Here is a 144,179-nt window from a genome sequence, read left to right as displayed (position 1 = left end):
AAGGTAAATGAATGATATATGATTTCCACTTGTAAACATAATTAAGGATTCATGGTTGTAAACATGAGAAAATCGCTATTTTGCCATTTGACACATGTTCTTTTAACATCACATTATGTATGTAGAATTGATGCTCAAGTTTTATGGGGCATTTAAACATGTGTTACACTTTGATGGCAATTTATGATTCATGGTTGGATAATCTATTTTCAAAGAGCTACTTTGTTGCATGTTCCTTTAACATCACATTATATACTTTTAACATTGTGTGTTGCATTGATGCTTAAGTTTTATGGGGCATTGAAACATGCATTACACTTGATTGCAATTTATGATTCATGGTTTTGTAAGCACTATTTTTATCATTTTCCGAGAATAAATATATAATAAGTTTGCTTAGGAAAAGTCAATGTCATTTAAGCTTGTCATTAATTGCAATTTTGATCTAGTATTTGCACACTTGAACTCATGCTTTACAATGAGAGTAAGCAGTGTCCAATTGTCTGTCCTCATCAATTTAAGAGAGCATACTCTCCTTAACAACCAAGTTCCAATAAAAGTGAAATGCTATTTATGAAAGGAGGCAAAAGAAATTTTTTCAAAATCCTATTTATGAAAAGAGGTGAAGGGAAAAAATTCTCATGGCGTTTAGAAAAATTAGTTTTAGTGAGACAAAAAAAACTCATCAAATGTGGAAGTTTTGTCTTAAATTGAATAAAAAAAACTCTAGGGATAGGGATTGTAGGTGGGATTAATAAAGAATGTTGACCAAGTTAACCCATTGATAAAGAGAACTAAGTAGAAAAAGATCAATGAGAGTTAATTAGCTAAATGGATGACACAAAAAATGGAGGAAATTTAAGATAGCTAATTTAAAGGTGACCTACTCACTTGTCTCTTTGTTTAACTCAATTAAATGTGTTTTTTAAAAGATTAACAAACAATTAAAAGATCAACGACATAGACTTAAAGCTAGATGATACATGTGTTTTTCATGCTTCTTGATTGCTACAAAGTCATATGGTACTTAATTTTGGTTGGAAAAATTATACATATTGTCTTTTAACTTGACTCATTTCTTTAAGTTTAAGAACCAATCAACATATTTTTTATGCTTCTTGATTTCATGTTAATTGATTGCTACAAAGTCATGTACTTAATTTTGGTTGGAAAAATTATACATATTGTTTTTTTACTCGCTCATTTCCTTAAATTTAAGAACCAATCAACACATTTTTTCATGCATTCATTCTCATCTTTATTGTTGTCACCAACTAGGTTTAAGTTTAAGAACATTTTTTTCATGCATTCATTCTCATCTTTATTGTTGTCACCAACTAGGTTTAAGTTTAAGAACCAATCAACACATTTTTCCATGCATTCATTCTCATCTTTATTGTTGTCACCAACTAGGTTAGTTTCTTACCAAACAGTGGCAGTGACCAATTTTAAAAAGATTTTCCTTTATCAATATGAAATTTTTAAGAATAAATCCACCAAAAATTGAGAAAAAAGAAAATGCTAAATATGTTAGCAATTCATAGGGTTGGTGGAATATTATTGAAATTTATTTTCTAATACACTCTACACAGATATAGACATATATGAAATTTAAAACACCTTCAATTTACATTAAATTTATTTATAATTTATAATGATAATGCACTTTAAGATAGGTTGTTCTTAATAATAAATATCCCATAAGCTTTGTAACCAGCTATATTGCACAGATATCTTGTGCTAATCTTGCCTATACTTTGGTCTCCGTTCTCAATAATTGCATTACAAGTAATAAAAATTTGAATTCCATGAAAGTTTGTTTATATAAAAAGATTATAGGAATAACGTTTGGGCGTATATCTCACGTGGTCGGGACAGATGGCTTTCCGCCTCCCCACCCGTGTTCGAACCCTCATCGCATGATTGGACTGCCCGACAGCGATTGTGAAAATTGCGCTTCTATATATATATGGAAATATTGTGAAAAATTGTGAAAATTGGGCTAATATATAGCTTCTAATTGAGGGACTCACCCCCCTCTCTTTAAAAAAAGATTATAACAATGAGTAATTTATTGGAGTGATTGTTACTATAACTATATAGTTACAGAATATATTCAACACTATGCCAGTTATATATACATAACTATTGATCAAGGCCAAAACATTACTTACCAAAATTTAACTCAAATGCTAGAATTTAACCTAGGACAAGCCCACCCACCCGGGAGAGAAAGCAACTATTCTCCTCTCGCGCGACAAGGTTCTCTTTAGAGGACTCTCCAATGAATGGACGGAAACCGCTGCTTTGCCAGCGCTCGAGGTACAACACCAGTGGGAGAAGCATCCAGAAATCGGTAAAGCTAGGATGAAGCTCATGCAGCCGTAAAACACATTCAAATACATCGCTCCAAGAAGCCCGAAGAAGATATAGAATGGCCTAGAGATCCAGGTAAAATGGAGATAGCGTGAGAAGCTAACAAGGAATTTTCCATATATCCCACATTGATAGCCACGACCATCTTACGTAGTCTTCGCCACTTGGCATGCATCAGTTGCCTGGGAGATGGCCTATAATATTCGCCACTTGGCATGCATCGGTTGCCTGAGAGATGGCCCGTCATGATTTAGCACTTGGCAGCGATCGGTTGCCTGAGAGATTGCCTATCCATATTCACCAATTTCCATGCATCCGTTTCCTCGATTTGCCACTTGGTAGCCATCAGTCCCTAAGATCAGCTCATGAGAAGGTGCCACTTGGCAGTCATATATTGTGTGAGATAAGATCTGGCAGATCTGAACCGTCTGATCTCCGAAAATCAGGACCATCTGATCTCAGACGATCTAAGCCGTCAGATCTGGGACAATTTGGACCGTCAGAGCAGAAACGATCTGGGCCGTCAGATTTGGGACGATCTGGGCCATCGAATCTGGGTCGATCTGGGACGTCGGATCTCAAACAATCTGGACCCATGCAGCAGTCGCTGCCGAACGATGAGGCAAAGTAGATGGAGAAGATGGGTGGAGTATTAGGGATGAATGAGACCGACTGTCAACCAAAAATTGGCCAAATTGAGGAGGTTACATTGTAATGGAAGACATAAGGTATTATACTCATTCTAATATATTTATTTAAAAAGATCTAATATGATACATAAATTCTGATATATTTATTTAAAAAATAAATTAAACAGAAATATAAATAATAAATAACTAACTTCATTCAAAAAAACTTCATTAAAAAAGCTAATGGCCATTTCCAATCCAATCAAAATATATATATATATATATATATATATAAAGTTATATTTAATATTTTAAAATCTAATCTAATTAATATATAAAAAATAAAACTAAATAAATTTAAAAATAAAAATAAAATAAAAAATTCCATCACTCCAACCTATATATATATAATTAAATTTTCTTATAGTATAATAATAATATACCTGATATAACAAATAATAATATATTTATTAAAATATCAGAAATGCATTTTTTTTTGTTAGTAATGAAAAAGATTAAAGAATCTTTTTCAATATTATCAAATAGAAATATATTATTATTATTTGAAAAATAATTAAATAAATATAGTTTTCTAATTAATATGGGCAATTTCGACCTAAGGATCTTTAAATATTTAGGTACAATGAAGATGTTTTAATTAGTGAGTAATAAAATTTTAAGGCACAATGAAGAATATTTAGGTACAATGAAGATGTTTTGATTAGCGTGTAATAAAATTTTAATACATATAATTAAAAATAAGTAAAAGAAAGGTTAATATTATTTTATTAGAGATGAAAAAAATAATAACTATATAATATTTTTTCATAAATTAAATTCTAATTGTATAATTTTATTAAAAATAAAAAGATTATTTTTTTTAATGATTTTTTCTTAAGTAAAAAGGGAATTTATTCCTTATATAAATTATAATTATATATATATATATATATATATAGCTCAATTGTTGGTCACCATAATATGAAGTGTTTTGTAAACACCGAGGTTCACGGTTTGAATCTCCATGGCTTAAGACTATGAAGAACAAAAAGAACACATATATAAACAACCTACAAAATACAATTTTAGTTTAAATTTGATATTAAATTTATACTTTTAACTAAATTTTTATATTATATTCAATTCTATTTGAAATGTTTATATATAACAAGTAGAAAAAAGTATCATATATAAGATGAGAAGGATATCAAGCTAACCCTCATGTTTGTGAATGGAGAGAATTCTATTCACTAGTACTTTGTTCTTTAAGAAGTCAAAGAGAACTTGGAATTTCATCCCTCTCTAAGTCCATTGGAATAAAACTATGCATGAGGCTGAACTCCTATAGCAATATACTCCAACTTCAAGCTTGATGCTCCACCAAATCCAAGTGCATTGCATCCTTTTGAAAGAAAATGTTGTGAATGTATTCCTCAACCAACGACTTTTTAGAAGCGTACTAAAGCTCTCATGTATGCTTATGAGCAATCATGTTTATAACCATGCGTGAATTTGATAGTCCTTTGAATGACTTCCTCCCACATAATGTTCAACCCTTATCTCGAAAAAGATGTCCTTTGAATGGCTTCTTCCAATGACACTATTGGAATATGGCAACTAATAAATTTGTCAAGTTCTTACAAAATCATGGCTAAGGTGATGGATGTCACCAAAAAGATTGTGTGTAAGGAGTAGACATGAGTTGTTTACAGGTGGTTTATATGGGACATAGTGCTTTGTGTTTAGAAGGCCATCAGGTAGGCTAGAGATTCTGGAAAGTATGATCTTTGCCTTAAAATGATAAAATTGAATTGGCCTTCTAACATGCTTTTCAATTATCCTTAAATTGCTTCGTATAGAAAGATAAAAATTTCCCCATTAATGCATAATATAAAAATGGCATATAGCAATGATAATTATACCTTGTTAAAAACATGTTATTGTGAATGGAAAGTGAGGAATCAAGTTTAAATAAGGAAAAAGGAGAAGCAAATAGGTGTTGGATGGGTGCCTGAAACTCTTCTAAAGAACTTGGGTTCCCTGAAAGGGGAAACATTACAGTGTTAGCTAAAAGTAGTTTCATCATCCATAATAAGTAAAGAGTTTGTATAAACAAAGTATGATGACCTCGTGTATTTCCTTGATCAGGGGTAATATCACCAAAATCTACCATAATTTCCTATTCACTAGGATCCAACTGGTTACCAATCTTGACTTCCCACTCGCTAATGGCTTGGCGAGCTCGAGGGTGGGTGTTGTTCCTATAAGAGTTAGTTGCAGTAGAAACAAAGCGATGAGTATTCCTATGGCCTTGACCCCTAGTAGATCTCCTCTGCCCACGACCCTGACCTCAACCCCTCCCACCACCGATGTTAGAATTTCCACTACCTTGCGACATAGGTTGCATCATTCCTTCAACAAACCCCTATTGGAGAGACGCTTGAGGGTTTCCAATGAAACAAACCACCAGTCGTTAATCCTCACAATAGGAGCATCGTGATTGTTCTCTAGAGGGCATCCATGAGAAAGGAGCCCATGGGACAAGTAGAATTGAATACCTCCAGGGTTCGTAAAGACAGTGACGAAGAAACAAGACTGTGCCATGAAAGCCTAGAACTTGGTGCTGTCCTTACCACCCACGACTACCCTGGAGATTCTCCCTTGCCCCAAGTTACCTGCAGATGGTGCCTTGTTTTGGTTTCTTAGTGATTTTCCACCTGCAAAAGTTATGGTGGTCACCTTCTCTTTAAACTCCAAATGCCTCCTTCCTTGGTTATAATCCTGCTCTGACGTCTCGCGCATGGGAAAACTTGTGTGGGGGTAGCCATGCCACCCCCCTCTCTTTGCTATCATTAACTTCATTACGATGGCTTAGAACCCACCACGTCCCTTAACCCGTCTCTCACCTCGATTGGGGAATAAAAATATTTCAGTAAAAAAGCATAAAATATGATATTAAAAATAATAATTTATTTATTAAAACATATTTAATTGCTGTGAAAATGTTTAGCAAACATTTACTTTAAAATTAGAGGTATTTTTGAAGTTTATGTATTCTAATTTTAAGACATAGAAGGAAGTGTTTAAAAATTGTGTTCTCATCCACAATGATCCCAAGAATTTCAATTGGTAAATCCAAAGTTTTAGAATGATGGTGTTAAAGCCACAAACAAAATTATATGGATAGAAAGGATGGTTGGTAGTTGAATGTACATAGTTATTTTTTTTTTATGTTTTTTGTTTTTTTTTTTGTTTTGTTTTTTGTTTTGTTTTGTTTGTTTGTTTGTTTTGTTTTGTTTTGTTTTTTTGTTTGTTTTGTTTTGTTTTGTTTTGTTTGTTTGTTTGTTTGTTTGTTTTTTTGTTTGTTTGTTTGTTTGTTTTTTTTGTTTTGTTTGTTTTGTTTGTTTTGTTTTGTTTTGTTTTTTGTTTTGATTTGTTTTGTTTTGGTTTGTTTGTTTTTTTTTTTTTTTCGTCGGTGTAACTATCAAAGTATCAAGCACAGTAACTTTAGCTTTTAGTTCTTTAAAGCACGTTTAATGGGAGTATAAGGGGTTAGCTCAATTAGTTGTTAACAATATTGCTAGGCATTTGGTTAGTTATATGCTAATAGGTGATTGATTTGAGTCTCTTAGTTAAAGAACATTAATCTATGCCAATAGATTATCAACCCATGGTATTCAAATTCCTTCATACAATGGGTATTTACCTTACATAAGTTGTGATGTACAACTATCACAAGTTGTTGTAATTCTATAGTAGGGGATTGTGGTAACAATCATGGCCTAAATTTCAAAAGAGCTCACAAATCCCCTTTTCTAACCTCCTTATAAATGGGTTAGCATCAACAATGGTATACCTTCGAACCATTATGAAATCATTTTGTATATGATCTCTAGTTTCTTAGATTGTAGACCACATTGCCTCTTTGATTAGTTTGCTTCCCCTTTTCCAATTATTGGATATATTCTCACAAAACAATAAATTAGTATTAAAATTAGGTCACTCTAGGTGTTAAACTTGCGATAAATATATCTACCAATCCATTGATTGATTTAAGTTACATAACAAGCTCCAATGCTTGTTGTTACCACTCAAACTAGTAGGGGTCCTAGAAGGGGATCCTATAGAGAAACTACTAGGTTAAAGGGAAACATTGGAGTGATAGCCCATTTTCACCACATCTAAGGCTCCTTGCTCTTTACAAAATTCCATCGATGGGAGTAGCCTCGATATGAAAGGAATGACAAGGATAAATAGATCAATGAGTGGATGAAGGGTGATTCCTAGGGCCTATTCACAAGAGAGACTCAATTATATGGCTTGCCTTCTTGAGAAGCAAGGTGATGGGCTCTCTAGGAAGGACTAAGAATATACTTGAGTCTAGGTTTAGGGGAAAATATTTGAAAATGGGTTTCCTAGACTTAAGGATCTCGATGAAGAAATGGCTTCTAGGTAGTCCTTGTGGAATTTGAGTTGAAGATTTGTGGGACCACATAAAATCCAAGTGGACCCAAACTAGGTCAATGGTATGGAGTTGATCAATCAAGGAGGGGCTTGAACTAATTAGGGAAGAGAATAGGATCAAAGGATTGATTTTCTTTGATATTTTGAATGTAATGATCCCAATGAGGACACTAACCCAAATCAGGCTAGGGAAAGAATTGGTCTTGTGGCAAGGGATTGCTATATCTCAGGATTACACCATCAGATTTTATTCAAACTTGAAGGACCTCTAGAGAAAACCTTATCACAATAGTGGACCAAAAATCAAGGGGTTTGAATGGCTACAATAGAATTCGTTGAATGCCCTAGGTGACCCCTTAGGGTTAACCTTATAGTTTGGAAAAAGCAAAGAAATAGAGGTATATTTGAGCACCAAAAGGATACAAGGATTAGTGCCTTATTACTAGGGCCTAATGAAGTCAAGATACACATATATTGAGAATTTTCGTGATCTAAGGAGACCTAATTGATCTTTTATAGCCTCTCTAAGGGAAATATATAGGTTAATAAGGATTTATACTTCAAATTTACGAAGGAGATAAAGTTTTCAAGGTATTCAACCTATGAGGTGCCTCTAGGAACATTAACTCAATCCCTCAAAGCTCAATGCATGCATTTAATCACTTGTTCAAGGTCCCAGAATAATTTCACATCACATAACCCATATAAGAACAATGATAACAAGATACATGCATTTGACAAGTAATATAATAAGAATAACATCAAAATTTTGACTTACATGAGAGAGAGACAATATCCATTAATTAATTTCACACTATGAAGAACCTCCAAAGATGATAACAAAATCCAAACATCATAGTGCATCAAGAAAGCTCCAAAAGTTATCCCAACAAAAAATGCAAAAATCTCTCAAGAGGTACCACTCCAATCCAAGTGATGACGAGAGGTTAGAATGAGCCTCTCTCTTATTTATACAACTCTAAAGGGGATTCAATTTGCCTAATTGGTCTAATTTATCCCCAAATAATAAAATAATACATAATAATGACATTACTTGGTGAAAATCCCCCCAAGATAGCTCAATAATACAAATAATAGCCTCGTAAGAGGGAAAAACAATGAATATGATGAGTCATTAGGCCATTGAGGAGGCAAATGGAGTCCAAATGTGCCAAGTTGAGTGAAAAGGCTAAAAAAATAGTGGATAAGAGGTTGGCCCCTTGATATCAAAGCAAGTCATATGTGGTGCTTCCAAGTGGGTGTGGTCGCACAATGACATCCTCATGGTCTCCAAGTGGATTGATAATTCCTTTAAACCAATAGTAAAGGCTAGGATAATGACATACACCATCCCCTTGTCTCCTATAGTGAGGCACATCACCATCTGGACCCTGGAATGTTTGCCAAGTGTATGGTGCAAATGTGGAGTTGGTTGGGCATGGTGAACCAAGTGCATCATCCTCATCCAAAAGGTGGAACATGAGCAATCAATGAATGGTGTTGGGGATCCATGACATACTCTCTGCTATGATGGAGGCCCATGACTCTCAGCACTCACCCTACAAGTGCCAATGTGGCCCTTTGGAGGGATTGGACCTTGTACAGGGATACGAAACCCCATAATTGAAATTCACTTGCAATCTTGCATAAGATCCCATGCATCCCCTTGCTCTCCAATAACATAAATCATTAGAGTAATCAAGTAAAAGAGATTACAAATAATGGAATCAAGTGGGAAATTCATGGTGGCATACCCTTCCACAGCGGGCTTTGGCATGTACAAGTGTCTCCAAGATCAATAAGGGGATTAACCAAAGACCCTATTAGGTGGTTTCAACCTTTAAAGGGGGTGACTTGTCCATGGTACATCCATCAACGGGTAGGTGGCATGTGATATAATGATGGAATGTAATGGGGGTGAAGGGGAAGCTCCGAGCCACATGCCATGGTACAAGGGTAGTTATGATGAGGGAAGCCCATACTTGGTTATATGAGTGTAGGAGGGAGAAATTTGTGGTACATGAGTTACCCTGGCCTTTATTTTTCCACCCTTTTTCATATGCCTTTTTCCTTTGATTGGTTTTTCTTAATAACTACTCGGGGCTCCAGGGGATGGGAGCATGATGTGTGTAATATAATAGTAGATACCCCATTTTAAGGTGGGGTAACTCATTTCCCACCACAGGTTGGGGCAATCATGGGTTCCTTGATATGGAGGGGGCTCATCTAAGATCCATAGGAACCAAGGCGATGGCCATGAACGAGGGGTAGAGCTCATGTTTGGATTTTGTCTGCGTGCTAAATTTGTATGTCCAAACCATCTTTTGAATTTTGTGGTACATTTCTTATCGTAAGTGGCCAAATTATGCTTTTTCCTTTCTTTTTATTTACATCAACCTCCAAGCATCATTCAAAGCCCGACCCAAAGTGTGGAAAAGGGGAGGGGGAGGCTAACCTTATGTGGACCGAGTGGACACATGTGGACCCAAATGGGAAAGGTGATGAATGGGGTTAAAATGAGAAGAGGGAAGTGATGTATATGGCATCGGGAAGTGGGACCGCACAACCAAATCAATAATTCCCATTTAGTTCCATCCCTAAAGCTAATGGCTGGCCAATAAAGGAGATCCCACGGAACTAGGATATAAGACTAACTACCAAAATCGGGCAGAGAAGACAAGAGTAGAAAACTAGTCCACCCTTTCTGCCAAATCCCCCCACCAATGGATGCCCAATAGTGTCCATGATAAGTAAACGACTAAACCAATGAAACGTCATACCTGTTGTAGCATCCATTGTCATTTGAATTTCATTTTTAATATTATCACACAAAAAATAAATCAAAAGAGAATTTGAAAGTGTGAAGCAGTGATTTGATTTATACTATCGACAACATTCAAATGCAATATAAGGTGGGCCCGATCCATATGCTAAAACTCAAGCGATATTATGAAATATAAATAAACTATGGTTTAAGAGGTGGGCAAAGCGCTCTACCTGGGAACAACGAGCACGAGTTATAACTTAGGCTCAACCCTCGCAATTGACCATGATGTCGATATGGTTGACTAAGATCTACGGCCTGTGATCGCTACGGGGGTTCAAGTTTGATGAACCTCCCATACACTCCCTACCCCTGTAGTGGGCCACCCACACCGTTTCACTCCACCTCATCTCCTCCACATCATCTGCCACTCTCATTTATTACCGTCCACCTCACCCACCATACCCTGTCACCTCATTTTCCACTCCATTAATACGTTACATTAATTACAAGTTTCTTTCCATTTTGTTTACCATATATATAAAAGAAAAGTAAAAACTCCGTTACATTAGTCTTTTTCTTTTAATACTAAGCAACCTCGCTTCCAGTTCAACATTTTGAGTCCGCAGCTGTCACTAGCAACTGTCATCTACAAACATCATGGCCAAACAAGTAAGTTCTTCCTTAGTCATCCATACCCCATTAATGGATGTTGAACGTGATATTTTTGATACCCTCTGCACAATTAAGCACCTTTTACTATATCAAGTAGTCATTCTGAATCATAAAAAGTTCCCTATATTCATGGAAATAGTTAGGTCAGGTGTTTTAGCAGCTTTTGTTCCAAGGACTCATTTTTTCCCTGAATTCATTCAATGTTTAGCCTCAACAATGTACCCTAAGAAGTGTTTTGTAATGAATCAGTTAGCGGAGAGTGTTTTCCAAGTAACCTCTCAATTAATTCACTAAGATTTGAATTACCATGTATCTGGAACTTACACCACCTTTACTGAAGAGTATTTGGTTTCATATTATGATAACCTATCCCCTCAGGAGTTTTCTCATGTTACCTCTTTCCTGGCTCCTAAATCTGGTCAATTCTCTCTAGATGGGAATCTGTTATCTTTAGACATTTTTGCAGTTGATATAAGACCTGTCTTGCAAGTAATTTCTAAGATTTTGGGAAAAGAAGACTCCAAGTAGGTTGATAAAGTTTTGTTGGGATTTTTCTCTTTAATGATGAAGCCAAAGGAAATACTAGATATTTCGACATTCTGGGTGGATACTATCAATACCTAATTCATGACTTTGCCCCTTACTGGGTCCTTTAAGTTTCCTTCAGTTATTACTTATTTATTTATGTACCAGAATGCTGAACATTTTACAGGTTTGGGACTAAATGTTGTTGACATAAATAAAAAGAAGCAGTCAGTGGTATTCTGGACAGACCTGATAAGGGGTGATCTAGGAGATGGTGGTTTATTTGAGTTCACTTTTTTATTCCTTCCAGTGGCTTATAAGATCTTGAATGGAACCTTGCCCCCAAAATTTCTTCCTAAAGCTCAAGAATTCCTTCAATTGAGTAAAGATGTGAGGTGTGGACACTGGTTCATATTTGAGGAGCATGCAGAGAAACCAGGTGGACCCATCTCATATTTCAGTAGGATGATCTCTGCATGCTCTTCAAACCACACAGGTTACCAAAATTTGTGCCAATGAGGCTTTTTGCACTTGAATTTATCAAACAGAGCTTGAATGTAGATCAAGTTCATTTTGTTCCTATGAAGAAAGGCTATTTCTTTAAATTGCCCAAAGCAGTAGGACCCTTCATTATGAACACCAGGCAAGCTGCCCAAGAGGTCGAGAGATTATTGAATGATATGTGTCTTTTACAAGTGGTTGAGTGGGCTTATGACCCTCATCAAATTATTTCAAAAATAAGGCTAGAGAATGGATATTCAGCCTTTGTGCATGAAAGTAGACCAGAAACAGAGAAATTGGCAAATGGAGGTTTGCAAAACACTCAGGGGACATAGATTGAAACCCCTAGCATTACGGAAGAAGGAGTCAAGAGGGCTAGAGAAGAAGTTATTGATTTGGATAAGGAAGAATCTAAAGCATAAAAAAGGACTAAGATTCTAGATGCAATGTCTTTAGCACAACCTAATTTAGTAATTCAGTTAGGAGAAATAGAGGGTACCCTAGCTTCCCCATCTTCTAGAGAACTTGTTCATGATCAGATTCCTTTAATTCAAAGTATGTTTGCTCAAATATATGAGAGAAACCAAAAAGTGAAGTTAAATATGGAGGCTCAAGCTAAGTCTCAAGTTGCTCCTGAACAAACTAGATTGTTATATGCTATGGATTTAGAGAAAAGTAAACTTAAAATTGCTTTCTCTCATCCTACTAAAATATTAGTTGGGTCCACCAGTAATTTCAAGACTGTAAATTTGACTGTTGACACTCACAAGCTTCCAATGCTTGACAAGATCAATTTGCACATGCAAACTGGGCAATTGATCGTAAATGATTTACATAAAACAAATGCAACAACTGTTAAGGCAGAAAAAATGCTAAATAAGGTAATTCAACAATTGAAGTTGGAGAAAGCCAACTCCAGAGCTTTGAATGCTCAGGTGGATGAACTAAAGAAAATTATCATAAAAATAGGTGTCAATCCTGATGATCAACCTACGATTCAGAAATTGTTGCAATCTACTAAGTTAGAGATTGGGGTTTTGAAGAAGAAATTGAATCTACCTACAGGTGAGCATCCCATTGCTGCAAGGATAGTTGAAGTTGAAAATGAAAAGGAAAAGCTCCTATAGGATGTATTACAGAAAACCAAAGAAGTTTCTTTACTTAAAGAATCTTTGGATAAGCTGCAACAACAGGTAGATACTCATGTCTATACAATAGTAATTCCAACCAACACAGATGATCCAGCAGCACAGGTATTACAGTTGGGAACAAAGCTTAAAATGGCTGAGCATGATGTAAAGAAAGCACAAAGAGAATTGGAAACAACCTGTAAGCTATTGAATTTGAGTGAAGAAGAAGCAAGAATGGAGAAAGAAAATGCAAAAAAGTACAAGGAATATCTTCTAAGGGCTAAAGATGAAATTAAAAGGCTAAAGGAAAAGATGAAGGGCAATATGTCCTTAATTCAAGCCAGGGAAATCCTATGGGATGAAATCATTGAGATTATCAAGGGCATCTGGGAATTCCTTGTTATTATCTCTAAGGAGAAAACAATAGTCTGAGACATGGAAGGTGTGGTCATGAAAAATAAGCAAAAAGATTTAGATAGATCAAAGTTTGCAAAGAGAATGATATATTTCATTAATTTTAAATCTACTTCAGAATTGAAGGAGCATGACATGCCAGATAGAACATTATGTGCAATAGATTTCAACAAGATGACTATCAAAAACATCTACACAAATATTATTGAGAAGAAGATAAATGAGATGAAGGAAGCAGTTTCCAAGTTTAACATTCTATTTGATAAAAGAGTTAGAGCTGGACTTCCTTCTTGCTAGGATTTACAAGGAAACTTGCTACCATGGAAGACATATGAGACTTTGCTAGTTGAGGCAAAGAGAAAATTTGATAACACTCATGAAAAGACATCAGTATTAAAGGGAGTCACTATTGTGAACTACCTTAACAAAGGTTTTAAGCTTCTATGGATGGTAAAGACTCTGTTTAGAGATAAGCCTACTTATAGTAGGATTACATCATGCAAAATAACACTTGACAAATTGGAAGAAGCACTAAAGTTAAATGTACCATTATGGAGAAAATGCAAAGAATGGATGATAGAGTAGACCAAAGATACACCAGCAGGACCACCTACTCAAGCTGTTGTAGCTCTGATACCAAAGATATATGATAATAGAAATAACCCAAGAATAACAAGATAGAAATACATAGAAATGCTTCTTTATTATCAAGACCCTTAAGGTAGGGCAACACCATACATTCACTCCTTAAGGAAGGAGAACACTCCACAAGCCATATGCCTGTTCATACAATAATTCTTCTCTTCATATTCTCCATGTGGAGTCTCTAGCATCTATATAGGTCTCATACATACAATACCATGCATTATTACCATGGTTTCCTCATACCATCAACTAATACCATGGGCCCATTACATTATTATTAACTACTTGTGGTCCCTTACATGACATGGGTTAACCACCTTATTTATTACTATGGCCCATACCATTATTACATTATTACCTTGGGTACCTCCCTTGGTACCCCATATTACCCCCCCTAGGTATATAACATTCCACCCCCCTAAGCATGTTTCGTCCCCGAAACATGGGAAGAACATAAATAATAAGATCTACTCAAAAGAGTAGTCCACTGATACCATGCACGTGCATCTAGCCATCCAAGAGAAAGGTGAACCATCGATCTCGCTGGTGCCTCGCTCGCTTGAGATGGAAGTTGACCGTGGCAGCTCTTCTATGTTGATGTGTAGTAGGTGGATCGTCTCTCCTTTCTATCCATCATGTGACTACTTGGTTTCCATGATGGTTGTCTTGCGGGGTGATGTGGGTGATGATATGTTGAAGTTTTAACCCACGATGGCTTTTTCTTGACTTCACCCTGCTGTGGTGCCTGTTGTGGTGTCTTCTTTTTCAATATGACTTCAACCACTGAGCCCTCCTCTGATTTATCATCACCTGTAACCTTTTCGTCTGCAACCTCTGTTTGTGTTTGATTGTCGATCATCAAAGGCTCATCATTTAATATGTCAGTCCCTTGAACATCTTCTGCTTCAGCCTCCCTGTGCTCTACCTGTTTATGGATGGAAATATCCTGTAATGTAATTTTCTTCTTTTTATACCATAGCTTCAGGAATTTCTTCTGCATATTAATATTGATAGTACCCACGGATTCCATCCAAGGGTATCCCAAAACAACATCCATGTTATCCATATCTGAAGCATAAAAATCACTATGAAACACATACTTATCCATAGAAAGCTTCAAATCCTTATAGATTTGAACATCCTTATCATCAACCTCTGTATGTTCAATTTGTTTTGCTGGGACTTGCAATTTCTTTGCCAAGTTGACATTTATAAGATTTTGTTTGCAACTCGGATTGATAGACACAATGATTTTCTCCTTCTGAATCAATCCATGAACCTGCAATACAGAGATACCAGCCAAAAATAACCCTTTTGGTTCCTTGGTTTCCTTCTTTCCTGTAAAAATAAAAGCTTTGCTAGGCTGTGTGTCTGTCTGTGTGTGCTTATCCACAAGATTTGATTTACGGTCAAAGCGCTCTATAAGAGCTTTTTTGAAGGCATCCCAATTCTGAAAAGGTCCATTGCAACGCTGATGCCATTCCGCCCATTGCCATCGTTCATTGTCCAGGTACATGGTCCCCACCCCAAGCTTAGTCCAATCATCTAGGATATGATTCAATCTGAAATACTGCTCCATTTGTGCTAGCCATGTTGACGTGTGAGAACCGTCAAATTTATACAAGTCCCTCGAACTCCGATCTAGGCCCGCCATCACAAAAATATTGGTGAAAAATTGAAATGGTCACAGATCCGTCAATATTGCTCAGAATCTCTATTATAACCTGTTTTTAGAAATGGAACAACCACTCTGCATCTGCCCATGTGGTAGAAATCTTGATCCAGGCACTTGAAATTTCAGATCTGCGCTGCTACTCTCCCGCCGTCACCCAAAATTTCTGCAAAAAGAGCTGATTTTAATTCAGCGATATCTCCCTCATCCGGACTCCGATTCGACTGATTTTTTTTTTGAAATCATGTGTTTTTTCACAAAGATTCCAGATCTACAATTAGATCTTGCAGATCTGGCACCAAGACTTCTATATCTGCGCCACAAACTCGCTGTCCTAAAAATTGTCTGCAACCCCACTGATTTTTAAATCAGCGATATCTCCTTCATCCGGACTCTGATTCAACTGATTTTTTTTTTGAATTTGGGTATTTTTTCACAAGGAATACAGATCTTTAATTAGATTCTACATATCTGGCACCAAAACATACAGATCTGATCTGCAAATTCGCCACCCAAAAAATCCCTGCAAAAATGAAAAAAAAATTCTCCACGGTTTGCCCAAGAAAGTGCTCTGATACCAATTGTTGTAGACCTGATCCAAAAATATATGATAATAGAAATAACCCAAGAATAACAAGATAGAAATACATAGAAATGCTTCTTTATTATCAAGACGCTTAAGGTAGGGCAACACCATACATTCACTCCTTAAGGAAGGAGAACACTCCACAAGCCATATGCCTGTTCATACAATAATTCTTCTCTTCATATTCTCCATGTGGAGTCTCTAGCCTCTATATAGGCCTCATACATAAAATACCATGGGTCATTACCATGGTTCCCTCATACCATCAACTAATACCATGGGCCCATTACATTATTATTAACTACTTGTGGTCCCTTACATGACATGGGTTAACCACCTTATTTATTACTATGGCCCATCCCATTATTACATTATTACCTTGGGTACCTCCCTTGGTACCCCATATTATCCCCCCTAGGTATATAACACAAGCCACAGATTTAAACAACGAACAACAATCACCAATCATACTTTACTTTTTGTTACTTCATGTTATCTTATTTCTTGAGAAAAATGAGGTGTCTTTTACCCCCTAATGTAATATTTTGTAATGACTTTTACTTTAGATAGTTAAAATGTAGTTAAGGAGTTTGACAGTTTTGTTAGTTACCAATTGTCTCACGATGTATAAAAAGAGGGAAAATTATAGAAGAAGGGTCCGAATTTTTGAAGAACCTAAAGACTATGCTATTGTGTACTTGATAGATTGATAATTAATGAAGAATCAAGAGTTTTTCATACAGTGTTGGGTATGATTTTGTAATTTCTCTGTTATGTGTCATTATGTTTCTTCCTTTCTTTAAATATGGTAATGAAGCTGTAGGTCTTTGTTTACTTATGTGAATAAAGTTAAAATTCCTTAAAAGAGCGCTCCCATATTTAAAGCTCTTCCTTCTATATTTCTTCTAAGTTACAGATAATAGTTCCTATCAAACGCAACATATCATCTTTAATTTCCCAACATATTCTTCACACATCATTTACATCCAGCATCACATGGCATTTTGAGTTTTTCATATCGGCTAAATATTAAGTGTTAAAAACCAAGTCCTTCAGGTCCTTCATATGAGGATACATTATACAAATAAGTGACATGCATAATAAAATTTAATGCCTTATGCACAATTTCTCCACAACCAAGAAATTGGTTTCTTAAGGGACAACATTAATTGGCACCGTTACCGGGGACCAGAAGCAAGAATGTTTTTCCCTGGGTTTTTAATATTTTCCTCTGGTTGTTTAGTGAGGAGGAAATATTTGGCTGTACTTAACAAAAAATAACAACTCTGGCTTCGAAAGGGCCTCATACGAGGTCAGATACCTCATAGCAGAAAGCTCAAGCCCTTTCGGACCTTGAGAGATTAGTTTCCAAGAGGGTTGGAAAGCCAAAAACTCCATTTACACTAAGTCCTACACTTTTTGCACATGGCAATAGTTCAACACATCTTTCATCCAAACATTCACCTTTTATTGATCAAGAATTACCTTTTACATCCTCTTTATTTCAAGAACCCAACTTTCAAGAACAATCTTTAGAGTCTGTTTCTTTTTCAGTATTCAAAAATATATTTGCTATAGTTGTTCAACTTGAACCTATATCTACATTGCCCCCTTTTCATACTCCATTTACCCCTCATACAGGTTCTACATCTGCTGGTACTCAAAGTTTAGTAAGTTCAGGTGTAAACATGGCAGCACCTGCATTTTTGTTGAATATGTATGCACCTATTCAATTGCCTCAACAATTGAATCCAATGCCTCAAGAATACCTAAAAATTCTTCCTCGTTTCTCAGGGGAATATGAACAAACAACAGAGAAGCATATAGCAGTGTTTTGTAATTTTGCAGAAAATCTCAATGTTGAACAACTGGATGTTGTTTTAAGACTTTTCGTGCAATCCTTAGATGGTGAAGCAAGCAAGTGGTTTAAAGGGCTTGCTAATAACTCTATTCCTACATGGGAAGAGATGGAGCGCCAGTTAACCCAGAGACGGGGAGAGAAATGAGATCATGGGTATTCACTTACAGATTTCAATTCTATTAAAAAGAAATCTGATGAAAGTGTTTTTGAGTTCATCAGAAGGTTTAATAAACTTTACAACAATCTTCTAATGGAGATCAAGCCCCCTCCTACTGGTGCAAAAATAACTTTTGCAGGGGCATTTGAATTAGATTTTGGGTTTACATTAAGGGAGAGAAGGTACACAACCATTGACTCGATTCAAATTGATGCTTTAGAAATAGAAGCAAATATAGTGGCTGCAAGCAAAGCACTAGAGGAACAACCTACCTGTTAGCCCTGAGGTGTAGCACTGCTAGTTTGAAGATTAGAGGAAGAAGATGGTTTTCTTTGCTGTTCTGGGAAGGGCCCCACAAGGGCCATCACTCCACTCTCCCCACTCTTACACTTACATTCTATCCCACTCATATCTTAACCTGACCCTCACTCCATAACAAAACCCTCTTCCGCCTTATCCCTAAATAAATTAACCCAAAACCCCAAAAACCTTATCTTTCCGCCCATCCGCTCCCTCTGCACATTTCTCAAGGACATCCTGTACCTCCATGTCCCTCCACCGTCGGTGTTCCCCTGTCGAACTGACAGGCCACGTTTTACCCGATCGACGAGACATGCTCGATCGATCTCTGTCGTTAGATCACTCCCGCTAGATCTAACATATGTCGCTCTTATCACGTGAGCAACTAGCGAGAGGGGTACCTGCCCAATAAAGGTGGTTTCTCTCTCTCCTCCTCTGCTACGTGGCGTGAAATGAGTGGCATCGAGTGACTCTACCCTTTACCACTTACCGCCTGATAAAAACTGTAACCACCCAAACCAAACCACCCCCCTGGGTGCTATCGTTCGAACACCTCCTCCACCCGATAGCCGTCCGATCTGTCCATCGAGATCCAATGACTCAGACTTTTCTGCTCCCACCAAAGACTGCAAACCTCATGCAATCAATCCCCTTCGTCCATTTCTTCCGATCCAATGGCCCTCACTCATGATCGCTCTTGCTTGTCCTTTGCCACCCTGCCATTACTCTGTTCGTCCAATTCAATTCATACAACAACTATCTGCTTGTCCTTAGCCATCCTGCCATTACTTTGTTCTTCCTAATTAGCACTTACAGCCGCCCATGCACCTCATACTCTACTTCCTACCAATTACCCGAGGAGGAAGGTGGTTGACTCTGTCAGTATAGTGAGAGTTAGGCCGCTGAATTGAATTAACAGGGAGTATGGCCGAACGAGGAAGGAAACAACACGATACAAGCAAACATAATTAAACAGTCATGGAGCCTCACTGGCACAATCAAGTCATCCACTTAACAGGGCAACACTGTACAAGAATTAATTACCATTTTCGTGATGGAAGGAGAACTATGTCCTCATATGAAATTAGGCAGTTAAAGCCAAAGGGGGTAGGTTAGGACAGTTGGAAACCTCTGAAAGCCAGAGAGCATTGTAAAGGGCATATAAAGGCTGGAAACTAAATGTAAGAAGGGTCCAACTTCCAGAGACTATAGAGACTTTGCTACTCAAGCTTCTCATCTTCATTCATCAGTAATACAAGCTTCTTTTGTTGTTATATGTTCAATATCCCAATTTCTCTTCTGTTCTAAGCTTGCACTTGAATAGGCCGTTCAGGTTTCTTTTGTGTCTAATGCCAGATAATTGTCATATTATCTCTACATTGATGTATTATATTTGCAAGTTTTATTTACTTTTTGTAGCTGGCCATCATATGTTTATGTATGCATCTGCTGGTATGGTTCGTATTCTCCATTCATTCACCTAATCTACAAACTATTGAGCATTGGTGGTCTAAAGCCTTGTAGGCTAAGGGTGTTCATGCATGTCTTAACTAATAACATAGTCAAAACGGTTATCTGGCTTGATCCAAACCATCGTCTATTCCAATAGTTCTGAGAACAATATCGAAGATTATATGTTACCAGACATCTCCGAGCCACAACCATAGGAGAGTTTCCTGGAGTGATAACATAATTGGCAGCGTTGCTGGGGAGAGGAAACTGAAGCTTAGATTCCCCGGGAAATGACATACATCCAGCTTTGATGATAGACAAAGCCTAGGCACATTTTTGGTTGTAACCATCTATCTGGAAACTCTATTGGAGGCCGAATCTCTTGGCGACTCCACATCATAGTTCTGGCTCAGTTTGTGAGGCATACTCGGAGAAATCCTCAGAAGTCACCAGCTGACCCAGTACTTGACCCTAAAAAGATCATCAAATAAAGGAAAGAATCACAAAAAGGAGCATCAGGATCAGGTAAACCTAAACAATCTTCTATATCTCTGCAAGAAAGGCTTGTAATATAACAAATACATGTTGAGAGTATAGCTTCTAATACTAGCAGTGAAGAAAAAAATTTAGGGATTCATAAAGCTCCTTATTCCTTAGATCCTCCTTTTGCTTTAAGCCCAAAGGAAACCTCACCTCCTATCCATCATATCCCTTTATTATTATCAGTCACTCCTCTGCCCTCTGTCATTTAGATTTCCAGTACCCTTCTAGCCACCACAGCTATGGCAGGCCCACAAGCACCCACCAAAATGGAGAGAATTATAGCTGCTAGGTATGGACCTCTAATACTGCCCGTTCCTTTGAATTCTATGCCTACTTGAGAATATCATAAATACATTCTTAAGTTTACTGGGACAGAGGGGGTTACCACTGGAGAACATCTTGAGTCATTCTTGTCATGCGGAAAGAGTCAATTTTGCGGACAAAACCGACCTCCCTAGAAGCTAAGGCTTTCTAGTGACAAACAAGACAATTAAGCACTATCTTTCCCTAAACATGCATTTAAAATACAAGCAACTAGGTGTTTAAAGCATACCTTTGGTCCAACGCTGTTTGTAGCAGTCCAGCCTCTCCGATCCAGATGAGCTCCTCCTTCTCTTCGAAACCTGCATTCACTAACAATCAAACGATTACATAGCACCTGAATAACTCATAAAATAAAACATATTCATCATAAAGACCAAGGAGTATATGAAACAAATTATATATAACAACTTGTTGAGAAAAATGAACTTAATTGTATTAAGTGGAAACAAAAGAAACCATTACAACCAGTGCCTTGGTGTTGTGCAGGTCCCTCCCAGGGTCCAGCAAGAGTTCTCCTTTACTTTGATCAGCTCACCCACTTCCAAATGAAGCTAAGAAAGGATGGGAATCTCTCCTCTCAAGCTCTATAAGGGAGTCCTAATTTTAGTAGCATCTACCCTTAGGAATGTTCAGCTTTCAACCTCCCCTCCCTCTGGCCCAATGCCTGTATTTATAATGCTTTGGAGGAAGTTAATCAGGTCCACCATCAATGGGATAAGCCCCTCTTTCAATGGGATAGCTCCCCTCTTGATGGGATAAGTTCCTCTTTCTTTGGGATACATGAACCATCTGGAGGCGCTCAATACACGTCAAACCAACTTCTAGAATGCTCTAGAATCGACCACAAGTAACTTTTTTGAAGTAAAACTCGCGCCTTTTGACCTTTACAGGAGTACGCACCCACCCCTTTACAGACAGAGCATACAAGTACGCAGGTATTGTGAACTTGGGGTGCGTACACGCAGGTAAGGTTAAGAGAAACTGCGTAACCAGAGTTATTTGACTTTTTAAGGACTTTCTCTCTTTCTTGGAGTTTGACATGAGGAGGAGAGGTATAAGACTTGCCAAGGAGGACAGTATGACAGTTGATGGAGCCATACCGACTGTAAATAGTCATGGTGACAAATTTTAGTGTAACAGATTGCCCCCTAAAGTGCGAAGCCTGTAGTAGATTAGGGTTTCATATCATCTAGGAAGGGTGAAGTACTTTGTCATTTCAAGGATTATCTTGTGGAGAGCCCAGTCGGAACCTGCAAATATTCAACACAAAATACATATATAAGATCATATCATCGCTGAGGTAGGCATTCTTATACCCAGATTGAAAACTTTAACTAACAAACTAACTACTGCTCTGATATAGGAATGATTTCGCAGTACATCATAATCGTAGACTCATGTAGACACAGTATGGACGCAGCCATCTGTTTATAATTAGTCTACTGTATAATGAATACAAAACTCCTCGCAGCCTGGATGGTGGAAACTAGATCCAGGGTCTTCATTTACGTTTCCCGAAATAGTACGATTCTATCCATGCGAATAAATGAGTTGATGTCGAACATGGTAGAAACCACTTGATTACCAGTCGATGATGTAAACTGTTAACAAGTGTGAGAGAGACCACCAGTGATGTCAATGGTTCTCAAAGTACCCAGTACAATCCATGAGATGCGAATGAATGCGTTGATGTCGAACATGTCACGGAATCCTTCGATCGAAAGTCAATGATGTAAACTGTCGTCAAAGGCGAGAAACCTGCCATTGATGCATGTAGATTTCAAGGTACTGACGATTTCTAGGTCATCTTTCTAGATAATGTGCTGATGTCGATATAAAGCGACCTGTTGCAGGCAAGCCCGCAACACGAAATCATAGATCAAGTTGAAGAAATGTAGCTGTAAGGACTGACTCAGGGATGGTCAAAATGGATGACAGGTATTTTGCAGATGAATGGTTTATTTGCAGTGACCTCTTGAACACATAATGACACGACAGATGGCTTGGTGACAATTGACCCAAAGTTAATACCCGGAACCGGCTGAAAATTTTCAATGTGGTTTGATCAACTGTTAGGCAAAGGATTTCCCAACCCAGGTGAATGAAAAAGTGTCGTGTTCAAGAGTGGTGATAAGGTTTTTTTGAGACAAAGGATAATAAATAGGCTCATTTTTCTCTCTTTTCCCCCACCATTTCTGGCAAGTACCTCTTTATTTTTTACAAGCTTGAGGAGGATAACATATGCTTGATTATAAGCTCATCCTTCGGATGAGTCCAACTTAGTTTAGATTCGAACCCTAAGAAGGAGTGGTCCGTTCCTGTTTGTAATCGAACAGGTCCTTTACTGTGAAATTTTAACGAGTCCAGTATAGGAGAAACTCGGCATTTTTCAATTTTAGAGAGTCTGAAAAACTTAAGAAGACTCCAGGGTTGAACTTTTTCGTAAATTTGTGTCTCCCAAGCCCGAAAAAGTATAAAATAATACTTGAGAGAACCGCTTGATCTTTTACGACCAAGGAGTACTTTCATAATTAGTGTCTTTGACCTGAAAAGTAAAAAGCGATCAAGGACACGTCGTTTTATTTCCAGTATCGAATTTGAAATGACAAAAATCCGGCAATCTTTTCCTGTTTTTACGATCAGAAAAGGGCTATAAGAGGACCGTCTTTTAATTCTGTTTTAACGAGTGTAAAAGAAACGCTCGGCAATCTTTTCATGTTTTAGGAGTCAGAAAAGGGCTTAAAGATGACTTTGATGTTTTTGTTTGTGAAAAATGACAATTTTCCCTGAAAATCCTTTTATCCTGCACAAAAACCAACACATTACTCATACCTGTTTAAAGATAGATAAAAATACTTTGAAAAATACCTTTTCATGGTGAAAAATAAGCAAATTTACCATTTATTTACCCAAAAAACCTATAAAAAGGGCTTTTACCAATTCATTTTTACCATTTTACTGTTGAGGAGAGAAAAAGGGCTTTTGGCACGAAACTTCCCGTGGACATTGCGGAGAATCCGACCGTCGAAATCGAACGCCGTCTCATCAGGTATTCTACAACATCCTCCTCTTCATTTTCATCCGTTTAGAATTTGTTTTTAGGCCCTAGTTTCATTTTTTGGAGGCTTTGGGGTTTCAAGGTCCGCCTTTCGGGGTACGCAGGTGCTCCACTGGTGACCCGCGTACCCTGACATTTTCTCAGTTGGGAAAATGGCGGGCGTACGCACCTTGCCTTAAAGGAACCCGTGTACCCACGCTCTGTTCCTAAAGGCGGGGTGTGTACTCCGCGCAAAGGATTTACGAACCCCAAATTCTCCAAATTGGACCAATAAATTTTGATTTTATGGATTCTAATGGATGTTTTCTGGTGTGTAGATTGCCCAACATGCTTGATTGGCGCGAGAGAGAGCACGAAGATGTTGATTTGGCTGCCATTAATCATCAACCGTCCATTGATGCTTTGAAGGCATGCAGCCTTTACAAATACTGGGCCATACCTGGCATGAGGGCCCAGGTGCGCTTTCTAGAGTGGCTGGTAGAGAGATGGAACGTTTAGGACCAGTTCTTTTACATTGGAGGGCACGAGCTCAAAATAGAGCCCTCAGATATCTACTTCCTCACAGGTTTGCCCAAGAGAGGCGAACACTTGACTTTGTTTGGGACTAGGCCGGGTGGCCAGTCCATCGCTAGTCTCCGATAAGAGTGGTGTAACACTCAGTCTCAGGAGAAGGGGATAGAGATCAAAACTATATCCCGACCTGAACTTATGGTGATTGCTTTTACAGTTACCAGACTTTGCGGGGCTGCCACTTTACACATTGCCACTGGATCCTAGATGCGGATGGCGATTGATTGCTATCGGGGCACCATTTTCAACTGGTGTGATGCTGTGTTGGCCAATTTAAAGGGCCAACTGACTAGGACTAAAAACGGATAGTTAAAGACTTTTGGTTATGGGCCTTTAGTTGTGAGTTTTTCCCTAGAGAGGGTTCTGATGCTGATCCCACAGCAGCTCACTGTTGAGGTTGGGCCTCCCCGAGAGCCTAAATTGATGCGATGGGTTGCGGTTATGGCCCGTCATCCTGACGAGGGCACAGAGGTTGTCCGATTTACTCCGGAGTATTTTCACTGGTTGGAGGACCAGATCTTTTCTATACAGGATTTTCCTTATGCCGGAGTTGATTTTCGTGGAGATTCGGACATGGTTCTTCCACCGGGAGAACAATGGGATGACACAGGTACTTCATTTTTCGCAAGTTTTTAAATTATCTACTTTTCTTTTTTTTTATATCGTCTCAAAACTGATAGTAATAATTTTCAAAATGCAGATGTAGGTCCACGTCATCCAGCCAATCTCCGGGCTTTCGAGAGGAGACTACCAGTTGCAGTGGCACCGGCCCCATGGGACGAGGCCACAGAGACCCTAGCTGAGTTGGAACAAGACTTAGAGCGTCTTACAGCAGACATACCAGAGACTACTATAGATGATATTCCTATCAGACTTCAGTGCTATGTAGTCCAAGTCCCAGGACCTTTTAGGAGGTTCTTGTGTAGGGTGGTTCGTGTAGTGGTGTCGTATAGAGAGCATCACCAGTGATTGGATGGTCGTTTTTGTAGACACATGTGACATTTTGGTTTTTTGTACTTATCATTTTTGCCGATCATAAGGTGTTTTTCAACCTATGATCGAAGACGATGTATTTTTTTTGACACACTCCTATCTATATATATCATTATTACTGGCTCATCCTGTTAAACATGTGTGATGAAATGTTTTTAAATTTACATGTATGATTATTGCAAATGTCTGTCTAACATTCGAGAAGCAATTGCATCTGCTAATGTATTTAAAGACCTTGGAATATGCTGATATTCAATGTAATCAAATTCACATTCCAAGAGACACACTCTCAAAAATAACCTTAATAACACTGGATTTATAATGGCATACACTCTATTAAGCTGTAATACAATGAGTTCAGAATCTAACCTCACTATCAAACTCTGAATCCCAAATGAAACAGATTTAGACAATAACTCAATCACTGCACTGTATTCTGCAATGTTGTTTGTTGTTTGACCGAGGCTTACTCCATGCATAGAAACTAACTCGTCAGAGGGTGAATAGATAACCCAAGCTGCAGAAGAGATATTCCGTGTACTATGACAAGCACCATCAACAAATCCAATGTATGTTTGGAGAGGCATCGACATCTGCAAACATCAGGCGTAAAACCAAGATAAGCAGAATAACGACGAAAAACACACTTTCTAAGCTAAGAACACTGTCTAAACTAACAAACACACCAGCTAGAAAGAAAAACCTAACCTAACTAAAATCTCCATACCCATCATTTAAGCATAGTACCTCTTTAGGTAAAGTCCATTTCTGGGTTTACCCAAAGAGTCCCCGTCAAAGTCTACCAGCTCATAGGCCCCTTTTGCTAGCTTTCGCTTGACAATGTAGGGCCCATGCCACATAGGAACGAATTTTCCAACACCTAATTTATCGTTAGCTTGATCATATAATAGCACTAGGTCTCCTTCCGAAAAATTTCGAGGGGTCACATTTCGATCATACTGAGCTTTCATACGTTTTGCATGAGTCTCGATTGCCAATGCAGCATCACGTCGAGTCTCATCTAATTGAGCTAAGTATAATAAACGCTTCTCTTCTTCGGAAGTAGTTGGAAGTAATTCGACGGCCATTTGAAGTGACGGGATTTCGCATTCAATGGGCAGCACAGCTTCCAAACCATAAACTAGTTGGAAAGGAGTGAACCCTGTTGATGTTTTCACTGAGGTTCGGTACGCCCAAAACACGGAAAATAACATGTTGTGCCAATTCGACCTATGAATACTAATGATTCGTCGGATCATGATAACTAAAACTTTGTTGATGGACTCAACCAGACCATTCGCTTGTGGATAATAAGGAGTTGAGCTATCGTGACGCAAACCAAGCTGGCCTGTAAGTTCTGTCATCATAACGTTTCGAAAATGGCGCCCATGGTCAGTGATTATCGCTTGTGGGACACCAAACCTAGCAATAATGTGATTGAATACTAAAATTGCAGCTGTCTTGCCTTCTGCCTCGAATGTAGGCATCGCCTCGGCCCACTTAGTAAAATAATCTACCGCAAGGATGATATACGCATGCCCCCCGGCCGAGTGAGGGTTACATGTAACAAAATCGATACCCCATTTGGCAAAAGGACCAACGACAATTATAGGGTGGAGAGGAGCAGGTGGAGCGCGCATCTTACGATCAAACACTTGACAGTTGTGGCATTTCCGAACCACAGTAATACAGTCTTTAAACAAAGACGGCCAGAAGTAGCCAGCACGCAATATCTTTTGCGCTGTGGCATACCCAGACATATGACCGCCACACGCTCCAGAGTGACAATCATTTAGAACCCTTTCAGCTTCCTCGTGAGTTAAACAACGTCAAAAAACCAAGTCCGCCCCACGGCGATAAAGAGTATCTCCAATAATTTTGTACTGTTGTGACTAGAATCGAATTTTTTGACGTTCCAACTTTGAAACTTCGGGCCAAAAGGATTGGGTTTGGAGATAGATGATGATATCCCCATACCACGGATCTAAAGTGCTGATGAGAAACAAAGATTCGTCCACAATGGGTTCCTCTGCCACAGTTTCTGTGTCAGCACGCGGGAAGTCACACATTAACTCTGCAAAAACTAACGATTTCTTAGACTTAGATTTCTCAAACTCCAAGTCAAACTCCTGCAGGATAACGATCCATTTAGAGTACTTGCCCCCTAGCAATTGTTTAGTCAAAATGTAGATCATAGGGTTGCAATCTGAAATGACTGTAGTTTTACGGAGTAGAATGTAGTGACGAAAACGTTGGACAACTTGAACGGCTGCCAAGGCCAATTTCTCCACATGTGAATATTTGAGCTCAGTTGGATTTAACGTCTGACTAAGGTAATAGATCACATGTTTTGTTCCAAATTCATCTTCCTGTACTAAGACCATGCCGATGGTGGAATGGGCGGTGGCGAGGTACAAAAAGTAATCCTGGTTGTAATTGGGAGGATGCAGCAACGGTGCATGGGTCAACGTGTGCTTGAGTGCATCAAAAGATTTCTGAGCTATCTCATCCCAAGAGAATTGAGCATTCTGTTTCAACAACCGGGTAAAACCCTTTGTAATCTCGGCGTAGTTAGGAATGAATCATCGTAAAAAGTTTGCTTTCCCCTGCAAACTTTGGAGTTGGCGAAGACTCGAAGGAGGAGGCAATTTGATGATAGCTTCTACCTTCGAGGGATTGACGCGAATGCCGGCTTTCGAAACCACAAATCCCAGCAATCGTCCCACTTCTATGCAGAAGACACATTTGTGTGGGTTCAACCGAATACGATAATGCCTACACCGCATGAATATTGCTCGTAAATGGACAAGGTGATCAGCTTGACGTAATGAATGAGCGGGCAAATCATCGAGATACGGTTGCACAATGTGTTTGATGTCATGAAACACATAAGACATCGCCCTTTGAAAAGTGGCTCCGGCATTCTTAAGCCCAAAAGGTAATTTGCAATAAGCAAATGTCCCCCATGGACAAATGAAAGCCGTTTTTTGGTTGATCGGCAGGTAGAATATTGATTTGGTTGTAACCGGAAAAACTATCCATAAAGGAAAATATTTCACTGCCGGCACAATCATCAATTATGTGATCGATATAGGGTGTTGGGTAGTTGTCCTTGGGACAAGCTCGATTGATATCCCTATAATCGATGCATATTCTTATTGTTCCCTGTTTTTTGTTAACCGGAACAATATTCGATACCCAATCCGTTAACGGGATCGGATAAATGAAACCTGCTTTCAACAGCTTCTCAACTTCTGCTTTAATTGCAGCCGCTTTTCGTGGGTGAATCTGACGCAGACATTTCCGGACGGGTTTAGCGTCCAGGTAAGTCTTGATCTCATGGACAACAATCGCGGGATCAATTCCTGGCATTTCCTCATAGGACCAGGCAAACACGTCGCCGAATTCTTGAAATAGGGCCTTGTATGTTTGAATTTTGTCATCTGAACACGAGGCACCTATATGAATGTGCTCAACAATTCCGGGCTTGACTGAAATGTCAATGGGAATAGTGCGAGAAATGTTTCCCAAATTCAGCTCTGAATCAGGATGTTTCGTTGGATTCTGAGCTTCTTTGACATATTCAGCTGTAAAGATTGATGAGAAATCATTTTCGAAACGATCATCCTCAGGTAAAAACGAAGATCTGTGATGGAGATCTTCCCATGGTAAATCGTCTACGCACAGGACTTCACGAAGTTGCTCGTCAGATGACACAACTTTGGGAAACGCTATTAACTCCGAGGTTGACGCGAAAAGTGATTCCTCACGGACCACATTCATTTGGTCGATTTTGGTTGAACTCGGGTCGATAAAAGACTGCACGACTTCATAGGCAATTTCATATGGACTCAAAGGCATAGCATCATCAAATGAGCCTATCTCAGATTCAGAAGGAACGATCCAAGGATCATCATAAACAATGGTATCTGATGTAATCATATGAATGGATGCAAACGAAGACAAGGCGTTGAGTGGAGGAAAAGGAAAAGTTCCCAGTAAACCGGCATCTTGAACTAATCCTACTCCAACATCCTTATAAGGGATAGTCGTTTTATCGATATGATGGATACTCTCTGAAGAGGCTGGGTCAGATGAAAAGTAAGCCAGCTGGTCTATGGTTACGATCTTGCCATTATGTGGAAACTTGATTACTCAGAAGACCGATGAAACGACCGCTGTCATAGCGTAAGACCAACTTTGACCCAAGAGAAGGTTGTAGTCTAGAGGGGCATCAACCACCTCCACATCCAGACTAATGGTTTTTCCTTCAACCCCTATAGGAAAATCCTATAGAATGCCAAATGGATGAAACCCACGGCCATCAAAGGCCTTAAGAATTGTCGGGGATTGATTTAGTGAAGGAGAACCAAGTGATCTCCAACACTGGATCGACATAATACACGTGGAAGCTCCCTCATCAATCACAGTCCGATGAATAGGCCTGTTTTTTACTATCACTGGGATCTGGAAAGCCATTTGATGAGGTAAACGCGGTGTACTATTTTCTAGATCAAAGATTATTAGGTTCGGGTCCTGAACATCAACAGCTCCTATAGCCGACAAAAGTAATTTGCGTTGTGCTGGACATGATTGCAGCACTTCCAAAGCCGACATTGCTGAGGGTGAAACAGCTAAATCCTCAACAATGTTGTAATTCTGGGCCGCTCTCGCATGTGGATTGAAAGCAGACCTTCGAAGTACAACGTTGGCGGGCGGTTTGATTACTAAGTCCGGGTTAGGTTTCTCGATCTGTAGTGGAACGGAACCGGGAGCTGAGGTTGATGGATTAGAATGAGAAGATTCTACTTCTTTTCCATCAACAGGACTTTTACTACCATAATCTTGTGATCGAGTCACAATCTTTACATGAGACATCATCAATATGGGTTCTTCACTGGCACTCGAGGAAGAACCTATCATCTTACTCTCCTGCTTTGGAAATGGATCTTTCAAAACAGCAGGAGTTGGGGAACCCTTGACGATTTTCACAACCTCGGCCCGATGAGAGCAATCTCTTGTAAAATGATCCTCTTCACAAATAAGCCAAGGATATCGAGGTTTGCGCTTTTCGTCATTGGTTTCCAACTTTTCAGTTTTCTCCTTTGGAGTTTTATCTGCTTTATTCTTCTTCTTGCCTTTCTTTTTCCCACTGGATTTTGATTTAGCCGTAGATGACTCTACAGCGTGAATATCAGCAGAAACTTCAGCAGAAGAGTCTCCTGTCGGGGAGTCCGGTAAGGTTATAATAGGCGAAGAATTCTTTGAGGATTTCTTTTTGCTTTTAGTATTCACCGTACCAATCATGCCATCAGCAGCATGAGACCCCGAAGGAGCAGCAGCGATTTGATTTGACTTAGGAAGATCTGGGATCCTTTCGTGTAACGTACCTGACTGAGTGTAAACTAAGTCAAGGTACTGCGCTTGAGCAATCACTTGCTCCTCAGTAACTACTCTGGCCTTAGCTACGTCTTCAGTAATCTTCGGTAACAATGATTTAACAAACCATTCAGCTAAGATTTGGTCCGGGATAAAAACTTTCACTAACCGCCTTCGACGTCTCCATTCATGAATATGATCGGAAATATAAGTGGACGTCAATTGTTTTAATGAAGTTAGTAACTCCATGCCATTATCATATCTAACCGGCAACTGAAAATGAGTTAAGAAAGAGGTAGCTAACTGGCTAAAATTATAAAAAGAGGCCCGTGGTAACTCAATGTACCACTTGGCCGCGAGACCAATGAGAGTACGTTGGAAAAGACGTAAGCGGATCGAATCATCCGAGATGGAATTAGAGGCACACCAGAGGTGGTAAGTCATCACATGATTCGACGGGTCCTCTCCAGACTTACCTTCGAACTTGGGTATGTCACTGGGCAACTTATTTGGCATTGGCGGCCAAAACGGAAGATAATTTATTGGATCGTTTGTTAGGCACGACAAATCTGGTAAATCCAAAGTTGTGATAAACGGTAATTGCCGATTAGGATCCCTAAAACTCTGGGTCACGAGACCAGTCCCAGGAGGAGGATATCCAGGATAACTAGGAATAGGAATCGCGTTCGGGATATTGTATCCTCCCAGAAAACCAGGATTAACCGGACCGTATTGGGGTTGTTGTGGTTGTTGATAAGTGTACCCAGGATACGATTGATACTGGTAAACTGGCTGCTGGATAGTAGGCCCGTATTGGTACTGTCCCTGGTACGGTTGATAAGTGAATTGTGGTTGACTGGTGACAACCGTACTTAAACCAGGTTGTCCTACAGGCATCTGAACCGTAGTTTGAATCGTGGATCCAGACAATGGTAAAGATGTCTGAGGAGTAGTTACAGAGACAGTAGAAACCGGAGCTGTCGATACTCCAGAAGCAAGTGGGGTAGATTGAACAAATGTTGCGGTAGTTGCAGCAGTCGTTTGAGATGGAGTACTAGGTGCAATAGGCCCAGACTGAGAAACTACCGAAGGTACAGAAGTTTGAACATTAGACTGGACTGGTTGCTGGGATAAACCAGAAACTAAGGGTTGTCCAGCTTGAGATGACAACTGTACACTTGGCTGCAATACCTGTTGAACTTGCGATGGATCCCACACTATGTTCATTCCGGGGTATTGACCCATAACAGGTTGAGGATATTGAGATCCATAACCGGATTGAGGGTAGGATTGATAATTGAAAGATACATTTCCTGTACCTTGAACATAAGGTTGACCTTGGGGTGGTTGATAACCTTGACTCGAGTACTGACCTTGGGGTAGATACCCTTGAGGTAAGTACTGATACTGGGGTTGACCTTGAGGTATAAATTGATACTGAGGTTGACCTTGGGGTACATATTGAGGCTGGGGTTGACCTTGAGGAATGTACTGCACCACGGGTACATACTGTCCTTGAGGTTGCCCCCAAGACGCAATTTGGGTACCTTGAGGTTGCCCCCCAGGCGGTAACTGGCCACCTTGAGGTTGAGAACTGGGAATTGAACCTGACATCATGTAAATGTCTCCTACACCCGACGGTTTATTACCATTGTTTCCAGTTAATAACCCATGTTCAATGGGTTGAGGAGATGCTCCCACAAAAGTACCAGAAAGTGACTGATACCCAGAGGGAACAGAAGGACCGCCGTACAAGAAAGATTTAGGAGATTGAGTAAACATGGACGACTGACCAGACATATTTACAGGAGTATAAATACCTCCAGGTGGATAAGGGGCACGAGGTGGAGAAAAACTTAACCCTGAGTTGTCCAAATAATTAGTTAACGAAAGATACCAAGTAGTACTTCTAGGTGGACTGTAAAAAATGGATTCACGCTCCCTTAGATCAATAGTAGGTTGATCTTCAGGGATAGGGACGCCTATTTCTTCTTCTGGAGCAAGTTCTTCAATAGCTATCAAACCAGAAGGAAGATTTTCGGTGATGACTCTTTCTACCCTAGGTGAATCAGGAGCACTAGAAGTTGGAGTAACAGGTTTAGATATTTCAGGTTCTTCACCTATATCACTAGTAGATGAAAAACTACCAGCAAGCTCGGAAACTGCAACAGCTTCGGGATTATAACCTGTTTCTAGACTTTGGTAATCAGGATGAACTACCAACGAAGACTCTCCTTCTTCAGGTGAACCTACTTTACTGCCACTAGGAGTTACAAGGACTTTCAAACCTTCGTAATGACCCGGGACGTCTTCAGGAGGTTGGCCCCAAAGTCTACGGGACTTCCTCAACAAATCGGCCACGGTTACAATCTCAGGAGACTGGCCCCGAAGTCTACGGGACTGTCTCGGTAATTCAGCCACAGTTAAAAACTTTTAACTACTGCACACACAAACAAAGTAAAATCTCAAAGCAAACCACCTAAAGTCTCTAAAGAACCAAACAAATTCGAATCACACGCCTAAGAATCTAGGGCGTCAAACCATACACAAACAGTAGCCTTCCGGACCGAAAACACTAGTTGGTGATGAAGTCCAACATCGCCGAATTCAGTATAGAAGTGGCGGGTGGAACAGTTAACCCGACAACCTACTTAATGAATAGACCGGCACAAGTTCCTCCACTTTAACCGTCTCGAGTGAAGTGAACCCCCCGGAAAATCCAAGTGAGTCTAGCTGACGTCTGCTCCAGGTACAGTGGGATCTTCCCTCCACCGTCACCTTGGGTAGAACCCTAAAGATAATGGTCACTAAGGTCACCAACAGCAACAAATATACCTGACGGAACAGTCTACGATCCGATAGCACGCAAGGGCAGAGTATCAAGCTCAATCCCCTTACCGACTCCTTGACAATAATCCAAGGTTTACCAACAAGTGACCCCAGGCTCCTCGACAATAATCCGAGGTTTACCGTTTGTAGTACGTGCGTATCTGGCGTCATTCCCAATGAAGGAGGATTGATCCCCTCACTGGTTCGGACACGATCTCGTGCTTCTCCTTTAAGAGGAGCTTTCCCAGAGCATAAATGTAACTATTGGATTTATCCTACCATAAGATGAGCTACTTGTTTGGTTTTGCTGTCTTGGAGAGTTAATTACTCTCCTACTCCAAGACACTAGCCTGATCTATATTGGTGTTTCAGAGCCCTAGTAAATAAAAAGTTACTAAGTTAATTTTACTTTAAGCGTTAATTTTATGGCTTTTCTTTAGGACAAAAGGTAGTGGAGATGAAACTGATGGTGTGTAGACTCAACTCAAATCCACTAAAAAGATGCACCTAGGATGATTTATACTATCTTTCCTTTTCAATGAATTCCCTAGCTAAGAGAGTTGGAGAATGCAAAACTGATATAAAGACAACTTTCTTGGCAATGAAAATCAAAGAAACAATCTCTTTATCTTTTCCAAAGCATACAACACATGACCACTAATTATTTCACGAAAATTCCTTTCTCTTTTCAAAGACTTCAAACGCTACTAAAACAAACTTTTTCCAAAGAGATTTTTGTATTTTTTTTTTTCTATATTAACAAAGCATGTAAAACTACTTAACAAAAATCAATTAAAAAATCTATGACAATCAAATCAATTTTACCTAAAAGAAAATCTAAGAGAAATTCACCTAAAAGCAAATCTAATGAGGCAAAAGCCTACAAAATATAATTCCAGGATGTTTTACTCAGTTACAATTCAACCAAGGACTAGTTCATGCAGAATCATAAACCAGTCAAAAACAAAAATCAAAATCTTTTGTTCTTTTTCTTAAGAATGAAATTCACAGCTTAACCAACAAGCTTTCTCGAAATTCCGCAAAGAGACAACACAAAGGTAGGTTTCTCACAAAGGTAGATTTTATGAAAGGTCTGACTCCTAAGAAGACTGAAAAGACCAGGGATATCCAAGGTTTTACAACTTCTAAAGCCAAAGTCACTACAGGACCAATGCAAAAATCAAAACCTAGGGCTAGAACTTCTATGAATTTCACTAAAACCCTTGATACTAATGAAACAAGCTTAGATGAAGACTTATGACAGGTAACTAGTGGATCTAGGCAGCAAAAACAAATTATAAACAAAATCTAAGAGGCAAAAAGGAAAAAATTTGAAATTTTCTCAACTTTTGACAGGGTACGCAGGCAGCCTGTTTGCATAGGTGCGTGTACGCTCTGTGTACAAAGCTGCAGTGCGTACAAGTACGCACTGTGCTTAACGCAGATGGTGCGTACTACTAGCAAAACCAAGAAAAATAAAATCTAACTTAACCCTAAGCTATTCCACCCAAATTCATAGTCAATCAGTCAAAAACCAGAAAGAAATCGACTTTTCTCAAATCAAAGTATCAATCAAAAGAGAAATCAATCAAATCCATGGATTCCCCAGTGGAGTCGCCATTTTGTCATGCGGAAAGAGTCAATTTTGCGGACAAAACCAACCTCCCTAGAAGCTAAGGCTTTCTAGTGACAAACAAGACAATTAAGCACTATCTTTCCCTAAACATGCATTTAAAATACAAGCAACCAGGTGTTTAAAGCATACCTTTGGTCCAACACTGTTTGTAGCAATCCAGCCTCTCCGATCCAGATGAGATCCTCTTTCTCTTCGAAACCTGCATTCACTAACAAGCAAACGATTACATAGCACCTGAATAACTCATAAAATAAAACATATTCATCATAAAGACCAAGGAGTATATGAAACAAATTATATATAACAACTTGTTGAGAAAAATGAACTTAATTGTATTAAGTGGAAACAAAAGAAACCATTACAACCAGTGCCTTGGTGTTGTGCAGGTCCCTCCCAGGGTCCAGCAAGAGTTCTCCTTTACTTTGATCAGCTCACCCACTTCCAAATGAAGCTAAGAAAGGATGGGAATCTCTCCTCTCAAGCTCTATAAGGGAGTCCTAATTTCAGCAGCATCTACCCTTAGGAATGTTCAGCTTTCAACCTCCCCTCCCTCTGGCCCAATGCCTGTATTTATAATGCTTTGGAGGAAGTTAATCAGGTCCACCATCAATGGGATAAGCCCCTCTTTCAATGGGATAGCTACCCTCTTGATGGGATAAGTTCCTCTTTCTTTGGGATACATGAACCATCTGGAGGTGCTCAATACACGTCAAACCAACTTCTAGAATGCTCTAGAATCGACCACAAGTAACTTTTTTGAAGTAAAACTCGCGCCTTTTGACCTTTACAGGAGTACGCACCCACCCCTTTACAGACAGAGCGTACAAGTACACAGGTATTGTGAACTTGGGGTGCGTACATGCAGGTAAGGTTAAGAGAAACTGCGTAACCAGAGTTATTTGACTTTTTAAGGACTTTCTCTCTTTCTTGGAGTTTGACATGAGGAGCAGAGGTATAAGACTTGCCAAGGAGGACAGTATGACAGTTGATGGAGCCATACCGACTGTAAATAGTCATGGTGACAAATTTTAGTGTAACAATTCTATAACTATGTTGATAATCTAGATATTAGTGAAGATGATGTATGGATGAGAGTATTCGTCCAAAGCCTAGATGGAGAGGCTAGGAAATGGTTCAGAGAATTGACCCCGAGGTCTATAACAGATATTGAAGCATTAGACGATGTATTCCTGAAGCATTGAGGGTATAAGAAAAATCTTCTCTACTACCATACTGAGTTTGGGAACCTAAAAAGGGAAAATGGTGAGTCACTATCCGACTTCAATAAAAGGTTTAACTGCATGTACAACAAGATACCAGCTGAAGTGAAACCCACCCCTACCTCTGCTAAACTCACCTATGCCAATGCTTTTGATTCTAACTTCTATCTACTATTGAGAGAGAGGAGATGTGCCACTTTGGCTGAGATGCAGGATGCAGCCTTGGAGGTAGAATCCAACATCCTGGCTGTAGAGAAACTCAAGGGACATGTTGACCGAAGGAGATAGAGGGGTGAATATTCATCATCTTCAGATCCCAAGGTAGATAAGATGACCAAGATAATAGAATCATTAGCCTTTGAAATCTCTAAGCTAAAGATGGAACAACACTCTGGGAAAGGAAGAGCTCCTAATGCCTTTGATTTTAGAAGTCTGAACCCATACAAAAGAGCTAATGAGTAGTTGCAGGTTCCTCAAAGAAATAAAGATGCAAATGAAGACCAAAGGATGAAGACCCCCTTGCAGAATGTAGTCATGGATGAAGATCAGTATGATGAAGATGATGAGATCCATTTTCTGGAAGAGAAGGGCAATGCCTCTTTTCTGATGCTAGCTGCATATGAAGAGTCATAATCTGAGGACCAAAACAGCCAAGAGTGGGATGGTGGGGCTTTTCTACAAACTGATGACCAACACAGATACAATCTAAGATCCAAGGTGAATATCACCCAGAAAACCCCTGTTCAGAGGGCTACCGTCCCTACAATGCAGCAAACTAACAAGCAAAAATGACCAGCAGCAGATCCCATCATTCTTAAAGCTCCAACTCCAAAGATAAGAGGCCCTGACAAGCCCCCTTCTCCCTTCAGTTTTGAATCAGAAATCCAGAAACTGAAAATATCTATACCTCTGATTGAACTTGTGAAGAATGAATCCTTTAAGAGACCCATCTTTGAGGCCCTAGAGCTTGAAGACACATGAGCATCTAATGACTATGTGAATTTGCAAGATGACAAGCCAGCCATTGTCCTCAGCCCAATGATTGATCATCCTGATGATAATTCCCCTTAATTCTATGTCTCCTTAATCATTCATGACAAAATCCTTCACAATTGTCTATTTGACACAGGTGCTAGCCATAATCTAATGCCCAAGGCTGTCATGGATGAGTTGGACCTTGACATCACTAGGCCGTATCATGACTTGTTTTCTTTTGATTCTAGAAAGGTGAAATGTTTGGGGTTAATCAAAGACCTAGCCATCATCTTGTCTCAATTGCCCATGAAGAGCATGATGATGGATATTATGGTAGTAGATGTCCCCCCAAGTTTGGCATGTTACTTTCCAGAGGATGGATTAAGAGGTTAGGTGGGAAATTGCAGAATGACCTGTCCTATGCCACTGTCCCGGTCTTCGGAGGTGAAAGCAAGAGATTGTACAAAGAGGCTCAGTTAGCTTATATCATTAGCGCGATGAAAGGAATCCCGCTAATCATCCTATATATGTTGTTGATATTGATTTTGGGGCTTGTATTCTTCAAGTAGAAGAATCATAGTTGGCCTCCATGCAACTTAGAAAGCCGATTTTCCATATCAAAGAGGAGGAGGGCCCACAAATCTGGGATATGTTCTTTAATGGGGCTTGCTCTAAGGAAGCTGCAGGGGCAGGTGTAGTTCTTGTATCTCCCACACAAGAATGCATACATTTATCTTTCAAGCTAACTTTTCAGGTCACCAATAATATCGCAGAATACAAAGCCTTGATGTTAGGCTTAAACGTTGCTAAAGAAATGGGCATCCAAGATCTGAAAGTGTTTGGAGATGCAGACCTTATTATTCAACAGGTGAACAAGACATTCCAAGCAAAGCACCCCAGGCTGAAGGCATACAAAGATGAGGTATGGAAACTCAAGGATTCTTTCAATAGCTTTAGTATTTCGTACATCCCCAGAGCTAAAAATCAACTTGCTGATTCCCTTGCTATGTCTGCTAGCACTTTTATCCCTCCTTTGCCTCCTAATTTGACTTACGAAGTCCAAGTGAAATATAGACTGTCTTTGCCTAACAATGTCAAGTATTGGAAAGTTTTTGAAGATGATGATGAAGTCAACAGGTTTCTACAAGTCATTGATGAATTCTCTGAAATGCAAATTGACCAAGACTAAAGCCATTGAGGAATGTAACCAGTCCAAGCTGAGAGACAAAATTGTCTAGGATAGCATTGTGCAGCTACCTAGTAATCATATACCCAAAGGGTTGGTGCCCTTAGAGAGGTTGTTTGACCATAACGATGTACCTTATAAACCTACCTAAAAAGAAAGTGAGTCTGCAGTTTAGGAATATAATATAGAGAGTCCAACCCACTCAAAGTATATCAATTTGTCCCCTCACTTGTCCTCTACCCAAATCTTTGAGTATTACACCCTGATGAAATAGTTTGTTGATGTCTTTTCTTGGGAATACAACGACATTAATACCTATGACACCAACATTATTCAACATAAGATTCCATTGGAGAAGAATACCATCCCCTTCAAGCAGAATTTGAGGCCAATCAATCCTCTCTTGTTACCGTTGATTGAAAAGGAGATTAAGAAGTTGCTAAATGCCAAAATCATAGTTCCCCTAAGGTACTCGAAGTGGATTGCTAACCTTGTGATAGCGAGGAAGAAGAATGGAGAAATCAGGCTTTGTGTTGATTTCAGGAATCTGAACAAGTGCTCTAAAAAAGATAACTACCTCCTGCCCAAGATGGAACACTTGCTGCAAAAGGTCTCAAGGGCTAGGTCATGTCTTTCTTGGATGGATTTTCAGGCTACAATTAGATCGCCGTAGACCCAGAAGACCAAGAAAAGATTGCATTCACTACTCCTTGGGGCACTTTCATGTACTCTAAAATGCCTTTTGCACTGATGAATGCTAGGGCTACTTTTCAGAGGGCCATGGACATAGCTTTTGTGGGAGAGAAGGAAAAGTCTGTCCTTATCTATCTTGATGACATAACAGTTTTCTCCAATAGCCACAAGGATCATTTATAGCATTTGAGGAAGGTGTTCCTAAAGTGTAGAAGATTTGGAATTTTGGTAAATCCAAGGAAGTCATAGTTTGCTCTTGAAGAAGGAAAACTTTTAGGGCATATTGTTTCTGCTGCAAGTGTCAAAATTGATCCAGAAAGAGTTCAAGCAATACAAACATTGTCCATCCCAAGGTCAAAAAGGGACATCCAATCCTTTCTGGGTAGAATTAACTTTGTGAGGAGATTTATTCTAAACTTTGCAAAGCTAGTGAATCACATCACTTCCATGTTAAAAAGGGGGTCAGAGATAAAATGGACAGAGGTTGCAAGAAGATCTTTCGAAACCATCAAAAGAGATATTATGGAAGCTCCCACTTTAATTAGCCCAGACTACACCAAGGAGTTTTAGATCTTCTCTTTTGCCTCTTCTGATACACTTGCAGTAGTCTTGTTGCAGAAAAATGGTGAAGATGTAGAGCACCCAGTGGCCTTCTTCAGCAAAACATTGAGGGATGTTGAATTAAGGTATGACCTTATTGAAAAACAGGCATATGCTCTTATAAAGTCCTTAAAGGCATTTCGAATTTACATTCTCCACTCCAAGGTGGTTGCCTATGTGCCTTCAGCTTCAGTAAAGGATGTCCTAACCCAACCAGATGTTGATGGAAGGAGAGCCAAATGGATTGCAAAACTCATAGAATTCGATATAGAGGTGAAGCCCACCAAGCTTGTCAAAGGCCAAGGCTTGGCTAAGCTTATGGCCGAGGAAAATTGCAGTTTGCTGGACATAAATTGCATGAGCTTAAATTCAGATGGAGAACAAACAGAGGAAGCAACAGGAAAGCACGAACAGAACCAGTCTTTGGCTAAGAATTTGGCCACTTGTGAGTGGTATTCCAGTATAGTTCATTTCTTATTGAAGCTAGAAGTCCCTCCAGGGCTTAGCTCAGGTCAGGCCAGGACCATTAAGCTCAGATCAGCTAAGTTTTGTATTAATAAGAACCTGCTTTATTGGAGGGACCCATCTGGAATCCTCTTGAGATGTCTAGACAAAGAGAAATATGAGGAAGTTATGCACCAATTTCATTCTAGCATCTATGGAGGGCATCATTATTGGAAAACCATAGTGCACAAGATCCTGAGGGCTGGGTATTATTGGCCTACTCTATTCTCTGATGTGTTTTCATTTGTGAAATCTTGTGACACATGCCAAAGGTTTACAGGAAGAAAACATTTTAAATCTATGCCCTTGAAGCCCATACACACCAATGGTCCCTTCCAGCAGTGGGGTTTAGATTTCATAGGGGAGATTAATCCACATTCCAGTGGCCAGCACAGGTGGATTTTAGTAGCCACTGACTATTTTACCAAATGGATTGAAGCTATACCCACTAAGAAGGCTGATCACCAGGTTGTCATGAAATTCCTAACCGAGAATATTTTCACTAGAATTGGATGCCCAACTAAGCTAGTCACCGATAATGCAATAGCTTTCAGAGCTAAGGAATTGGTGGACTTGTGTGAATAAATGGGCATTCAATTGGTACACTCTACCTCATACTATCCTCAAGGCAATGTCTTGGCAGAATCATCAAATAAGAGACTGGTAAGAATAATAAAAAAACTGCTGGAAGACAACAAAAGGAGTTGTGATTCCAAGCTGAAGTTTTCACTGTGGGCTGACAGAGTTACCACCAGGAAATCCATAGGGAACTCTCCATTCAAGCTAGTGTATGGTACTGAAGTTGTTTTTCCTATCCAATTGACCCTCCCTATAGCCAAGTTCTTGCAAGAGGAGCTGGATGAAGGAGATGACATGGCAAGGAGGATGAGTAACTTGGTTGAAGTCCAACAGATCAGGGAACAACTAATTGAGAAGTCATCAATGCATCAAAAGAAGATCAAGGAAGTATTTGATAAAAAGGAAAAGATGGACAATTTTCAGGTTGGTGACTAGGTCCTCAAGTGGGACGTGTTCAAGGAAAAGAAGCGTAATCACGGCAAATTCGACACCTTGTGGATAGTGTTATCACAAAATCTAACCTTGATAGGCTACTGATTAAGTAGACTTCGAGTAACTCTTTCAAACCAATCTTTTGGTTGAGGCTTAGCCTCCTCAACTTGAGAGGGTTGTCTCACTAGGTTTAGGGTTTTTGATTAATGATTAGATGGCTAACTCTAGGAAAAAAATGAACAAAAGTATAACTGGTTGACTGGTTGAAAATATGATTAGAAAATATCTATTGGGCTATGGAGTCAAAACGGTCTTCAACAAAACATGGAAGTCAAGGCACTTAGAGTTTAGGTTTATGAATAAAACAATAACATAGTGAATCAACACAGTTTACAAGCATGTGAAGGAAGTTAGAGAATTTTCCAATGAATTCTAAGTATCACAAGCCTATACCACTGCAAATAAGTAATTGAACAAAGCCATAAGAACATCAAACACATAAACTCTTTGTGAATCTTGAGTAGTCAAATTGATCTCTGTATTAAGTATGAAAACCACAGTTTCTTACAATAACACAATCTTTCCTCTACTAATGAACTTTCCAACCCCTCAAGGAATTCGATTCTCAAGCTTTATATAGAGTTTTACAACCTTGGATACTGTGATCCATCTTTAGAGGAATTTGAATTCCTAACTTAGACACCTATCTAATCATAAAACAAACTACTTAATTACAACTTGACAGCTAGCTCTCTTTTAAGAGTCCTAATACAAATAGGAGTGAAACTCCTAAGACATGATTTTAACAACCTTATTTATGACTTCAATACATTCTTTAATCTGTTGTCCACCCATGTCTTCAAGCTGGATGATGTCCTCAGTGCTGTTACAAAACCTGCTGAGTCATGACCTAACTGTCCTGATTACTAGGAGACAGAGTTCGTCTTTTAAAGGCCCTTAATCCTTAATGCCCATCTTCAAATAGTTTTACTGGTGTACATGTGGCATGCATTAATAATACATAAAAACTTCATTTGTCCACCTGTGCAAGAAAGGGAATCTCGAATAATTGAACAAGAGAATAAAACATGACTGTGCTACATAAATAGCTTGTTTTTGTAGCACAACTTTTATATTACTTATGGAATACTTCTTTGAACCATTCTACATCATTGCCATCTAAAAATTCATCAATGATCCTCATATGTCTACCAACAATCATCAAACTTGGAATTTATCAGACCTTACCTTCGAAATACATCCATAAGGTGCTAAATGGTCACCTTTAGCAGTTTCGTATTGCGCTATGAAACTACTATGTATACTCTTTTTCAACACGCCCTTCAAAAATCTGTAGTTTGGGAATCTATTCAAAATTTCATAAAGACTGATATGATCACCAAGAATCAAAACAAATTACCCTTATGAGATGTTCTTCTTCACAGATGTCCTTCTCTTTTATGCCAAAACTGTCCCATAAATTTATCATTTTCTGCACTGTTTTATTTGAAAAATAGCTGTTGAGACAGAGCCTATATATTTTGATCCCTGATAGTTGTTACAAAAATGGAGGAGGTTTTTGTAGATAATAATGTTTATAAAAAAACTTCTCTCATTTTTTTGAAAACCAGCTTCAGTTGTCTGGAATCTGCATTATACAATCATGTATAAAACAGGAAAATTTAGAATTTTGCAAATAGGTCTCAAAGGAAACTTCAAATCTCCAAATTGGTAGCACCTGGAAGAAATTTGAAAGAGGTTTTTGTTCCTTGTTATGTTCTTAGAAAAAACCTCCTTCATATTTTTGAAACTCATCTTCATTTGCCTGAAAATTCCTTTTGAAACCAACAACTCAAAACAGTCCAAGGAACACACAAATCCCCTTGCAGCTCCTGGTAGAAATACATGTAACCTGTCTGGATGAAAGCTTGTGTGAAGCTGAGGTCATCCATGATAGCCTTATTTTTATCCTTTCATCTTCATGGCAATTTCCCTTTATAACCCAAACTGCCCTCTTAAAAATATGATAGCTGTAAAGAACTTTTTGGACAGCAAGCTGTTTGTCAAAAAGTTAACTTTTCAAAGGTGATAGCTGACTGATACATGCAAAGGTTGAAAAGTAAATGACAGAGAGGAGCTTGGGTAGATTTTTTAAGGCATGATATTCAAATGTGGAGAGAAAGGTAACAAAATGAGGGAGTGGAAAGAAACAACCACTTCATCAACCAATAAAAATAACTCTGTTTTTCCTGAAAAAGAAGGCTACACTCTTGAGCTCCTATCTCTTGATCCTTGATAGCTGTTACAAAAAAGGAGGAGGTTTTTATAGATAATAATGTTTATAAGGAAAACATCTTTCAGTTTTCAAAAATGAGTTTACAATTGCTCAGGAACCCCCTTGGAAGTTGACTACTAAAAACATAAAAACGGGGTTTTTGCCTCATAGTGCGCTATGAAACTGCGGATTCTTGTGGATGCTCTTTTTTCAAGATAGCTCTCAAATGTTTAAATATATGGGTTCTAAATAGTATGTGAGACTTATAGGACATGGAACAAAGCTGATTTAACTTTAATTGGATATGAAAATGAGACTCTTAACCTATCACCTACCCATTTTCAAGACTAAAATGACCTTTAGACCTCCTTGAAATCATGACCAAAAGCAGAATTGACACAATGATTTTTTTTTTTAAATTTTTGGGTGATAAAAGTGGCTCCACTAGGGATAGTGTGCCCCATTGGTACACTAAGAACCAATAGCTCTAGTGTTGCTATCCATCCTTTAGAATGAAACTTTGAAATTCTACCCAATCTGCTCCTCAAGATTTAATGATTTCTGCAAGAGGAACTCAAACTGCACCTAAAAAATTCTCAGTCAACATACCCTGAGCTTATTTGCACATTCCTACCTACCCTATCAGCTGCAACCTCCATTTGTATCTCGAGGAACATGAAACTTCCAATGAAGCCAGTCATTGATCTGTTCCGACACTTGAATCTCTTGATTGTGCTTGAAGCAAAAATAAACATGATACTAAAATAACTGAGGTAGCATGAGATGTAACTGACCTTCAAGATGAAAATATAATTGGAAATCTGAACAGTAAATATTTTCCATGTAATCAGCTATAGGGTCAAAAAATACATGATTAGTTTGATGATCATCATAAAATTCTATATCTTCAGACAACTGATTCTCAGCCACACAAGATTCCTTTGATATGCTATCCAACTACTTTTCTGAATGATTCCCATAAACAATGTAATTTTCCTCATTATTATGATCATTCATTGATGTAAGCTGTTGCAAAGTATGACATAAAAAATCAACCTTTTCCTCCACTTGAGGGTTATAAAAGCTATCTTCCAATATTTCTTCTTGGTGTTTGCAATGATTTTCATACTCTTTATGATCAAAAGACTGGCAAGTTTGCTACATCTTTACATTAATCTTAGAGGATGTAACATGGTTTTCATGAGTAAACCCCTGCTGATTTTCATGTTGCATTTCATGGGATGTTATCCTTTCTTCTTGGTGTTGAAATGTGTTGTTACGAAGAGCCTCTAAAATTTCTTCATCCATGAATTCATCATCATCATAAAAATCCTCCAAATATTGAATAAAACTCATAGAATGTTTACAACAATCTTTTACCAGCAATAAGGAGGGATGACACTCTTTATACATCTCATAAAATACATCATGGAAATTAGCAAGCGAATATATTGAACCATTTTCCAAACCTTTATACCAAAACCATGCTTTTCCCTCTAAAGTAGTCATAAACATCTTCATGAGACAATCTTTAGGGCACTGAACCTTAAGACTGCGTACATGCACATGGAACCTAACCAAATGAAGAGCATCATTGTCTTTCTTTTCATCTTTGAATATTGGAAGATCATCTAACTATTCGACCTTTGGCATAGGATTTAGAAAACCAAGGATATGAGACAATTCATAGGGGCATACCTGGCATTCATTCTTGCAATGGCACTCATCTTGAAACTTCATCAAGCTACTAACCTTCTAGCAGTGGAGTCACCTTCCAATTTTTTATTTGATGTGTGGAGTCTTCAAGGTAGATGCAGCCTCAAACAGCTTCCCGAGCTCCTGCTACCTTTAGAAGTTCAGCTTCTTGATTTTGGGAATGAGTAATCTTCAGACTCCCGGCAGACGCACCAAAATGTTATCACAAAATCTAACCCTGATATGTTGCTGATCAAGTAGACTTTGAGTAACTCTTTCAAACCTATCTTTTGGTTGAGGGTTAGCCTCCTCAACCTGAGAGGGCTCTCTCACTAAGTTTAGGGTTTTTTATTAATGATTAGATGGCTAACTCTAGGAACAAAATGAACAAAAGTATAACTGGTTGACTGATTGAAACTATGATTAGCAAATATCTATTGGGCTATGGAATCAAAAAAATCTTCAAAAAAACAACATGATCAACAAAACATGGAAGTCAAGGCACTTAGAGTTTAGGTTTATGAATAAAACAGTAACACATTGAATCAACACAGTTTACAAGCATGTGAAGGAAGTTAGAGCATTTTCCAATGAATTCTAAGTATAACAAGCCTAAACCACTGCAAATAGGTAATTGAACAAAGCCATAAGAACATCAAACACATAAACTCTTTGTGAATCTTGAGTAGTCAAACTGATCTCTGTATTATGTATGAAAACCACAGTTTCTTACAATAACACAATCTTTCCTCTACTAATGAACTTTCCAACCCGTCAAGGAATTCGATGCTCAAGCTTTATATATAGTTTTACACCCTTGGATACTGTGATCCATATTTAGAAGAATTCGAATTCCTAACTTAGACACCTATCTAATCATAAAACAAACTACTTAATTACAACTTGACAGCTAGCTGTCTTTAAGAGTCATAATACAAATAGGAGTGAAACTTCTAAGACATGCTTTTAACAACCTTATCTATGACTTCAATACATTCTTTAATCTATTTTCCACCCATGTATTCAAGCTTGATGATGTCCTCAGTGCTGTTACAAAACCTGCTGAGTCATGACCTAACTGTCCTTATTACTAGGAGACAAAGTTCCTCCTTTTAAGGCCCTTAATCCTTAATGCCTATCTTCAAATAGTTTTTCTAGTGTACATGTAGCATGCATTAATAATCCATAGAAAATTCATTTGTCCACATTTGCAAGAAATGGAATCTCGAATAGATGAACAAGAGAATAAACCATGACTGTGCACGTAAATAGCTTGTTTTTGTAGCACAACTTTTATAGTACTTATGGAATACTTATTTGAACCATTCTGCATCATTGCCATCTGAAACTCCATCAATGATCCTCATAGGTCTACAAAAAATGATCAAACTTCGAATTTATCAGACCTTACCTTCGAAATACATTCATAAGGTGCTAAATGGTCACCTTCAGCAGTTTCGTAGTGCGCTACAAGACAGCTGTGTATGCTCTTTTTCAACACGCCCTTCAAAAATCTGTAGTTTGGGAATTTTTTCAAAATTTCATAAAGACTGATATGATCACTAAGAATCAAAACAAATTACCCTTATGAGATGTTATTCTTCATAGATTTCCTTCTCTTCTATGCCGAAACTGTCCTATAAATTTATCATTTTCTGCACTGTTTTATTTGAAAAATAACTGTTGAGACAGAGCCTATATATTTTGATCCCTAATAGTTGTTACAGAAATGGAGGAGGTTTTTGTAGATAAGAATGTTTATAAAAAAAACCTCTCTCAGTTGTTTGAAAACCAACTTCAATTGTACGGAATCTACATTATAAAATCATGTATAAAACAAGAAAATTCAGAATTCTGCAAATAGGTCTCAAAGGAAATTTTGAATCTCCAAATTGGTAGCACCTGGAAGAAATTTGAAAGAGGTTTTTGTCCCTTGTTATGTTCTTAGAAAAAATTTCCTTCATATTTTTGAAACTCATCTTCATTTTCCTGAAAATTCATTTTGAAACCAACAACTCAAAACAATCCAAGGAACAGAAATCCCCTTGCAGCTCCTGGTAGAAATACATGTAACCTGTCTGGATGAAAGCTTGTGTGAAGCTTAGGTCATCCATGATAGACTTATTTTTATCCTTTCATCTTCATGGCAATTTCCCTTTATAACCCAAACTGCCCTCTTAAAAATATGACAACTGTAAAGAACTTTTTGGACAGCAAGTTGTTTGTCAAAAAGTTAACTTTTCAAAGGTGACAGCTGACTGATACATGCAAAGGTTGAAAAGCAAATGACAGGGAGGAGCTTGGGTAGATTGTTTAAGGAATGATATTCAAATTTGGAGAGAAAGGTGACAAAATGAGGGAGTGGAAAGAAACAACCACTTCATCAACCAATAAAAATAACTCTGTTTTTCCTGAAAAAGAAGGCTACACTCCTGAGCTCCTATCTCTTGATCCTTGATAGCTGTTACAAAAATGGAGGAGGTTTTTGTAGATAAGAATGTTTATAAGGAAAACCTCTTTCAGTTTTCAAAAATGAGTTAAAAATTTCTTAGGAACCCCCTTGGAAGTTGACTACTAAAAACAAAAAAACAGGGTTTTTGCCTCATAGTGCGCTATGAAATTAGCTTGTTTTTGTAGCGCGCTATGAAACTGTGGATTCCTGTGTATGCTCTTTTTTCAAGATAACTCTCAAATGGTTAAAGATATGGGTTCTAAATATCATGTGAGACTTCTAGGACATGGAACAAAGATGATTTAACTTTATTTGGATATGAAAATGAGACTCTTAACCTATCACCTACCCATTATCGAGACTAAAATTACTTTTACACCTCCTTGAAATCATGACCAAAAGAAGAGTTGACACAATGATTTTTTTTTTTTTAATTTTTGGGTGATAATAGACAAGACCTTTTGTCATTACTTAGGCTCACACAAACAACACCTTCATCCTTCACAATTTGGAGGGGGAAAGTGTTTTCGATGCCCTAATCAATGGGCGTTTTCTCAAGCTTTATTTTGTTTAAGGTTGTAAAGACCTTAGCTTTGTAAATATGTTTTTGTCTCAGTTTTTGTTTTTATGCACAATTGACTCCACGCCCAATGGAACACTAGGAGGAAGATTTGATTTTGGTTTTACTGGAAAGGTAGTGATCTACAATTCTTGAAGCGTCACAAGGAGGCTTTCATCCCCAAAAGGAGCCAGTGTTAGCCCTGAGGTGCAGCGCTGCTAGTTTGAACATTAGAGGAAGAAGATGGTTTGCTTTGCTGTCCCGGGAAGGGCCCCACAAGGGCCATCACTCCACTCTCCCTGCTCTTCCAATTACATTCTATCCCACTCATATCTTAACCCAACCCTCACTTCATAACAAAACCCTCTTCCGCCTTAGCCCTAAATAAATTAACCCAAAACCCTGAAAAACCTTATCTTTTCACCCATCCGCTCCCTCCGCACATTTCTCGAGGACATCCTGTACCTCCATGTCCCTCCACTGTCGGTCTTCCCCCACTGATCTGACGGCCGCATTTTACCCAATCAACGAGACATGCTCGATCGATCTCTGCCGTTAGATCACTCCCGCTAGATCTAACGACTGTCGCTCTTATCGCGCAGGAAACTAGCGAGAGGAGTACCCGCCCGATAAAGGTAGTTTCTCTCTCTCCTCCTCCGCTATGTGGTGTGCAATGAGTGGCATCAGGTGGACTCCACCCTTTACCGCTTACCACCCGATAAGCGCCCAATAAAAACCGTAACCACCCAAACCAAACCACCCCCTTGGGCGCTATCATTCGAGCACTTCCTCCGCCCGATAGCCGTCCGATCTGTCCACTGAGATCCAACGGCTCAGACTTTTCCACTCCCGCCAAAGACTGCAAACCTCATGGAATTGATCCCCTTTTTCCATTTCCTCTGATCTAGTGGCACTCGTTGATGATCGCTCCCACTTGTCCTTCGTCACCCTGCCATTACTCTGTCCGTCCAATTCAATTCATACAATAGCTACCCGCTTGTCCTCAGCCATCCTGCCATTACTCTATTCTTTGTAATTAGCATGTCCAGCTGCCCATGCACCTCATACTCTACTTCCTACTAGTTACCCAAGGAGGAAGGTGGTTGACTCTGTCAGTATAGTGACAATCAGGCCGTTGAACTGAATTAACAGGGAGTATGGCCGAACGAGGAAGAACACAACACGATACAAGCAAACAAAATTAAACATTCATGGAGCCTCACTGGCACAATCAAGCTAGCCACCTAACAGGGCAACGTTGTACCATAATTAATTACCATTTTCATGATGGAAGGAGAACTGTGTCCTCATACACAATCAGGTAGTTAAAGCCAAAGGGGGTAGGTTAGGATAGTTGGACACCTCTGAAAGCTAGAGAGCATTGTAAAGGGCCTATAAAGGTTGGAAACTAAATGTAAGAAGGGTTCAACTTCCAGAGACTATAAAGACTTTGCTACTCAAGATTCTCATCTTCATTCATCAGTAATACAAGCTTCTTTTGTTGCCATATGTTCAATATCCCAATTTCTCTTATGTTCTAAGCTTGCACTTGAACAGGCCGTTCAGGTTTCTTTTGTGTCTAATGCCAGATAACTTTCATCTTATCTCTGTGTTGATGTATTAGATTTACAAGTTTTATTTACTTTCTGTAGTTGGCCATCCAATGTTTATGTATGCATCTACTGGTATGGTTCATATTCTCCATTCATTCACCTAATCTACAAACTATTGAGCATTGGTGGTCTAAAGCCTTGTAGGCTAAGGGTGTTCATGCATGTCTTGAGTAACAACAGAGTCAAAACGATTATCTGTCTTGATCCAAACCATCATCTATTCAGATAGTTCCGAGAACAATATTGAATATTATATGTTACCAGGCATCTCGGAGCCACAACCATAGGAGAGTTTCCTGGAGTGATAACACTACCCAAGATAAGGGAAAGGCTAAAGTGGAATCCTCTAAAAGTCAAACATTAGAGGATATGAATAATGTGATTAAAAATTTGTCTAGAAAATTGATTAAATTTGAATTGGAGAGTAAAAATTCTCAAAGGCAAGTACAACAAAACAAAAACTTTAATCCCCAATATAGAAGACAACCTCTACAAATTTTGCAGAAGGAAAGAAAAGACCAAGATCAGGTTCAAGCACCACTTTACTTAGAGGTAGATCCTGATGAAATACCAGAAGAGCATTCCAAGGATCATGATGATCATATTTCCACATTGTATGCAAGAGATGAAGATGAACTAGGTGTTGAGGGAGAAGAATATACTGAAACATATGCCACTTATGATGAAAATGAAATTGATGAATACTAGAAGCAATTTACTGATTTTATGTAGGCAGAATTGCATAAGAAGTATGACTTGAGATCAAGAAAGAGATCTAGAATTCAAGAAAATGAAGGTGAAAAACGAGTTCCTGCTCTCCTACAAAAGGCAACTCCACAAGAAGCACAACCTGAAAAATAGTTAAATAAAGGAAAGCAACAACATATTACAAATAGCAAAACTCAGATACATTAAGGTGAGTCTTCCTAGGATAAAATTGATAAAATTCCTTTAGAAAAAATCATTTCCATTCCACAAGAGATTTCAGTGATGAGGAAAAGTGAAGAAGAAACAGAAAAGAATACCAAACAGGTCCATGCATTTAGTCTCACTAAAGAATTGGAAAAAATTAGAATTCAGGTTCCTCACAAAGAGTTTGTCAAAACACCAGTTTATAAAAGAGAGATTGTTGAGTTTATCAACTTGTCTCAAAATGTGAATATAAATGACACTGAAAATCTACAAGTGTTGGCATTATGTTCTCTGGTATGGCTATATGTTACAGATGTTTTACTTGATGGCAACTCCCATGACAAGGCTCTCAATTTATTGAAAAATAAGAAGGACGCAGGAAATCAGTTCAGAAGGTGCGTACCCGCAGGTACACCTTGCAGGGACCGCGTCCAGAGACGCAGACCAGCCATTCAGAAGGTGCATCCACCCAGTGCACACATTTTAAGGCAGATAAAAGCACACGTGGGGGTTTCTTGTGTTTTACTCTTGGTATCTAGCCGACGGTATTGTGTTACTATGGTGTCGGCTCGTGGTATTGTTCCATGATTTGAGGAGGAGCTTGCCTATATAAAGCAAAGGAGATCATTTGGTTTGATATGTCTTTGGTTGAATATCTTATGAGGCTAGATCTGGTCTAGATCTAAAAAGGCGAATCTTCTGAAAGACTGAGATCTCTTTGGCGCATGATCAGATCTGTAGATCTGACTGTTTGGGTTACTCTTGAAGTCTTGAAATCATCTATGCCCGGAGGTACGCAGGTGCAGTAAGGGTTCAGGTGCGCCAGGACGCAGGCGCAGAAGGGTTCAGGTGCGCCGGGGCGCAGGCGCAGAAGGGTTCAGGTGCGCCGGGACGCAGGCACAGAAGGGTTCAGGTGCGTCCGGGACGCAGTGCAGTAACAGGAGATCTGCGTGGAGACGCAAAGCGACTAAGGTTCAGGTGCGTCCCTGGAGCAAAAGGACGCGGCGCGATAGCATTTCTGGGTGCGTCTCTGCAGCAAAGTACGCGGCGCGATAGTGTTTCTGGGTGCATCCCTGCAGCAACAGGACGCAGTGCAGTTCAAGGAACAGTGCGTGGACACGCAGCGCAGTAGAAGGATCTCTGCGTGTGGACGCAGGGGAGCAGAAGGTTAAATACGTCTGGTCGCAGGCCACAGAAGGGAAAACTGCGTCTCTGTCTTAAGATGTTATGTTGATTGAATTTCTCTGTTGATAAGGTGTTCTGGGTTAGTTCTGTTATTACTGATCTGATAACTGTAGTGGACTGTAACTGTTATGTACTTGATGATCATTTGATGCTTTATGAAAAGAAGTAGGGGGTTGTAGCTCCCTTTCAGGAGAAGACTGAAAAACGAGAGAGAGAGTTGTAGCTCTCTGCAGGTTGTAGCCTGCGTACTGGTAAAGGACTGCACCAGTACAAAATCATTGTAAAAGGAGTTTCTAATTTGAAAGAAGATAGAGACATATTGCAGCAGGTGGTTTTCACCCACATTGGGTTTCCACCTTACATCTTGTGTTCTTTGGTGTGACTATCTGTTTTCTTTGTTCATGCTCATTATTTTATGGTACTGACATGCAAAAATAATTCAAAGATCAAATAAGGAAGATTTATTAAATTGCGAGATAATACTGATTCACCCCCCCTCTCAGTATTATTTCCAACAATTGGTATCAGAGCAGGTCCTTCAGAGAAGCTTGATCGCTTGAAGGTAGATCGTTCATCATGAGCAACTACGAGAGAGAAGCATCAATCAGGCCACCGGTTTTTGATGGGACAAACTTCAATTATTGGAAGGTAAGAGTTACTGCATATCTTCAATCTCTTGGTACAGAAGTTTGGGACATTGTAGAAACAGGCTATGCTTTTCCTTCAGCTACTCCTACAGATCCAGCTGAGAAAAAGAAGTATGAAACAAATGCAAAAGCAGTCAGTACTCTGTTAGGATGTATATCCCAAACGGAATTCATGAAGGTAATGCACTACAAATCCGCAAAAGAAATATGGGACAAAATTGTCACAAGCTATGAAGGAGATGAACAGGTAAAGCGTGCTAAACTTCAAACTCTCAGGATTCAGTATGAAAATCTCAAGATGTATAATGATGAAAGTGTGGCTAACTATTTTCTTCGGGTAGATGAGATTGTTAATTGTATGAAAAATTTGGGTGAAGAAATAAGAGAGGCTATAGTGGTTGAAAAGGTTCTAAGATCTTTGTCTCCCAAGTTTGAATCTAAAGTATCTGCTATAGAAGAAAAGGAAAATCTACGAATTCTCACTATGTCTCAGCTACATGGAATTCTAACTGCTTATGAAATGAGAAAGGGAGGTCCATCAGACAGAAGAGAAGCTGCTTTCAAGGCATCAGGTAAAGAAGATTATTATGGAGCAAGCCACGTCCCAGAAGAAGAGGAAGAAGAATCAAATTTTGTCAGAAATCTTCAAAGAGGTTCTGGAAGGTTCAGAGGTAAGTTACCTTTTAAATGCTTTGCTTGTGGAAGAGTAGGTCATTATGCTGCAAAATGTCCTTATAAGGATAAAGGAAAGGAACCTGCTAGATGGAACAAGAAACATAACGCAAATAAGAAAAGCTACTACACTCATGAAGATAGTGATGGTCTATCAAACAGTGATGAAGATGAACAAGGTAATGAATATAAGTTGTTAATGGCATTTGAAGATGATGATTATATGGATGCTGTAGATGTGGATAACCTTTATGATGAAATTACTAGACTCAAGAGATGTATAGAAGAAAAGAACATGATCATTGATACTCTACAATTTCAAATTGATGAAAAGGAAAAACATCTTGAAAAATTAGAAGGTGAAATTGTTGGTCTTAGAAAAGAGATTGAGAAAACAAAAGCTATTAATCTCAAGTTTGTCAAAGGATCTGAAACTTTGGATGAGATTATCAATGTGCAGCGATCTCCTCTAAACAAGACAGGTCTGGGCTATAATGGAGAAACTTCTCAAGCATCCACCTCAAAAAGTTATCTTGATGCAGCAAGAAGGAATGAGCAAAAGCAAAATGAAGATCATCAGGTAAAGCAGGGACGAATTACAAAAAGAAACTATCAGGGGCAATCCATCTTAAGGGAGAACAAAAGCTACAACCAGCCACAGGTAAAATCTTCTCAATTTGGTTCAAGAATGGATGACAATAGAAGTTACAATCATTTGGCCGGTAGATTTGATAACCGCAGAAGTTTCTTCAATGGACAATGCTTTTCTTGCCATAACTTTGGTCACAAAGCAGCTCAATGTGTTGCATATAAAACAATCATGACTAGGGAAGCTCAAAAACAAAGAAGTATGACAGGGATTACAAAAAGGACCTATAACAACTTTTCGGTTCTTGAAAATGAAGTTGAATGTTCTATTTGCAATAACTTTGGTCATGAAGATTCTGAATGCAGGAGCAGGTTCCAGCAGAAAAAGGAACAAGCCTCAAACACCAAAACATGGAGAATAAAGGAACCTCAAACAGAAAGATGTGGGATAGCATTTTATGCAGAGGGACAGGAAAATCTATGGTACATTGACAGTGGATGTTCGAAGCATATGACAGGTGATAAAGAAAAACTTGAATCTTATTCTGCTCTAGAAAAGGGAAAGAAAGTCTCTTTTGGAAATGATACTCCTGCGACTATAAAAGGAAAAGGCATTGCTCAGTTAAAAGAAAAGGTCAAGGCTGGAAATGTTTTGTATGTTGATGGATTGAAGCATAATCTTCTAAGTGTCAGTCAGATGTGTGATCAAAGAACCGAGGTTATATTCAGATCGAATGGATGTCTTGTTCGTGATCTTGATACAGGTAAAACAGTGCTCAAAGGCAAAAGAACTCCAAATAATCTGTACATATTTGAAGAAGGACAACAACAATGCTATCTGAGCAAGGATGAAGAGCACTGGTTATGGCATCGAAGGTTGGGACATCTAAGCTTCTCACAAATAAGGAAAGCATGCAAATATCAGGCAGTTCGCGATCTTCCAGATATTAAAATTCCTGACAACACCATATGCAAATCATGTCAGTTTGGAAAACAAACCAGAACTAACTTTCCAGAGAAAGAAGGATCAGCTAGCATGCCTCTTGAGCTAGTACATACAGATACATGCGGTCCCTTCAGAAAAAAGGACACCTTGAGGAGAAGAATACTTGATATTATTCATTGACGATTTCTCCAGGTTTGTCTGGTTAGGACTTATGAAGCACAAAGATGAAGCATTCGAAAAATTCAAATCCTTCAAAGCCTTGGTTGAAAATGAATCAGGTCACAAAATTAAGTGCCTCAGATCCGACAGAGGTGGGGAATTTACTTCAAATGAATTTTTCGATTTCTGTGATGAACATGGGATAAGGAGAGAATTCTCTACAGCTAGAACTCCTCAGCAAAATGGAGTTGTGGAAAGAATGAACAGAACAATCCAACAAATGGCTCGTGCTATGCTTGATGAATCAGGAACTCCCGCAACTTTCTGGGGTGAAGCTGCACATGCTGCGGTTGTTATTCTCAACAAAACAAATGTCCGGGTGAACAGCACTCAAACTCCTCATGAGCTTTGGAGTGGTAGGACTCCTTCGGTAAAGCACTTCAAAATCTTTGGGAGCAAATGCTATATCAAGAATACTGATGAGCAGCTTGGCAAACTTGAACCTAGGGCAGATGAAGGCATTCTTCTTGGTTACTCTCCATATAGCAAAGCATACAAGTGCTACAATAAAAGACTTGGTAGAATTGTTGACAGTATTGATGTAGTGGTTAATGAGAAGGGATACATTCCTAGGCAAGTACATCACGAAGACATAGAAGAAGATGAAGGCTACCCTCAAAGACAGAATGATGAAGAAGAAGAACCTCAAGCAGAACCTCAAGAAGAACCAAAAGAGCAGACAAGAATAGAAGAGAAAACCCCATCCAGATATGTTCAGAAGAATCATCCAGAATCTCAGATTGTAGGGCAGAAAGAAGCAGGTGTACAAACAAGAAGAACAGTTGCAGAAGCCTCAAGCTATTTGGCATTACTCTCCTCTACTGAACCACAAAATGTGAAAGAAGCATGCAAAGATGAATGTTGGGTGAAAGCAATGGATGAAGAACTTGAGCAAATCGAAAAGAACAACACTTGGGAGCTGGTTCCTAGACCAAAGGATAAGAATGTAATCGGAACAAAATGGGTCTTCAAAAATAAATTGAATGAAAATGGAGAAGTAATTAGAAACAAAGCCAGACTTGTTTGTAAAGGGTATGCGCAGCAAGAAGGAATAGACTTTGAAGAAACCTTTGCTCCTGTTGCAAGACTTGAGGCCATCCGAATGTTCCTTGCTCTCTCAAGTTTTCAAAACTTCAAAGTATTTCAAATGGACGTGAAATCAGCCTTTCTGAATGGAGACTTGGAAGAAGAAGTGTACATTGAACAGCCAGATGGGTTCATTCTTGGAAATGATCCAAATCTTGTATGCAGATTGAAAAAGGATCTCTATGGTCTCAAACAAGCTCCAAGGGCTTGGTACTACCGTTTGGACAAATATCTTCATCAACGAGGTTTTTCAAAAGGATCAGCAGATAGCAATCTTTATATAAAAGTTGAAAATGACAAATTGCTAATACTTGTTGTGTATGTAGATGACATTATTTTTGGGAGCAATGAAGAAGCTATGAGTCAAAGCTTTGCCTCGGTCATGCAGAAAGAATTTGAAATGTCTTTACTAGGAGAACTGACATATTTTCTTGGTTTGCAAATCCAACAAAAAGAAGGAGGAATCCTTTTATCTCAAACCAAGTATCTCAAACAGATTTTGAAGAAATATGGTATGGAAGATGCAAAACTAGTATGTACACCCATGGTCACAGGATGTAGCCTCAGTGCAAATGATGAATCTGCAACAGTACATCAACCAACCTACAGATCTATGATTGGAAGTTTACTTTATTTGACAGGTACCCGACCGGATATCATGCATGCAGTTGGAATAGTTGGAAGATTTCAGGCAAATCCGAAGGAGACTCATCTACAGGCAGTGAAGAGAATTTTCAAATATCTTCAAGGGACTCAAAATTATGGCTTATGGTATCCTAGAGATACAGATCTTACACTTCATGCTTATACAGATGCAGATTGGGGCGGAAGCGTGGATGACAGGAAAAGCACAAGTGGTGGTGCATTCTTTATGGGTTCCAGACTGGTATCTTGGTTCAGCAAGAAACAAAGTTCGATTGCCTTGTCTACAGCTGAAGCGGAATATGTTGCTGCTGCATCTTGTTGCACCCAACTCCTTTGGATGATGCAGACTTTGCAGGATTTTCAAATCACTTGTACACCACCTATCCCCATCTTATGTGATAACACAAGTGCAATCAACATCTCAAAGAATCTAGTTATGCATTCAAAAACCAAGCACATACCAATCAAGTATCACTTTCTCCGGGAACAAGTGCTTGAACAGAAGGTCAAATTGGAGTATGTTCCTTCTAAGGAACAAGTTGCTGATATTCTCACCAAACCATTGCCCAGGAACACTTTTGAATACCTCAGGAAAAAGCTGGGGGTTGTTGATGCATCATCTTATTGTTGAATCTTTTCTGATTGATGGTACAGGTTCAGGGGGAGCATATAATGCATTGTTGGCATTATGGAGGAGATCTTGGAAATAGCTGCAATATGTGTCTATCTCTTTCATGGTGGATTATGGTTCTGTGTTGCAGATCTGGTTCCTTTTTCAGGGGGTGCATGAGCTTAGGGGGAGCATACCCCTTTGCCCTTGATGTCAAAGGGGGAGAATGAAGCTGAAGATTGTAAGGTTGCCATCAAGTCCAAAGGGGGAGATTGTTGGCATTATGTTCTCTGGTATGGCTATATGTTACAGATGTTGTACTTGATGGCAACTCCCATGACAAGGCTCTCAATTTATTGAAAAATAAGAAGGACGCAGGAAATCAGTTGAGAAGGTGCGTACCCGCAGGTACACCTTGCAGGGACCGTGTCCAGAGACGCAGACTAGCCATTCAGAAGGTGCGTCCACCCAGTGCACACATTTTAAGGCAGATAAAAGCACACGTGGGGGTTTCTTGTGTTTTACTCTTGGTATCTAGCCGACGGTATTGTGTTACTATGGTGTCGGCTCGTGGTATTGTTCCATGATTTGAGGAGGAGCTTGCCTATATAAAGCAAAGGAGATCATTTGGTTTGATATGTCTTTGGTTGAATATCTTATGAGGCTAGATCTGGTCTAGATCTAAAAAGGCGAATCTTCTGAAAGACTGAGATCTCTTTGGCGCATGATCAGATCTGTAGATCTGACTGTTTGGGTTACTCTTGAAGTCTTGAAATCATCTATGCCCGGAGGTACGCAGGTGCAGTAAGGGTTCAGGTGCGCCGGGACGCAGGCGCAGAAGGGTTCAGGTGCGCCGGGACGCAGGCGCAGAAGGGTTCAGGTGCGCCGGGACGCAGGCGCAGAAGGGTTCAGGTGCGTCCGGGACGCAGTGCAGTAACAGGAGATCTGCGTGGAGATGCAGAGCGACTAAGGTTCAGGTGCGTCCCTGGAGCAAAAGGACGCGGCGCGATAGCATTTCTGGGTGCGTCTCTGCAGCAAAGTACGCGGCGCGATAGTGTTTCTGGGTGCGTCCCTGCAGCAACAGGACGCAGTGCAGTTCAAGGAACAGTGCGTGGACACGCAGCGCAGCAGAAGGATCTCTGCGTGTGGACGCAGGGGAGTAGAAGGTTAACTGCGTCTGGTCGCAGGCCACAGAAGGGAAAACTGCGTCTCTGTCTTAAGATGTTCTGTTGATTGAATTTCTCTGTTGATAAGGTGTTCTGGGTTAGTTCTGTTATTACTGATCTGATAACTGTAGTGGACTGTAACTGTTATGTACTTGATGATCATTTGATGCTTTATGAAAAGAAGTAGGGGGTTGTAGCTCCCTTTCAGGAGAAGACTGAAAAACGAGAGAGAGAGTTGTAGCTCTCTGCAGGTTGCAGCCTGCGTACTGGTAAAGGACTGCACCAGTACAAAATCATTGTAAAAGGAGTTTCTAATTTGAAAGAAGATAGAGACATATTGCAGCAGGTGGTTTTCACCCACATTGGGTTTCCACCTTACATCTTGTGTTCTTTGGTGTGACTATCTGTTTTCTTTGTTCATGCTCATTATTTTATGGTACTGACATGCAAAAATAATTCAAAGATCAAATAAGGAAGATTTATTAAATTGCGAGATAATACTGATTCACCCCCCCTATCAGTATTATTTCCAACAACAAGAAGATAAACCAGTGGTTGTTTTTGGCCCACATGTGGAGGAGGTATATTATTCAACACCTCCTTCCTACATTTCTTTGTTGATTCGTGACTTCCTCTTGCATAATTGTATGTTTGATTCAAGAGCTTCACAAAACCTTATGCTACTATCAGTAATGAAACAGTTGAACCTACATGTTACTGAGCCTTACAGAGACCTGTATTCTTTTGATTCAAATAAAGTCAAGTGTCTTTGTGTCATTAAGGATATGGTGGTGTCATTAGCGAGATCCCAACTAGAAGCTTAATAATGGATGTAGTAGTAGCAGATATCCTTGCTAGGTTTGGAATGTTGCTATCCAGGTCATGGGGGGCTAAATTGGGGGAGTCATGAAGTTGGATTTTACTTATGCTATCATACCAGTTTTTGGTGCAGAGGAAAGAAGGCTGTACAGAGAAACAAGGTTTGTTAAAACAATCACAAAGAACAGAGCAAGTAATTCACTTATGTACAACCATGAAAAAGATGAATTTTCTTGTTTCATGTTGCATGATAATGCAGAGTTGACTGAAGATAATCAGAGGCAGCTTACTTCAGCATGTGTAAATACAGAGCTGCAAACAGAAGGGGTATGGAAGTGCTTTTTTGATGGAGCCTATTCTAAGGAAGGAACAAGTGATGGTTTCCTATTAATTACACCTGGAGGTAACATGATCCAATTTTCTTTTAAATCAAAGTTTGAAGCAACTAACAATGTGGCAGAATATGAATCCTTAATCATTGCTCTTCAAACAACAAAACAAATGGGAGTCTAGTCTATTTATGTTTTTGGAGATTCAGAGTTGATTATAAAGCAAATTAAAAATCATTGTCAAACAAAACACCCTAGGCTTAGGGCATATAGAAATGAAGTGTGGGATTTAGTTGAGAATTTCTTTGAGGCTTTCAACATACAGTTCATTCCAAGAGATGGGAATAGGTTAGCAGACTCTTTGGTTGTGGCAGCCAGTACCTTTAGGCCTCCTATGAATCCAAGACTGAGATATGAGGTCGAAATGAGGCACAGGCCATCTGTTCCAGATAACATAAAACACTGGCAAGTTTTTGAGGATGATCAATAGATTAAGGAATTCTTGACTATGATTGAAGACTTTCAAGGCACCGAAATTGATCAAGATGGAGATGAAGCAACAGAAGGTGCAGAAGTAAGTGATTTTAAAAATTCTATAGTTAATCAGAAAATTATTCAATTGAAAGATAATATTCTGCCAAGAGGACTTGTCCCTCTTGAAAGACTTTTTAATTCTAATGATGTAGTTGTTAGTTTAGAGAAAGTTTCACAGGATGAGCATATCCAAGATCACAATATTGGAACCCAAAAGGAGCCCAAGTTAGTAAAATTATTTAAGGAAGTTCCATTTAATTATAAAGAGAGATATATTGAGCTTTTCAAGAAGTACACTGATGTTTTTGCTTGGTCCTATGAGGATCTCAAGACATATGATGTGAGCATCATTCAACACAAGATTCCCTTGAAAGAAGGGATTAAACTGTTTAAGAAGAAACTTAGGCAGATCAATCCTTTGCTTTTACCATTGATTGAGAAAGAAGTTAAGAAGCTTCTTGATGCCAAGATAATAGTTCCACTTCGATACTCTGACTAGGTGGCCAATTTAGTACTTGTGAGGAAGAAAAATGGAGAAGTAAGGGTATGTGTGGATTTTAGAAATTTTAACAAAGCTTCCTTAAAAGATAACTACCCATTACCTAAAATGGATCATGTGCTGCAGAAGGTAACTGGATCATTCAAAATGTCAATGCTAGATGGGTTCTTCGGGTATAACCAGGTGACTTTTTATAAAGAAGATAAAAAAAACACTGAATTCACAACTCCTTGGGGAACCTTTATGTATGCTCGAATGCCCTTTGGGTTAATGAATGCAGGTGAAACATTCCAAAGGGCTATGGACATTGCATTTGTGGGTGATAAGTTTGTAGTGATATACTTGGATGATATCATTGTTTTCTCTAAGTCATATGAGGAGCATTTGGAAAATCTTAAAAAGAGTTTTGAGAAGTGCAAAAAATTTGGGCTTTCTTTGAATCCTAAGAAGTCTATTTTTGCTCTAGAAGAAGGCAAATTGTTGGGACACATTGTTTCAAGAGATGGAGTAAAGATAGATCCAGCAAGGGTGCAAGTTGTGCAAAAAATACCCTTGCCCAGGAGTAAGAAAGACATTCAAAAATTTCTGGGAAAAATAATTTTTTTAAGGAGATTTGTGTCCAATTATGTTGAAATTGTAAAGGAGATTACTAATATGTTGAAGAAGGAAAATGAAGTACATTGGACCAAGGAAGCCAGAGAGTCATTTTCCAGGATCAAAGAAGCATTACAAGCAGCTCCAATTTTGATTAGCCCTGATTATCAAAATCCCTTTCAAATATTTTCATTTGCATCACTCAATTCAATAGTTGTTGTTCTGTTACAGAAAAATGATGAAGGAAAAGAGCAGCTAGTTGCTTTCTTTAGTAAGGTTCTCAGAGATGCTGAACTCAAATACAATATTCTTGAAAAATAGGTATATGCCTTGGTAAAGGCCCTAAAGGCCTTCAGAACTTATGTGTTACAGTCACAGATCATTGCTTATGTGCCAAATGCTGCAGTGAAGGATGTCTTAGTCCAGAGTGATGTGGAAGGTAAAAGAGGAAAATGGATAGCTAAGATCCAGGAATATGACCTAGACATAAAGCCCACCAAGCTGGTGAAAGGCTAGGGATTGGCAAAGATTTTGACAGAGTCAAATTTTCAAGCATTGGGAGTTAGCTTGTTAACACTTGTAAATGAGGAAATAATTAAAGAGGGTGAAGAAAAATCAAATCTAGGTATGAAGATCCGATATAAATTTTTATGTTTAGAATGGTACAAGCACATAGTTCATTATTTATGTTTTCTTTCTTGTCCCCAATCATTGGATAGAACAATATATAGAGCATTAAAAATCAAGGCACAACCATATGTGATTGTGGAGGGCAAATTGTATTGGAAGGATCTTGTGGGAATTTTATTGCTATGTTTGACAAAAGATGAATCTACAGAGACAATTAAATATTATCATGAAAAATTATGTGGTGGACATTACAGTTGGAAGGCTACTACACACAAAATTCTCCAGGCAAGCTTTTATTGGCCCACTTTATTTGGTGATATATATAAGTTTGTCAGAAGTTGTTAAAAGCGTCAGCTTTTTGCTGAGAAAAAGAGGTTAGCTCCATTGCCATTGATCCCAGTCTTCATAGAAGAACCATTCAGACAATGGGGGCTAGACTTCGTTGGAGAAATTAACCCACCTTCGAGTGGACAACACAAATGGGTTCTTACAGCCACTGATTATTTCACCAAGTGGGTAGAAGCTATACCTAATAAAAAGGAAAATGACCAGGTGGTGATGAAGTTTTTAGAGGAAAACATTTTTAGCAGATTTGGGTGCCTTGTCAAAATCATAACTGATAATGCTCAAGTGTTCAGTTCAATTAAGTTTGTTGCTTTTTGTTAGAAGTATAATGTCATTTTATCTCATTCAACAACTTATCATCCTCAGGGGAATGGATTGGCTGAATCCACTAACAAAACATTGATGAAGAATCTTAAGAAAACTATTCCAGAGAATAAGAAAGACTAGGATTTGAAATTAAAGTTTTCTCTTTGGGTTGTCCGAGTAACTACAAAAAGGTCTACAGACAAATCACCTTTCGAGTTAGTGTATGGAACTCAAGCTTTGTTTCCTAGTCAGCTTGTGAAGCCTGTGATTGCAATGATTTAGGAGGCAAAAGAAGAACCCAATGCTTTAATAAGAAGGATGCATAAGGTATGGAGTTGAATGAAAGCATAGATAAGGTAAGAGATAATTTGATTATTTATCAATAAAAAATGAAGGGTATTTTTGACAAAAAAGCTAAAGAAATTGATTTTAAAGCTGGAGACCTAGTGTTAAGGTGGGATACTAGAAGAGAAGATAAGGGAAAACATGGGAAGTTTGATCCTCTTTGGTATGGCCCATTCAGGATTATATATGTAAGGGAAAATAATACATTCTTCCTAGAGAATCTTGATGGTGAAACTTTATAGTTTCCTGTCAATGGGCAATACCTCAAACATTATTTCAAATTTTGAATCATGAATACCCTATCATTGTAGATACCGGAGTGAATTCATTGTACAATTTCCATAGAATTAAAATTGGCAAAGAAATATATGACTCCATGCCCGAGGTGAAGGCACTAATCTGCGGTTCTTAGTGCTTCTATGGAAACAACAATATCCCCAGGTGGAGCCAGATGTTGTAGCATCCATCGTCATTTGAATTTCATTTTTAATATTATCACAAAAATAATAATAATAAAAATCAAATATTATGTTTTAAAAATCAAAAGAGAATTTGAAAGTCCGAAGCAGTGATTTGATTTATACTATTGGCAGCATTCAAATGCAATATAAGGTGGGCCTGACCCATATGCTAAAACTCGAGCTGTATTATGAAATATAAAAAAAATATGGCTTAAAAGGTGAGAAAAGTGCTTTGCGGGGGAACAACGAGCATGAGAAATAACATAGGCTTAACCCCCACAGTTGACCATGACGTCGATATGGTTGACTAATACCTACGGCCTGTGATCGCTGCGGGGGTTCAATCCCAATGAACCTCTCGTACACTCCCTGCCCCCACAGCGGGCCACCCACACTGCTTCACTCAACCTCATCTCCTCCACGTCATTCGCCACTCTCATTTATTACCGCCCACATCACCCACCGTACTTCATCACCTCATCTGCCACTCAATTAATATGTTACAATAATTACAGGGTTTCCCTTCATTTTTTTACCATATATATAAAAGAAAAGCAAAAACCCCGTTACATTAGTCTTTTGCTTTTAACACTGAGCAACCTCGCTTCCAGTTCAACATTTTGAGTCAACAACCATCACCAACAACTGTCACCTACAGAAACCATGGCCAAACAAGTAAGTTCTCCCTCAGTCATCCATACCCCATTAATGGATGTTGAACGTGATATTTCTGATACCCTCTGCACAATTAAGCACCTTTCACTATATCAAGAAGTCATTCTAAATCATAAAAAGTCCCCTATATTCATGGCAATGGTTAGGTCAGGTGTTTTAGCAGCTTTTGTTCCAAGGACTCATTTGTTCCCTGAATTCATTCAATGGTTAGCCTCAACAATGTACCCCAAGAAGTGTTTTGTAATGAATCAGTCAGGGGAGAGTGTTTTCCAAGTAACCTCTCAATTAATTCACCAAGCTTTGAATTACCCTGTATTTGGAACTTACACCACCTTTACTGAAGAGTCTTTGGTTTCATATTATGATAACCTATCCCCTCAGGATTTTTCTCATGTTACCTCTTTCCTGGCTCCTAAATCTGGTCAATTCTCTCTAGATGGGAATTTGTTCTCTTTAGACATTTTTGCAGTTGATATAAGACCTGTCTTGCAAGTAATTTCTAAGATTCTGGGAAAAGAAGACTCCAAGCAGGTTGATAAAGTAGTGCTGGGATTTTTCTCTTTAATGATGAAGCCAGAGGTAGTACTAGATATTCCAACATTCTAGGTGGATACTATCAATACCCAATTCATGACTTTTCCTCTTACTGGGTCCTTTAAGTTTCCTTCAGTTATTACTTATTTATTTCTGTACCAGAATGCTGAACATTTTACAGGTTTGGGACTAAATGTTGTTGACATAAATAAAAAGAAGCAGTCAGTGGTATTTTGGACAGACCTGATAAGGGGTGATCCAAGAGATGGTGGTTTATTTGAGTTCACTTCTTTATTCCTTCCAGTGGCTTATAAGATCTTGAATGGAACCTTTCCCCCAACATTTCTTCCTAAAGCTCAAGAATTCCTTCAATTGAGTAAAGATGTGAGGTGTGGAGACTGGTTCATATTTGAGGAACATGCAAAGATCAAGCTTTATGGAGCCTCTGTCAAACCATACAGGTTACCAAAATTTGTGCCAATGAGGCTTTTTGCACTTGAATTTATCAGACAGAGCTTGAATGTAGATCAAGTTCATTTTGTTCCTATGAAGAAAGGTTATTTCTTTAAATTGCCCAAAGCAGTAGGACCCTTCATTGTGAACACCAGGCAGGCTGCCCAAGAGGTTGAGAGATTATTGAATGATATGTGTCTTTTACAGGTGGTTGAGTGGGCATATGACCCTCATCAAATTATTTCAAAAAGAAGGCTAGAGAATGGATATTCAGCCTTTGTGCATGAAAGTAGACCAGAAACAGAGAAATTGGTAAATGGAGGTTTGCAAAACATGTAGAGGACAGAGATTGAAACCCCTAGCATCACGAAAAAAGGAGTCAAGAGGGATAGAGAAGAAGTTATTGATTTGGATGAGGAAGAATCTAAAGCAACAAAAAGGACTAAGCTTCTAGATGCAATGTCTTCAACACAACTTGGTTTAGCAATTCAGTTAGGAGAAGCAGAGGGTACCCCAGCTTCTCCATCTTCTAGAGAACCTATTCATGATCAGGTTCCTTTAATTCAAAGTATGTTGCTCAAATAGCTGAGAGAAACCAGAAAGTGAAGTTAAATAAGGAGGCTCAAGCTAAGTCTCAAGCTGCTCCAGAACAAACTAGATTGTTTTCTGTTATGGATTTGGAGAAAATTCAACTTAAAATTGCTTTCTCTCTTGGGTTGTGTTATTCTTTCCACGATTAGCCCTACCTATGGGCGGACCTACCTATGGTTTTGGACGCGATGGTTTTCATTCCATGGTTTTGGACGCAATGGTTTTTGGTCCATGGTATTGGATGCTTCGACATGTATAAATATGTATTGTAACATTGAAAGGAACATAATGAAAAATCAAGCTAGTAGTCCCAGTTTTGGGATCCAGGGGAAAATGTCTGTGTATATGTGTTTTATGTGTTATGCTCTCGCATTGTTTATTTTCTGTGTTTTAGAATTCATATGCAGGTAATTTCTGTACAGGTTTAACACATACATTCTCTCATCCTACTGAAATATCAGTTGGGTCCACCGGTAATTTCAATACTTTAAATTTGATTGTTGACAATCACAAGCTTCCAATGCTTGACAAGATCAATTTGCACATGCAAACTGGGAAATTGATTGTAAATGATTTACATAAAACAAATGCAACAACTGTTAAGGCAGAGAAAGTGCTAAATAAGGTAATTCAACAATTGAAGTTGGAGAAATCCAACTCCAGAGCTTTGAATGCTCAGGTGGATGAACTAAAGAAAATTATCATAAAAATAGGTGTCAATCCTGACGATCAACCTACGATTCAGAAATTGTTGCAATCTTCTAAGTCAGAGATTGGGGTTTTGAAGAAGAAATTGAATCTACCCACAGGTGAGCATCCCATTGATGCAGAGATAGTTGAAGTTGAAAATGAAAAGGAAAAGATCCTACAAGATGTATTGCAAAAAACCGAAGAAGTTTCTTTACTTAAAGAATCTTTGGATAAGCTACAACAATAGGTAGATACTCATGTTTGTACAATAGTAATGCCAGCCAACACAGATGATCCAAAAACACAGGTATTACAGTTGGGAACAAAGCTTCAAATGGATGATCTGATGTATAGAAAGCACAAAGATAATTGGAAACAACCTTTAAGCTATTGAATTTGAGTGAAGAGGAAGCAAGAATGGAGAAAGAAAATGCAAAAAAGTATAGGGAAGATCTTCTAAGGGCTGAAGATGAAATTAAAAGGCTGAAGGAAAAGATGAAGGGAAATATGTCCTTAATTCAAGCTAGGGAAATCCTATGGGATGAAATCATTGAGATTATCAAGGGCATCTAGGAATTCCTTGTTATTATCTCTGAGGAGAAAACAATAGTCCGAGACATGGAAGGTGTGGTCATGAAAAATAAGCAAAAAGATTTAGATAGATCAAATTTTGCAAAGAGAATGATAGATTTCATTAATTCTAAATCTACTTTAGAATTAAAGGAGCATGACATGCCATATAGAACATTATGTTTAATAGATTTCAACAAGATGATTGTCAGAAACATCTACAGAAATACTGCTAAGAAGAAGATAAATGAGATGAAGGAAGCAGTTTCCAAGTTTAACATTCTGTTTGATAAAAGAGTTAGAGATGGACTTCCTTCTTGTTGGGATTTACAAGGAAACTTGCTGCCATGGAAGACATATGAGACTTTTCTAGTTGAGGCAAAGAGAAAAGTTGATAACACTCATGAAAAGACAGCAGTATTAAAGGGAGCCACTATTGTGAACTACCTTAACAAAGATTTTAAGCTTCTATGGATGGTAAAGACTCTGTTTACAAATAATCCTACTTATAGTAGGATTACAACATGCAGAATAACACTTGAAAAATTGGAAGAAGCACCAAAGTCAAATGTACCATTATGGAGAAAATGTAAAGAATGGATGATAGAGCAGACCAAAGATACACCAGTAGGACCACCTACTCAAGCCACAGATTCAAACAATGAACAACAATCACCAATCATACTTTAATTTATGTTACTTCATGTTATCTTATTTCCTGAGAAAAATGAGGTGTCTTTTACCCTCTAATGTAATATTTTGTAATGACTTTTACTTTAGATAGTTAGAAAGTAGTTAAGCAGTTTGACAGTTTTGGTAGTTACCAACTGTCTCGCGATTTATAAAAAGAGGGAAAATGATAGACGACGGGTCTGAACTTTTGAATAACTTGAAGACTATGCTATTATGTACTTGATAGATTGATGATCAATGAAAGAATCATGAGTTTTCCATAGAGTGTTGGGTATGATTTTGTAATTTCTCTGTTATGTGTCATTATGTTTCTTCCTCTCTTTCAATATGGTAATGACGCTGCAGGTCTTTGTTTACTTATGTGAATAAAGTTAAAATTCCTTAAAATAGCGCTCCCATATTTAAAGTTCTTCCTTCTATATTTCTTCTAAGTTACAAATAATAGTTCTTGTCAAACACAACATATTATCTTTAATTTCTCAAGATATTCTTCACACAACATTTACATCCAACATCACATGGCATTTTGAGATTTTCATATCAACTAAATATTAAGTGTTAAAATCTAGGTCCTTCAGGTCCTTCATATGAAGATACATTATACAAATAAGTGACATGCATAATAAAATTTAATGTCTTAAGCACAATTTCTCCACAGCCAAGAAATTGGTTTCTTAAGGGACAATAATACCTTTGGGGTCGACAGGTCCACCTTGAAACATGTGATCTGTAGGTTTCAACCCTGTACAAAAATTACCTGCATATGAATTTTAAAATTAGAAAACAAACAATGGTGAGAGCATAAAACATAAAACATATATACACAGATATTTTCCCCTGGATCCCAAAACCGGGACTACCAGATTGATTTTTCATTATATTCCTTTCAATGTTATAATACATATATATACATGCCAAAGAATCCATTAACCCTGGATTAGAACATAACCATAGTTCCCTTGACCATATCTACAAAATACCATGGAAAGAAAACCATCTTGCCCAAATCTATGTGCGAAATCCATGCACAAAACCATAGGCAGGTCGACCCACCTAATATAGGTAGTTGCACAAAGAATATAACACAACCCAACATTCTCCCACTTGTTGTTTTCTTTCCATAGGAGGCCACAAGAGAGTTTAGTCATTGATTCAACCCTGCAATTCCCATTGTTTCTCTACACCAAGAGAACTTCTCAGTGCTCATAGACTTTATCAATGCATCTACAATATTCTTCAAAGTGTCCACCTTTACCAGAAACACCTTTTTTTCTTCAACCATATCCCTCACAAAGTGACACTGAACATCAATGTGATTTATCTTTGAATGATAAGTAGGGTTCTTTACCAAGAAAATTGCACTTTGGATGTCACAGTATATCCTTATAGTTCGATGTACTAGCCCCATGATTGAACACAATTTCTGCAACCAAACTTCTTCCTTGTTTGCATGAGTGGCTGCCATGTATTTTGCCTCTGTACTTGAAAGTGCCACTACAGACTGTCTCTTACTCATCCAACTAACTGCACCTCCAAATAGGTTAAACACATACCCACTTGTAGATATTCTTTGATCCAGATCTCTAGCCCAGTCTACATCAACAAAGCCACAATTGTCCAAAACTATGTCCAATCATTGTCTTCCTTGATAGCACAAACCATAATCACTAGTGCCACACAAATACCTGAAAACCCGCTTCACTGCGGTCCAATGCTCCTTCCCTAGTTTTGACATAAACCTACTCAATACTCCCACTACATGTGCAATATATGGTCAAGTACAACCCATTGCATACATCAGGCTACCGATTTCACTTGCATATGGAACACTGGACATGTCCTCTTCCTCTTCTTGTGTCTTGAGACACTGTTCAATAAATAAATTTACACCTATAGGAATAAGAACCTTCACCAGTTTACTATCCTACATATTAAACCTCTGCAATATTGTCTCGACATAATTCCTCTAGTTTAATCAGGGCTTCCTCTTTGCCCGATCTCGTTTAATTTCCATGCCCAAAATATAGTTTGCAGCACCAAGATCTTTCATGTCGAATTTGGAGGACAATTGGGTCTTCAAATCTTGGATAATTTCTTTGTCATTTCCAAGCAGCAACATATCATCCACATACAAGACCAGATAAATAACACAGTCATCAATTAATTTAAAATACACACAATGATCTGCTTTGCTTCTGGTGAAGTCAAGTCCCTGTATAAATGTATCAAATTTTTGATACCACATCCTTGGTGACTATTTTAACCCATACAAATACTTTTTTAACTTGCATACCAGTTCTTTCTTACCCTTCACCGCAAAGCCTTCAGGTTGCTTCATGTAGATCTCTTCTTCTAGATCCTCATGAAGAAATGTTGGCTTCACATCCATCTGTTCTACCTCAAAATCAAAAGCATCAACAATAGATAAAAGTAATCTAATAGAAGCTATCTTGGCAACAAGAGAAAAAATAATCACCAAAATGAATTCCAAACACCTGGGAATAACTTTTTTCTACCAATCAAGCTTTGTATTTCTCCACCTTGCCTTCTGCATTCATCTTCTTCTTAAACACCCATTTTCTGATAATGGGTTTCCTTCCAGCTGACAACTACACTAATCCCAAGACTCATTTTTCTGTAAAGATGCCATTTTCTCAACCATGGTCTCTTTCCAAATTTTTCCATCCTCTGAATCTACTAATTTCCTCACAGTTCTAGAATCATCATCAGTAATAGATAAAAAAAAAATTGAACTGAAAGCAGATGGACTATACCTTTCTGGCTGTCTTCTTTCTTGAGTTAATCTTCTCACAGTTGGAGTTTGTGGCTCTTCATATTCTGATTCCTATTCTGTTCTAGAGTCTGATTCTTTCGTCTTTAGCTCAAACTGTATATTATCAGGTTCCTTTGGTAGGACTTCATATTTAATAAAATATTTCACCTCTCGAAACACCACATCTCGGCTGTACACAACCTTCCTTATTTCTGGGTTCCAAATCTTATAACCTTTTAAACCATCCTTATACCCAATAAAGGTGCACCTTTCAGAATTACTATCCAAATTCGTTCTTTTCTCCTTTGGAACATGTACATATGCATCACATCCAAATACCCTCAGATGTGAAAGAGAGGGTTTCTTACCAGTCCATACCTCTTGTGGAGTCTTATCCTCCAACATTGATGAAGGTGATATGTTGACCAAGTAACATGCAGTCTCCACTGCCTATGCCCATAATTCCTGTCTTAACTCGTCACCAATGAGCATGCTTCTTGCTTTTTCCATCGATGTCCTATTAATTATTTTTACAACTCCATTTTGCTAAGGTGTGTATGGAGTAGTATTCTACCATGCTATACCAAACTTCTTACAGAACTCTTTAAATTCATTCTTGCAAAACACTCCACCATTTTCTGTCCTTAACACATTTATCTTCTTCTCTGTCTGGTTTTCCACCAGAGCCTTAAATTCTTTGAACCTGTCAAAGACTTCAGATTTCTTCCTGAGGAAATATATTCATGTATTCCTTGAGAAGCATCTATAAATGATACATAGTACACAAACTTACCCAGTGATCGAACCGAAACAGGTCCAAACACATCATTGTCCACAAGCTCTAATATTTGTTTTTCCCTCTTAATACCAGAGGGGAAACTGACCCGATTCTGCTTCCCATATACACAATTTTCACAGAAATAAAAATCCATAGAGGAATTAGACATACCTTCTATCATACCATTACCATGAAGTATTCTAAGGCCCTTCTCTCCAATATGTCCAAGCTTTTGATGCCATAGCATGGTCCTTTCTCCAAAGACCACTAGAATTTATACTCCACTTTTAGGAACCACAGAACTGTTGCACCCATCAATAACAGTGCTACCTTGAAGCTTGTACAAAGTTCCAATCCAAACTCCCCACATCAATACCAGTGCTCCCTGAACCATCTTGCATGTATCTTTCTCGGACACTGTTTTTACACATGCATCATCCAACTTTCTTACAAAAATTAGATTTTTGGCCAATGCAAGGATATGCAGAACACCCAAAAGTGTTCTAATCCTTCCACCTTGCAAATTCAACTTGAATTTTCCATGACCAACGATTCTATCCTGCCTGTCATCCCCTAAGAAGATATCACCACCATCATATTTCTCATACTCGTAGAACCACTCTCTATGGGGAGTGAAGTGAAAGGATGCACATGAGTCAATTAACCATGTCTCATTATCTACATGTGTACTTGAAGAAGAAGCCAAGTACACATCGCCACCCTCATCTGAGGTGGTTTTCACCTCTGCAGAAGGAGCATCGTCAGATCCCTTTCCTTTCTCAGGAGATTTAGATTACAGTCCCTTTTAAAGTGCCCTTCCTTTCCACATTTCTAGTACACCTTCATAGGTTTTCCTGGAGATTTAGATCTCCCACTCGAGGACTTATTTTTGTTTCTATTCTGGGACTGTCCTCGTACGAGCAAGGCATCACCATTCTGGCCCTCCATATTTTTCCGTCTCATCTCCTCCGACAACAGGGATGATACTTTTTCATCAAATTGCAAGGCAGTTGCATTGCTACCTATTGCAACAACCAGACTATCCCACAAATCTGGTAGAGAACACAACAAACTTATGCACTTATCTTCAGCTGAAATTTTAATATCAACAGATAAAAAATGGCTTACCATAGTATTAAAGGCGTTCAGATGCTCTGTCACCGAGTCTCCATCCTTCATCCTCAGGTTATATATCTTTTTCCATAGAAAAAAATTATTCACCAGAGACTTAGATTAGTACAAAGTCCCTATCTTGTCCCACAAAGCCTTCGCCGAAGCTTCCCCTGATACATTCAACAATACTAAATCTTAGCCACACAACCATATTGTGCTCTTTGCCTTCCGATCCAACTTCGCCCAATATTCAGCTGACATTGTTGTTGGTTTAGTACCTGGATCTACCATGATCCACTGATCTTTATCCTCCAACAAATCCTCCATCTCGAGTTTCCATAACCCAAAAATTTAACAATTAAATTTCTCGATCTTTATCTTTCCACTGCTCGCCATCTTCTTTCACCACAAGAATCGATCCCACAGATCTCCCACTGAACGAGGTCTACCACAGGCTCGAGAAAAACCCCTCAACAACAAGGGCGCCCCCTTGAAGCCAAAACAAATCTGATACCAAATGTAGGTTTCAACCCCGTACAAAATTTGCGTGCATATGAATTCTAAAAACAAGAAACAAACAATGACGAGAGCATAAAACATAAAGCAAATATACACAGAGATTTTCCCCTGGATCCCAAAACCGGGACTACTAGATTGATTTTTCATTATATTCCTTTCAATGTTACAATACACATATATACATGCGGAAGCATCCATAAACCCCAATCCATTAACCCTGGATTAGAACATAACAATAGTTCCCTTGACTGGATCTACAAAATACAATGGATATAAAACCATCATGCTCAAAACCATGTGCAAAATCCATGCACAAAACGATAGGTAGGTCGACCCACATAATATAGGATCCAAAAATATTTTTCCCGGGCACTGCCCCATACCTCGTGCAGGGGGGATACCACCCCCCTACATACCCCCCAACAAAGGGGGAAACTGTCCCCCCTCGTGACTCCCCAACAGTGCCCCACGTGCCATACATGGGGTGTAGTTGTGGAAAGAATAGAACACAACCCAACCTAATCATAAAATATAGGCGAGGGACCACAAGGATGGATCGGGTAGCAGAGAAAATGGCACATTGAGCTATCTAGTGGATGCAAGGGGTTGCTGCCTCAGGACCATATTGGAGATTGCTTTTCTCCTAGTGATATCACCCACAAAAGTTGTGGGTAACACTTCCAATTGATCACTCAATCACTACTGTAATAATGGGATTTGAAAATGTGGTAGATATCCACCAATAAATTACTCTTTATGATACACATCCTAAGTATTATAATTTAGATCGATCATGATATTTCAAAACCACTAGTCATACTCCCAAAGTGGCTCTACCACCTTTTATTTAACCCCTTTTAACTGGATAATGCTCTACAACACCAATTTTGGAGTTCGAAATTCCTTCATAAAATCTTGACACAAATGATCCAAAGTTGATATTAGGTTAGTAGGAGAACTTTGTGTATACTTTACACGCCACTACAAATCTCTCTTGCATAATTCTATTTCCAGCTTTACCTAGTTGATGGCATGGATGGTTCTCCATGTGCTCCAAAGTACATCATAAAGTTACAAGTGCTACTCAACATCTTCTTCAACACAACTATGAAAGAAGAGAAGCCGCAAGAAAGACAACCAATTAAACCACTATTCTTGTCTAATGGCTATGGATTAACAAGAATTTGAAAGGAATATTGTTTGGTGTGGATCTTCCCATTTCCTCCCACAACTAGCTTTTATGAACTTCTACAAACATTTGATAGCATGCATCTCATTCACTTTCCATGTTCTCTATGTTTTCCATAGTTCAACTCTAAGTAGATTCAATTTATATCTACCATATAGTTCTCATATGGTAGCAATAACATCAAATATGTCCTACACTTGAATATATGAAATGATTGAAAGCATACCCTAACATACCTTATTCCACTAGGAACATATTTATCTATAATGGAATTTCACCAACTAACCTTCCATGAGATCCCTTTTCGAAGAATTTTAGAGATTTGTCAAAGATTGATGACAACCAATTCACAATTTCCAAATCATGACATTTCCATAACATTTTTGAGCTAGAAATTAAGTGCTCATGACAGTTCAAGACCATAGGACTTTAAATTTATTAAAATTTTCAAAATTCAACACAATTCTTAAACATCGATGCCAATTTTTTTTTAGAAAACGGGAGACTTGTGAGTTAAATTAGATTTATTTTTTATTTGATAATTGCTTGTTAAATTTGTTGGCTTCTTATTAATTTAATTATGTTTTTCTTCACCAAACAATTATCAAATGCAAAAACATGAATATCATAGTACACAAGAAACACAAGATATAGGCTCCAAGCTAGGGCAAAACTCAAAAAAATTCTCTTCTTATAGAATCATATCAAATTGAGATATCCAAGACCCATGACCAACCTTCTAGATGCCAAGTCAAACCCTCCTTCTACACAAAAAATCCATCAACATCAAGAGACCAACAACAAATCTTCAACAAGAGATAAGAGAAGGCAAAACTTCCACAAACCCTTCTCCAACATAAGACTTTGAACCTCCTCCTTTTGCGAATTTTCAGAACTAATTGAACAAATTGTGTGAGTCCAAATGAGCTCAAATAATCTTCTATTTATATTGTCTAGAGGGGTGCAAATATACATCACCTTTAGGGCACAACAGACTTGACAGGTAGGGTCAACTTGGCATCTAGGGGTTTTTTGACCCAAATTACATATTTTAAAATTATTTTTCCTTTTTCTTTACAATAGATTCAAATAAGACTTTGATTCTTTCACTCAAAAAATCCTAGAAGGATGAAGAACACACTTATCTAATAAAATGATAATAATAATAATTCATTTTCTTCTTTTTCTTTTACATAAAACATGCAATAATATAAGTACAAAGATCATTATGAAGATCGAACCTAGTTACATTTTCTAGCACTCCCTCTTAACTAGGGAGGTATTCATAATTCCATAACCAGTACAAGGATACTTCTCAAATTGAAATATTATTATAATAAGAGTCGGATTGATAAGACATCTTTAAGCATCAACATAATAACCAATATTGTCAAATTACAACATAGCAAGGCCTTAACTTGAAAAGCTCTAACCCTCCACAAGACTAGAGTACAATGCTAGTGTTATCACAATTTTTAGTCTAAATTTTTTTAAATCGTTGATAATAGGAATGTCAGCGTGAATTTGTAATAAACAGGGTTAAAGCGTTGACAATGTGAGGAGAGTCAACGCATTTTCGTAAAAATGGCCAGTTAAAACTCTGTTTTTTCCTTTACATCACAATAATTTAGGGCACGCTTTCCAAACAAATGAGAACGAATTTTTCAAAATCGAAAGAAATTTATGTCTAGAATGAATGCATTTAAAATGTCCTCTCTCGGTTTTTGAACAAATATCATGGTTTTTGAGATTTGAATGGATTTCTAGACCCTTGTTTTCATAAATTCGCTAGTTTTATTTTCTTAAAATGTCAAGTGCATGTACGTTGTTCCAAGCTCGTGGGCATATTTATGTATTTGTTTATTTTGCATTTAGAAGAAACATAATATCAAATGGAAATCATAGTAGATAGAAGATTGGTGTTATGCAAATGATTCAATGAACCATAAAGTAAAGGACATATGTGGCAATCAAATCACAACTTTCTAGGCATCCAAACCAACATTTGAGGTGGTTTAGGATTCTCTTCATCTTTAGATGTCAAAGAATTATATTTAACAACTTCATGTCAAGTTCTAGATATCAGACAACAATTTCAAACAAGATTCATCTTTCTAGGCACATATCCAACATATCATGAACACGTAGCAACATGGATCAACTGTTAAAGATATTTCTAGATTCCAAGGGAGCAATTCCATATTTTTAGGCAAAAAATATGCATTTGAAGGACACAGGTGGTAACTAAGCATCAACCAAAGAATCATTATGGCATTCATCCAGATTTAAGGTAGAGTAAACAAACCAATTCTAGCTTCTTGAGAGGATCAAATTAACTCCATATCACATATTTTCATGCACAAAATCAATAACAAGAGATATATCCAGGTTCAAGACAGAGGTTAGATCTCTCTTATTTAGGATATTTAACCAACAACCTTTAACCATTCGAGGCCATTTTGCAATTATTTTAGATTTAGGTTATTTTGAGATTTTTGTTTAATTTTATTTCCGGAAAAATAGAAACAAATTGAGATTGTATTCTCTATCTATTTTATTTTTCATATGTAATAAGGGTTTATAACCTTGGAAAAAATCAAACCTTCGTGTATATTATTTTTTGATACCAATAGAACTTGTTGCAAGCAATATTATTGGATTTAGAAGATTCATGTGTGGAAAGTTTTCAGTTAGTTTTCGACTGTGTTTTTTCTTCTCCTTGGCCATACTTTGAATTCATGGATATTTGGTATTTGAGTACAATGTTATGAATCATATTTCTTCATGTATGCTCTATTCATGATTATTCTTATGATTGTGTGTTTTTCTTCAGCGTAAATGTCAATTGCAAAATTCACATGGTTTCTTTTTCTTTGATGTTTACTTCTACTGTCTCCTACCATATCTTGTTAACAATTTGTCTAAGGAAATTGCTTCTATATTACCTCTGTTAGATTAGTTTGGAGGACTTGTAGCTAGTGTTTTTGTATCAGAGACTCCATACCCAATGGTTTTATCTTTCCTTTCCAAACCAATTCCATGTCACCCAACAAAACTTGACCATTAAGATGAAGTCACCTACTGCTAGAAGTGACCAGGAATAGTAGGGTTTTCAAGGAGAGGATCCTCTCTGACTCAGAATGGACAACTTCCAAGTCCAAAGCGGTCAGAGGTGACCTTAGAGTTTTCCCCCAACAATCAAGGCTTTCTCTAAGTGATAACATTTTGGCATTGTTACCGGTGAGGTGAAATCTTCAAGCAAATATCCGAAAAGAAAATACAATGATCAGATTTGAATTCTAATGGTGAACGAAGGTCAAACAAAAAGCATTTGTGCACCATTCACCTAAAGACTCCATTGTCAAACAATCCAGAGTTCATGGAAACTCCATTATCTGAAGAATTTGAAGCTTGAAGAATGTATTGACCACTCCACTAACCAAAGACTCAGTTGTTTGAATAACTTTTTGGAAACTCCATTGTCTCGAGATGGATCCAAAATTTACAAGGTACACTCCTATGAATCATGCTCATATTCATGGCTTTCCAAATTGTATTCCTGGTATATATTGGAAATTATACTTTCCAAGATTCAAAATGAGGATGGGGATGATGCTGCTCTTCATTTGGTGAAATTTCATATGCATATACATAGGCTTGGGGTTAAATTTAATGAAGACTTCCTGATGAAAATGTTATGGCAACCTTAGAAGAAAATGCAAGACCCTAGTATGAAAGGTTGCCACCTACTAGTATTTATTCTCTTAAATATTTTCATACTATTTTCTATAAGAATTAAAAGGAATGCTCCCAATATTGACCACTTTTTGAGAACTTTTGTGAATCTTTCGAAAGATTTATTCAATATGTGGGAATTGAATTTAATAATGAAGATTTAATGGATGAAGAAATAAAAAGCACTATTTGAAATGTCTTTTCATAAGGAAGAACTAGTAGAGACTAGATGCCATAAAGCTTAGGAGTGTTTTCAGCAAACAATAACTTATCCCTTAGCTGAAAATGAAATTGAGCAGAATCTTAATGATGATAGTAATATGCCATTCCATGAGTTTGATGAAAATGTACAACAACCTTTCCAATCTTTTGTGATCAAGATAGAGATCACGATAGTCAACACTGTTTTCAACATTCTTCAAATGACCAATAAAATGATAGGGACAACCATCTAGATATATTTTTAATCAGTCATTTTCTAGGTTTTTGTCTCATGACGAAAATGGTGAAAATCAGAATTTTGAAAGTGCACACATGGAAACTCTAAGCAGTGAAACTAGTCATGAGGATAGATACCTAGAGTTGCATAGAAATATTGAAGAAAAGAGGGATGTTTAAAACTCCTTGAATGGCACTGAAACTACTCTTGATTTTACATCCTTGGTAATGACAAACTCAACAATTTTAAAGGCCAAGATAACAGTCACATTGAACCACAAGAAAGGGAAACTTTAAATGTTTTTGATGCACATGATGTGGTTGTTCTGTTTGAGCTTGTTCAAGGATGTATAGAGGTTTTTTCTAATGTGAATTGTGAACAACCTCCTGCCATATTTTTCGAGTATGATGTTGAGAATCAAGATATAAAACGAGAACAACCAACATCTAATCATGAAAATAATGCTTGTTTGTTGGTAGATCATCAAGAAGAGGTGAATTTGCATGTTTTCCATGGTTCATTGGCTAGCTCGTTGGAGTCATCAGTGCACACGTATTTTTTGTTGTCTATGGACCATCAGTTTCAGTTTAGTTGGAGTTTGAGTTGCCATTTTCCAAGTTTTTTTTTTGTTAGAATATTGAAAAGAAAGTCCAATCATTAAGCCATCTGCTTGCTTTGTTACATTGGGTTTTTTATTTCACCTGATTGGGCAGATTCTTATAATAGGTTAGAGTAGGAAATGACATGTAATGAGTTTGTTTTTTCAACAACGAGTTTTTTAATTTTAGTTTTGAGTTTGCAGTGTGTGGTTTTCTGCTGTAGAGTTAAATGGTTGCAGGTAAGGTTACCGGTTTCAGGTAAAATGTTGAGAGCATCCAATGAATTAGGCTACTAGTCTATGGGGTTCTTGCTGCCATCCATGACCAACAACATCCCCGTGGAGCCAATTGTAATCACATCTTTTAGACTGAATTTGTTTAAAATGCTGACAACGGGAGTGTTAATGTGAATTTGTAATAAATAGGGTTAAAGCACCGACAATGGGTGTGTCAATGCATTTTTGTAAAATTGGTCAGTTAAAACTCTGTTTTTTCCTATGCAACACATTAACTTCAAGCACGATTGCAAACACATGAGAATGTTTTTTTCAAAACCGAAAGAGTATTTTGTCCAAAATGGACTCATTTAAAATAACCTCTCTTGATTTTCTAATAACTATCACGGTTTTGGAGTTTCAAATGGATTTATGGAACTTATTTTTCAGAAATTTGCCAGTTTTATTTTCTTAAAATGTCAAGTGCATGTGCATTGTTCCAAGCTTGTGGGCATATTTATGTATTTGTTTATTTTGCATCTAGAAGAAACAAAATATCAAATGACAGTCACAGAAGATAGAATATTGGTGTTATGCAGATGATTCGATGAATCATAAAGTAAAGGACATATGTGACAATCAAATCACAATTTTCTAGGCATCCAAATCAACACGCAGTGTATAATGCATTCGATTTTCAATTGACTAGCTATTAGTTCCTTTTGACAAAAAAAAAATCAACTCATCCATTGTTTAACATTAATAATTAAATTTTTATTATTTTTTCATAATATTTAAATATATGTATTTAAAATTTAATTGATTCAATTCTTATAACTCTTATTTTGTAATCATTACTTCTGTATAGATATAATTAATAAAAAGAACAAAAGCTATTGTACAACCTAGAGAGTATAGTTGTCACATCACAACAATGTCATTCACACCTATTGAGAATTCATATGACTTCTTTTAATGTCTATGACAAGTGTTCTGCTTAATTTAATAGAATTTTTATTAGGTCTCTCCTCTTCCGCTTGCTATCCCATCAAACTTGAATGACGCCATTATGGATATAACGGTAACCCCTCATGTGAAATTTTCTTTCACTTTAAATTAATACCACGTGGCAAGTTCTAACACACCAACCAATGGAGCAACTTGCAACTTTACAGACAAAATAGGTATTATCATTATATTCAATTGATAAGAGCACACTTTTATCATTTATAATGAAATTTTGGATGGGAGGGTATTATTAAAAAAATTCCTATGTTGGGTTTAATTTTTTTTTTTTTCCATTTAAGTGAAAATGTTAATCATTTAACAAAATATTTTGTTAGTAGTGTATGAGATATGGATTATTCTTCATGATTTGTGGTAACCTTTTTATTTATATTTAATCTGTGGGAAATTAATTTTAAGTATATTGTATTTTTCAATATTAAGAGTTTTTACTTTAATAAAAGAATATGTGGTAAGTAGTTAATAAATTTTAGAGTAGAATTAATAAAGTTAATATTTAAAACTCTAATTAATTTAGTAGTTGTAGCAATTGTTCTCTTTTATTTTTATCCTTTTTCCTCTAGTTTAAAGTTTCTCAATTGTACACTAAATCTATATGAGAATACTTCTTTTCATTTTACATTTATATAATTAATGTTAAAAAATTCATTATTTACCTATCAAATTGCAATAGTACTATATTTAAACTAAGCGGCAGGTACTAGCTATTATATAGCAGTTGTTTATAAAATGGTAATAGTTTAAATATTGCATGCCTAAGAACATTTATTAGCATTGTCATATCAAGTCCAAATATGTTTTTCAATAACACAAGTAATTGGGTATGTTATTATTTTACATTGTATTATTTATAAAATGGTAATAGTTTGGTGAGGTAGTTTTAAGTGGTTGAGAACTCTTGAATTTTTATTTTCATTTTGATTTTGTAGCTTTTTTTATTTTGTATTTAAGATATGTGGTTAAATATAAAGAAATGTTTAAATATTTTTCCATAATTTTTTTTGTAAGTTTGGGTGGTACCTTTCTATTACTTTTTCAAAATAAGGCAGACATTACAAAATCAACATCCATATATAGATGGTCTCAACCTACCCATTGGGAAATCAGGTCTGTTGACCCTCTAGTGCATTGTAACCAGTCCAAAAACGAAATACTATGAGATTGTTTAATAAAGCTATATGATTTTGACTACCTTTATCACTCATATCGACTATGAGTCTATACCAAATTAGCCAAAAGCCAATACTATTCATATAAATAGGATTAAGCAACAAAAATAACCATACTATGCAATTATTCAAGACAAATCATCAGAGAGCTTGACTGGTCTTTAGCATTAGAACCCAACAACTTAGTTGTAGGCATACAGGGAATGTGCCTCTCTATGCGTGCAAGGTGAGCATTATGATGTTGTAGCTGACACTGAATTAACTGGAATTCTCTGTGAATTTCCTGAAACTCTTATGAAGAACTTAGGTTGCCTGAAAGGGGAAACATCAAAAATTTAGCTACAAGTAGATTCATCATCTATAATAGTAAAGAATTTTCATAAAAAGAGTATGGCGACCTCGTGTATTTACTCGATCTGGGATAATATCACCAAAATATACCATAATTTCCTGTTCACTAGGATACAACTAGTTACCAATCTCGAATTCCCACTCACTAATGGCTTGACGAGCCTATGGGTGGTTTTTTTTCCTATAAGAGCTAGCTGCAACATAAAAAAAGCGATGATTATTCTTATGGCCTCGACCCCTAGCAAATCTCCTCTGCCCGTGACCCCGACCTCGGCCCCTCCCCCTACGGGTGTTAGAATTTCCAATATGTTACGACATAGGTCACATCATTTCCTTCAACAAACCCCTATTGGAGAGACGCTTGAGGGTTTCCAATTAAAAACACCACTAGCTATTAATCCTCACAGTAGGAGTGGGTGATTGTTCTTTGGAGAGCGACCAAGAGAAAATAATTCATGGGGAAAGTAGAATTGAATACATGCAGGGTCTGCAGAGACAGTGATGAAGAAAGGAGAGCTCACCACGAAATCCTGGACTTTGGCGTTGTCCTCACCTCCCACGACTACCTTGGAGATTCTCCCTTGCCATAGGTTACTTGCAAAGGGTGCCTTGTTTTGATTTCTCAATGATCTTCCACCTACAAAAGTTATGGTGGTCACCTTCTCTTTAACCTCCAAATTCCTCCTTCCTTGGTTATAATCTTGCTCTGATGTCCCGCGCATGGGAAAACTTGTGTGGGGGTAGCCATGACACCCCCCTCCCTTTACTATCGTTAACTTCATTATGTCAGATCAAAACCCATCACATCCCTTCACCTATCTCTCACCTCAATTGGGGAATACAATTGTTACTTAAAAAAAAATTAAAATATGACATTAAAAGAAACAATTTATTTATTAAAATATACTTAATTTATGTGAAAATGTTTAGCAAAAATTTACTTTAAAATTAGAGGTATTTTTGAAGTTTATGTATTCTATTTTTAAGATAAAGAGAAGAAAGTGTTTAAAAATTCTGTTCTCATCCACAATGATTCGAAGAATTTCAGTTGGTAAATCCAAAGTTGTCGAATGATGGTGTTATAAATTTCCCATGGGACTTTTAAACAAAAAAAATTAAATGGATAGAAAGGATGGTTGGTAGTTGAATGTACATATGCTCGTTAGATTTTTTTTCAATATAACTATCAAAGTATCAAGCACAATGACTTTAGCTTTTATCTCCTTAAAGGAAGTTTAATGGGAGTATAAGGGGTTAGCTTAATTAGTTGCTACAAATATTGCTAGGCATTTGGCTAGTTCTATGCTAGTAGGTGATTGATTTGAGTCACTTAGGTTAAGCACATTAATATATGCCAATAGATTATCAACCCATGGTATTCAAATTCCTTCATACAATGGGTATTTACCTTACATAAGTTGTTATGTACAACTATCACAAGTTGTTGTAATTCTATATTAGGGGAGAGTGGTAAAAATCATTGCATAAATTGCGAAAGAGCTCACAAATCCCCTTTTCTAACCTCCCTATAAATGGGTTAGCATCAATAATGGTATAACTTTGAACCATTATGAAATAAATTTGTAGATGATATCCAGTTTCTTAGATTGTAGATCTGCCTCTTTGATTAGTTTGCTTCCGTTTTTCCAATTATTGGATATATTCTGACAAAACAATCAATTAGTATTAAAATTAGGCCACTCTGGGTGCGAAACTTGGGATAAATATATCTACCAATCCATTGATTGATTTAAGCTACATAGCAAGCTCCAATGCTTCTTGTTACCACTCAAACGAGCAAGGGTCCTATGAGGGAAACATTGGAGTGATAGCCGATTGTCACCTTAGCTAAGGCTTCCTGCTCTTTACAAACTTCCATTGATGAGAGGAGTCCCAATATGAAAGGAATCACAAGAATGAATAGATCAATGAGTGGATGGAGGGTGATTCCTAGGGCCTATTAACAAGAGAGACTCAATTATATGGCTTACTTACTTGATAAGCAAGGTGATGGGCTCTTTAAAAAGGGCTAAGAAGATACTTGAGTCTAGGTCTAGCAGATAATATTTGACAAGTGGTTTCCTAGACTTAAGGATCTTGATGAAGAAATGGCTTCTAGGTAATCCTTGTGGAATTTGAGTTTAAGATTTGTGGGACCACAAAAAAATCCAAGTGGACCTAAACTAGGTCAAAGGTATGGATTTGATAAATCAAAGATGGGATTGACCTAATTAGGAAAGAGAACAGGATTAAAGGACTAATTTTCTTTGAGATTTTGAATGCAATGATCCCAATGACATCCTCATGGGTCTCCAAGTGGATTGATAATGCATGTAAACCATCTGTAAGGAATAGGATAATGGTGTAAGCTCTCCGCTTGTCTCCTGCAATGAGGCACATCATCATCTGGACCCTGGAACATTTTCCAAGTGTATGGTGCAAATTTGGAGCTGGTTGGGAATGGTGAACTAGGTGCATCATCCTCATCCAAAAGGTGGAATACGAGCAATCACTGAATGGTGTTGGGGATCCATGAAGTACTCTCTGCTATGGTGGAGACCCATGGCTCACAACACTCACCCTACAAGTGCCAGTGTGGCCCTCTGGAGAGATTGGACCATGTATAGGGATACCAAACCCCAAAATGGAGATCCACCTGCAATATTGCATAAGATCCAATGCGTCCCCTTTCCCTCCAATACAACAAATCATTAGAGTAATCAAGTAAAATAGCTTAAATTCAAGGAATCAAGTGGGACATTCATGGTGGAATGCCCTTCCACAATGGTCTTTGGCGTGTACAAGTGTCTCCAAGCCCAATAAGGGGGTTAACCAAAGACCCTATTAGGTGGTTTCAGCCTTTAAAGGGGGTGATATGTCCATGGTATATCCATTAATGGGTAGGTGGCATCTGATATAATGATGGGATGCAATGGGGTTGAAGGGGAACCTCCGGGCCACATGCCATGGTACAAGGGTAGGTATGATTAGGGAAGCCCATAGTTGGGTATATGATTGTAGGAAGGAGAAAATCGTGGTATATGAGTTACCATGACATTTATTTTTCCACCCTTCTTCATATGCATTTTTCCTTTGATTGATTTTTCTTCATAACTGCTCGAGGCTCTAGGGGATGAGAGCATGATGTGTGGAATATAACAGTAGATACCCCCTTTTAAGGTGGGGTAACTCGTTTCCTACCATGGGTTGGTACAATAATGGGTTCCTTGATGTGGAGGGGGCTCATCTAAGGCCCATAGGAACTAGGGTGATGGCCATGAACAAGGGGTAGAGCTCATGTTTGGCTTTTGCCTGTGTGCTAAATTTGTATGTCCTGGTAATATTTTGCATTTTGTGGTACATTTCTTTTTTTAATTGGCCAAATTATGATTATTCCTTTGTTTTTAGTTACATCAACCTCTAGGCATCATTCTATGCCCGGGCCAAAATTTGGAAAAGGGGAGGGGGAGGCTAACCCTATGTGGACTAGATGGGAAAGGTGATGAATGGGGTTAAAATGAGCAAAGGATAGTGATGTATATGGCATCAGGAAGTGGGACCTTGCAACCAAAATTGAGATTTCCCATGTAGTGGAATCCCTAAAGCTAATGGTGAGTAAAGGTGATCCCACGAGACTAGGATATAAGGGTAACTACCAAATTAGGCAGACAAGACAAGAGTACAAACCTATTCCACTCTTTTTGCTGAATCCATGCACCAATCCATGCCCAAAAGTATCCATGATAATTAAACAAAATCACTCAACTAAACCATTGAAACATCATAACTTTGGGGTCAACATGTCCACATTCAAGCATGTGATCATAATAGATGGGCAAGGGACCACAAGGCTGGCTCGGGTGGTGGAGGAAATGGCACATCAAGCTATCTGATGGAGGCAAGGCGCTGTTGGCTAAGGACCATCTTGGAGAATTTTTTTCTTCTAATGATATCACCCACACAGTGGTGGTTAGCACTTCCAATTGATCACTCAATCACTACTATAATAATGTGATTTGGAAATGTGGTAGAAATCCACCAATAAATTACTCTTTATGATGCACATCCTAAGTATTATAATTTAGATTGGTCATGATATTTCAAAACCACTAGTCATACTCCCAAAGTGGCTCTACCACCTTTTATTTAATCCCTTTTAACTGGATAATGCTCTACAACACCAATTTTGGATTTTGAAACTCCTTCATAAAATCTTGACACAAATGATCCAAAGTTGATATTAGGTTAGTAGGATCACTTTGAGTACACTTTACATGCCACTACAAAGCTCTCTAGAATAATGTTGTTTGAAACTTTACCTAGTTGATGGCATGGATGGTTCTCCATGTGCTCCAAATCATAAAGGAACCAATGCTTCTCCACATCTTCTTCAACACAACTATGAAAGAAGAGAAGACACAAGAAATATTTAATCAATTAAACCACTATTCTTGTCTAATGGAAATGGATTAACAAGAATTACAAAGGAATATTGTTTGGTGTGGATTTTCCCATTTCCTCCCACCACTAGCTTTTATGAACTTCTACAAACATTTGATAACATGCATCTCATTAACTTTCCATGTTCTCTATGTTTTCCATAGTTCAACTCTCATTAGATTCAATTTATATCTACCATATAGTTCTCATATGGTATAAATTCCATAGAATAGGGCTTACACTTCAATATCTGCAATGATTGAAAGCATACTCTAACATACCTTGTTCCACTAGGAACATATTTATCTAAATTTGAATTTCAACAACTAACCTTCCATGAGATCCCTTTTTGAAGAATTTTAGAGATTTGTTAAAGATTGATGGCATTCAATTCACATTTTCCAAATCATGACATTTCCATAACATTGTTGAGCTAGAAATTAAGTGCTTATGACAGTTCAAGACCATAAGACTTAAAACTTATTACAATTATCTAAATTCAACACAATTCTTAGACATCGATGCCAATGTTTGTTGAGAAATAGGGAGACTTGTAAGTTAAATTAGATTTCTCTTTTCTTTGACAACTTCTTATGAAATTTGTTCTCTTCTTATTAATTTAGTTATGTTTTTCTTCATCAAACAATTATCAAATGCAAAAAAATGAAGATCACAGTACACAAGAAACAAAATATATAGGCTCCAAGTCAGTGTAAAACTCCTATAAGGGGAAAACCCAGAAAAATTATCTTCTTGTAGAATCATATCAAAATGAGATTTCCAAGACCCATGACCAATCTTATAGATTCCAAGGAAAACCATCCTTCTGCATAGAAAATCCATCAACAACAAATCTTCAACAAGAGATAAGATAAGGAAAAACTTCCACAAATCCCTCTCCAACATAAGACATTGACCCTCCTTCTTTTGCGAAATTTCAAAACTAATGGAGTGAATTGTGTGAGTCCAAATGAGCTCAAATCATCCTCTATTTATATTATCAAGAGGGTGCGAATATACATAACCTTTAGGGCAGAGTCGACTTGACAGGTAGTGTCAAATTGGCATCTAGAGGGGTTTTTGACCCAAATTACACATTTTAAAATTAATTTTCCTTTTTTCTTTACAATAGGTCCAAATAGGACTTTGACTCTTTGACTCAAAAAATCCTAGAAACATTATTATCAGAAGAATTATACTTCTCAAATTGAAATATAATTATAAAAAGAGTCGGATTGATAAGCCATCTTTAAGCATCAACATAATAACCAACATTGTCAAATTACAACATAGCAAGGTCTTAATTTGAAAAGCTACAACTCTCCACAAGATTAGATCACAAAGCTGATGTTATCAATTTTTTTGGTCTGAAATTTTTAAAACGCTGACAATGGGAGCATCATCATGAATTTGTGATAAATAGGGTTAAAGCATTGACAATGGGAGTGGCAGCGCAATTTTGTAAAAATGGTTAGTTAAACTCTATTTTTCCTATACAACACAATAATTTTGGGCAAGATTTCCAAGAAAATGAGAACAAATTTTTCAAAAATAAAAGAGGTATTTTTCCTTAAACGACTAGTTTCAAATAAACTCTCTTTATTTTCTAAGAGCTATCATGGTTTTGGAGATTCAAATATCTTTATGGACATTATTTTTCAGAAATTCGCCAGTTTTATTTTCTTAAAATGTTAAGTTAAGGTGTGTTGTTCCAAGCTAGTGGGAATATTTATGTATTTGTTTATTTTTCATCTAGAAGAAAAAAAATATCAAATAGAAATGAAAGTAGATGGAATATTGGTGTTATGTAGATGATTTGTTGAATCATAAAGTAAAGGACATATGTGGCAATCAAATCACAATTTTCCAGGCATCGAAATCAACATTTGAGGTGGTTGAGGATTCTCTTCATCTCTAGATGTCAAAGAAATAAATTTAACAGCTTCATGTCAAGTTATAGATCGTAGGAAACAATTGTAAACAAGATTCATCTTTCAGGCACATATCCAACACATCATGAACACCTGGCAACTTGGATACTTCGTTAAATATATTTCTTGATTCCAAGGGAGCAGTTCCACATTTTTAGGTAAAAAATATGATTTCAAAGGACACAGTAGGTAACTAAGCATCAACCAAAGAATCATTATGGCATTCATCTAGATTTAAGGAAGAGTAAATGAGCCAATTCTAGCTTCTTTACAGGATCAAATTAGCTCCATATCACATATTTTCATGCACATAATCAACAACATGAGATAGATCTAGGTTTCAAGGTAGAGATTAGATCTATAATTTTTAGGAGATTTAACCATTCGAGGCCTTTTTGCATTAATTTTGATTTAGTTTATTTTTGAGAATTTTGTTTAATTTTATTTCCAGAAAAATAGAAACAAATTGAGATTGTATTCTCTATATATTTTATTTTTCATATGTAATAAGGGTTTGAAACCTTGGAAAATATTAGACCTTGGTGTACATCATATTTTGATACCAAAATAACTTGCTACAAGCAATATTACTAGATTTCAAAAATTCATGTGTGGAAAGTTTCCAGTCAGCGTTTGACAATGTTTTTTCTTCTCCTTGGTCATAATTTGAATTCATGGATCTTGAGTATTTTAGTACAATGTTATAAATCAGAATTCTTCATGTATGCTCTATTCATGATTATTCAAATACATGTGTTTTTCTCCAACTTAACTGTTAACTGCAAAATTCGCATGTTTTCTCTATCTTTGATGTTTACTTCTACCATCTCTTACCATATCTTGTCAACAATTTGTCTGAGAAACTTTCTTCTATCTTGTCACTGTTACACTAGTTTGTACGACTTGTAGCTATTTTTTTTGTATCAAAGACTCCATGCCCAACGGTTTTATCTTTCCTTTACAAACCAACTTCATGTTACCAAATAAAACCTGGCCATTAAGCTGAAGTGACCTACTGCTAGAAGCGACCAAGAGTGGTAGAGGTTTCAAAGAGAGATCTCTCTCTAACTTAGAAGGGCCAACTTCCACGTCAAAAGTTGTTAGAGGTTACCTTAGAGTTTTTCCCCCACAACCATGGTTTTCTCTAAGTGATAACATTTTGGTGTCGTTGCCAGGGAGGTGAAAGTTTCAAGCGAATATCCCAGAAGAAACGACAATGATCAGATTTGACTTTTGATGGTGAACAAAGGTCAAAGACAAAGCAATTGTGCATCATTCACATGTTGAATCCATTGTCAGACAATCGAGAGTTCAGGGCGATTCCACTGTGTGAAGAATTTGAAGCTTGAAGAATGTATTGACGACTAAACTAGCGGAAGACTTAGTTGTTTGAAGAACCATTTGGCGACTCCACTATCTCGAGATGGACCCATAATCTCCAAGGTATGCTCATATGAATCATGTTCATATGCTTGGATTTCCAAATTGTATTCCTCATATAGATTGGCAATTATATTTGCCAAGATTCAAAGATGAGGATGAGCAAGATGCTACTCTTCATTTGGCAAAATTTCATATGCATATACATAGGCTTGGGGTTAAATTTCCTGAAGTTTTCCTGATGAAAATTATTATGGCAACCTTATAAGAAAAGGCAAGATCCTGGTATGAAAGGTTTCCACCTGCTAGTATTTATTCTCTTAAAGATTTTCACATTGTTTTCTATAAGAATTATAAGGAATGCTCCCAATCTTCATCACTTTTGAAAAATTTTGTGAATATTTTGAAAGATTTATTCAATATGTGGGAATTGACATTGATAATGAAGATTTAATGGATGAATAAATCAAAGAAGCACTGTTTAAAATGTCTTTTCATTAGGAAGAACTAGTATAGACTATCTGTCAGAAAGCTCATGAGTGTTTTTCAGAAAATAATAACTTATCGCTTAGCTGGAAATCAAATTTCGCAGAATCTTAATGATGACAGTAATATGCCATTCCATGATTTTGATTAAAATGTACAACAACCTTCCAGTATTTTTGTGATCAAGATAGAGATCAAGATAGTCAAAAGTGTTTTTAACATTATTCAAACGACCAAGAAAATGATAGGGACAAGCATCTAGATATATATTTAAATTAGTAATTTTATGGGTTTTTGTCTCACGATGAAAATGGTGAAAATAAAAATTTTGAAAGTTCATACGTGGAAACTCTAAGTAGTGAAACTAGTCATGAGGATAGCTACCTAGTGTTGCAAAGAAATACTAAAGAAAAGCAGGATGTTTTAAACTCCTTGAATAGCACTGAAACTACTCTTGATATTACATCCTTGGAAATGACAAACTCAAAAATTTTTAAAGGCCAAGATAATGGTCTCATTGAATCACAAGAAAGGGAAACATTAAATGTTTTTGATGCACATGATGTGGTTGTTCTATTTGAACATGTTCAAGAATGTATAGAGGTTTTTTCTGATGTGAATGGTGAACAACCTCTTGCCACATTTTTTTAGTATGTTTTTGAGAATCAAGATATAAAACATGAACAACCAACACCTAATCATGAAAAGAATGCTTGTTTGTTGGTAGATCATCAAGAAGAGGTTAATTTGCATGTTTTACATGATCCTTTCGCTAGCCTATTGGAGTTATCAGTGCAATCATATTTTTTGTTGTATATGGACCATGGGTTTCGATTTCAACTGGAGTTTGAGTTTCCATTTTCCAAGTTTTTCTTTTTTTTAGAACAGTCAAAACAAAGTCCAGTCATTAAGCCATTTTCTTCCATGGTTTCATTGAGTTTTTGATTTCACTTGATTAGTCAGATACTTTTAGTAGGTTAGAGTAGTAAATGTCATGCAATGAATTTTGTTTTTCAGTAGTCAGTTTTTCAATTTCAGTTTTTAGTTTGCAGTGTGCATCAATGTGTGGTTTTTTGTTGGAGAGTTAATTGTTTGCAAGTAAGGTTTCCGGTTTTAGGTAAAAGGTTGAGAGCATCCAATGGATTAGGCTACTGGTCTATGGGGTTCTTACTACCATCCATGATCGACAACATCCCCGTGGATCCAGTTGTTATGACATTTTTTAGTCTGAAAATTTTTGAAGCATCGATAATGGGAGTGTTAGCGTGAATTTGTAATAAATAGGGTTAAAGCGGTGACAACGGGAGTGTCAGCGTATTTTTGAAAAAATGGTTAGTTAAAACGCTGTTTTTTCCTATACAACATAGTAATTCCGGGCACTGTTTTCAAACAAATGAGAATGATTTTTTCAAAACTGAAGAGGTTTTCGTGTGGAACAGAATCATTTAAAATAACATCTCTCATTTTTCTAATATCTATCACGGTTTTGGATATTCAAATGGATTTATGGACCCTATTTTTCATAAATTCGTGAGTTTCATTTTATTAAAGTGTCAAGTGCATGTGCGTTGTTCGAAGCTCGTGGGCATATTTATGTATTTGTTTATTTTGCATCTAGAAGAAACAAAATATGAATTGGAAATCAAAGTAGACAGAAGATTGGTGTTACACAGATGATTTTATGAATCATAAAGTAAAGGAAACATGTGGCAATCAAATCACATTTTTCTAGGCATCCAAATCAGCATTTGAGGTGGTTGAGGATTCTCTTCATCTATGGATGTCAAAGATTTAAATTTAACAACTTCATGTCAAGTTACAAATCTTGGGTAACAATTGTAAACAAGATTCATCTTTTAAGGCGCATATCCAACACATCATGAACAACTGGGAGCATGGATCAATCGTTAAATATATTTATAGATTCCAAGGGAGCGGTTCCATATTTTTAGGAAAAAAATATGCATTCAAAAGACACAGGTGGTACTAAGCATCAACCAAAGAATCATTATGGCATTCATAGAGATTTAAGGCAGAGTAAACGTGCCAGTTCTAGCTTCTTCAGTGGATCAAATTAGCTCTATATCACCTATTTTCATGCACAAAATCAACAATAGGAGATAGATCCAGGTTTCAAGGCAAAGATTAGATCTATCCTTTTTAGGATATTTAACGAGGAATATTTAACAATTTGAGGCATTTTTGCAATCATTTTAGATCTAGTTTATTTTTGATATTTTTGTTTAATTTTAAGCTCTAGAAAAATAGAAACAGATTGAGATTGTATTCTCTATATATTTTATTTTTCATATGTAATAAGGGTTCAAAACCTTGGAAAAAATCAAACCTTGGTGTATATTATTTTTTGATACCAACAGAACTTGCAGCAACCAATATTACTGGATTTCAGAGATTCATGTGTGGAAAGTTTCTAGTTAGTTTTCGATCGTGTTTTTTCTTCTCCTTGGTCATAATTTGAATTCATGGATCTTCAGTGTTTGAGTATAATGTTATGAATCAAAATTCTTCATTTATGCTCTATTCATGATTATTCAAATACTTATGTGTGTGTTTTTTTTTTGTTGCTTAAATTTCAACTGCAAAATTCACATGGTTGTTCTGTCTTTGATGTTTACTTCTACTGTCTCCTACCATATCTTGTTAACAATTTGTCTAAGGAACTTGCTGCTATCTTGGATCTATTAGACTAGTTTGCATGACTTGTAGCTAGTGTTTTTGTACAAGAGACTCCTTGTCCAATGGTTTTATCTTTCCTTTCCAAACTAAATTCATGTTACCCAAAAAAACCTAACCATTATGCTAAAGTGACCTACTGCTAGAAGTGACCAAGAGTGGTGTTAAGAAATTTATTGGAGAACATAAATTAATTACAGAGATTACTGAGAGGAACAAAACAAAACAACAATCATAAACACATAAACACACAAGTTTATCTGGGAAACCCAAAATCTAGGGAAAAACCCAACCCAATGAGATCTCATTATCTTTGGCCAAAATCCTGGCAAAGATGGTCAAGTGAGCCTTCATTGCTCACCTCCCTTGCCTACATTACAATGAAGTCTTCCCGCCTTTTATAGGCCCCGTTACATGCAATACCATGGGTACACTATATCATGTTCCCAAAACCACTACTGTTTAACCAAGTCAACATTGACTCAAACCCTGAGTCAATTTTACCTAACAATTCCCCCCTTGAACTTGACTTGGGGTTGCTTGACTAAATCCAACCAAAAAATGCTACGTGAGACAAGCCTGCTCACTCTAGCTCTAACCCCCTCATATTTTTTACCTAGGGTATTGTTAACCCGACATCCACCCTATAACCTAGGTCTAACCCATACTTTACCAATAATTGCCTAGGGGTACGCATTCTTTACCAGGTCTTATAGCAGTATGCCCATTTACATGAAAATTAAATATTTCAGTCCATTATAATTATATTTTTTTGTCTATCCCTTGTTGATATAAAAATTCCATTGTCTCACCCAATGCTCTCATCTCCCATAGTCCATTCTGATTTGTGCACTGCTGCAACTTTGGTTTCCTCCATTTTGTTGCATTTCCAGCCAATTTAAAAACCTCGTCCAACTGTGAGATATTGTCGTCAAAGAGAGTGACACGATAAGACATCAAGAAGCTCTCCATTGCTTCTTTAATAGAAATTAAACCACAGGCCATCGATGACAAAAAAACACAAGATGAGAGAAAACACACAATCAAAAATCTTAGTCTCCCTCATATGATGATCGCACACCACAAACAACACCTGTCCCTACTCAGCCAACTAACCTTCAAAGGTGCTCATAGTATTATTTGCGATATTTGCATTGATATAGGGGTTTTGACTCATGTGCATAGGATTTGACACTAACTTGGACTTATCTCCTCTGTTAAAAAACAATTGATATTGGCTTGCTGACCTAGATCCGCCTCTGCTCAGTTGCATGGATGCCCCATGACAACCTCACAACAATTCGACCTTTTTTGCACAATCACGTCCATGCCTCCTCCTTTTTTTTGACCAAATCTAACTAGATCTTTGCTAAACCAACATTTTCACAAACAAACCTGACCAGATCAATGTTGATCTAGTATCTTGTCCTTTTAAGTAGATCCATAACTGTACGCACCAGCAAATAGCAAATGGGATCACACTAATACAATTCACTTACACCATGCTCCTCAACCCACTTGGCTTAGTTCATTTGACACATTGTTTCTCTGATAGTCTGTTCAAGTATTCCTCTCATGAAAAATTCCATTTTTCATGCTACCTTTTCTTAGCGTCATGATAATTTTTCATGCTACCTTTTCTCGGCGTCATGATACATTTTCTGTCTCTTCATCATTTCCTATCTCATTCATTCACCAAGCTAATAGAACCCTTGGCAACAAAAGTGTCCCTCTAAAGCCAACTCTGGGCTCTGATACTAAATGTTAAGAAATTTACTGGAGAACATAAATTAATTACAGAGATTTACTGAGAGGAACAAAACACAACAACAATCATAAACACATAAACACACAAGTTTATCTGGGAAAACCCCAAATCCAGGGAAAAACCCAACCCAATGAAATCTCATTATCTTTGGCCAAAATCATGGCAAAGATGGCAAAGTGAGCCTTCACTGATCACATCCCTGGCCTACATTACAATGAAATATTCCCACCTTTTATATGCCCCACTAAATGCAATACCATGGGCAGTAATACCATGGGTACACTATACCATGTGCCCAAAACCACTACTATTTAACCCAATCAACATTGACTGAAACCCCAAGTCAATTTTACCTAACAATTGTAGGGTTTTCAAAGAGAGATCCCTCTCTAACTTGGAAGGGCCAACTTCCAAGTCAAAAGAGGTTAGAGGTTACCTTGGAGTTTTTCCCCCATAGCTAGGGTTTTCTCTAAGTGATAAGAGCTAGGAGGCATACATATGGACACCACTTGTTAATTTCTCATAGGGCTACATTTCTCTTTGCTTTGATAATTGCATTTCATCATTATTAAGTTCACCCCATATCATCATTGCATTATTCATATCTACGCCATTATTCATCAACATGTGCAATTATATAGAAAGAACAACATCATCATCATCAATGCAACGGACCATAAAAGGAATAGTAGAAGAAAAACATGCACACACAGAGAGACACTAGGATTGGTCTGAGACCAAGGGAAAACCCACTATGGGGAAAACCCTTGAAAATATTCTTCTTCTTATACCGTCATCAAATGATATAAGAAAAGATAGTACAATGATCAATAACTTTATCTATGCAGCTAAACAATTATGATATGCATGAATCATATCTAATCATGCTTAAAAAATAACCCTCATACTAATGGATGTAATGTGCTATAAAAAATTGAAGTCAACTACTATATACTATTGTAACTGTGATGAACATTGTTGTCACTGAGTGGAAACTTTGGAATACTGAAATCTCATATTTGAGTCTTAAACGCAGGGAGGAGAAGTTGTGTGAGTGACTATAGCAGACTTGGATGCTCTCTGTGAATTGTGTGCCAACAATTGTGGTAACTTGGACACTTCCATACCATTTTGTGCATGCTTTCGAGAAAAAACTCATCAAATCTACTAAAAACCTTGGTAACTCCCTTAAATTTACTGTGCGTGTGTTAGGGATTTCTTGGATGCTCTCAGGACCACTGTGCAAGTGTTTGAGGACCGAAACCTCCAGATCTACCTCTAAAGCCCTGGACTCTCCCATAGGTCTCTGTGCAAGCATCCAAGACTCTATGTATGCTCTCACAACCAATGTGTGCCACTTTCTAGGCACTGAAATTCCATGTTCTGCACCAGTGCCTAGAAACCAAAAAAACCTAACTCAGAGCGAACCTCAAGCCTGTGATTTGAGACTCTTGTGCAAACTCCTTCTATCGAACCTGTGTGAACCAATACAAAAGGAAATAGAAGATATCTTAATTGAATGTGTTCAAATGAGCTTGTTGTCTCTTCAATTGGGGTTAAGGCTGACCCAACTAGTTACTCATGTGGTTAGGGCTCACCCATTCCATAATACATGTATGAATAAATAAATTCATAACTCAACTTTCGCTTGACCAAATTGGGTGATCTATAGGTTGATTTTGGTCCTCTAAAAAATAGGAATCTAATGCAATCAACATATCAATCATTTGAGTTGTCAAAGGTGGAATTTCACCACAGATGAAAAAATTAACATTCCCCTCAACTAGGGAGAATTCCACCTGCCAATATTTGTCCATCAAACATTATGCCATTTGGAAATCTTCAAGTGTCATCATGTATCATCATTGATCATATTTTTCATGTATTCATCATGCCATGTCCATCTCAAGTGTCTCATCATCACAAATCATCATTGTACATCTCAATATATTCTTTTCTTATTCCTACTTATCTCTTGATTGTTCCTGCTCGTATGCTGAACATTCTCGAATCTAGAAGAAGAAGAATTTTTTACTAGAGGGGAGCTTAAGATACCACCCTCTATCCATCAAGTTGCTACCTGGAATCTCTTCCAGCATCTTGCTACTTGGAATATCATTAATTGTCATCGTAGAGCATATCATCAAGGGGCACATCTCAACTTAGAACAACATCGAGGATCACATATTTACCGGAAATCTCATGGGGGAGATATACATCAATAACCCCATATCTAGCAATAGGATATCCAAACACACATGGGAGCACATATCGACCCTGAGATCTCATTAGGGAGCTCAATCTCAACCTGTAATCACATAGGGTTATCTCAACCCATCCTATTGCCTACTGATATTCCCATCAATGACCCTGAATATTGATTTGGTAGAACACCTGCATCATAATCGACTTGGGTTGTACACCCCAAGTACACTGTCAACTAGTTGGCCAAATGAGGAGCGGTATTCCCGACAAGCTGACCTGCTTGTGGGTATGATGCTAACTGGGGTATACTTTGAAAAGATCAAACAAGGGAGAAACATTCTCTGAACCTATGAAGATAGGGGAGAAACATTCTCCAACCCCATGGGTAACAGATAGGGGTCATAACCTATTTTCCAGAGTTCCCTCAACCATAGGAGCCCTCCATATCAATTCCTCACCTTGGGAGCTCAAACATGGACGAAGAGTTGGCTCAATGTTCTCGATCAACGTTACTCTCATCATCATCTTGTCTGAATAACAATGGTTTCCTGTTCATACAAAAAATAAAATAAAATATCATGTCAAATCACATATAATCATATAAATCATAAAAGGATACCATAATCATCGTCCCTCTCAAGGAGGTACCAACCATAAGCTTGATCTTGTTTCGAACCACTGCATTGTCTCAATATATGAGAGTATCTCGGTCCCAAATATAAATATGGGATTTCTTGCCAATCAGATCATACTCTATGTTATCACAATGTATTCATGTCATATCCAGATCATGCTCAGATAAATCTCTAAGGAGATTCTTCATCTTACCTCACAACTAGCCATGCTAGCAACATCGTACTCAACCTCAATCGTACTATGGACCTCTCGTCCAAGATATTATGGAATATCTCATACTAAAGTAGCATCCAAATGTGATTATCAACAATAATCTCAAATATCAACAATACATCTATGCAGCACATATCATAAGAGAAATATCTCATTCTCAAAAATAGAACACCTCATGCAGATATTTCAAAGCATGACCAGTGAGTGAAGCCGCTCAATCTTGAGTTGATTCAGGTTCTATGTACATCATATATATACAGATGGATGTTCAAAATGGAACATCAATGCTCCAATCAACTATCGGATTCCATGTCAAGTTCAACAACATCTTGAACTTCAAATTAGAGTATCCAAGGATTTTCATTTTCATTATTCAAAAACATTTTCAAATAGTTTTGCAATATGGAATTTCTTTTCCAAATTCCAGAAATCGATTCATCATGCCATGATACATCATTTCGAGCTTCAGAATCCATCTCCCTATAATTTAGATCATCGTAGTCTCATCACCTATCACAAGTAGATCATTAGGATATAAAACCAAAACCATAATCAATATCAAAGACATACCTTGGAACTCACCATCTTGACTTCAATAGATAACTGTCAAATATAGACATATCAGGACTGGGGAGATTGCTTCATGAAATGATTTAAACATAATTCCTTGCTAATCCTAACATAATCATCGTTACATAAATAAATGTTGTACCATCACAACGAAAAATTCAACTCATCAGAGTTTAGAAGCTAGATCACAACCATTATCAAAGTCATCAATATCATAGTATCAATTCTTTCAACCAGGAGACAGGTGGAGCTCATATCAAATCATGACTTCATCATGCTAATATGTTGTCATTAACCATGCATTATCAATCCGAACTTTATCAAGTCATTCTCATAATACAAGTCATCTATGTTACTAGATGTAAATGCATACACCAAGGTTGAGTCATGCATGTTTTAATTTCATGCTGAATCAAAACTGTAAGTACCACAACCATTGTGCTAGGAACGAGGTGGCCAATACAAAATCATTATTTTTGAACTCACATAAGTAATTATGCCCACATATCATGGACATCAGGGGAAATCAACAATCGTCAAATCAAATCATTAGACATCAGATCAAGTACAAATTCACTATCGTAGAGAGATCTAAAGTCAAATCATATCTCCAAATCATCAATTCAAAGTTATTGTAAAATATTGCACATATATATAAATACACCAAATCATGCCAACCTTTTGTAACACAAACATAGTGACATATCTATATGTATGTCCTAGTCACCTACAAACACAAGTTCAATCTGCATGTTCATGTTATGGAAAACATTCAAGTGCTTCCTACTTGTAGATCTAGCCATCTGCAACACATCTGTGAAGCTGACATCTTCCTAGTGACCATCTAGTTTCATTCACAATACTTCATTATGTGATCAATAATTTAACCCAACAACTTCAGGAATTAGATTACAAAGGTAGAGTATGTCAGGAACATCTTGATTCAGAATTTAGACAACTTCAGATGATGGTCAATTGTAGTCAAACCTATGGATGCTCCCTTCAAGTTAGCATGGGAGCATCTTTAGCTTCTTGGACGCTCTCTGGGCCTTAGCATGTGTGTGTCCAAGGACAAAATCTCCCAGTTGTATGCCTACGTCTCGAGCATAAACCCTAATTTTTGTATGGGCTTCAGATCTGAGACTCTGTTGTAGATCAATACTACCAAATACACATAAATCACACTTTAGCAACACATAATGCAAATGGTAATACGAGTATGATTCTTGAGAAGAGATTCTCCCTCTAACTGGGGATCTACTTCCTTCATCTTCATTCATGTCATCAACCTATCTCTACTAGAGTCATGCAACAACAGATCTTATTAGATCATAAGCATACATCTATCATGGCTATCAACATTCTGACATCAATTTTTCATCAAAGATTAGACTGAAATCCATAAATAGATGCAAAATCATATCTCAGAGATTATGAACACAATAACACTTTCTATCAAGTCACTCCATCAAGTTAGGGCAACCATAATTACTCATCTCATCAAGACATGTCCATAGTTAGTAAGAGATCTAGATATCAATCTTACACTTATACTTCTAACATCAAGGTTACCATGCTCTTCATGATCAATTAGGTCATTCAATAAAGGTTTACCAAAACAACAAGAGAGTCAATCTCTCTTTGCATATTCTTTCTTCATGCTTATTACAAGCATTACTAGTAATATCATGTATAAGGGTCAATGCACTATCCTTGTTTATGAAATCCATCATGACAAGTATCAAGAGTATCCTTTACTAGAGTCAAGGTGATGGCCTTCTTTATAGGATCAAGATATCCAACATATAGATCACAGATGTTAGCCAAACATCAAGTGTATCAATGTATCAACATTAGATAACCTCATAGAATTCAAGAAGATCAAAATTTTCAACACCAGATGCATCATTTCATCATAGGAAACATAGATCAAGTCACTTTGATATACATGTATGAGCCATTAAATAAATATGTGTTCTCATCATAGCTTAGAGCTTATCGAGCCAATAACTAAAACACAACATACCATGCATACCTTGTGGAATTCAAATACCTGTGCAGCTTTTCATTAGACATAGGATGCTTGAAGCACTTTGTCATCTTTTCATCAAGTACTTCTTATATCTTTCGATATCTGAATCTCAAAAATGATACTCAAGAACATCAAATCTCATCAACGAGGTTAGAAACATCCATATACTCAAATACATATGCAGGAAGTAGAAGTAGTAAACATAATCATCAGATCTATAAGTCTAGCAAGTAAGGAGCATCATAAGTCAAGAAATACTTATCTTCAATGAGAAGTAATCCTCTCCCTCTTGAACAAATCTTCAAGATCCATCAATTTCCATGGTCTATATACCAATGTTTCCTTCAATTATCCAACCAGGTTTGCTAGGGATTATCTAATATAGGGATTCATCAAATCTCCCCCAAGTGCTTGAGCATCTTCACATTGACTAGCTAGGTTCCATATCTCATATCATTTTCATAAACTAGGGTTTTCTCTCTAACCATAACCTCATAGGATCCATCAAACCCTAATAATCAAGTTTCCTAGAGTTTTCGTCAAACCCTATAATTCTTTTAGGTCTCCAGCATCCTCTTCTTGCTTCATCAAAGGTGTTATCATCAGGGTGATCTTCATGAATTTCCCTTACCCGATCTCTGATACCATGCTAATTTCTCATAGGGATGCATTATTCTTTTCTTTGATAATTTCATTTCATTATTAATACATTAAGTTCACCCCATATCATCATTACATTATTCATATATAGACCATTATTCATCAACATATGCAATTATATAGAAAGAACAATGTCATCTTCATCAATGCAGCGGAACATAAAAGGAACAATAGAAGAAAAACATGCACACACATAGAGACACTAGGATTGGTTTGAGACCAGGGAAAAACCCACTATGGGGAAACCCTTGCAAATATACTTCTTCTTATATCATCATCAAATGATACAAAAAAATAGAGTACAATCATCCATAACTTTATCTATGTAGCTAAGCAATTATGATATCCATGAATCAAATTAAATCATGCTTAAAACAAAACCATCATACTGATGGCTATAATGTGCTGTCATAAATTGAAGTCAACTATTGTATATTGTTGTCATTGTGCCGAGAAATGCTGAACATTGTTGTCATTGAGAAGAAACTTTGGAATATTGAAATCTCATCTTTGAGTCTCAAACGTAGGGAGGAAAATTTGTGTGAGCGACTACAGAAAACCTGGACACTCTCTATGAACTATGTGCCAATGACTGTGGCAGCCCAGACACTCCCATACCATTCTTTTCATGCGTCTGGGGACCAACTCATAAGATTTACTAAAAAACCCTTAGTCTCTCCCTTGAATTTACTGTGCGTGGGTCTGGGACAACCTGGATGCTCTCAGGACCACTCTGTGCGAGTGTCTGGGGACCAACACCTCTAGATCTACCTTTGAAGCCATGGACGCTCCCATAAGCCTCTGTGCCAACGTCTAAGGCTTTATGGACACTCTCATAAACACTATGTTCTAGCGTCTAGGGGATAAAATTCCCTGTTCTTTGTCAACATCCAAAAACCAGAAAACCCTAGCTTAGATTGAACCTCACACCTATGATTTTAGACCCTTGCGTGAACTCCTTTTGTCGAACCTATGCAAACCAAGACAAAAGAAAAGAGAAGATATCTTGATCGAATGTGTTCAAATGAACTAGAGGTCTCTTCTATTTATAGGATTTCCTGAGGGTTCACTTGGGGTTAAGGCTGACCCAAGTAGTTATTTTCATGTTTATAGAGTTTCAAAAAGAAGTGAAAAAGAAAACTCTAAAGGTCCCTTTTTGTAAATCGTCTCTTGAACCTAAAAAGGTAGAAAACAATATCCAAGAGAACATGTTAGCCATGTTCAACTAAGGTATTCCTTTTTTGTACAATAGTCTATCTCATTTCGGAAAAGGGTTAAACTTATATTGAGTAGATGTATTTTCATTTACTTTTACGAGTTCAAAAATACAAGTGCTTGACAATCTTTTCATATTTCAAGGGTCATAAAAGAGCTGAAAGATGACTCTGCCTAGAAGAACGAGTGGTATAAAAGGATAACAACTAGTTCCAGTCATGATGTAACTTCTCAAAACATGTAAAGGTCAAGAGGCTAGCCAATAAGACCCTCATCAGAGATGTTCATCAAGCAAGGGTAAAACAACCAAGTAAAAGCATATGATCGGACAAAGAGATGGTGAGGATGGAAAGGAAAGATCCAAGCCTCATCTAGAAAAAACAAGATGTTAAAACGACAATCACGAGAGGTAAAAAGAGAAATGGTTTCATTTTTACACAAGCTTGAAACATGGGAAACTATGCTTGAGTATACTTGAGGATGGTTTCAATTTTTCACAAGATCGAAACATGGAAACTATGCTTGGGTTTGGTTTCATTTTTACAAAAGCTCGAAACAAAGATAAACTATGCTTGAGATAAGTTTGCATGGCCTCAACATAATGACTCAATTTGAGGTACATGCCGCCCAATATTCATTCACCTAAGTAGACTACTGGTTACTAACAGGTGGATGGAATGAAGGTTTACTTACAAGATCAAGTGAAAGACTCAACTGGGATTTTACGAGATCTAATCAAAGAATTGAATTGCAAGGGATTTGTTTCATTTTTTAACGAGATTGACATAGGAAAAGAACCATGCTCATGACACCTTGTTTCATTTTTTACCGAGCTTGACACAGGAAAAGAACTCTGCTCATGGGAGCTTATTTCATTTTTTAATGAGGTTGACAAAGTAAAAGAACTATCCTCATGATCCTTTTTTCAGTTTTTGATGAGCTTGACACAAGACAAGAAACTTTTCTCCACCTCTTTGATCACAAACCAAAAGAATCCATGGCTTCCAAGAGGTTCTGAACAGATGGAAGAACAACACTATGAAAGGGATACATGTCTAGGGATTCAAATGAAAAATCAGGGTCCAATGCCCCTAGTACATGGCGTACTACAACACCTAATAGATCATCAGTATATGTGGGCATGGAACAGGTGGCCACGTAATTAACCTATGGCGGGGTGATACCGCTTGCAAATAAGAACCACTTAGGGATGATGGTTGATTGAGAGTTGATTTAGGACCAATGAATGTAAGCTGATCAATGATCACAACTATTCGTTCATGTGGGAAAAACATCACAAAAAGAGAGAAGAGACAATAGCTCCCATGAAATAAACATAGTCACGACCAAGGAGTAGATTAAAACCCAATGGGCCTTGGAAAACAATCATGTATATATAGAGAATATTTCCTCCCAAAGTAATAGTCAACTTAGGAAGGATCCCTAACAGTTGATTGGTTCCTCTGTTAAAACCTAACAGACTTTGGGTGATAGGGAAAATATGAGGATAACCTAAAGCTTTCCAAGCAGTTGAGGACAAAATGCTAACAAATGCGCCCTCGTCTCTGATTGTGCTAGGTATGACCATATTGTAAGCCTGCATTGTAATATGGAAATGCACATAAGATGGAAGACGATATCCTACCAGTTGACTCCAATCAAAATAAGTGACTAAACTACATGGAGGGGGTGTTGTAGGAACATGAGAGCTTCCCTCTTGCACTATGGGGACATGAGAACTACTCTCATGCACCTCAAGAATGAGAGGATTTCCCTCTAGTTCATTCGAAACTGAATAAACGAGAAGAATATGAGCGGTATGAGGTTCAATCTCTACCTAAAAGGTATGGTTAACTAAAAGTGGAGTCAGGTCTATCATTTTCTAAACGAATGGTTGGTCAAGAAAAGACTCATGAGACTCACTTTCAGAGAGAACAGGGTTGACCAACGATGACTTTTGATCAATCATTAAATCAACTAGTGAAGGATCAGGGGAAAGATTTTGATAACTAGCTTGAAGATGAGGCTAGGAAGCTGTAAGGTTTTCCAACTCTTTGGAATCCTCATCCAGAAGAGGAAAAAGGTGAATGGGATTATTACCTTCACACAACTTACAAGGAAATTTGACTTTTACCTTTTTCCCATGGACCTTATTATTACTAGTTGAAGGTTTATCACCATCATGAACTCTAGAGGCTGATAACAAAGGTGGATGTGAACCTATGGACCACACTTCTAAGACCTTGGGAATACCAGGACAATTCCAAAGAAGGTGGTCACCCTTACATATCATGCAAGGGAATTTCACTTTCCAGGGCTGGTTGGAATATTTTTCAAAATCAGTTGCATCCGTAGCAATGGATGTTTGGTTTCCCCCTTGCTTATTTTGCTTCTTCTTCATCATCATCTTCTTCTTCTTCTTAGCTTCTTGATTAATAGAATCCAGACTTTCACTAGGCAAATAGGAAGAACAAGGTGAAGAAATAGGTGAAGAAGGTGAGGGGTCAAGTTTAGGATCAATTTGAGGCTGATGATGTTCACGTGGAGGAGAACTCAGTTGAAAATCAGTTTGGACACTCGGAATCACTGAGGTCAAAAATAACTAAGCTGGAAGACCAATGGTCAATCCAAGAAGGGACAATGGTTCCATATAGGGAGCATTATTATTTTCAAAAGAAGGAAAAGGACTAGGATTCCTATCAGAGGGGTTTCCTTAACTAGTAGACTCAGGAAACGTTGCCATCAGTATCAACCTAAAATATACCAAGGAGTATTTCCACAAGAAGAATGTTGTTCCACGGTCAATTAATTGATTTTAGAAATTAACAAAATAAAATAAAAGAGGGGCAAGCTAGGCAAAAGGGTTTACCAAGTATCCGTGAACCGTTATATACACCTTAGCTGAAACCATGGACTTAACATATGATGACTGATCTCCCTGAATGCTATTTTTGGTGTATCATGTCTACAAGGCGACTGACTCTGTTACTTGTGGCTAAAGGATAACAAAATAGTGGGGTATCCCAATATATGCTCGATGGTACGGGGAGCACAAGTCCTTGTTAGTGCTATCTAATGCATAACCGTTCAGTGAGAGCATTCCCATATAATTTCCATACTAGAGTGCCTCCGATATACCCAAGAGTACTGGAGAACCTCCAATATACTTACATACTGGAATGAGATTTCACCCCCGGGATACAATGCATGCAGTTAATGACATCTGCTAGATTTATAGATGCCGAAACACATCTCTAACCTAGACCTCTAAATGCTTGCGTTCAGTTCCAAATGATCCTTAGGTTAATTCAATAAATTTTAATGTTGTTCTTGAATTATGTTTCAATTTTGGGCTCAAACAATGTCACCTAAATCCTAAAACACAACTATATGAGAAAACTAAACTTTTCATTTCAATGAATTCTATACTAAACCAAGGGAAGAAATTTCAATCAATAATGCATCAAACAATATGCCTTTCACTAACTTTCAATTTTGTCTTCCAAATGCAATGCCAAAAGTAAAAATGATTTTCACTTTTCACTATCCTAAATGCAATTTTTTTGAAAGCAAAATGATTTTAATTTACTAAGATGCACTTATATGAATTATGATTTTCTTTTTATTTTGAATGATTTGATGCACCTAATACAGTGTTTAGATTTCAATCACCAAAAAGATGTTATCTATTTTCAATGATGACTCTATAAAAATAACTTTTCAATTCAACTAATCTAATGCATTTTCATGAAAAGTAAATTTTGAAAGACAAGCTAAAACAAATGCAAAACGATTTTTTTAGTGATTTGCACAGAAAACAACACTCTATTGATCAACAAAACCAACACCTCCATGACACCAACAAGAAGCAAGTGATGACCAATTGACTAGAAACCCTACAACTCAATTAGATTTCATTTCAAATCCAATGAGACAAATTTTGCAAATTAATCAAGACAATCAATTAAAAACATTGACAAATCCAAGCATACAAAATGGGAAAAGACCAGAGGGGCCAAAACACACTGAATTTTGTTAGAGAAAACCTAAAAATTCTCACATTCAAGGATCAATGCTACTTTATATAGAAAAACTCATTCTAACAGTGTCATCAGCGCAAATGTAGGTTTTAACCCCTCACATAAATTCCTTGCATACGAATTCTAAGAACATAAAATAAACAATGCGAGAGCATAACACATAAAACACATATACACATATGTTTTCCCTTGGATCCCAAAACCAGGACTACCAACTTGGTTTTTCATTATATTCCTTTCATATGTCACAATACATATATATACATGCCAAAGCATCCAATACCATGGACTAAAAACCACCGCACCCAAAACCATGTGTGAAAACCATGCACAAAACCATAGGTAGGTTCACCCACCTAATAAAGGGTCCAAAGAAAAATTTCCCTAGGGCACTGCCCCGAAACCTGTAGAGGGGGGCTACTGGCCCCGCTCAAACCCCCTGGACAGGGGGGGCTACCACCCTCCTTGTGACCTCCCTGCTGCACAATTGACGTAATGAATGGGGGGCTCCGCCCCCCCTCTAATCCCCTAGTTCACTAGGGAGGCTAGTCATGGAAAGAATATAACACAACCCAACATTCTCCCACTTGTTGTTTTCTTTCCACAGGGGGCCACAGGAGAGCTTAGTCATTTATCCAACCCTACAACACCCATTGTTTCTCTACACCAAGAGAACTTCTTAGAGTTCACAGATTTTGTCAATGCATCTGCAGTATTCTTCGAAGTGTCCACCTTTACCAACAACACCCTTTTGTCCTCTATCATATCCCTCACAAAGTGATACTAAACATCAATGTGATTTTTCTTTGAATGGTAAGCAGGGTTCTTTTCCAAGAAAATTGAACTTTGGCTATCACAGTATATTCTTATAGCCCACTACACTAACCTAATACTTGAACACAATCTCTGCAACCAAATTGCTTCCTTGCTTGCATGAGTGGCTGCCATGTATTCTACCTCTGTAGTTGATAATGCCACTACAGATTGTTTCTTACTCATCCAACTAACTGCACCTCCAAATAGGTTAAACACATATCCACTTGTAGATATTCTCTGATCTAGATCTCCAACCCAATTAGAATCAACAAAGCCACGAATATCCAAAACTTTGTCGAATCTTGGTCTTCCTTGGTAGCACAAACCATAATCACTAGTGCCACACAAATACCTTAAAACCCGCTTCACTTCTATCTAATGCTCTTTGACATAAACCTGCTCAGTACTCCCACTACATGTGCAATGTCTGCTCTAGTACATACCATCACATACATCAAGCTACCAACTACACTTGATTATGGAACACGGGACATGTCCTCTTCCTCTTCTTGTGTCTTGGGACACTGTTCAACAGATAACTTTACACCTACAGGAATAGGAACCTTCACTGGTTTACTATCCTGCATATTAAACATCTGCAACATTGTCTCAACATACTTCCTCTGGTTTAACTAGAGCTTCCTCTTTGCCCGATCTCTTTTAATTTTCATGCCCAAAATATAGTTTGCAGCACCAAGATCTTTCATGTCAAATTTGGAGGACAATTGGGTGTTCAAATCTTAGATAAGTTCTTTTTCATTTCCAACCAGCAACATATCATCCACATACAAGACCAGATAAATAACACAGCCACCAATTAACTTGCACATACAGAGACTTCTTTAACTTGCATACTAGTTCCTTCTTACCCTTCACCGCAAACCTTCAGATTGTTTCATGTAGATCTCCTCTTCTAGATCCCCGTGAAGAAATGTTGTCTTCACATCCATCTGTTCTACCTCAAAATCAAAAGCATCAACAATAGATGAAAGTAATCTAACAGAAGCTACATTGGCAACAAGAGAAAAAATATCACCAAAATCAATTCCAAACACCTAGGAATAACCTTTTGCTACCAATCGAGCTTTATATTTCTCCACCTTGCCTTTTGCATTCATCTTCTTCTTAAACACCCATTTGCTGCCAATGGGTTTCCTTCCAACTGACAACTCCACCAGATCCCAAGCCTCATTTTTGTGTAAAGATGCCATTTTCTCAACCATGGTCTATTTCCAAAGTTTTCCATCCTCTGAATCTACTACTTTCTTCACAGTTCTAGAATCATCATTAGTAATAGATAAAACAAAATTTGAACTGAAAGAAGATGGACTATACCTTTATGGCTACCTTGTTTCTCGAGCTGATCTTCTCACAGTTGAAGTTTGTGGCTCTTCATATTCTGATTCCTTTTCTATTCTAGAGTCTGATTCTTCCTTCTTTAGCTCAAACTCTATCTTCTTAGGTTCCTTTGGTAGGACTTCATGTTTAATAAAATATTTCACCTCTCTAAACACCACATCTCGACTATACACAACCTTCCTTTTTTCTGGGTTCCAAATCTTATAACTTTTTAAACCATCCTTGTACCCAATAAAGATGCACCTTTCAGATTTACTATTCAAATTCGTTGCATCACATACAAATACCCTTAGATGTGAAAGAGAGGGTTTCTTACCAGTCCATATCCCTTGTGGCGTCTTATCCTCCAACATTGATGAAGGTGATATGTTGACCATGTAATATGTAGTCTCCACCGCCTCTACCCATAATTCCTGTTCTAACTCGACACAAATGAGCATGCTTCTTACCTTTTCCATCGACGTCCTATCCATTATTTCTACAGCTCCACTTTTCTAAGGTGTGTATGGAGTAGTCTTCTACCATGCTATACCACACATCTTATAAAACTCTTTAAATTCATTCTTGCAAAACTCTCCACCATTATCTATCCTTAACACATTTATCTTCTTCTCTGTCTGGTTTTCCACTAGAGCCTTAAATTCTTTGAACTTGTCAAAGAATTCAGATTTCTTCCTGAGGAAATATATCCTTGTATTCCTTGAGAAGTCATCTATAAATGATACATAGTACACAGACTTACCCAGTGATGGAACCTTCACAGGTCCAAACACATCACTGTGCACAATCTCTAATATCTGTTTTGCCCTCTTACCACCAGAGGGGAAACTCACTCGATTCAGCTTCCCATATACACAATTTTCACAGAAATAAAAATCCAGAGTGCTATTAGTCATACCTTCTACCATACCTTTATGATGCAGTATTCGAAGGCCCTTCTCTCCAATATGTCCAAGACTTTGATGCCATAGCATGGTATTTTCTCCAAAGACCACTAGATTTTTTGCTCCACTTTTAGGAACTACAAAACTGTTGCACCCATCAATAATAGTGCTACCTTACAGCTTCTACAGAGTTCCAATCCGAACTCCCCACATCAATACCAGTGCTCCTCGAACCATCTTTTAGGTATCTTTATCGAACACTATTTTTACACCTGCATCATCCAGCTTGCTTACAGAATCATATTTTTGGCTAATGCAGGAATATGTAGAACACCCGGAAGTGTTCTAATCCTTACACCTTGCAACTTCAACTTAAATTTTCTGCAACCAATAATTCTATCCTTCGTGTCATCCCCCAAGAAGACATCACCATCATCATATTTCTCATACTTGCAGAACCACTCTCTATGGGGAGTGAAGTGAAAGGATGCACCTGAGTCAATCAACCATGCCTCATGATCTACATGTGTACTTGAAGAAGCCAAGTACACATCCCCACCTTCATCTAAGGTTGTTTTTGCCTCTACAAAAGGAGCATCATCAGATCCATTTCCTTTGTTAGGAGCTTTAGATTTACCTTCCCTTTTGTAGTGCCTTTCCTTTTCACATTTCCAACACACCTTTATAGGTTTTCCTAGAGATTTAGATTTCCCTCTAGATTTTGATCTCCCACTTGATGACTTATTTTTGTTTCTGTTCTGGGACCATCCTCATATAGACAAGGCATCACCATTTTGGCTCTCCATATTTTTCTGTCTCCCCTCCTCTGTCAACAAGGATGAGACTATTTCATCAAACTGCAAGGAAGTTGCATTGATACCTATTGCAATAACTAGACTATCCCATGAATCTGGTAGAGAACACAACAAATTGATTCACATATCTTCATCTGAAATTTTAATATCAACAAATAATAACTGACTTACCACAATATTAAATGCGTTCAGATGTTCTGTCACCGAGTCTCCATCTTTCATCCTCAGGTTATACAAATTTTTCCATAGGAATGGTTTATTCACGAAAGACTTAGATTGGTACAAATTCCCTAACTTGTCCCACAAAGCCTTCACTGTAGCTTCCCCTGATACATTCAGCAATACTGAATCTGAGACACACAATCGTATTGTGCTCTTTTCCTTCTGATCTAAGTTCTTCCATTCTTCATCGGACACTCCCATTGGTTTAGTACCTGGATCTACCGTGATCCTCTGATATTTATCCACCAACAAATCCTCCATCTTGAGTTTCCACAACTTGAAACTATGACGATTAAATTTCTTGATCTCTATCTTTCCATTGCTCGCCATATTCTTTCACCACCAGAATCGATCCTGCAAATCTCCCACTGAATAGGGTCTGCCATAGGCCCGAGCGAAACCCTCAGCAACAAAGGCGTCCCCTTGAAGCCAAAATAGCTCTAATACCAAATGTAGGTTTTAACCCCTCACAAAAATTACTTGCATATGAATTCTAAGAACAGAAAAGTAACAATGTGAGAGCATAACACACAAAACACATATACACAGAGATTTTCTCCTGGATCCCAAAATTGAGACTACCAGCTCGATTTTTCATTATATTCCTTTCATATGTTACAGTACATATATATACATGCCGAAGCATCCAATACCATGGATCGAAAACCATCGTGCCCAAAACCATGCACAAAACCACGTGCGAAATAATATAACACAACCCAAAATTTTCATAGAAAAACCCATGCTGTTAGCGTTGCTTTTCATAGTAAAACCCGTGTTGGTCTTCAGCGCGGGTAAAGAGTGGAAGATAGGTTTCCAGCACGACTGTACATGTAAAAAAAGGCGTTGCCAACATGACTGTCATTGATAAAATTCATGCTGAGCGAGGAATATGGGGAAAAAATTCACAAACACTCCAGAATTAGCACTCTAAGGTAGCAATTAGTAATTGTGCAAACATATATAGACTCAAACTAACTGAGAACTCGATGGTCGGTCAAAGTGATCAAAATACAAAATCAAGAAAAGAGATTGAAGAGGCTATAAATTCCCCAATGGAGTTTCTATTTTGTTGTGAAGGCAAATCCCCTCTATGGATAGAGGCGATCCCTCTAGCCCAATGAGTGGGTCTAGCAACAAACTAAACAAACTAACATACACTTTCCTAGCTTATGTTTGACAAATGCAAAGAGAAGGAGAAACCTACCTCGTTCTGATGCTAATCGCACAATCCTTTGGAGAAGACTTTGATTCTTTCACTCCAGGCCTCACTCCTTACTTGTTCTTCACGTTTGAGTACCTGCAAGGAATATCAAATATCTATGCAAGATAAAATATCATATATGGCATACATCAAACATAAACTACTTAATATATCAAGGAGTATTAAGCTAAGAACATAAACATTTCCACAATTTGGAAAGTGAACATCAGATATATATATTAATAAGCTAAAAAGGGAAGCATACAACCTATGCCTTGATGTTGGAGACCTCCTTTTGGTGGATTCCCAAGTCCAAGAAAATACTCTTCAAGCACTCCTTCTCCAAGCTAGAATGAGTAGCATGTAGGCATAATCTCAACATACGGAAGCAGCAACCAATGACCAACCATTTGGGGATGGAAGGGAGTGAATTTATAGGAAAGGAGAGGGAGTTAGGGATCCACAAAAGAGGGAGTAAGGTCCACATCTCAAGGGGAAAGCCCACAATGATAAGATCAAGAGGTCTAAATGGGAAAGCTTGACCATATCAACAACAATGAATATCCAACTCGTTGTTCTCGAAGGTTCTAGTGCACAAAGCTTCTCCTCCAGTTTGAGAAAACCTATCAGAAGAGGTTCATCACAAGTTTTACTATGAAAACCCACACTGGAAGTGCTAGCGTATAACTGTACAACTGGCCATCAGCACAGGTAGGCAGTGGAGCAAAACACACTGATGATAAAACTTGGGTTTTTAGTCAACCTTCTTCAAAATGGATTCAAGGCAGTTTTCCTTTGAGTCTTCGGGGAGATTTTGGTCTATATATCATGATGGATATGCTGCAGAGTAGTAAATTTTTTGGCACTTCACAATATGGAATAGGAAGTGAACAAGAGATATGACAAATACTGTGTAATAGATGCCCCCTAAAGGATGAAGGTAGAACAGGGAGTGATGGCTGAGATGCTTTACAAGTCAGTGCAAGGACGGGAACAACACCATTAGGAGACCTGCAAAATATACATATATGACTTCTCTAATGACCATGCCTAATGATACATGAATAGGCATCTAATAATACATGAAATCACGGTATGGATGCAGCCATCCGAGTAGAACGGATCATGTGCAAAGATCCTTGGCATGGTCACAACCATCTGAATAGAAAGGATCATGAGTATGGACCCACGGTATGGTCGCAACCATCCATCTACAGGAAACATGTGTACAATCATGAATAACTCATAACTCCATGTAACTTGGAATTTATTAGACAAAATCCAGGCTATTGTGCTCCATCTCAACCCGATCAATGTACGAATTCTAACATGTGAATAGATGTGTTGAAGTCGAACATGATATAAAACCACTTGATTACTAGTCAATGATGTAAAACATTAACAAGCATGAGAGAAACTATTAATAATGACAATGGATCTCAAGTTATAATCAACATAATCGAAGAATGTGAATTATGAAGCTGAATTCAAACACCTTTGGAATCACCTAATCGAAGGTCAATGATGTAAACCTATTGTCGAATGCGAAGAACTTGCCCTTGAGGATTGCAAGCTCTAAGGTACTGGAAGGGAGTTTCTAGATCATCTTCCTAGATAATGAGTTGAAGTCGAAAGGAAGTGATCCATCAAAGGATGACCATAATGAATCCCACATCATCGACACAAAATAAAAAGATGTAGTAGAGTAGATAAATTTGATCCAAGACTATAACAAAATGTCAGGCAATGTATAAGTGGTAAAGAACTACAGATAGGACTTCTCTTAAACATATCGATGACACGACTTTGGATTTTGGAAACATTTGACTCAACATAGGATCAAAGCTCATGATAACGAAATGGTATAATTAGATGAGAGTAAAAATGGACTTCCTAAACCCAGGAAGGCAAGTGACCAAGTGAGGATGTCCCAAATCCATCACGAGCAATAGATGAGTGTCATATTCAAGAGCGACATGCTACCTTTACAAAATACAAGAGATGATCACTTTCACATTTTCCCCCACCATTTTTGGCGAGTACCCCATATATTTTTTATCACAAGCTTGAAGGGGATAACATATGCTTGCCATATAAGTTCATCCTTCGAATGAATCCATCCTAGTAAGTTTTATGTACCCTAGGAAGAAAATACTCGGTCCTGTCATGGTGACAAGTCTTATGTCATTTATGTTTTTCGAATCTGCAAAAGGTGAAACTCAACATATTTTTCATGTTTAAAGAGTTTGAAAAAGAAGCAAAAAAGAAAACTCCAAAGGTCCATTTTCGTAAATTGTCTCTTGAACCTAAAAAGCTAGAAAACAATATCAAAGAGAACCTATTTGCCATGTTCGACTAAGGTATTCCTTTTTCTTACAATAGTCTATCTAATTCTAGAAAAGGGTTAAAATTATACTGAGTAGACGTATTTTCATTTACTTTTACGAGTTCAAAAAGACAAGTGCTCATCAAGCTCTTTATATTTCAAGAGTCAGAAAAGAGCTGAGAGATGACTCTGCCTAGAAAAACGAGTGGTATAAAAGGGTAGCAATTGGTTCCGGTCATGATGGAACTGCTCAAAACATGTAAAGGTCAAGAGGCTAACTAATAAGACCACTCATGAAATATGTTCCTCGGGCAAGGGTAAAACAACCAAGTGAAAGCGTATGATCAGAAAAAGAGATGGTAACGATGGAAAGGAAAAAAATAAGTCTCATCTAGCAAAAACATGCTGATAAAACAACAATCATGAGAGGTAAAAATGGAAATGGTTTCATTTTTACACAAGCTTGAAACATGGGAAACTATGCTTGAATATCCTTGAGGATGGTTTCATTTTGTGTCGACTTGATTCTGGTAATATTTCTTGAACTTGTTATCTCTCATATTACACATTTTATTTATCTTTTAATGGTAGAGAGGCACTATAATGTCGTTCCTAGTGTTAGAGGGTTTATTCTTTCAAATTAATTTGAAAAATAGAGGGTATTTTAAATCCTCAGTGGAAAACCCTTCTTTGTTATTTGTAAAATTGGCATTCAAAATCTTTTAGGTTTTTTTTTTTTTAGGAAAAATGCCCTTGTAGGATATAAGGTTATTAAACCCTTGTTATCACCAAAAAATTGATCATCTAGCCTAATTTACTAGATGGATCGAAGTACACCATGTAAATCCAATTTTAACATAGTAAAATTGCTTTCACTGTGAGAAATTGCTTAATAAACCAGCATTGTTAAGTAATTTATAGTTAAACCCATGAAGAATAATTACATAAATCACTATTTATTTGATTTTATTCTAGGAATAATTAATTAAACCATTGTTCAATTATTATTCCTGTCATATTTGACCCAATTATGAAAAATACACAGATAAATCATTAATTATCTTATTTTTCTCTAAGAATAATTAATTAATCAATAATTAATTATTATTCTTTGTCAAATTTGACTAAATCCCTTAGGAATAATTAAATAAATCATTATTTGTTTATTGTTCCTTAACTAATTTCTTGAGATGATAAATAAATCACTTATTTATTTATTATTTCTGTAAGGACCAGTTGCTATTCTATATACCTATTTTTTTTTTTTAATAATTCACAATAAAATACAACCAGAAGAGAAAAACGTTGGGAATTCAAATTTATTCAGCACTGTTTAACACATTCCTGAAATTCGTTTTACTGAACATATCATAAAATTTACATACATTAAACTAAGACCATAAAGCAATCATATAAAATAATACTGCAACACATATGTACCGTTCACCAGAAGATGAGACTCCACTTGATTTGTCATTACTTGTATTCCCTTGTTGTTGGTCACCTCTGAGAGTGAATGACGACGTACTTGATCCGAATGCGATGACTCACCGGTTAACCTCCCAGCCTACTCCTTGGGTACTCTTCTTCCCCGCGGACCCCCGAGCTGCAATGAGGTTGTACAATGGAGGAATGCACTAGCTGGTAGAGGAGAGCACTCCATGGCTCAAAAGTCCCCTCTCTAAAATCCTCTACCTCACCAAACTCACTATAGTTTCGTAATCACTGCTCTGACATCGTCTCATCCATCCAACCATAGGGTTCCCCAAAAAGTCCTTTCTCCTATGGCTTGCCCCTTCTTTTATAGGAGTTCTCATAGGTGACACTTGGCATGTCATGCATAATTAATTATTTTTTATAATTCAATAGCTTGATTATTCACCCACTCATGTGTCACTCTCTCATCAGGGGTCTCCCAAAATTATTTACTTAAATTTTAATTTAAAACTAATATTTTCCTCACCTCAACAAGATTCCTATTTCTTCTCCTAGTTGCCTCTTTATCCCCCTTTTTATTCCTTAATTTGTGTTCATTACTAAAAGTCAATTAATGAGTCAAGATTTGATCCCCTATCTACTCCCTAATTTAACTCAAGTTATCTCTTAGATGGATATTCTTATGTTGGTTTTTGCCACATGGAGGTTCTCTACATTTCTCTAAATTTAATTTATTATTCTTATTTTAATTCACCTTCCTCTTCTCTTAATTAGGTTTAATTAGTTTAGGATTAATCTTTATCCTTACAATTATGTCCCTCTTTCCCCTTTTTCCCTAATTAAACTACATAATCTACCTAATATTTTCCAACATGGGAAGGGTAGAGTTTTTAAGGTAATCTATTTTATTTCTACCTATGATCCTCTTAACCCAAGTTCTATTTTTGATTTAATTACCTCGGTTTCTAACATCATTTACCCTTGATGTAAATTTACCTAGTTTTCATTTCTTGATTATATTTATCAATTAATTTATTTTTAATGATTCCAAGGGTGCCAAGTTTGGTCGTGCCCTTCAAGAACTTCCCTTGAAGCTCCAAGGGTGCCATGCCTAACAATTTATTTGTGATGCAAAGGGTGCAAAGTTGGTCGTGCCCTTCAAGAAATTCCCTTGAAGTTCCAAGGGTGCCACGCCTAACATTTTATTTGTGATGCCAAGGGTGCCAAGTTGGTCATGCCCTTCAAGAAATTCCCTTGAAGTTCCAAGGGTGCCACGCCACTTGCCCTTCAAGCATTCAGTGACTATGAGGGGAAAGTATAGGTGCAACGTCATAGACCGCTATCATCTCTTATGTTGCCTACTATAGTGAGACTAATGGTGTCGGGGATCAAGGAATCTGCCTTGATGCGCACCCCTCGGTAAAATCCTCATGAGCAACCCAACTTTGGGACTTGCCCTCATGGCATCGTGATCTTCAAGGTGAAGGTGTTCCAACCCTTCTAGCCCAAGTCACGGCGGGAGTGCTAGTGGGTGAGATCAGGGACACTGTCCCACCCCTCCCATGTAGTTCCATCCACTTGTACAACCCCATCACCCATATGTGAGTCATTCGGCCAAGCAACTAATCTATGCCTACAACCATTAACATATCATCAGAATATAGATAAAAATATATAGCAGGTTTCAAAATCGACTTAGAATTTCAAAGATAAAATAATATAAATTTTCATCAAACCAGGTGTCGTCAACTCGTCATGTGTGAGTGCCTCTGGTGGTTTCCTTCCATACTCAATAATAATCAGTAACCAGGGTTCTCAGTGTTATTCATTGTCATAATAGCATTATTACCATCACTTGGTCATTCACATCATTGTTCATTATGAACCAGAACTAATGTAAGTGGCTAACATAAGGGATACCTCCATCATGGCTAGCATCATCATAACCTTAATGGAACCATCCATATAGATCAAAGCTATAATCATTATAACATCAATAGAAAACATGTCTATCCTTTACTCCTATCACCATCATGATATAAATAGAGAGTACACATAACCATTAATTATATCGTAATCATAATATAAATAGAGAACATACATAACCATCACATTCACTAATAATAGAGTCACGTTTCTGGATCCTCAACCTGAGTTCCTCAAAGAATAAAGTGTGGACCTTAGGGCTAAATAAATGTTAATGACATATCTTTGTCAGTCAACTAGAGCGGGGCACTACATACACCCCCTCTTAATAATGGACTTCGTCTCGAAGTCCTTGGAATAGGTAAGGAAAATGGTGACACATCTCTTTGGTGTCCTCCAAAGTAGTTATCAGAGTTCCATCAAGATGGCACCATTTGAGTTCTTATATGGAAGACTCTGCAGAACACCTCTCAGTTGGGACCGACTAGAGGACCGAGTATTAATGGGACCAGAAGTGGTGCAAGAGATGGAAGAACAATTGACTATGATTAGGAGAAGGCTAAAAGAAGCACAAGATTGACAAAAGAGCTATGCTTATGCTCATCGGGTAGACCGAAGCTATGAGGTGGGGCATAGGGTGTTCCTGAGAGTAAAGCCCCAAAAAAAAAGACTATAAAATTTGGAAAGGGAGAAAAATTGTCTCCATGGTTTGTGGGACCTTTTGAAATCTTAGAAAGGAAAGGTTCAGTGGCATATAGGCTTGCCTTACCTCCATCTTTAGCACATATGCATGATGTGTTTCATGTTTCTATTTTACGTCATTATATTTCAGATCCTTCACATGTTATTGACTTTGGTCATTTGCAACACCAAGCTTGTTTGAATTTGAATTTACAATGATTGGTAATCACATAATAGTAATAAGCACATAAAAAAAATAGGTTATATCTTAAAAATAGTTTTAGGATTCATGTTGGTGAATCATGCTAGCCATAGTTGATCAATTATGAATCACTAACAATTAGTTTGAAATGATTCTTCCTTCATTATCCATACTAGTGATTCTCTTTTAAAAAGAAAAATCCCCCACCCCTCATATTTGGCTATCAATGCAGCGCCTTTGTGTAAACCAAAGATATTCATAGTAAGGAATTACATTTTCACTTGTAACTTACTAGTCTTCCACCAAGTCAATATTAGTGTTTCTTAGACAAGAAATACTCAAATGTGACCTCTTACCAAGAATTTTCTCTTGCTAATGAATACTCTATTTATTTTATTTTTTTAAGTTGGTCTAATATATATCATTTTCCTTTTACTTTTGTCTATTTAATGTTTCTAACATGGTTGCTCTTAGAAAATCTAAATGAAACAAACATGTTTTATTATTTTAGTTTAACATTTTATTGACTTTTAAAAATTAAACATATTAATCAACAATATTTATATTAATTTACATACTAAAATATTTCATAAAATTACTTTTACATATAAAACTCCAAACCATCATTCAATAAAATTAACCATATTACTTAACAATATTCCTATTACATTACATATTAAACAAAACAAAAAAAACATATTACTTAACAATATTCCTATTACATTACACATAAAAAAAAATCATAACCATGTATCACTTTATTTATCATCATTCAATAAAATTAAACATACTACTCAGTACATACTAACAAAAATATTTCATAAACATAACTTTTGCTCATAAACTTCCATAACTTTTGCTCATAAACTTCCAACTCTCGTTCAACAATGTTCATGTAAACTTTCATTAAATAAGCATTTAAACTAACAAATATATTTCTTAAATTTCTATAACTTCTGCAAATAAACTTCCAAGCCATCATTTTCAACAACCTTCATATAAACTTTAAATAAACATTTAACAACCTTCATGGAAGCTTCCTTTAAATAAAATTTGGGCTAAATAAAAGTTCCGTTGACCACATTAGGGATTCTGCACTACATACTGAAAGACAAATTCTGAAGCACTTCAAAAGTAATTATATGGACACACTAAAATCTCTTTTTATATTTTTAACATTATCTAGACCTAAAGTTCAATATATGGTTGCATGAGTACATGAATACACTTACATGAACGCAAATGAAAAATATTTAGAGATATATTGATATCTCCACCTCTCCTCATCAGGTCTTCTTTGTTGCTTTAGCCACGTTGCCATATGCAGTTTTTTTTTTTTCATTCATGCATTGTTCAAAACTTTGTAATGTGCCTGCAACATCATCTAGCCATTTTCAAACCAAGTTTGGTCTCAAACCAACCAAAGGTTATTTTATTTCTTCCTTATATTGTATCTTTTATTCAATATAAGGTTATTTTATTTCTTCCTTATATTGTATCTTTATTCAATCTATTTCCTCTCAGCACTTGCTCATGCTTTGCATTCAGCCTCCTAAGAAAATCGCATAACGTTTGATATGTAACCTTTTGGAATCAATCTATAAACCATTATTTGGAATGGCTCAGAAATTCATCTAAATGAATAATGTCTTGGCCTCGAAACATTCAAAATATATTTTATTTGAATATGTAGAACCTTATTTTTATAGTCAAATATTCTCTATGTAACGTCTAGTCTTCAATGCAATGCACCAATTATCCATTCCTTTAAAGTATAGGACATCAAATCCGGAGGGTTCTTCATTTACACTTTATTGCAGGGAAATAACTTATGAATAGAACCTCTGAGTTCTACATGCAGTTACTAATATAACATGCATGAATCATAACAATATAAACAACGTCAATGAATAATCATTTATAGTTGCACAGAAGTAAAACCATAAATGCAATGACATCAATCTCATGAATTCACACCATAATACATTTATCTTTGAAAAATAATTTTATAATTTTCTTTTTTTTATTAGGCGGGTGAGATTATTTTTATTTACTTAATTTAAATGGATAATTATATTTCATCCTCATCTCTCGCTTTCTGAACTGTTGGGTTGAACCAAAGTTCTAAATTGACATTAAAGGGACAAGATGTAACAAGGAGAATGAAAATTGTGGACAGTGTTAATTCATAAACAGGTAAATTTCTAAATAGCCATCACGAAACAAAATCAGAACGGCAATATTGGATTTCTCAAATCAAATTTTGCTCATATTCTTGAATTCGCCCAGAGCATTATTGAAAATGGACATTATTTTATGTTTTTGAGAACAGAAAAAGAATCTGGAAACTGTTTCTTTCTTAAAGAACAAATAAAAATATGACAAAATGGGTTATACGTGTCAATCAACGTGGGTTATACAAAATAAGATCTGATGATTAGCAATTTTGTAGGCCACTCATTGTTGCACTTCCAGTTCAACATCAGTTCAAGAAACCCTTTATCTTGAATATCTAATATCACTACTAGATTTGATGAAAGCATAGGTGTCTTTCAAGGGTTAAGCCGCGTGTTTTCAAGCCCGCCTCTCCAAAGCTCAGAGAACTAACAAGTGGAAAGTGGGACGAGATTTGCACCGTTATTCGAATCTATCGTTCGTTCAAGGTGGCCTCTAATCCAAATTGGATTGAGGCAATAAGCCGTTGTGAGAACATTGTCGAGGTTGAAAGCTTGCAAAAGCCGTTGGAGCCGATCTGCCCAATGAAAACAATGGTGAAATTAAGGATCTCGAGTTTCAAGTTATCGACAGTGGCAGTGACTTAGAAGAGGATGATCTGAAATTTGCATTTGGCAAAAGACGGAGGGATAGAAAAACTGCAGCTTTACAAAGGCTCACAACTATGCAGCGTGTCTATGTTGGTCAACTGATTAAGATGCAAGGCTCACAACTATGCAGCGTGTCTATGTTGGTCGACTGATTAAGATGCACGAAAATGACTACCAGGCTATGTCAAGGGACATGAAACTGAATGCAATGCAACATTCAATTGCAGCTCTCCAGAAATTATGCAACAAATTTCGTGCTTACCAAAACTGTAACGTTGCATAAGAGACAAGCATATTGGAGCTAAGAAGATTTGGTGATCTGTCTTCATTTAGTTGCATATTGACATTGTCTTTACATGTCATAAGTTGGTGATTAACTACTTTTCAACTTCATTGATGCACGGCTCGATCTTTGATCGATCTAAAGGCACAGCTGCTTTGCTTTTATGCTTGCCTTGTAAGCTAGCATTTGGTAAGATCTTAGCCTTTTCTAAATATCGGATCTATACTATATATTTTTTTTTTATATCAAGGGAAGCAATCACACGGACCACCATAGTCACTGGGTATGCTCAGAATGGACCCGCGAGGAAGCCTTAAAACTATTTGGGCGGATGCAGAGAGCACGAATGAGATTGAATGAATTCACATTTGCCAGCGTGGTCAAGGCAGGCACTGGAATTGCGGCTCTGGAAGAGGGCAGACAGGTTCATGCTTCTATTCTCAAGATGGTTTGATTCAGATATCTTTGTAGGCAGTGCTCTTGTTGATATGTATTCCAAATGTCGTGTTGTCGAGGAAGCGCGGCAAGTGTTTGACTGTATGCCTGAAAGGAATGTCGTTTCATGGAGTGGGATGATTGCAGGGTATGCTCTGAATGGGAAAGATGAAGAGGCTCTCAAGGTGTTTTGGCAAGTGTTGATGATGGGGTTGAGGCTGAATGATTTTACTTTCTCGACTGTTCTTTCGGTTTGCGCAAATATAACGACGCTTGATCAGGGCAGGTAGGTTCACTGTCTCAGCTTAAAATCTGGATTTGATTCATATATTTTGTGGGCAGGCTGGGTTCACATATGTATCATTCTGCTTCAAGGAATGTTGAGGATGTGATTATGGCAGATAATTTTGACAAGAGAAAAAAAAAACTTGCAAAGTTTTGAGGTGTAAATCTTATGTAAACTGAGAATTCCCAATGGAATACTTTCCCAGATAATATCCCCATTCAGAAATGTTTTTGTAAAACCAGAAAGGTCCAAATTGTCAGAAACTCCATGCCTATTTATGTCTTTGGTTTCATTCCTGTCATTTCAATTTCTGAACAGAGCTCAAGGGCCTCCTTTGTTAGCCCATGTTGTGCATATCCTATAATCATCGCATTCCATGCAGCGAAATTGCGTTGAGGCAATTTGTCAAACAGTCGACCTGCCTCTTTTATACACCCACAATGGACCAACCCTCTACATATATATATATTTATCACAAGTGAGATGTCTTCCCTTGGAACACTTTAATCCTTAGCAATTTTCTGCTTAAGTTTTGTACAATTCTAGTCAAACTTGCAATCATTCTAAAGCAAGCTCTTAGTTTTAGCTGTGTGGGCTTTTCTACATTCCTACTAAGGACAAAATCACTAGCAAGTAAATCATAAAAGAAATGGAACACATCTGCATTGGGATTCTGGGAATCATCAATTGTTTTCATCTCAATTTGCTAAAGGACATGAACTCAGATGTTACTGAATGTTCTGCTTAAAAAAAAAAACGAAATGCTATAATACACAAGTTACAACAAAATAGTAACACAATAATGGAAGATCAGTCGTCTGCAAATGATCTACATGCAATATTTCATGATGATGCAGTACTAATATTCAAGGGATGTTCAACCACTAACAAAAGAATGGACATATAAACTCAAACTTTAAGAAAATTATAAATAGCTTGAGTGTTAAAAATAATGAAATATGTCTTATGAAATGGGTTCCTATATTGCACTGCTTGCATTCGGCTGTAGGGACGAACCTTCTTTATATGATAGCTGGTTTTTTTTTTTTTGTTCAAGTCTAAAAATAAAACGTCAAAGATTCAGCAGTTTTTTAATCTTTTTGAAAAGCCAATTTGAGTGGATATAGTTATGCTTCCTTTGCAACCAAGTATGCAACATTAAAATAGGCTTCCTAATATTCAACTTGACTGCTGCTCTTGTTAATTGAAAAATTTAATGACAGGCCATGGGACATTAACATGCGAGAAATTGTTATGGTGTTGGGACATTAACATGTGAGAAATTGTTATGGTCCTGGCTTGTTTTTCATACAATTTACCCAAATTCCCCATGCCATAGTTGATCAAAAGAAGATAATTAACAAAACTAGTCATGCATGCATGGGCCCATAGGTCTCAAGGGTTCAACATAGCTCTGATACCAAGTGTAAGGACCAGTTTCTATACTATATACCTTTTTTTTTTTTTTTTTAATAATTCACAATAAAATACAACCAGAAGAGAAAAACATTGGGAATTCAAATTTATTCAGCACTGTCTAACACATTCCTGAAATTCGTTTTACTGAACATATCATAAAATTTACATACATTTAACTAAGACCATAAAGTAATCATATAAAATAATATTGCAACACATATGTACCGTTCACCAGAAGACGAGACTCCACTTGATTTGTTGTTACTTGTATTCCCTTGTTGTTGGTCACCTCCGAGAGTGAATGACGACGTACTTGATCTGAATGCGATGACTCACCGGTTAACCTCCCAGCCTACTCCTTGGGTACTCTTCTTCCCCGCGGACCCCCGAGCTGCAATGAGGTTGTAAAATGGAGGAATGCACTAGTGTTGGCATTATGATGCATGTGTTGTACTTGATGGCAACCCTCTCATAGAAGAATATCTCACTTATGTATAACTGGATGAATCTTCAGAAGAGATGTCAGATGTGACTGATGGAGGACAGCTCAAAGGAATCAGATGATAGTTCTAAGTGTAACAAGTCAGCTTTGCCATCAAGTCCAAAGGGGGAGATTGTTGGCATTATGAGACAAGTGTTGTCCTTGATGGCAAATCACACTGATGACAAATCATAGTGCAGAAGGATAGCAGCAAGGAATTGATGATCAGTCTACAAGTATGAAGAAAAATATATACACGCTGGTTCACTATATACCAAGTCGCGTATACAAGCAGGTTCACTATATACCAAGTCGCGTATACACAGGTTGGCAAGTCGCGTGTACACACTAGTTGGCTTCAGTAAAAGCGCGTGTATGTGGAAAACTTATCTTTGGTCCACGACGGTTATTCCTTGGAAGTTGTGCCTATGGTTTTGGACCTTGGTGTCTCGACGGACGTGTTGATCCCTAGTTTTTGAAGTTGATGGTATTGGATTTCTATGGTTTTGGCTCTTGGTATTGAACAAGGCCTAAGGCTATATAAGGAGAAGGAAATCATTAGGCAAGTGTATCTGAAATGTCTTGAATATCTGATGAAGTATTAGATCCAGTATGCAGGTTATGGGTTGATGATGCATTGCTTGATCTGAGCTAAGGAGAGATCTCACCAGTTGATGGAGAACAAGATCTAAGGAGAGATCAGGATCAAATGGTTTGAAATGAACTATCTTTATGATGCTTATTCTAGATCTACATACTGACGCATGTATTGTTCTATAAGTGTTATGAGTATGACTGATGTCTGGTACAGCTGCAAGTTATGAGAAATTATTTTTAGATCTGTACGCGGGTTGTCTTTGGCAAAAGCGCGTATACACGCGGGTTTGATTCATCGAAGTAGCGTATACATTGTAAAGCTTGATATTTGAAGTTGCAGATGGGTCTGATGGTTATTACAGAGTTCTGTGTCTGCTCTGTGTTCTGGTGATAGTGTTGTTAACAGGGTTTCAGTGATTCAGAGTTTGATGATTGTTTTGAGCTTCAATGATAGTTATGGGTCCAGTATGAAATTGGATGAAAAGTGGCCTTTCAGATTATGTGTTGTGCTTCAGTGTATCCAGTCTGAAAATTGATGAAACGTGGTACCTGGAGGAGAGAAGATTGTAGGCAAGCACCTACGTACTAGTATCTAAGCTAGTACAAAAGCTAAGGGAGATCTTTGGAGCATTGTAGCAGGTAGCAGCCTGCGTACTAGTAAATGGATCGGCTAGTACAAGAGCAAAGGGGGTTGTAGCTCCCGTACTGGTATAAGACTGCACCAGTACAAATATTGTAAAAGGATTTTCTTATTAAGAAGAAGATTGAGATGACTTGCAGCAGGTGGTTTTCACCCACATTGGGTTTCCACCTTATATCTTTGTGTTCATGTGTGTGGCTTTTGTGTGATGATCTGTTCTGTTATACTGCACCTGTTTACTGTTAATATGGTTAATAATGTTCTGATGCATTTACTGAAGATAAGCTAACTGAATCATAATATTTCTGGATATACGCTAGTTGCTTTAGACACAACAGCGTGTACCCGCGGGTTCACTTAACTGAAGTAGCGTATATGTTTTTGAGCATTGAAAAAGTTTTAATGATATGATAATACTGATTCACCCCCCCCTCTCAGTATTATTTCCAACAACTAGCTGGTAGAGGAGAGCACTCCATGGCTCAAGAGTCCCCTCTCTAAAATCCTCTACCTCACCAAACTCACTATAGTTTTATAATCACTGCTCTGACATCGTCTCATCCATCCAACCATAGGGTTCCCCAAAAAGTCCTTTCTCCCATGGCTTGCCCCTTCTTTTATAGGAGTTCTCATAGGTGACACTTGGCATGTCATGCATAATTAATTATTTTTTATAATTCAATAGCTTGATTATTCACCCACCCATGTGTCACTCTCTCATCAGGGGTCTCCCAAAATTATTTACTTAAATTTAATTTAAAACTAATATTTTCCTCACCTCAACAAGATTCCTATTTCTTCTCCTAGTTGCCTCTTTATCCCCCTTTTTATTCCTTAATTTGTATTCATTACTAAAAGTCAATTAATGAGTCAAGATTTGATCCCCTATCTACTCCCTAATTTAACTCAAGTTATCTCTTAGATGGATATTCTTATGTTGGTTTTTGCCACATGGAGGTTCTCTACATTTCTCTAAATTTAATTTATTATTCTTATTTTAATTCACCTTCCTCTTCTCTTAATTAGGTTTAATTAGTTTAGGATTAATCTTTATCCTTACAATTATGTCCCTCTTTCCCCTTTTTCCCTAATTAAACTACATAATCTACCTAATATTTTCCAACATGGGAAGGGTAGAGTTTTTAAGGTAATCTATTTTATTTCCACCTATGATCCTCTTAACCCAAGTTCTATTTTTGATTTAATTACCTTGGTTTCTAACATCATTTACCCTTGATGTAAATTTACCTAGTTTTCATTTCTTGATTATATTTATCAATTAATTTATTTTTAATGATTCCAAGGGTGCCACGCCACTTGCCCTTCAAGCATTCAATGACTACGAGGGGAAAGTATAGGTGCAACGTCATAGACCGCTATCATCTCTTATGTTGCTTACTATAGTGAGACTAATGGTGTCGGGGATCAAGTAATCTTCCTTGATGTACGCCCCCCGGTAAAATCCTCATGAGCAACCCAAATTTGGGACCTGCCCTCATGGCATCGTGATCTTCAAGGTGAAGGTGTTCCAACCCTTCCAGCCCAAGTCACGGCGGGAGTGCTAGTGGGTGAGATCAAGGACATTCTCCCACCCCTCCCATGTAGTTCCATCCACTTGTACAACCCCATCACCCATATGTGAGTCATTCGGCCAAGCAACTAATCTATACCTGCAACCATTAACATATCATCAGAATATAGATAAACATATATAGCAGGTTTCAAAATCGACTTAGAATTTCAAAGATAAAATAATATAAATTTTCATCAAACCAGGTGTCGTCAACTCGTCATGTGTGAGTGCCTCTGGTGGTTTCCTTCCATACTCAATAATAATCAGTAACCAGGTTTCTCAGTGTTATTCATTGTCATAATAGCATTATTACCATCACCTGGTCATTCACATCATTGTTCATTGTGAACCAGAACTAATGTAAGTGGCTAACATAAGGGATACCTCCATCATGGCTAGCATCATCATAACCTTAATGGAACCATCCATATAGATTAAAGCTATCATCATTATAACATCAATAGAAAACATGTCTATGCTTTACTCCTATCACCATCATGATATCAATAGAGAGTACACATAACCATTAATTATATCGTAATCATAATATAAATAGAGAACATACATAACCATCACATTCACTAATAATAGAGTCACGTTTCTGGATCCTCAACCTGAGTTCCTCAAAGAATAAAGTGTGGGCCTTAGGGCTAAATAAATGTTAATGAAATATCATTGTCAGTCAACTAGAGCGGGGCACTACAATTTCTAAATAAAAGTTTAAATACTTTTTCCCTCTTAAACAAATATAATAAAATATTCCAAGTAGTTATTCCAAGAACGAGGTTAATAATATTTTATTATTGCTCATTATTCGAGGATAATTCAATATTTTGTTATAAATAGAAGGGTTTTCCATTCATTATTCACTTTTGATTCTTTTCATTGTTGCACTCACTGTTGTAACTCTGATTATTTTCATTGTTGCACTCACTGTTGTAACTCTGATTATTTTCATTGTTGCACTCACTATTGTAACTCTTATTCTTTTCATTATCGCACACCATATTTTTGTTGGGTTTACATATTATAGAGGAGAGAGACTCTACACAAGCTGAAGACATTTGAGGATAGCTAAGAATCCATCCCATGGAGGGGGACTGGTAACATTTATTTGTTCCCTTCACAGGTGTTATAATAAAACTATTCTTTTTATATCTAGTTTCCATTGGATGATTGGAGTTATTACTATTTATTTTTGGTGTTTAATTATGATTGTGGCATAGATTAGAATTTTGGTAGGTTTTGTTTCTATCAGTTGTTGCAGATCTACAATGTTTAGTAGCCATTTATATTGTTGAGATTGTTTGTCATCGACAATCTTAAGTGGGTTCCTTTTGTACATCTTTGAGAAGAAAACACTACAACAAAATTGGCGACTCCACTGGGTTTTATACTTCAAATCCAGAAACCTGGGTGACCTTTAGTTTTTGGTTTATGGTTTCTTCTTTTTTCAAGTCTCTTAATGTTTCCTAGCTTTTTAACCCTAGATATGTTAAATTTTTGACTTCCGCAAGTTGTCTGGTCTTTTCCGCAGGTCATAAGAATCAGTGACGACAGAGGCAACAATTTTTTTTCTGAGATTTTCTGATCGGGGATCACGGAGCAGAAATCACACTTTTTAGCCCAAAAAGTGCGATCTGGAGGCCAAAGCGCACCTTTCATCCCAAAAAGTGCGATCTGACATAAAAATAGGTCAGTACCTACAATTTTAGGGTTTCTAGGTTTTTCTCATATCTGTTTCTAGGTTTTGTCGAGAGCTGTCTGCTAGGTTGTTTTACCTCTATCTCATCCTGTTTAGGCCTTGATCAACTTTTATTTACTCATCAAAGTGGAATTTAGCTCCCTTAGGGCTTCTAGTATGCTTCCACCTTTATAGGAGGAGTTTAGCTAAGTAATTAGTCTGAGTTTCTGCAACACTTTCAACCATATTTTCCATATTTGTACCCTTCTATTTCAGATATATAAAGATAGGTTGTCACCATCCATAGTTTCATATTAAAACTTGTTTGGTCATTGGCCTTAGGGTCCCATCGGTTTCCTTAGGTGTTTCACCCATCTCCCTATCTTTTTGCAATGATCTTCCTCTCTGTTTTTTTGCTATTGCTGCACCACTTTCCAACAACCTAGTGTCACTTGATCCCAGTCACACCGAAAATTAGACCTCTTAACATTTTTAATGTGTTTTTAGTTGATTTCGCCACCAACCAGCACAGTGTTTGCAAACCCAATTTTGGTGGGTTTTAGTTAATTGTTTTGCTGTTCATTTTTTGTTGTTAATTTCAGTTTATTTTCAGAAAGATTTTTTCTTTTTTTTACAAACACGATCTAGGATTAATCAATAAATACACTTGCACACACAAGCACACCTTAAGTGAAGGGTGCTTGGTTTAAACTACCAAGCCAAGACTTAACATAATAAATTTATCTCCCCTCATCAACAAAAAGGCATATTGTTGATCTCCCTTCACCATTTTCATGTCACGTGTGCCTTACCACCTTTGCACCACTAAGGCATTTTTCGTGGAGACTGTTAGGCCTTCACCCCCAGTTTCCGCTTGGGCATATTACCCCTCCCATCAGGTTCAAGTTCATAGCCCTTCGAGTATCCATACCGACTCTTCTCCTGGTTCATCTGATTCCTCATCTGATTTCGAGCCTCCTTCACCGCATATCATCACCATGTGTTGACCCACAGCTGGTGCAGGAACCCAACCTGGTGTTGGCTTCAATTCTATCCTAGTGGTCACATCAAGAAGACCAATCTTAGGAACCATTTTGGAGGCCCCCATGCTCCCTTTTATGGCTGGGTTAAGTCTATCGATTTTAGCTAGTTGATAAATTTCCCCATACACCACGAGGTTGGTTGGCTTGCTATGCCAACTAAGCTTCCCTCAGACATCCCAAAGTTTGAGGGCAATGCTAGAGAGGATCCTACCAACCATGTCTAATCCCTCCACATGTAGTGTTCATCCAACTCCATTACCAATGACTCCATTCATCTTTGGCTATTCCAACACATGCTCACTAGAGACATTGCAAAATGGTATGTAGACCAGCCTGCCGCATCTCATTCCATTTTCGTGATGCTTGCTAAATAATTCCTTTGATATTTCCAGTTACCTCTCCGGTATGACATTGGTACAGAGCTATTGAACTCATTTATTAGTCCTCTACCACTCGCCTTTCCGACCATGTTCAAGAGTGGCATCGAAGGAGGAGCACATGTCATGCCCCACCCTTCGAAGACTGTGTCTATCTTGATTGGTTTCTTAGGATCCTTTTAACACCCATTGGAAAATATGCCACGTCCCATTTTCCTCAGATCGAGGAAGAAGCTCTCCAAACCGCTCTATGATATGACATGATTTATGTGTAATTCGGTTATGTCTATACCATCATTATAGACCTCCCTCATCCTAAAAGTGCCAATGCATCGGGGGCATCTCATGCCACCTACGGTATCATTGGAACCCTTTCACATCCTTCGCCATATACTCAACAAAGTTATGGCTATCTGTGGGGGGCACCAGTTCCTCTAACACTAATGCCCCTCTTGCTAGCAACACGTTTTCAAGGCCCTAACCTATCTACCAAACCGTTACTCTTCCTTATGCATAGTTAAGCACTCTAGCCCCTCAAGTGTTAGCACCACAACCTCCCATGCATCCTCAGCCCCAGCAACCACTGCCCCCTCAAGGTCAAGTGTTTTCATAGCAGAGTGCGACCAATCCCCAAAATTCAAAGAAAAATAATAAGGGGAAGGGTAACAAGGGTAACCAGGGTAATCAAGGTAATAAACCTAGTGAACCCCAGGGGAACCAACCTAATACCAATGACTAGCAACAGGGCAGCCAACCCAATGAGAACAAGGCCATTCGTATGAACAAGCCTTGTGCATGTTGTGGTGTACATGGCCATTATACACATGAGTGTCCTTTATTACCCCAGATGCACCAAATGTGGGAAGCTCAAGCAAATTCTAGAGGTCAACAATCACCTCAGAATCCTGTGCCATCTCAAATGGAAGTGCTTACAAATCCTTTCCCTTAGCAAGGATTTGTAGTTGCTCAACCTCAACTAGGTCAAGAAACCCATCCCCCCCAACCTTTTGGTCCAGGTAATTACCAGATCCTTATGATGAACTTTGATGAGGTTAATCCCTCCAATATCAACCTGTAAACTCGGTCACGTTAATATGAAAAACCATTGACTTCGTCCGCCACTGAGTCCAAAACCAAATCATCCGTTGAGACTCTTATGACACCAAATGGTCCATTACAGATCCCTCAACCTAAATTTGAGGCCATTCCCAAGATCCCAAAGGGACCATTATGCCGTAATGTGGCTTCTAACTGAGATGCCCATACATACAGTATAGTAAACGACTTGGCATAATCACCTGCTGCCATGTCGACGCTGGAAGTCCTCCAGTCATGCCCATATTAAAAGAAATCTCTACTAAATTCCTTGGGTGCAATAGATCCTTCTGACGATCATTTTATTTTCTTCCCAGTTGATACATCAGAACATCCCCCATTTCCTTCATCTGTTACTTTCCAAATACCAGTTAGAGTCCATAATGCCATCATCTCCCGATGAATTATTGATGAAGGTGCATCCACCTGTATGATGTCCTCTTCCATTTGGAAACAACTTAAGTCACCCGAGTTTTCCCCCCTCCACCATCAATTTGTGTGCTTGGGACGGAAAATCCTCCCAGCCCCTTGGCATGTACCACAATTGTCTAGTGACCCTTGTGGGTAAGACTGTCCATGTCAACATTGAGGTTATTGATGCCCCTTTGGATTACAAAATTCTCTTAGGTCATAGTTACACATATGCCATATCAATCATCGCATCTGCGATGTTACGCAAGATCTTCTTCCCCCATGAAGGGAAGATCGTTACCATCAATCAATTGACTTACTACGAGCTGGCATCCATGACCTCCTCGAGTCCATTATCTCATCAATGTTAGATAAGAAGTCTTCAACTCCTCTCATTGGTGTTTCACCCAGAGTCTATAAAGATTCCTCATTGTTGGGTGCTTTCCCTGGTCCTCCCCCTCCCATATCAGAGCCTAACTCTATGAGTGTTTGCATGTTACAAGCGTCACGAGCTGCTCTCAAGTAGTCTGGTACATCCGATCAACAACCAACTCCTCAGCACCCTGTTGTTGCCATCCTAGCTGAGCCCTCTAGATCCACCCCCAGGACCTCCTCCATTTTTGGGTGCCTCTCTTATGTTTCCACAAGGAACTGTTCCTCCATATCTCAACCATCCAGGAGCTATTCCATCGGGACATTACCCTGTAGGCCAAATACCTTTCTTATTTCCCCTCCGAGAGTATTTTATGTCCTTGTCATAGCTTCGTTGGTCCTTAATAACATGACTTTGGGGATCCTAGTATGGTACATCAATCCCCTTGCAAGTATTCCACCTGGTCAACTAAGACCTTATCATGATTTGACCTTGATTCAACTGGTCCCAATAACCCCTACCATTGCTTCAATTCCATCACAACCTCAACAGGAACCCACTCCTGTTGCGAAAGCATCCGGACAGGGGGGAAAATATAAGAGGAAAGAACCAAAGGACAAGGCTCCCCAAGCTCCTCCAACCCCTAAGGCCCCAAAGTCGTCACCTCCGTGCACTTTGTGTAAAGTTGTTAGGCACACCACCAATAATTGTCCTGAGCTTCCTCATCTCAAAACATTGGTTCATTAAATGTTCCCTGAGTCAAATATCCCTGAAGTCCATGTTAACTTGTTAGGTCTACCCAAAAAACTCAGAACATTGCGCACAAATCACCCTTATGCCCTGTGTGATCATCATGGTCACTATTCCCATTGTTTCCATCATCTCAATGAATTTCATGATTGCCTTGAGGTGCTTCGCGAATACGAGACCACTTGTAGTGGAACACCTACCACTCTACTTATGGATTCTGGTACCGCTAGTCAAACAGAACAGGGGGACTTTGGTCCTAGCATCGTGATCCCTCCCCCCAATGTCGAGATGACGAACACCACAGGCCATATCCTTTACCTTTCGTCATCCTTGAGTTCCTCGCAGGCAAACCTTTATGAGGTTTCTGCACATGCTTCTATCAAACCTCTTTTGATAGAATCCCATGTCTCAATATTCGTAGAGCCTCCATCTACTATCCTGTCGTCTACCATTCAAGATGCTGTGTATGTGAACCTTCTTTCTCAGGTTGATGCACCAGGTAATGCCGCCATATCATGTAGTCAACCTTCCTCCCGTCTGTCCATATTTCAGTCTGATAAGGACATAATGGAAGCTATGTCTACCCCTGATTGTTGGAAATAATACTGAGAGGGGGGGTGAATCAGTATTATCAAGTTCTTTTAATAAATCTTCCTTATTTATTCTTTGAATTATTTTTGCATGTCAGTACCATAAAATAATGAGCATGAACAAAGAAAACAGATAGTCACACCAAAGAACACAAGATGTAAGGTGGAAACCCAATGTGGGTGAAAACCACCTGTTGCAATATGTCTCTATCTTCTTTCAAATTAGAAACTCCTTTTACAATGGTTTTGTACTGGTGCAGTCCTTTACCAGTACACAGGCTGCAACCTGCAGAGAGCTACAACTCTCTCTCGTTTTCCAGTCTCTCCTAGAAGGGAGCTACAACCCCCTACTTCTTTTCTTTCAAGGACCACTTTTCATAAATTTTCAAACTGCGCCTTCTGTGGCGCCGCGACCACCGCACCTGCGCCTTCTGTGGCGCCTCCGCACTGTGCCTTCTGTGGCGCCTCCGCACTACGCCTTCTGTGGCACCTCTGCACTGCGCCTTCTGTGGCGCCTCTGCACTACGCCTTCTGTGGTGCCTCCGCACTGCGCCTTCTGTGGCGCCTCCGCACTGCGCCTTCTGTGGCACCTCTGTGGCGTCTCCGCACTGCGCCTTCTGTGGCGCCTCCGCACTGCGCCTTCTGTGGCGTCTCTGTGGCGTCTCCGCACTACGCCTTCTATGGCGCCTCTGTGGCGTCTCCACACTGCGCCTTCTGTGGCACCTCTGTGGCATCTCCGCACTGCGCCTTCTGTGGCGTCTCCGCACTGCACCTTCTGTGGTGCCTCTGTGTCGTCTCCGCACTGCGCCTTCTGTGGCGCCTCTATGGCGTCTCCGCACTGCGCCTTCTGTGGCGCCTCCGCACTACGCCTTCTGTGGCGTCTCCTCACTTCCGCAGCTGCAGCGCTCGAGAGATCACCCTTCACAGATTCGCTTTCAACTTCCCTTTCATAGATCAAACTTTTAAAACAATAACCCAATATTTCAGATCTTAAGATATTCGATTTGCAAGAATGAATTAGCCAAGTGATCTCCTTTGCTTTATATAGGCTTAGGCCTTTCACAATACCACGGGCCAAAACCATAGGATCAAAAAAACTGTTGGACTAATACCATGAACCAACCATGAAAGTACGAGAGATCAACACTTTTGACGAAGTACCATGGTCCAAAACCATAGGTTCAAATACCAAGGACTAACTACCATGGACCAAAGGTAAGTTCTCCAACATATACGCGCTTTTCCTCATAGGTTCAAATACCAAGGACTAACTACCATGGACCAAAGGTAAGTTCTCCAACATATACGCGCTTTTCCTCATAGGTTCAAATACCAAGGACTAACTACCATGGACCAAAGGTAAGTTCTCCAACATATACGCGCTTTTCCTCATAGGTTCAAATACCAAGGACTAACTACCATGGACCAAAGGTAAGTTCTCCAACATATACACGCTTTTCCTCATAGGTTCAAATACCAAAGACTAACTACCATGGACCAAAGGTAAGTTCTCCAACATATACGTGCTTTTCCTTGCATGAAAGTGTGTGAATTTTTTCTCTACATGAAATAAACTTTTCTCTGCATAAAAGTGCGTGAACTTTTCTCTACACTATAATCTATTATCTGAGATGAGTGGGTTGCCATCAAGTACAACATATGTATCATAATGCCAACAATCTCCCCCTTTGGACTTGATGGCAACAACAACCAATCACTCTCCCCCTTTGACATCAAAGGCAAAGGGTTATGCTCCCCCTAAGAACATGCTCCCCCTGACTATAAACCAGATCTGCAAAGAAGAACCATAATCCATGACCATGAAAGAGATAGAGACGTATTGCAGCAATATTCAGACCAACATCCATGATCTCATTCTGTACTTCCTCCATAACGCCAACAATGCATGATATGCTCCCCCTGAACCTGTGCCATTCGATCTTTGACCAATCCGCAACCCAGCACATGTACGCATATACTTCAGATGAACCTTGCGTACAACCAACAATCAGAAGAGATTCAATAACAAGATGATGCATCAACAACCCCCAGCTTTTGCTTGAGGTATTCAAAGGTCTCCCTAGGCAATGGTTTGGTGAGTATATCAGCAACTTGTTCCTTAGAAGGAACATACTCCAACTTGACCTTTTGTTCAAGCACTTGTTCCCGGAGAAAGTGATACTTAATTGGTATGTGCTTGGTTTTTGAATGCATGACTGGGTTCTTTGAAATGCTGATTGCACTTGTATTATCACATAAGATGGAGATGGGTGGTGTACAAGTGATTTGAAAATCCTACAAGGTCTACATCATCCAAAGGAGTTGAGTGCAGCAAGATGCAGCAGCAACATATTCTGCTTCAGCTGTAGACAAGGCCATCGAACTCTGTTTCTTGCTGAACCAAGATACTAATCTGGAACCCATAAAGAATGCACCACCACTTGTGCTTTTCCTGTCATCCACGCTTCCGGCCCAATCTGCATCTGTATAAGCATGAAGTGTGAGATCTGTATCTCTAGGATACCATAAGCCATAGTTTTGAGTCCCTTGAAGATATTTGAAGATTCTCTTTACTGCCTGAAGATGAGTTTCCTTTGGATTTGCCTGAAATCTTCCAACTATTCCCACTGCATGCATGATGTCTGGTCGGGTACCTGTCAAATAAAGTAGACTTCCAATCATAGATCTGTAAGTTGGTTGATGCACTGCTGTTGATTCATCATTTGCACTGAGGTTACATCCTGTGACCATGGGTGTACATACTGGTTTTGCTTCTTCCATACCATATTTCTTCAAAATCTGCTTGAGATACTTGGTTTGAGACAAGAAGATCCCTCCTTCATTTTGTTGGATTTGCAAACCAAGAAAACATGTCAGTTCTCCCAACAAGGACATTTCGAATTCTTTCTGCATCACCAAGGCAAAGCTTTGACTCATAGCTTCTTCATTGCTGCCAAAGATAATGTCATCTACATACACAAAAAGTATCAGCAATTTGTCATTTTCAACTTTTATATAAAGATTGCTGTCTGCTGATCCTTTTGAAAAACCTTGTTGATGAAGATATTTGTCCAAATGATAGTACCAAGCCCTTGGAGCTTGTTTGAGGCCATAGAGAGCCTTTTTCAATCTGCATACAAGATTTGGATCATTTCCAAGAATGAAACCATCTGGCTGCTCAATGTATACTTCTTCTTCCAAGTCTCCATTCAGAAAGGCTGATTTCACGTCCATTTGAAATACTTTGAAGTTTTGAAAGCTTGAGAGAGCAAGGAACATTCAGATGGCCTCAAGTCTTGCAACAGGAGCAAAAGTTTCTTCAAAATCTATTCCTTCTTGCTGCGCATACCCTTTACAAACAAGTCTGGCCTTGTTTCTAATTACTTCTCCATTTTCATTCAATTTATTTTTGAAGACCCATTTTGTTCCTATAACATTCTTATCCTTTGGTCTAGGAACCAGCTCCCAAGTGTTGTTCTTTTCGATCTGCTCAAGTTCTTCATCCATTTCTTTGACCCAACATTCATCTTTGCATGCCTCTTTCACATTTTGTGGTTCAGTGGAAGAGAGTAATGCCAAATAGCTTGAAGCCTCTGCAATTGTTCTTCTTGTTTGTACACCTGCTTCTTTCTGTCCCAAAATCTGAGATTCTGGATGATTCTTCTGAACATATCTGGATGGAGTCTTCTCTTCTATCCTTATCTGCTCCTCTGGTTCTTCTTGAGGTTCTTCTTCTTCATCATTCTGTCTTTGAGGATGGCCTTCATCTTCTTCGATATCTTCATGATTTACTTGCCTAGGAATGTATCCCTTCTCATCAACCACTACATCAATGCTGTCAACAATTCTTCCAAGTCTTTTATTATAGCACTTGTATGCTTTGCTGTGTGGAGAATAACCAAGAAGGATGCCTTCATCTGCTCTAGGTTCAAGTTTGCCAAGTTGCTCATCAGTATTTTTAATATAGCATTTGCTCCCAAAGATTTTGAAGTGCTTTACCGAAGGAGTCTCACCATACCAGAGCTCATGAGGGGTTTGAGTGCTGTTCACTCGGACATTTGTTTTGTTGAGAATAATAACCACAGCATGCGCTGCTTCACCCCAGAAAGTTGCGGGAGTTCCAGATTCATCAAGCATAGCACAAGCCATTTGTTGGACAGTTCTGTTCATTCCTTCCACCACTCCATTTTGCTGAGGAGTTCTAGCTGTAGAGAATTCTCTTCTTATCCCATGTTCTTCACAGAAATCGAAAAATTCATTTGAGGTAAACTCCCCACCTCTGTCGGATCTAAGACACTTAATTTTGTATCCTGATTCATTTTCAACCAAGGCTTTAAAGGATTTGAATTTTTTGAATGCTTCATCTTTGTGCTTCATAAGTCCTAACCAGACAAACCTAGAGAAATCGTCAATGAATAATATCAAGTATTCTTCTCCTCGAGGTGTCCTTTTCCTGAATGGACCACATGTATCTGTATGTACTAGCTCAAGAGGCATGCTAGCTGATCCTTCCTTTTCCGAAAAGGTAGTTCTGGTTTGCTTTCCAAACTGACATGATTTGCATATGGTGTTGTCTGGAACTTTGATATCTGGAAGACCACCAACTGCCTGATATTTGCATGCTTTCCTTATTTGTGAAAAGATTAGATGCCCCAACCTCCGGTGCCATAACCAGTGCTCATCATCCTTGCTCAGATAGCATTGTTGTTGTCCTTCTTCAAATATGTATAGATTATTTGGAGTTCTTTTACCTTTGATCACTGTTTTACCTGTATCAATATCACGAACAAGACTTCCATTTGATCTGAATATCACCTCGGTTCTTTGATCACACATCTGGCTGACACTTAGGAGATTATGTTTCAATCCATCAACATACAAAACATTTCCAGCTTTGACCTTTTCTTTTAACTGAGCAGTGCCTTTTCCTTTTATAGTTGCAGGAGTATCATTTCCAAAAGAAACTTTCTTTCCTTTTTCTAGGGCAGAATATGATTCAAGTTTTTCTTTATCACCTGTCATATGCTTCGAACATCCACTATCAATGTACCATAGATTTTCCTGTCCCTCTGCATAAAATGCTATCCCACATCTTTCTATTTGTGGTTCCTTTATTCTCCATGTTTTGGTGCTTGAGGCTTGTTCCTTTGTCTGCTGAAACCTGCTCCTGCGTTCAGAATCTTCATGACCAAAGTTATTGCAAATAGAACATTCAACTTCATTTTCAAGAACCGAAAAGTTGTTATAGGTCCTTTTTGTAATCCCGGTCATACTTCTTTGTTTTTGAGCTTCTCTAGTCATGATCGTTTTATATGCAACACATTGAGCTGCTTTGTGACCAAAGTTATGGCAAGAAAAGCATTGTCCATTGAAGAAATTTCTGCGGTTATCAAATCTTCCGGCCAGACGATTGTAATTTCTATTGTCATTCATTCTTGAAGCAAATTGAGAGGATTTTACCTGTGGCTGGTTGTAGCTTTTGTTCATACTTAAGATAGATTGCCCCTGATTTGCCTGATAGTCTTTGTTTGTAATTAGTCCCTACTTTACTTGGTGATCTCCATTGTGCTTTTGCTCATTCCTTCTTGCTGCATCAAGATAACTCTTTGAGGTGGATGCTTGAGAAGTTTCTCCATTATAGCCCAGACCTGTCTTGTTTAGAGGAGAGCGTTGTACATTGATGATCTCATCCAGAGTTTCAGATCCTTTGACAAACTTAAGATTAATAGCCTTTGTTTTCTCAATCTCTTTTCTAAGACCAACAATTTCGCCTTCTAACTTTTCAAGATATTTTTCTTTTTCATCAATTTGAAGTTGTAGAGTATCAATGATCCTATTCTTTTCTTCTATACATGTCTTGAGTCTAGAAATTTCTTCACAAAAGCTATCCACATCTATAGCATCCATGTAATCATCATCTTCAAATGCCATTAAGAGTTTATAGTCATTACCTCGTTCATCTTCGTCACTATTTGATAGACCATCACTATCTTCATGAGTGTAGTAGCTTTTCTTATTTGCAATCTGTTTCTTGTTCCATCTAGCAGGTTCCTTTCCTTTATCCTTATGAGGACATTTTGCAGCATAATGACCTACTCTTCCACAAGAAAAGCATTTAAAAGGTAACTTACCTCTGAACCTTCCAGTTCCCCTTTGAATATTTCTGACAAAATTTGATTCTTCTTCTTCTTCTTCTGGCACGTGACTTGCTTCATAATAGTCTCCTTTGCCTGAAGCCTTGAAAGCAGCTTCTCTTCTGTCTGATGGACCTCCCTTTCTCATTTCATAAGCAGTTAGAATTCCGTGTAGCTGAGACATAGTAAGAATTCGTAGATTTTCCTTTTCTTCTATTGCAAACACTTTAGATTCAAACTTAGGGGACAATGATCTTAGAACTTTTTCAACCACAATAGCCTCTTTTATTTATTCACCCAAGTTTTTCATGCAATTAACAATCTCATCTACCCGAAGGAAATAGTTAGCCACACTTTCATCATTATACATTCTGAGATTCTCATACTGAATCCTAAGGGTTTGAAGTTTAGCACGCTTTACCTGTTCATCTCCTTCGTAGCTCAAGACAATCTTGTCCCATATTTCTTTTGCGGATTTATATTGCATAACCTTCACGAATTCTGTTTGAGATAAGCATCCCAGCAGAGTATTGACTGCTTTAGCATTTGTTTCATATTTCTTCTTTTCGACCGTATCTGTAGGAGTAGCTGAAGGAAAAGTGTAGCCTGTATCTATGATATCCCAAACTTCTGTACCAAGATATTGAAGATAGGCAGTAACTCTTACCTTCCAATAATTGAAGTTTGTCCCATCAAAAATTGGTGGCCTGATTGATGCTTCCCTCTCGTAGTTGCTCATGATGAATGATCTTCCTTCAAGCGATCAAGCTTCTCTGAAGGACCTGCTCTGATACCAATTGTTGGAAATAATACTGAGAGGGGGGGTGAATCAGTATTATCAAGTTCTTTTAATAAATCTTCCTTATTTATTCTTTGAATTATTTTTGCATGTCAGTACCATAAAATAATGAGCATGAACAAAGAAAACAGATAGTCACACCAAAGAACACAAGATGTAAGGTGGAAACCCAATGTGGGTGAAAACCACCTGCTGCAATATGTCTCTATCTTCTTTCAAATTAGAAACTCCTTTTACAATGGTTTTGTACTGGTGCATTCCTTTACCAGTACGCAGGCTGCAACCTGCAGAGAGCTACAACTCTCTCTCGTTTTCCAGTCTCTCCTGGAAGGGAGCTACAACCCCCTACTTCTTTTCTTTCAAGGACCACTTTTCATAAATTTTCAAACTGCGCCTTCTGTGGCGCCGCGACCACCGCACCTGCGCCTTCTGTGGCGCCTCTGCACTGCGCCTTCTGTGGCGCCTCTGCACTGCGCCTTCTGTGGCGCCTCCGCACTGCGCCTTCTGTGGCGCCTCCGCACTGCGCCTTCTGTGGCACCTCCGCACTGCGCCTTCTGTGGCGCCTCTGTGGCGTCTCCGCACTGCGCCTTCTGTGGCGTCTCCGCACTGCACCTTCTGTGGCACCTCCACACTGCGCCTTCTGTGGCATCTCTGTGGCGTCTCCGCACTGCGCCTTCTGTGGCGCCTCCGCACTGCGCCTTCTATGGCGCCTCCACACTGCGCCTTCTATGGCGCCTCTGTGTTGTCTCCACACTGCGCCTTCTGTGGCGTCTCCGCACTGCGCCTTCTATGGCGCCTCTGTGGCGTCTCCGCACTGCACCTTCTGTGGCGCCTCTATGGTGTCTCTGCACTGCGCCTTCTGTGGCGCCTCTGTGGCATCTCTGCACTGCGCCTTCTGTGGTGCCTCCACACTGTGCCTTCTGTGGCGCCTCTGTGGCGTCTCCGCACTTCCGCAGCTGCAGCGCTCGAGAGATCACCCTTCACAGATTCGCTTTCAACTTCCCTTTCATAGATCAAACTTTTAAAACAATAACCCAATATTTCAGATCTTAAGATATTCGATTTGCAAGAATGAATTAGCCAAGTGATCTCCTTTGCTTTATATAGGCTTAGGCCTTTCACAATACCACGGGCCAAAACCATAGGATCAAAAAAAACTGTTGGACTAATACCATGAACCAACCATGAAAGTACGAGAGATCAACACTTTTGACGAAGTACCATGGTCCAAAACCATAGGTTCAAATACCAAGGACTAACTACCATGGACCAAAGGTAAGTTCTCCAACATATATGTGCTTTTCCTCATAGGTTCAAATACCAAGGACTAACTACCATGGACCAAAGGTAAGTTCTCCAACATATACGCGCTTTTCCTCATAGGTTCAAATACCAAGGACTAACTACCATGGACCAAAGGTAAGTTCTCCAACATATACATGCTTTTCCTCATAGGTTCAAATACCAAGGACTAACTACGATGGACCAAAGGTAAGTTCTCCAACATATATGCGCTTTTCCTTGCATGAAAGTGCGTGAACTTTTTCTCTACATGAAATAAACTTTTCTCTGCATAAAAGTGCGTGAACTTTTCTCTACACTATAATTTATTATCTGAGATGAGTGGATTGCCATCAAGTACAACATATGTATCATAATGCCAACACTGATTACCCTTGCACTTAGGCAAGGGGGCATATTTTTGGAGGATTCTAAAGGTCACTTCCTTCCTAATTCTCCATGTGCACTCTACCTCAATAAATTTCACTCACATCATATCCCTTTGATTTGCGTGTCTTTATTTTTGCCATGAAGTTAGGTAGATTGCATCATCTCGTCCATTGTCTTTTGCACCTTTCAAATGGATCCATCATCCAAACCGTATATCGACCATGCTGACGGTGCGAGTCACTTCTCTCTTGGGCCATTTTTACCGCCTTACATACATTAGTCATTTCAAATGACGTGTGCATTGGATATGCCACCAATAATCATGCTGAATATGATGTAGTGATAGGTTTGTTAGTCGATGCCCTTGCTCATTGCATCCTTCATCTTCATGTTTGTTTAGATTCCTTGCTACTTGTCATGCAATTGAATGGTGTGCATCATTTGCATAACCAAGTCCTATTTAGAAAATATCTACGAGTTAAGTTGTTTGTACGTGAATTTGAAACCATCACTTTTAGTCATGTTCGTAGATCTCAAAATAATTGTCTCTACCATTGCAAATAACATTCTAGATTGGTATTTATCACATGTATACCACAGAGGACAACCATAAACATAACACATGGCGAACCATCATCGTCATATAAAATGCATAATCATATTATGTATCACATAAAACATACAAGTGTTTGGATCCCATAGCTCTAAATACATCTAAAGTACACCCATAGCATACTGGGGGGCACATAGGCCCCTACATCATTATTTGGAGGATCTCGTGCCAAGTTGGGCCAAGATGCTTGAATCCATTTTTCAAGCACTCAGAACACAGTGGTGCTCCACAAACTCCTCCTGCTAGGGGGCATCATTCCCACCTTTGCATACCAGATCAGTCCCCTCCATCACATATGTTTGCGGGCAGTATCCCATGCTTGGGGGCATGATGGTTTTCCCCTGGCCATCTTCTCAATTGATTAACATAAGTCTCGACCTAAATCCCACTAGATCTAGGTATGGTTGATTATCCTCCCATTCCTTGGATAATTAGTCCTACTGGCCTCCCCGACGAGCCATATGCACATCGCATATCGTAGACATTTGATACCATATCTTCAAATATTATACTCTATGTCCACATAGTCCCCATGTTTTACTTTGTGGGTGAGGATGATTCTAGACCTCCTCTAGTAGTTCATTATCGTTTTTCTCTTCCATTGATTCTTCACCAGGAACCATCATTCCAAGAAGCATTAAGGCCACCTTTAGATTAGTAAGGCCACTTGTATGAAAGTCACAAACCTTGATTCCAATGCTCAGGTTGTTTGCTACGATCTCCACAAGATTTAGGGCCTTCTCCTCCTCTCAAATTGGAGGGAACACGCCCTTCTATAGGAAAACCCACAGTTTTTCTATCGCCCATTGCAACCAAAAAATAGCTCAGTTTGATGAACCGTCAACATTGTTAGAAAGATCTCATCAAGCTCTATAATGGGTCTTCCTCAGTTTTTTATGATTTGACACTTCACTAGGAAGCCATCTTTCCAAGAAGGGACACTTCATCACCTCTCAAAATCGAATAAATTCATATGCGACACTTGTACTTTGAGGACCACCTCCTCTTAATAATTGATGTACCATGTGTCAATTTTCATCATGAGTAACCATCATTTACTCATGCTTTCATGGTCCCCTTCGGGCCTATTCTATGTGGCAGCATCATCGAGTCACCCTTGTTCAGAGCATCCGCGATGAGTCACCCTTGAATCCATGGAGTCTATTTCACGTCCCATTATATCATGTCACAATATTCCATCCATATTTACATATCGTTCATCCTGTGTTGTCTATTTTGACCTCCAGTCATACTATCCCCATCCCCTTCGGAGTTGATTCAATCGCTGCTAGGTCAACCATGCACTTCATGCTCTAACAAGGGAAGTCGTCTGCTTGTCCCTCAGTCCCACATTTTCCATTATCCTTGGCGTTAGTCCATCAGTCACATTACTATTTTCCCTCCTGCCTTAGTTGATGATGATCATTACCTCACTTATCATGGGCCCTATTCTATCGACATCAGCTCATTTATTCCAGAAGAACAACCTAGAGGGTGGTGTATCTTGGTTCCAGCTTCCATTCTTGTTCAACGCCTTGGATCGAGCAGAGGGACTCATTATTTCCCTTTGACTTGGTTGTTTCATGTTCATGATTCATACACTTGATGGTCCAGTGATGCAGCAGATTGTACCAGTGATTCCTGGGTGTGTGTGAGATGTTTCAAACCTCATGCCGGGGTGGCCCTTCTGGTAGCCCCCCACATGTCCAAATTCATTCCTATGATGCTACAACCTCATATGTAGTTCCACAGAGTTGTTGGGTTCGATTCCTACTAATCACAATGTTCACATCATGAACGTCTCCTTCAGATGATCCATTCAGTTTTGTAGAGCCCTTCCCTGTTCAACAAGGCTTCTCTAGTTGTTCTACCCTCCCTCCCACCCATTTTTTGAGGGAAGGGCCATTATATCTCATGTACTCAGATATTATTGTATTCATTCCTGGCTCATGTTTTTCCAAGTGCATTATGTATATGGGACACATTGTATCATTTTCTGGCTCTGTCATGCCAGCATGTCATGTACCATTCAACATGTACTT

The 144,179-nt window shown here is 38.0% G+C and overlaps 1 pseudogene; it reads left to right on the top strand.

Annotated features, from left to right (window-relative positions):
• The first annotated feature begins 67,365 nt into the window (after window positions 1–67,365).
• On the top strand, window positions 67,366–121,166 carry LOC149248359 (uncharacterized; annotated as a pseudogene).
• The last annotated feature ends 23,013 nt before the right edge of the window (window positions 121,167–144,179 follow it).

This window comes from Pinus tabuliformis, chromosome 7, assembly GCF_031772625.1.
Source record: "Pinus tabuliformis cultivar Carrire ecotype Pingquan chromosome 7, CPIR1, whole genome shotgun sequence".
Classification (NCBI taxonomy): domain Eukaryota; kingdom Viridiplantae; phylum Streptophyta; class Pinopsida; order Pinales; family Pinaceae; genus Pinus; species Pinus tabuliformis.
This window is presented reverse-complemented; position numbering and strand designations above follow the sequence as displayed.